Source organism: Prionailurus viverrinus, chromosome F1, assembly GCF_022837055.1.
Source record: "Prionailurus viverrinus isolate Anna chromosome F1, UM_Priviv_1.0, whole genome shotgun sequence".
In the NCBI taxonomy this organism is placed as follows: Eukaryota; Metazoa; Chordata; class Mammalia; order Carnivora; family Felidae; genus Prionailurus; species Prionailurus viverrinus.
In genome coordinates this window covers 61,703,736-61,810,924 of record NC_062577.1, presented here as the reverse complement: position 1 = coordinate 61,810,924, position 107,189 = coordinate 61,703,736, and the positions used below count along the sequence as shown (strand labels likewise).

Genomic DNA, 107,189 nt, shown 5'->3' with positions numbered 1-107,189 from the left:
TTAAGTGGCCAACTTTGCTCAGGTCTCGCTGTTCGTGAGTTCGAGCCCCACGTCAGGCTCTGTGCTGACAGCTCGGAGCCTGCAGCCTGCTTCCGATTCTGTGTCTCCCGCTCTCTCAGCCCCTCCTCCATTCATGCTCTGTCTCTGTCTGTCAAAAATAAACTTTAAAAAAGGGGCGCCTGGGTGGCTCAGTCGGTTGAGCGTCCGACTTCAGCTCAGGTCACGATCTCACAGTTTGTGGGTTCAAGCCCTGCATCGGGCTCTGTACTGACAGCTCAGAGCCTGGAGCCTGCTTGGGATTCTGTGTCTCCTGCTCTCTCTGCCCCTCCCCCCCCTTGTGCTCAGTCTCTCTCTGTCTCTCAAAAATAAATAATGTAAAAAAAATTTTTTTAATAAAAAAGTAAATAAACTTAAAAAATTGAATGAAAGAACAGAAATAGCCTAAATGTCCATTTAGGAAGAATCTGGCTAAATGCCCAATGGCGTATCCAGGCAACAGCAAGCCCTGCCACTTTTGTAAAGAAAGTAAAGACCAGAGGGGCGCCTGGGTGGTGCAGTCGGTTAAGCGTCTGACTTCAGCCAGGTCACGATCTCGCGGTCCGTGAGTTCGAGCCCCACGTCAGGCTCTGGGCTGATGGCTCAGAGCCTGGAGCCTGTTTCCGATTCTGTGTCTCCCTCTCTCTCTGCCCCTCCCCCGTTCATGCTCTGTCTCTCTCTGTCCCAAAAATAAATAAAAACGTTGAAAAAAAAAAAGAAAAAAAAAAAAAAAGAAAGTAAAGACCAGTGTGTGCTAATAAGGAATGAGCTCTAAGAACGGAAAGAACAGGGTCCAACACAGTACGTGTCACTTGCTACCAGTTGGATAAAGAAGAAATGTGTATCGGGGCACCGGGGTGGCTCAGTCGGTTAAGCAGTCGACTCTTGATTACGGCTCAGGTCATGATCTCATGGTTCGTGGGTTCGAGCCCCACATCGGGCTCTACTCTGGCACCACAGTCTGTTTGGGATCCTCTCTCTCCCTCTCTCTTGCTCTCGCTCTCTCAAAAATAAATACATGTTAAAAAAAAATAAAAACGAAGAAATGTAGATCTGTATGCTTATGTAGTTATGCAAAAGCTCTGAAAGAAAATAAAAAAACTTATCAGGGGCTGCCTCTGGGGAGTGAACTAGGTTGTTGTTTTAACTGTATGCTTTTTTGTACCTCGGATTTCTGTTTTTAATCATATGTGTGTATCATTCTTTGGATATCTTTTTTAAGGGCTTAAAATGCCCCTTCCACATAAACTTCCCATATTTACCCAAAGGAACTTCCCTCCTTATTGTCAGGTCCGGCTGTAGAACAGTCATAGTATGTCTCCTCTCCCCCAGACTGTAGCACAGCCTTATCCCCGTGAGTTGTTCTGCCCTTGACTTATATTCATGATACTATAGTGTACGTTTGTGTCACATGCACCTCGAAGCCCATTTTTTTTTTAATTTAAGTTTATTTTTGAGAGCGAGCGAGCACGAGCAGGGGAGGGGCAGAGAGAGAGAGGGAGACGCAGAATCCGAAGCAGGCTCCGGGCTCTGAGCTGTCAGCACAGAGACCAGCGCAGGTCTCGAACCCACCAACCATGAGATCGTGACCTGAGCTGAAGCCGGACGCTTAACTGACAGCCACCCAAGAACCTCAAAGCCCATTTATGTCCTTTAACGTTGGAATTCTGCTGTCATACTCTCCTGCATGTGGCCGTGGAGTCAGTAAATCTTCTGTGTCCTACACTGGGTACCCCCCGGGGGCCAAGCAGTGCTTCATACACAGCAGGAGCTTAATTACTGCTTGTTCGCTGGCTGGTCGTTGCATGGATAATTATCCTTGTAAGGCATTATTTCAGAAGCTCAATGAAGATACATAATATGATGATGTTGTACATTATTACACCCCAGAATACAGCGTCCCCAAAAGCCCTGGGCCCCTAGGGTCTCTTCTGCTGCTTAGATAAATGTGGCCAGCTCAATATCTACACGACTCAGGATGCATGAAAGGCCAAGTCAATGGCGAATGTCTTTGGTGTTCATCTGAACTGTTCCAACACCCATCATTTCCTGCTCCTTCGGCTTCCAAACTCCTGACACTACAACTCAGCTCCCAGTACATGCCCCGGAACCCCCAGACTCCTTTTGCATATGTTTTCCTCGTTTTTAGCCCTGACACCTCCTCCAAAATGTGGTCTGTCCACATCTGTCTCCAGGAGGAAGCCAGCCAACCGGCCACACAGCCCCCAGGGGACAGGGACCAGGCAGGACATGAGCAAGTGTGTACTGTGTGGCTCTCCCCCACGAGACTGAGTGGCCCCGGATCTGGGAATCCCGGGATCGTCTGCTCCAGTGTGAACAAGGCTGGGAGACCCTGATAGATTGCAAGGAGTCCAGACCCCTCTCCATAGGAATCAAACAGACATGTGTTTAGTGATGGGCGCAACTGCCCTTTGGCTATGACAGACAGAGAGGAAAAGTACAGAATACGGAGGGGACGGAGGGGACGCATTCAGAAAAGAAATTTAGATTGCCTCCGAATAACAGCATAGTCTTCTGTTAAATTCATATGTTAAATACAGAGCGGGGTAATTGAAGAACCAGGCTCCACATGCTGCCTTAGGGCGTCTGGTCTCTGAGTCGGACCGCTTCCCATTCACCCTCACCCGTCTCCTGGGCTCAGCCAGAGTCTCAGGCCTGGGCCCCACAGCCTGGTGGAAGAGTCTGGCCCGAGGACTCTGGGAGCCCAGCAGTCTAGCTCGCAGCTGCTCGGCTGGCTGAGCCCTCCCTCCAGCATGCGCCATGGAGAGCGCTCATCGGCACTCAGAACTTGAACAGAATATGGTCTCTAATTGTGAAGAAGCTAAGACAGATTTCTGAATATGTGTTTTTAATCGATAATGGGTTAATAATCACACATCATACCGCAGACAAAACTGGTCCCACGGCCCAGTTACTGGGACAGCGTGGACTCACGGTGATTTTTCCACTCTGAGATGGGTTTACTTTGTACCATCTACTCTCACTCCTGCCCTCTCCCTTGTGACCAAGCGGCCAGGGGTAAAGGTTTACTATGTGGTGGGGGAGTTTTTCCTCTGTTTTTGAGGACAGCCTAGGTCCGGTCCCTTGGAGAACCTGCCGGCAGCTTACAGCTACTTAGTTCATCCTCGTGGGGTGGAGCTGTTTCTCTCCCCGAGTCACCATGATCTTTCCTTCCCCTTTGGAAGAGGGGCCTGGGGCAGGGGAGGGTCTAGAAATGTGGTCATCTCAGATTAAAGAAGAGGAGAGATGAGGAACACATTAGAAATCCGGGGGAAGGGATCTTGATGCTAATAATACAACACTCTGCATTTGCATAGCATTTGAGAGGCTCGTGGTGCGCCCGCCCGTGGACCTGCTTTGCAGTCTTTCGAGAACTACCCAACCTCTCCGCCCAGTCTTGTCCAGTCTGTAAGTTGAGAGATATTATTTAACAGTCTTGGCTGAGAGAAATCATGTTAAAAACAAGATATAGACCCTGAACGAACTCCCGTATCCTCTCCAGACCAGGCACCATTCTGTAGACTCATGTGGTATCATCCACTGGGCTGAGTCCCAAAGCAGATACTGGGATGTGAGAGAAGGGAGACCAGCGGCAGCAACTAGGAATACACAGAAAAGTTCTCCAGCTCCCTGCGGCTCAGTCGAGCTGGGTTCTGGGCTTTGAGCTGTCTCTTTCCAACCTGCGGGAGAGAAGAAGAACTTCAGACCCTCCCACAGGAGAGCCTCACAACACCCTTGTGAGGTATGAACTGTTGCCTCCATTCTGCAGATTGGGAAAGCGAAACTCGGAGTGGCACCACAAATAACTCAGGCTCAACAACGAATATGAAGTCATGGAGGGGCTTGAATCCAGTTCCTCTGGCTCCAATCCTAGTGTGGTTTTTTTTAACCACACCACCGTTCTTCATGACCCCACCCTAGATTGCGTTGGCCCACTCAGTGTCCCCTAAACAGTGGACTGTCCCCTGGGCTGTCCAGTTGGCGTTAATGTGGGGCTACAGCTGAAGTGCCAGGAATCCCAGCAGACACCCATCCGCCTTCTCCCTCACGACCACTGGCAACATCTTTCTTGGACCACAGGCGGAAGCTCTGGTGTGCCATGAGTCTAGTGGGTGGGAGTGCCCTCCACGCCTTCGTTTCTCTGAGTAGAAATGGGAAGTACAATTATCCCTACCCCCATAGCATTCTGTGAAGATTAAATGAGATAACTGACTTGAAACCACTGTCGGGCTACAATATACCCGATACACCTCCGATATACCCTCAACTGTTGAGTCTCTATTTTCCAGTCCTTAAATGGCCTGATGGGAATCCATTCAACCACCAGGATCAATGGTCACTTTACAGTGTCCGCCCCCAGCAGCAGCTTAAGATGACCTGTGTCCTAGAATGGTTCCCCATTACTTGCTAACTTTAGAAAATCGTTTAGATTTACTTATCCTCCCTTCTCCACACTCCTGCCCTACACACCCTTGGAAAGGAGAGACGTCCAATGTGCAGCCCACAACTGGGGACTAGCCAGAGGACAGCCCTAATTTAAAACCCAAGCTCCCCAGTGGGAGTCCAACACCAACACATGATACAACCTTGAATTAGACCCTCACTTTCCTTCGACTTCAGATTCTTTGTCTCTAAAATGAAAATTTGGATTAGGGGATCCCTAAAACCTCTACGATTCTGAGACCCTATGCATGACTTTTTCACAAACGTACAACTTCCAGGCCATCCTGTGGGCACTAGACCCCTCCGGAAGGAGCTCCAGAATCTTACCTCTTCATAGATAGTATTATTGAGGGAAGGGCCGTGGTTCTTCTTCTTGGATTCAGACTGGAAATTCAGACAGTAAAGAGTACTTAACTTCAAGTTGGGAAATGTCCCACACCTAACTGATGTGAGGCTCCAGAACAGACCTCTGAACCCACTTCCCACACCCACATACCCCTCAGGCCCGCACGTATACACATTCCCAGCACATACACACGTGTCTTCAGACAGACCTGATACAAATACCACCTGTGACCATGCATCTCATCAACACGTAATAGACACCCCCCCGCAGTGTAAGCAGTTCTAGAACACACGTGAGAACTAACCGTAACACCTGCCCTGACCCTGACCACGGTGAAACGCTGGGAACGCTGGAATTCAGAAGCACTTTCAGTAATATGTAGTCTCCCAAACAACACCAAGCATGTGACCCTGGTGCCTGTGACCATCCATATGTCCTTGTATTACGGCACAGAACTTAAATACAAATATCCCTTGAGGTGGAAGCCAAGTTGATTGAATGGCTTATTGGAAGGAGAGTGAATAAAAAAGCCTGAAAACCTGTTTGAAACCTCTCCCCCCATTTGACCCTGACCTGCATGTACTCAACACTTCCGCAGTTTGGCACATTCCCAACTTCCCATACTCTCACGTTAAGTTTATATCTTCATACTGTGACTCCAACCTTGGAAATACCATTCTTCCAACCCCTCTCCCACCCCAGGTGAAAAGATGACCATGGGCACCAGGTACACATAAGACCTGTGAGCTCAGCTTGGAGCAGGGTTCGAGAGGACCATGACGGGTTGCCTCAGCCTAGAGCCCTCCATCAGCAGATGACTGGCCAGAACCCTTTTCTGGTTCCCTGAAAGTCACCATTGCGTCTCTCTAGGTCCTGGCTACTCCTCTGGATCTGGGCTATATTCTCCCACCTTGGTAACCCCTCTGCTATCTCTCTCCACCATAGCCTCAGCTGACCTGCTAAGGACTCCATGGTCCCTGTGCACAAAGCACTGCCCTTCTGTCTCTGATTGTGCTTGTCTCACAGAAACTCCTAGAGACACTCCTTTAATCCACTGTTCTCTTAGACTTTGACCTGTTCTTTTTCTCCAAATAGACTTCTAGTTAGCCCATTAACATTTAAGTAGAGCCCTTGAACCCGAGCTGCTCAGATACACACACAGCAGAAGACAACTCACAGGGAAGCACACACACCACACTCGGCAAACGCGCACCCGCCTGTGCACACGCAAAATACACAGCACCCCCTGCGGGAAAAGACTCACCTTCCGGGAAGGCTGTACCAATGCATACAAGGTGTTTGCTTCTTGTGATGTGGAAGCAGAAGGCTAATGAGAAGACAAGTAAAAGTATTTCAGAAGCATAGATCCAGGACAATCCTAGGGAGGGAGGTCACCTCTTCCACGCCTCCCCCCCCAGTTCTGCCCGGGCAGAGCTGAAAATACTATTCAAAGGAGCCCTGAACTCCAAGAGGTCAGACAGCCTGGATGCTGGTCCTGCTGTGTCAGTAAACATAGCTGCTATCCGTTCAGCACTTACTGTGTACTGTGGGGCCCCCCACCCTTATAATACACCCCTGTGATAGGAACGATCACCATTTGCCCCATTCGACAGATGAGGTTCCTAAAGGGAAAATGGCCCAAGTCAGACGGTATGTTCGCAGGAGAAGCAGAATTTAAACCCCAGACTCTCCACAGCGCTGTCCTCAGCCCCTCAAGTGCCTCCCTTTGGCAACATGCCTTCCTTCTTCTGCACCTGAGCCAGGTGTCCTCAGAGGCGGGTAACCGTCTTCCTTCTAAGAACTCCAGAAGAAGAGGCTCCTTCTCACTCACTCAACCTCTCAGTCTGGGATGAGCTCTTCCTTGCATATATTCAGACTCATTTCGTGGGAATCCAATGTGGCTAAAGCCAGAAAACTGGCAGATATCTTACATCTCTCTTGAAGGCGCTTTGACTTGGACCCACTATCAGTGAATCACATTACCTTATGGGGAGCAGGACGAGGAAACGCCCAGCTTGGGAATTCCAAAGTGGCCATGAGGGTTGAGCACCTCTCTCCCTCCTCCCCTCCCTTCTTCCTCCGCTCCCCTCTTCCTTCATTGTCCTCCCTTCCCCTGTACCCCATTCACTTTCTCTCTTCCTCCTCTCTTGATCTTTCTCTGAAGCCTGTCACCATCCCCCAAGGATTTTCTCTGCCCCGCAGCTTAGCCACCAAATTGGAGAGGTTGCTCCTCCCGGACTTAATTCTTTAAAAAATAAAAAATTAGGGGTGCCTGGCTGGCGCACTCGGTTAAGCGTCCGACTTCAGCCAGGTCACGATCTCGCGGTCCGGGAGTTCGAGCCCCGCGTCAGGCTCTGGGCTGATGGCTCGGAGCCTGGAGCCTGTTTCCGATTCTGTGTCTCCCTCTCTCTCTGCCCCTCCCCCGTTCATGCTCTGTCTCTCTCTGTCCCAAAAATAAATAAACGTTGAAAAAAAAAATTTTTTTTAATAAAAAATTAACGGCTCTGGAGTGGCTCAGTCGGTTAAGCCTCTGACCCTTGATTTAGGCCCATGTCATGATCTCACGGTTTGTGGGTTTGTGCCCCGTATCGGGCTCCGTGCTGACAGTGGGAAGCCTGCTTGGGGCTTCCTCTCTCCCTCTCTCTCTGCCTCTCCCCTGCTCGTGCTCTCTCTCCCTCTTTCCTTCTCAAAATTAAAGAAACACTGTTTACAAAAAAGAGTTGCTTTTAATTTTTTTTAATTTTTAAAAATGAAGACTTAAAAATCTTTAAGCCATTTTTATCAGAGACTTTTTATCACTGCCACCTAGAGGCAGTGTTACCCTTGAAGGAGATACCCTGGCCTAGGTTGTAATGTCGTTTTAGTTGTCGAAATTAGAGGATGTTTCTCCAGTTTAGGGGCGAATGTCTGTAATCCCAGCATGTTAGAGGTGGGGAGGGGCAGGTGGAGTGGAGGCTCAGAAGCCCTTTAGCTCAGCTTTGCCACCACCCAGGTCTGTGGCCTGGGGCAAGTGAGTTAACCTGTGTCTGTTTCCTCATCTGAGAAATGGAGGTTGTGTGAGACCTACTTCGTGAGGCTGCTTTGTGAGATTCATTAAGGAAATAGACGTGGGGGCGTCTGGGTGGCTCAGTCGGTTAAACCTCTGACTCTTGAGCTCAGGTCACGATCTCACTGTTCACGCGTTCGAGCCCCATGTAAGGCTCTGCCCTCACAGTGCAGAGTCTGCTTGGGATTCTCTCTCTCTCCCTCCCTCTGCCCATCCTGGGCTCTCTCTCTGTCTCTCTCTCAAACTAAATAAAATAAACTTTAAAGGAGAGAAAATAGACATAGTAAGGACTTAATAAATGTTATCATGAAGTCATAATAAAAGAGAACAATCCAGATCCATTCCTGAAAACACATACAATAGAGAGCAGAGATTTTCTTAAAAACTATAAGGGCCCCAAGTATTGGCAGTAGCAGGGGGGGAGAACAGAAGCTGGGTCCCCTGACGAGCTCCCTCTTCCTGCTGACTATCTGGGCCCCACCTGCTGCCAGGCGTGGAGAGAGAAAGAATGCCTGCACCGGTCTTGCCCGCTCTGTTCAGCTCTGCCAAGGTACTTCAGAACCACAGGGATCTTTCCACCAACTTGACGCAGACTCCGGGAGCACCAGGCTCTTATTTTGCCGTTCAAGAGTGCGAGCTTCCGAAAGGCGTCAGGAAGCCCCACAGACAGGTATGGAATGGGTTCGAGAAAACAGAACCGTACCTGGGACTGGATCATGGAGTAGATGGTGCTCCCTTCTCCGGGGGAATTCGGCTTCTGCTCCTGCACAGGAAATTGTAAACGGGGGGTGGGGGAAGGGCCTGGGTAGCTCTGTCTATTGAGCATCTGACTTCCGATTTTGGCTCGGGTCATCATTTCACAGTTCGCGAGATCGAGCCCAGCGTCAGGCTCCACACTGATGGCACAGAGCCTGCTGGGAATTCTCTCTCTCCCTCTCTTTCTGCCCCTCCCCCGCCTGCTCACTCCCTCCCTCCCTCTCTCTCTCTCTCAAAATAAGTAAACGTTAAAAAAAAGAAAGGAAGAAAAGAGCACCTGGGTGGCTCAGTCGGTTGAGCGTCCGACTTCGGCTCAGGTCATGATCTCACGGCTCATGGGTTCAAGACCCGCGTCGGGCTCTGTGCTGACAGCTCGGAGCCTGGAGCCTGCTTCCGATTCTGGGTCTCCCTTTCCCTCTGCCTCTCCCCCCCCATCTCTCTCTCAAAACTAAACAAACATTACAAAAAAAAAATTTTTTTAAGAGGGTCTCCTGGAAGGAGGTGGTCATTAATCACCCCAGGATGGGGAAAAACAGTAGAAAAAGCAACTCACACTGGAGTCATTAAGTGTCACGTGCAAGGAACCACCCAGGTGTGAAGGGATCCCACCGAGTGACCTGTCCAAGGGGTGTCCTGCCACTTGCTTTACTTTGGTAACTTAGAAACTTGCATTTGCCACATAACCATTGATAACGGGCTGAGCTCTGAGTAGGGCTGAGATCTGAGCCTTACGTCAGGGCCTTCACATTCAGAGGTTTTCACTGTTTCAAAGCCCCCTCTCTAGATCCAGCCTTAGCAGCTAGTCTGCCCTTGGCCTCCAGCCAGCGCCTGGGCAGCTACAGAGCTGGATGAAGTCCTGGACACAAGGCCAAAGGCACGTGCCTTTCCTGTTCTCTTCCTGCCCACAGGAGACGGGGCTGAAGGTGTTTTGTGCTGCCCACTCCTGACTACATATTTCCAGTTGGGCTCTGATGAGGAAGTGAGAGGAGGCCAACAGGGCTCGTTGGACAAGGAAGAAGCTAAGAGCAAAAAAACAGCAGCCGTCTTGGAGGGCTAAAGAGTTGTGGGCACCTGGCAAGAAACAGGAGCTTCCTCTTTTTCTTTTCTGCCCAGACCTGAGGAAAGTGTCTGCAGAGAGGTCAGAAGCGAGCCCCAGAGGAAGATCACATGAGCTTGAGATTTAGGCCTGCAGACAGAACCCTGGAGCCAGGAGGGAAAAGCCAGCAAGGGAGGAGGTCCCAGAGCGAGGCGCTCCTGAGTCAGAAGCAGAGAAACAAGCCTGAGTCCCCCAAGAGGTTTCTTATACTCTAAATAGATTTCCTCTGGGGGCGCCTGGGTGGCTCTGTTGGTTGAGTGTCCGAGTTCGGCTCAGGTCATGATCTTGCGGGTCTGTGAGTTCGAGCCCCGTGTCGGGCTCTGTGCTGACAGCTCGGAGCCTGGAACCTGCTTTGGATTCTGGGTCTCCCTCTCTCTCTCTGACCCTCCCCTGCTCACGCTCTATCTCTGTCTCTCTGTCAAAAATAAATAAAACGTTAAAAAAAATTGTTTTAAATAGATTTCCTCTGTTCTCCTTCATAGACCTAACTGAAAGGACAGGCAATGTGTCATGAGCATGGGCTTCAGTGACTGCAGTCAGATACAATTGCCTCAGGAATTTGTCCCAGCAAATGGTGGTGATGGGGGGAAAAAAGACCCTTTGTGTTTCTTACCCCATTATTCCACTGCTGAGCAAGGCAACGGGGGCGGGGGTAGCTGCCCCGATTCGTGGTTCCCCCCAAACCCAGACCTGAGGGAAGTGGCTTCTCTGTTCTACAAGGCCTCATGCAGAGGAGCCCAGCCCCTGTGACTTCCTGCCTTGGCCTCTCAGGCCGAGCTCCAGGAATGGGGATAGGAAGAGGGCCTTCCTCCCCCCCGCCCACCCTGCCCACTGGGCAGTTGGGTTAGGCACTGCCTTTCCCCCAGGTCTGTCACCACTTCCTGCCCTGTCCAGGGGCAGAGCGGTGGGGGGCACCCTGCACCGTTCTGCAGTTCCCTTCTCCGCTGCACCCCCCCGGGGACAAGGCGGAGTTGGCCCCTGCCTGCCGAGGCTGGCTGGAGGGGTTCCCAAGGAGGCCACGCCGGCTTCGCGGCTTCGTGCTAACCTAGCTCCCTTCTCCAGCACCTCAGCCGGACTCAGGCCTCTTCCCAAAATGCCGTGAACGCAGACCACGGGGCCAGCTACAACGCTCTTACGCTTTGGCTCGTCGGCCTGGCATCCTCCGCAGCCTGGGCGACAGCCAAGGGACCCAGAAAAGCAAACTTGGACTTGCAAGGCACGAGAATCTGTGGCCAGGCACAAAATACGAGACAGCTGGACTCTTCCCAGGGCTTAGCCCAGCTGGAGAGGCTGGGCAGAAAGGAGGACGCCGGGGCACCGTTTGGCCAGGCAAGAGCAGTGCTCCGCCGTCTGCTGGGGATTTGTCGGGCTCCGTCCTTCTCAGCAGGTTTTTTCTTGTTTTCTGCTTTTCCTCCACAGCCAGAGCTAGCAGGCTGGTGGGGAAGACGGACGGAAAGGCCACGGGTCACTTGGAAAAGACACTAGTGTCCCTGCTCCGGATGGCCATCCTCCCGAGAAGCATCTCCCAGGCTAGTGAAGAGAGACCCCGGGCCCTAGGGTACCGTACCTGATTCCTCTTGATTTGCACGTTGTTGACATCTTCATAAACCGTCAGAAACTCCTCTGTGCCGTCCTCTGTGAGAGAAAAGCAGCAGAGACAGAGATGCAGAGACCTCCCGAGGGCGTCCTGTCCAAGCTTCTGCGTTGCACGGTCCCACCTCCAGCCCAGGTGGCCAAGACCTCGAGAAAGGTTCTAGAAAGGAGGCAGACGGGTGCTCTCCCCAGAAGGCCAGCACGGGACCAGCAACCACCCGACATACCTACTCCGTCAGGCCCCGGGCAGCACCCCAGCAAGCCGGCCACCGGCAGGTAAATCTGCACGTTGGGCTGTATACACCTCGAGGAACCCCGGAAGGCGTGAGCTGGGAGAAAGGCCCCCCAGACACACACACACACACACACACACACACACACACGCACGCACGTGCACGCACACACGTCCCAACGCTCTAGAAGAGAAGCAGGTGCTGTGCTCCCAGGCGGATGCGTTGGGGGATGGCAGGTCGGGCAACAGCACGTCCTGGGGACCCTCCACTTACGTGACTGCTTCATCTTCCTCCTCCACACACAGAAGCCGGTGAGGGCGCCCAGGAACAGCATGATTAGAAGGACCACGATGATCACCAACAAGTGCAGAGACTTGTCCTCTGGGGACATGGACGCGTGAGGCCTGAGCACTCAGCCTTCTCTCTCCTCCCTTCCCGTCTGACACGGGACTTGCCTGAGACCCACACTCCTCTCTCAGGCCCCGCTGAGCTCATCAGCAAGGCTGGCTCTCTGTGCAGTGGGGTGACCTCCCCCGAGTGATGCTAAGAGCGTGGATACTACTGTCTCACAGGCCTGGCTCCGTGCCTTTGGGCAACTCCCTTAACTTCGCTGAGCCTCCATTTTCTCACTTACAAAAGGAGACAATGTTGGGGCACCTGGGGCTCAGTCAGTTAAGCATCTGACTCGACTTCGGCTCAGGTCATGACCTCACGGTTCGTGGGATCCAGCCCCACGTTGGGCTCCTTACTTCCGGTGCAGACACTGCTTGGGATTCCCTCTCTCTCTCTCTCTCTCTCTCTCCCCCTCTCTCCTCTCTCTCTGCCTCTCCCCCACTTGTGCTCTTGCTTCCTTCTCAAGATAAATAAATAAACTTTTTTTTTTAAAGAAAGGAGAGGGGCAGGGCGCCTGGGTGGCTCAGTCAGTTAAGCGTCTGACTTCGGCTCAGGTCATGATCTCGCGGTTCGTGGGTTCGAGCCCCACCATCGGGCTCTGTGCTGACAGCTCAGAGCCTGGAGCCTGCTTCGGATTCTGTGTCTCCCTCCCTCTCTCTCTCTGCCCCTCCCCCGCTGACATTCTCTCCCTCTCTCAAAAATAAACAAACGCTTTTTTAAAAAGGAGATAATGTCATCTACATAAGGGGGTTGACCACATGATCTGATATGTGCACGGCATATGTTACATCTGTCCATTCTTTTGTTAACTCAACAGAACGTATTGCACCCCACTACGTGCCGCGAAATTCTCCCATTTCCCCTTCCTGCCCCTCCTGCCTCCGCTGCTCTTCCTCATTCAAACTTCCACATTTAACGTCAGTGTCGCACATGCAGCCTGCTGTATCAGCCCGCCCGCAAGGGGAGAAGGGGAAGGAATTACGTGCTCTTCACAAGCGTTACCTCATCTAATCTCACCAGCAGTCCCGCCAGGTACCTGTTATCATCCCCCATTACCCGGCAGAAAAACTGAGGCTCAGAGAGGTTGGGGAAACTGCCTGAGATCACGGAGCTAGTGAATCATGAAACCACAGCTGACATGACCCAAAAGCCAGTGTCCCTGTGACTCCAAATCACTTCGGCTTGCTCGTTTCTTTTTTGCCCAGGAATGCCTAGTTTTGTGGCCCCTGCTGGGCTGTAAGCTCTTTAAGGACAGAGACAGCAGGTAGGTTTTTACCTGCAGCGCCCGTGCTGATGGAGCACTAAGTATTTATCTGATAAAAATTGGTGCAAACTTAACTCAGGGTAACTTTTAGGATGTGCATAAGCAATAAACCAAGAACTCTTCCAGGAACCCCTGTGACCATCCTGATGTTCCCAGGACACAGCCCCAGGACACTGCTGTTACCTCTTGGGGAACTACATGGCCTGGGGGAGCTATCACTTGGGAGGAGGAAACAGGTTCCCCATCAGTCTCTCCCAGGAAGAGATAATCAGCAGCCATAGCAGGGCTGTGACTCATCAAACAGACCAGCATTCCCTAAAATGAAGGAAAAACTCGAATCTTCTGGGAGATGCTTGATGGGGATGAAACTCATCCCGACTAAGATAGGCCTGGTTTATGGGAACTGTGTGCCCAGAGACCAGGACTGCCCCAAGGAGATGCTGCAAAGCAGCCAAGGGATCTCATGTCCAGGTATGTCGGGCATGAGCCTGGTTATGGGGTCCAACACTTTCAGCCCCTGTTAGAGCCCAAAGTGCTCCACTTACGCTGGGAGTCACCCGGACAGTGCAGGATGAAGGTGCGGTTTGTCCAGCTGACCGAGTTGCTGACATTGCAGGTATATATGTGCGAGCTGTTGGCATCGATCTGGTCCTCCAGCGTGCTGTGATTCCTTGCTGTCTCGATCAGCACGCTCCCTCTATACCAATCATAGCTCACGTTACCACCGCTGGGGACCGAGCAGGACAGAGTCACTTGGCACCTCCCTCCCTCCAGGACCTTCGAGTCCTGTAGTACGTGGGGCTCCCCTACGTGATCTGGAAGCAGAGATTCTGATCAGAAAGGCACTGGAAATAAAAGTCCTACAGGAGTCCGAGGGGCAGGCTGCGCTGTTCTAGGGACTCACCAAACACAGAAACCTGGAACGTGTAGTCCTTAACTTTCCCATGCTCATCAGTCGCCTCAAAGATGTAGAAGCCGCTGTCCTGCTGCTGAGCTGCCTGGATGGTGAGACTTAAGTTCTGGGTTGTAAAACCGAATCTTTTGTTGAGGTGATTCAAAGTCCAATTTTTATCGCTGCAATAATCAGACTCGCACTTCCATGTCAGTATCACAGAAAATTCTGAAGGTGAGGGCCCCGGCCTCTTCCATTGAACAGATTCTATGTTCTTTGCCAGTGTCTTGGGAGGCCATAACCGGAGACATGTTCCTGAGAGTCCAACCACACGTTTAGCAGAATCTAGGGATTCCAGAGAAGAGAGCTCAGGCTGGAGGAGGTAGGAAGGGCACCAGCCCTGAACATTGTGGGCAATCGGGTGGGACTTCCCTTGTGGCAAGAAGATGGGGACACCTATGAGGAGACCAGAGGCTAAGCGAGCCTAGACGTGTACTTCCTTTGCCTGCCTCCCCTCTCCCCAGGCTCTGTGCCCCTTGTCTAGAGGAGCCCACCGGCCAGTAATAATAGCTAAACTCTCTCGACTTCTTACTGTGGGCAGCAGATTTTAAACACTTCATGTGCTTTAACTATATTTAACTACATGTTTTAACAGTGACCTTATGAGAGTTTTATCCCCATTTTACAGGTGAAAAAAAAAAAAAAACTGAGTTAGACAGAACTTAAAAGTAACTAGCCCAAGCTACACGGTAAGAACAATGAGCTTGAGATCCACTCAATTTGCTTTTACGGGACGGGCTCTTAACCACAAGGTTACAAACACCATATCCGACGTGACTCCCTCCCTGCGGTGCTGAGGCAGCCACTACTGGCCAGCGGTGACTGCTGGAAATTCTGAAGGGCCACACCCAGTAAGCCTGGCCTTCCAAGCTGAATCCATAGCTCGCTCCGCTGAGCGAGGTTCATAACCCTCTCTTGTAGCACTTAGCACATCAAACTGCGGTCATTACTTGTTAATGTTTGCCAAGTTTCCAGTCCCTAGAAAGTCTCCATGGGGATTGATCCCTAAAGAATAGGGGCGCCTGGGTGGCGCAGTCGGTTAAGCGTCCGACTTCAGCCAGGTCACGATCTCGCGGTCCGTGAGTTCGAGCCCCACGTCGGGCTCTGGGCTGATGGCTCAGAGCCTGGAGCCTGTTTCCGATTCTGTGTCTCCCTCTCTCTCTGCCCCTCCCCCGTTCATGCTCTGTCTCTCTCTGTCCCAAAAATAAATAAACGTTGGAAAAAAAATTAAAAAAAAAAAAAAAAGAATAATTAGAGAAAGGGGCGCCTGGGTGGCTCAGTTGGTTGAGCGTCCGACTCCGGCCCAGGTCGTGATCCCGCGCTTCCTGGGTTCAAGCCCCACATCGGGCTCTGTGCTGATGGCTCGGAGCCTGGAGCCTGCTTCAGATTGTGTGTGTGTGTCTCTCTCTCTGCCCCTCTCCTACTCTGTCTGTCTCCCCAAAATAAATAAACATTAAAAAAAAATTTTTTAAGAAAAAAAGAAGAATTAGAGAAAACTAAAAGCACACTGCCTTGGTATATCCCAGCACTTGTCCTCCACAGGGATCGAGATGTATGCTAATTAACAGGGGTGTGACAGAGCTGCTTGCCGTTGCCTGACCTAGGAAAGCCTAGTGCTGTCAGTGAAGAAAAACAGAAGGTCCAGTGGCCATTTTTGGCAGGGGAGCTATGTGGCATGGCCCCGTGGATGCAGGAAATGAAAAGGTCTGCCAGAGAGGGTCAGAAAGAATTTGGAAGAGAGAATAAGAGATGGGGATTGTTATACAAACAAATCTGTTAACATAGAGGACGTTGAGGGGAAAGCAAGGGAGAAGGAGATTTTTAGATGTCTTACATGCATTATAAATGCCCTCACTCCCAACCACACCTTCACCTTGGCATTTCCTCAGGAGCCGGAGTAAATAATCGAAGAAAGTTTAATTACTATTTGGTTGATAGACTGTGTTTCTTTGATCTTGCCACTCCTAAGAATAAAACACATAGGGTTCCAGGGCACCTGGTTGGCTCGGTCAGTAGAGCATGCGACTCGTGATCTCAGGGTTGTAAGTTTGAGCCCCATGTTGGGTGTAGATACTACTTTTTTTAAAGAAAAGAATCTTAAAAAAAAACACAAAAACAAAGAAAACACATGGGATTCCTATGCATAGTCTCATGATTTGAACTGGCTCAGCCCATCGCCAAACTTGAAACAGACATTGTGCCTTTGTCTCCTATGGTCCTATGTATGAGAACAGGCCAACCTATCAAATATTGCACAGAGATCCTGAGAACAATCCCCACTGGTTACAATCCCCAGTGTGACCAGGGCCCTGAAGAGGTGGGGCCTCTTTGTGTTTAAGGCTTCCTGACTCCAGAGGGTTTGTGATCTGAGAGCAGGACATACTTTTACTTCACGGCATACACTGAAGAGTTAAGAAAATCAGGGGCACCTGGGTGGCGCAGTCGGTTAAGCATCCGACTTCAGCCAGGTCACGATCTCGCGCTCCGTGAGTTCGAGCCCCGCGTCGGGCTCTGGGCTGATGGCTCGGAGCCTGGAGCCTGCTTCCGATTCTGTGTCTCCCTCTCTCTCTGCCCCTCCCCCGTTCATTCTCTGTCTCTCTCTGTCCCAAAAATAAATAAACGTTGAAAAAAATATTTAAAAAAAAAAAAAAAAAAAAAAAAGAGTTAAGAAAATCATCTAAAGAATTCTTTTTTATTTTTTACTGTTTATTCATTTTTGAGAGAGAGACAGCATGAGGGGGTGAGAGGCAGAGAGAGAGAGGGAGACACAGAACTCGAAGCATGCTCCAGCATGCTGTGCTGACAGCTCAGAGCCCGACACGGGGCTCGAACACACAAACCGTGAGATCATGACCTGAGCCAAAGTCAGACGCTCAACCGACTGAGCCACCTAGGTGCCCCTAAAGAATTCTAGTTCTAATAATGGAAGACCACATTAATACATGCTAACCAACCCTCCCACAAAGAAAAACTAGAAAAAAAAAAAACGAGCAAAATATAAAAGCATGTTGCTAAAGGCATCAGGGAGCTAATAAAACAGTGAAATATTATGGAGCCAAGATCTGGAAGAAGGAAACTCAGAGAGGTAAGACCAGCATTTTTTACTTCTATCCCTGGAGGCTTGCAATAAACTCAAGGAACTAAAAGAACATGGGGTTCAGGGACCTCGTGTTAAGAAGTGGGTATACCTAAAATCCATCAGATTTGGTGGTAGTACCATGAAGAGCTACACTCTGAGAGTAAGAGCGAACAAGAAGTAGACAAGATCTCACAGGAACTGAAGCCTAGTTTTGAATGATCTCAACTCTGAACTGGATTAAAGTGATCCAGAATTTCCAGTATTTCTGACCTGGCTGTCTACTAGAGGCAAATGTGAGTTATTCCTGGAGGAAAATAACATCGACACGGGCATTAAGTTATTTCTAATGCATAGTGTCCAAAATGAAATAAAAAAACAAGCCAGCATAAGAAGAGGAAACGTGCCCAAAACCCAAAAGAAAATATAGGCAATAGAAACAGGCTCAAGGGGCATCTAGATAACAGAAGTATTGGTCATAAACTTTAAGGTAATTATGTTTAACGTTTCAAGGAATTAAAATTTAAAGTTTGAAAATTTCAGCAGAAAATCAGTGTGAAAGAATGCAAATCTGGCCATGCCCCTTGCAATGTGACTTTGTAGCTCCTCCCCTCGTCAAAAGATGGGGTTCGTTCCCCTGTCTCCTGCAACTGGGCTGGCCTTTGCAATACATTGCAGCAAGAATGAGGTTGTGCCGATTCTAAGCCTATGTCTGAAGAGGCATCGCCCATTTCTACTTGTTCTCTGGGAGCCTTGTCTAGCTGACGTGTTAACAAGTCTAAGATAGCCCGCTGGAAGATAAGAGATCACACAGAGCAAAGGGAAACAACCACAACTGAGGCCACCCTAGATCTGCTGCCATCTCCAGCCAACCTGACAGCTGACCATACATGCATGAGTGACGCAAGCAGAAACCAAAAGAACGGTCCAGTGAGCCCAGCCACAATCGCAAGCTAGCACATTCGCTGTTGTTCTAAACTACTAAGTTTTGGGGTCGTTCATTATGCAGCAACAGTTATCAGAGAAACTGGATTTTTTTAAGACTCAAAGGACAGTTGTAAAAATGAAACATAAAATAACTGAAAAATTGGAACTGAACTCATTGGAAAGATATAAAAGCCGTTTATGCCACTGAAAAGAGAATCAGAAAACTGGAAGATAAGGCAGAACAAAATATCCAGATTGAATTACAGGAAAACAAAAGTGGGGCACCTGGCTGGCTCAAGTCAGTAGAGCACGTGACTCTTGATCTCAGGGTCGTGAGTTCAAGCCCCATGTCGGGTGTGGAGTTTACTTAATAAAAAACATATATTTCAAAAATGAGGGTGCCTGGGTGGCTCAGTGGGTTAAGCATTCAACTCCTGATGTCAGCTCAGGTTGTGATCTTGCGGTCGTGAGATTGAGCCCCACATGGGGCTCTATGCTGGGCAGGGCCTTCTTGGGTTTCTCTCTCTCCCTCTGTCTCTGCCCCTCTGCCACTTGCATGCATGCACTTTCTCTCTTTCTCAAAATAAATAAACTTAAAAAAAAAAAAAAGAAAAGGATGGAAATATACAAGAAAAAGTGTAAGAAATGTCTGAGATACGGTGAAAAAATCTAACCAAAGCGTAACTGGAGAGCCAGGAGAGGAGAGGGAGATAAATTCAAAAGAAATAATGGATGAGAATTTTCTAAAACCGACAGCCATCAAAACAGATTTGTAAGGAGCAGACTCATAAATATAGAGAACAAACTGGTGGCTGCCAGAAGGAGGGGAGATGGGAGGATGGACAAAAATAGGTCAAGAGCATTAAGAGATAAAACTTCCACTTATAAAATAAGTCAGAGAGATGAAAGATGGATGAAAAGTACAACATAGAGAATACAGTCAATAATATTGTAGTGACCAGGGCGCCTGGGTGGCTCGGTCCGTTGAGCATCCGACTCTTGGTTTCGGCTCAGGTCATGATCTCACTGTTTGTGAGTTTGAGCCCCATATCAGGTTTCACACTGATAGTGCAGAGCCTGCCTGGGATTCTCTCTCTCTCTCCCTCTCTCTCTGCCCCTCCCCCATTCACTGTCTCTCTCTCTCTCTCTCTCTCTCTCTCTCTCTCTCAAAATAAATAAATTTAAATAATAATAATAATAACAATAATACTGTAGTGACCTTGCATTTGACCAACGGCAACTATACTTATCATGGTCAGCACTGTGTAATGTATAGAATTGTCAAATCACTACTTTGCACACCTAAAACTAATATAACATTGTATATCAACTGTAGTTCAATAATAAAAAAAAACTAAATAAAAATAAATAAATATAAATAAAATGAGGAAACTGATAATAAGCCAGAGCACAAAAAAATTCTCTAAGACAGATTTATAGAATGTACTACAAATACCAGGAGCACCTGGGTGGCTCAGCTGGTTGAGCATCTGATGCTTGATCTCAGCTCAGGCCTTGGTTTCAGAGTCATGAGTTCAAGCCCCATGTTTAACTTGTTAAAAAAAAAATGTGCTACAATCCCAAGCAATATTAAAACAAAACAAAAAAAACCCTAAGCACACTTTTAAAAATTATGCGAACCAAAAGCAAAGAGAAAAATCTTAAAATAGCCAAAGGGGCAAAAAACTAAATTGCGTTCACAAAAGAAACAATTTACCGCTGACATTTAAACATAAAAGATAAAAACCAGAAGATAATGAAATGATATTTTCAAAGTGCTGATAGAACATAACTACCTACCTAGAATTTTATACCAGTGAAAAAAAATACTTCAAAGATGAAGATGAAATAAAGGCATTTTCAGAAAAACAAAAACTGACAGAAATTGTCACAAGCGGATCCGTATTAAAGAAAATGCCAAAGGATACCCTTCAGATACAGAAAATGACCCAAGATGGAAACTCGAAGATAAGAATAAATAAATGCAGAGCAACAGAAACCATAAATACATCGTTACACATAAATGAATTCTGACTGTGTAAACACATAATAATGAGGTCTTGCGGAGTTAAAATATTGAGAGCATTAAAATACAAACAATAATAACACTTAATTTGAAAACAGGGCGAAGAAAATTAAAGTGCCTTGTCCAGAAGTGACAAAAAACTATTACTTTATATTAACTTTGATAAGCCAATAAGGCATTCTCTAATCTGTAGGCCAATACCTAAATGAAGAGTAAGATGATATGTAATTATGAAGTTAATACATAGGGTGAAGAAAGAATGAAGAAATACATGTAATCAATCCAAAAGGAGAAAATAAAGAATAAAAAAAAGGAGTATAGAATAGGTGGAACCGGGGAAGGTAAACGGCAATATGGTGGATTTAAATCCAAAACACTAAGTAATTACATTAAATATAAACAGACTTAATACTCAGATAAAAGGCAAAGATGATCAGACGGTATTAAAAAATAAACCCCACTACATGCTTCTTACAAGCACCATTTCAACATTTTTTTTTTTTTAATTTTTAAGGTTTATTTATTTTTGAGAGAGATAGAATGTGAGTGGGTTAGGGCAGAGAGAGAGGGAGACACAGAATCAGAAGCAGTCTCCAGGCTCTGAGCTGTCAGCACAGAGCCCCACGTGGGGCTCGAACCCACAAGCTGTGAGATCATGACCTGAGCCGAAGTCGGACGCTCAACTGACTGAGCCACCCAGGCGCCCCACCATTTCAACATTTCTTACAAATGAAAAATACATGGGGCACGTGGGTAGCACGGAGAGTTAGGCATCCAACTCTTGGTTTTTGCTCAGGTCATGATCTCATGGTTCATGGGTTTGAGCCCCACATCAGTCTCCATGCTGACAGTGTGGAGCCTCCTTGGGATTCTCTCTCCTTCTCTCTCTGCCCTCCCCCACTTGCTCTTTCTCAAAAAGAAACAAATAAACTTAAAAAAAAAATTTTTTTTAATGAAAAGTATGTTCCAGGGGTGCCTGGCCGGCTCAGTCAGAAAAGCATGCGACTCTTGATCTCAGGGTCATGAGTTTGAGCCCCACACTGGGTGTAAAGATTATTAAAAAATAAATAAACTTTAAGAAAATGAAAAATATGTTTCATACAAACACTAACCATAAGAAGGTTGGTATAGCTATATTAAGATTAGCCTACTCTGACACTTAAAGTCTACTTTGAACTTTAAGGGAAAATGCATTATTAAAGATCAAGAGGGATCACTCACTATGTTGTATACCTAAAACTAATATAACACTGCATGTCAACTATACTTTAATGTTTATTTATTTTTGAGACACAGTGACAGAGTGCAAACAGGAAAGGGGCAGAGAGACCAGAAGACACAGAATCCAAAGCAAGCTCCAGGCTCTGAGCTGTCAGCACAGAACCTGACCAGGGCTCGAACTCACGAACCGCGAGATCATGCCTTGAGCCGAAGTTGGACGCTTAATCAACTGAGCCACCCAGGCGCCCCATATGTCAACTATACTTTAATAATAAAACATTTTGAATTAAAAAATTTAAAAACAGGGGCACCTGGGTGGCTCAGTCGGTTGAGCGTCCGACTTCGGCTCAGGTCAAGATCTCGCAGTTTGTGAGTTCGAGCCCCGCGTCGGGCTCTGTGCTGACAGCTCAGAGCCTGGAGCCTGTTTCAGATTCTGTGTCTCCCTCTCTCTCTGCCCCTTCCCTGTTCATGATCTGTCTCTCTCTCTGTCTCTCAAAGATGAATAAACATTTAAAAAAAATTTTTTTTAATTTTAAAACAGATAATTAAGTCATTAAAAAATAAAAAAGACAAATAAGAATGCTTAATAAAAACACAAAGTCCAATACACCAGGAAGATGTACAGTAAATTTGTTTGAACAATTTAAAATTGTTTCAGCCTTAAATTTTACAGAAGTAAAAGGAAAAATGGAAAAAAGCCACAGTCATAGCAGGAGCTACCAATAATACCCCCAGTAACAGATGGAAAAAGCAGGCCAAAAATAATAATAATAATCAGTAAGGATACAGAGTTGAAAAACAAAACTAATTAACAAATTTGACCTAAATAATCTATTTAGGATACTTCACCCAGTAATGTCAAAATTTACATTATTTTCAAAAGTACATCAACATTTTGGGGAGCCTAGCTGGTTCAGTCAGTGGGGCATGCAACTCTTGATCTTGGGGTTGTAAGCACCAGCCCTACGGTGGGTGTAAAGATTACTTAAAAATAAAATCCTACAAAAAAAAAAAGAGAGAGAGAGAGAGAGTACATAAACTTTTACAAAATTTGAACCATAGGTAGAGCCATAAAATGATTTTAAAACTAGAAATCAACGTAAGGAAAGATACCTTACAAAAAATTTCTATTTGTTTGACTGAACTCAAGAGAGAGATAAGAAATCACAATGGAAATTAGGAAATATTATGAACTAATTAATAGTGAAAATACTATATATCAAAATTCATGGGGCAGCTCTTTCTGTCCACAGGTCCTGTCCCTGTGCTTTAATAAAACCGTAATTTTGCACCAAAAAAATGAATAAATAAAACCTCATGAGATGCATCTAAAGCCATGATTAAAGGGGAAATTATATATATTATACATATATTTAAAAATACATATAAATACATATATTACAAAAATAACAAGGTTGAAAATCAATTATTTAAGCATCAATCTCAAGAACCCACAAAAGGAACAACAAATTAAGTTCAAAAAAAGAGAAAGGATGCAGAGAAAGAGGAGATGGAAAATAATTACACAACAGAGGATCAACAGCCTTTTTTTATTTTATAAAAAAAATCAAAATATGGTTAATGCATAGATAGATTGATCAAAAGAAATGTGAAAAGGTACAAATAAGCAACATCAGGGTTTTTTTAAGTTATCACCACAGTTCCTACAGATATTAAAACCTTAAGAGTTGTAGGGGTGCCTGGGTGGCTCAGTCAGTTAAGCGACTGACTCTTAAGTTTGGCTCAGGTAATGATCTCAACAGTTGCATTAGTTCGAGCCCCACGTTGGGCTCCACGCTGACAGCACAGTCTGCTTGGGATTTTCTCTCTCTGCCCCTCCCCTTCTTGTGCTCTCTCTGTCTCTCTCCAAATTAATTAATTAATTAAAATATATAGTTTAAAAAAAGATCTTAAGAGTTGTAAACTGCTTTCCATCAATAATTTTTTATAATTGAGATTAAATAGAAAAATTTATTAAGTACATTGAATCTATACTGAAAAACCTTCTCACAAAGTAAACTCCAGACCTAGTTAGCATCCCTAGTTAACTCTAAGAAATATTTTAAAAGAAAGAACTCCAATCTTACACAAATGCTTTTAGAGATGGGAGATAATATTTCCAAATTTGTTTTATTAGGTTAACATATTTATCAGGTTGACACCAAAATCTTCAAGGATATCACAAGAGAAGAAAATTCAAGGCTCTTTCACTCAGGAACAAAAAATCCTAAGCAAAAACTAGCAAACTAAATAGATCAAAATATATAAAAGAACAAGAAAGCACGGCCTATTTATAAGGGGGAGGGTGGAGGGGGGAAGAAAGTAACAGAAACTACCTGTGAAGAAGCACAGACATTGGACTTAATAGGTTCTCTTAAATATGTTCAAAGGGCCAAAGGAAACAAAGAACTGACAAAGAACTGAAGGAAGCCAGAGGAATGATGTCTCAACAAATAAAATATCAATAAACAGAAATTATAAAAAGGAATCAAATAGAAACTCTGGAGCTGGAAAGTATAACAACTGAAATGAAAGATGCACTAGAGAGTTTCAACAGCACAACTAGAAGCTAGGTCAATTGACATTATTCAGAGTGAGGAACAGAAAGAAAAAAGAAGAAAAATCTGTGAGATGCCCTGTGGGATGCCAGCAAATATACCAACATGTGCATAGCAGGAGTCCCAAAAAGAGAGGAAAGAGACAAAGGGGCAGAAAGAATCTGAAGAAGCAATGGCTCAGAACTTCCCAAATTCAATAAAAGCCATGAATATACACATCCAAGAAACCCAGGGAACTCCAAGTTAAGCGCAAGAGATCCAAATTGAGATATACCCTAAAATGTCGAAAGCCAAAGACAGAATCTTGAAAGCGACGAGAGAAACAACTTGTCACACACAAGAGATCCCCAGTGAGATTAACAACCAATTTTTCTGCGGAAACCATGAGGCTAGAAGGTGGTAAGATGACATGTATAAAGTGCTAAAAGAACAAAGCTACCAACCAAGAATTCTATATCCAACAAAATTATCTTGCATAAAAAATGAAGGACCAATGAAGAAGTTCCCAAACAAAAGCTGGGAACTGTTGCCAACAGATCTGTCCTGCAAGGCATGCTTGAAGGGACAAAGATGTGAGGCAGTAACTCAAAGCCACGTGAAGAAATATAGAACAGCGCTAAAGGGAATTACGTAGATAACGATAACAGCCAGTATTATTGCATTCTGGGTTTGTAACTCTTCTTTTCCTATCTGATGTGAAAAAAAATACTCAAAACAACAATTATAAATCTATGTTAATAGGCACACAACGTATAAGGATGCAACTTGTGACAACATGAAGTGGGGAAGAGAGAGCTGTACAGGAGGGTTTGTATTCTCTTAAAGCTGAGTTGGTATTAATTCAAACTAGCCCCACCCCCTATCCCCCAGAGGGCAGACAAGACTGGAAGCAGAGTTAATAACTGATCACGTCTGTGTGAGAAAGCCTCCATAAAATCCCAATAGCACAGGGGCGCCTGGGTGGCTCAGACGGTTAAGCATCCGACTCTCGACTTCGGCTCAGGCTATGATCTCACGGTTCGTGAGTTTGAGCCCCACATAGGGCTCCGCCGCACTGACAGTGCAAAGCTTGCTTGGGATTCTCTCTGTCTCTGCCCCTCCCCTATTCTCACACACCTGTGCTCTCTCACTCTCTCTTTCTCTCTCAAAATAAATAAATACACTTTTTTAAAAATCCTTGTTTAAAAAAAAAAAATCCCAATAGCACAGGTCTGGGAAATTTCCAGGTAGGTGAACACGTCCACACCGGGAGGATGACACACCCCCCAACTCCATGGAGACCGAAGGTCCCGCACTCAGGACCCCCCACGCCAGACTTTGCCTTATGTGTCTCTTCATCTGGCTGCTCATCGGTATCCTTTGTCATCTCCCTTAATAAACTGGTAAACATAAGTGTTTCCCTGCTCCAGCATATTAATCGAACCAGAAGAGGGGGGTGGTCCTTGGAACCTTTGGTCTCTAACCAGTTGTTCAGAAGCACAGGTGACAACCTGGGTTTGTGACTGACGCGTAGTCTTGTGGGACTGAGCCCTTAGCCTGTGGGATCTGATGCTATCTCTGGGTAGACAGCATCAGAATTGAGTTGAATTATAAGACGGACACCAAGCTGGAGTCACAGAGAATGGGTTGGGAAAACTCCCACACAGGTGGTGACTAGGAGTGTCAGAAGCAAAGCGTTCTGTGTGAGTAGGAACGAAGACACACGGGAAAGGAAGACAAGAGGGGAAAACTGGGTGGTGTTCCAACACAGTTTTTTTGAAATGTGAGGGGAATGAACGGGGAGCGGAAAGCCAGCAGAAACGGAGCAGCTGAAGATCAGAGATGTCATCAGGGGTCAAGCGGGTCTTGGATGAAGTGGTGATGCCCAGAGCACGCGGGAAAACACCGGCCACGGAAAGGCAGGGGTGGATGGGGTTGCTCATGGGGGTAAACGAGGTGCTTGACATTGGGGAACCCCTCACCGGCGTCTCTGACACTGGGGAATGGCGGCGGGTTGCTGGACTCCCTCCCTGGCATCCGCTTTCTTGCAGAAGGAGGGGGTAGGCTCATGAATGAAGCCTGTGTCAGTGGCACAGACCCTGGGTGAGATGCGGAAGGTCTGGAATCAGCTTTCTGGGGAATAGGAGGATCTGAGGGCCAGAAACAAGGATTCCCAAGACACCTGTTGCTCCGCTGAGGTTGGAGGCTCCGAATCGGTGGTTGCTCTTTGGTGCTGAATTACCCTCTGCAGCCCTCACCAGCCTGGTGTTGCGGGGGAGGCAGGAGGTTGGAACCGGCCGGGGCTGGAAGGGGATGCAGGCGGGGTGTCGTGGGGAAGGTACAGTGGAAAAGTGAGCAAGCAAGGTACTGTATACTGGGTGCTGTGACTCAGTCCCTGTCCTGGGGGGCTTATACACCAAATGGAGACCCAAGAAATGCCAGTGTGAAAACAGAACCTTCGCACAAGGTCAGCCCTGCTGAGTGAGAGATGGAGAAGGTCTGACAGGGAGAGCTGGCTTGTTCAGAGGGGAGAAGCCACAGCAAATTCCGGTGGTCAGGGGAGGCCCCCGGGGCCACCACCACTGCTGTTGCTACTGCTTAGCAGCTCTGGGGCCCCTCTTCCGGTGGTTAAGAGCGAATGGAGTAAAACAGTAGCTCTGCAGAGGGAGGGCAGAGGACAGGTGATCAACTCCACCGCCAACTCGGGACGAAATGGGCAGCCCCCATGGAGGGCGGTCAAGGACTCCAGGGAGTCGCTCAGCCCGGAGCCGGGGTGCCGAAGCTGCAGCCTCGAAAGCCAAGCCGTGCAGCGTCTGCAGTCAGCTCCCTCTGCCTTGGACCTGCTGGTGGAGGAGGGGTGCGGCCTGAGAGCCTGGGAGGCAGGCGGGGGAGAGGCTCAGAGCAGTTTGCTTCCACCAGCCAACAAAAGGATGTTGAGGTTTTCTCAGCTCAGGGTTGTGCCACCAGGCTCGGGGTGAAGGCGACGCAGAGGGCAGCCGCTGGGGACTTAGTGAACAGAGCTCAGTGAGATCCCAAAAGTGCTGGGGCAGGGCCGGCTCCAGTCAAAGCAAAATCATAAAGTAGATAAAACACCCTCCAGGGCCCACGTCCCACATTCCCTCCTGTCTTCCTTTTGACTTAGCCCCACCCTTGGGGCGCTTCACTGGCTATATCGACTCCTCTGCTCAGACAAGGCAACCCCCTAACCTCTGTCGACCTTACTCAGCCCATGCCCTGCTCCCCAACTCCTTGTATCAGTTAACTGGATCAGCTCATTTCTGCTATCTTTCTCCAAGGTAACAGGTGCACTTGCTTTTTGTTTCCCGTTCAAACCCTGTGTTTTCCCTACATCCGTTCAGCTGTCCCTCTGCTCACAGTATCTTTCTACCTTGTCCCCAACTCCTAAGCAATTCTTCATCCTTTAAGGCCACCCCCAGGCTCCCCTCTCCCACCAGAAGCAATCTCCATTTTCTCAGCTCCCACTGTGCTCTAAATGAATCTTGCCCATCAGTGACACTGAGTGTTTTCTGTCTTCCCTTATCATCGCTGCCGCGCAAGCCTGTTTTCCTCCGTCTGAAAGATTCTGAAGGATACGATCAACAGGTTCCATCTGTGCTTCACCCACAGAATCTCTCGAAGTTCTTGGAACACAGTACTTAGTGAAGTTGTTTATTTAATCAATTAAATTCAAGAATGCATCTCGGCTAACTGCCAGAAAGGACTCTACTGTAGGGATTTCCACAGAGAGGTGGTTCCCTGGGCTGTGACCTTTGCCTTCCAGGCTCCCCACCCTCGAGCCTTCACTTCCCATTTCTAGGGCCTCAAAACAAAAGCCAGCAGCCCTGAAGCATCATGGGACTCTCATATACTGCTTGGTTCAACCATTTTGGCCAATGGTTTGCCAGCATCTGCTGTAAGACTGCACACATACCCCCACGAGTCTAGACATATACTCAACAGATGCATGTAAACAAAAAGCATGTACAATAGGCTCCCAGCAGCATTATTATAATAGGGGAAGGACCCCAAAAACAAACTAAAGATTCATCAGTAGCATAATGGACGAATAAGCTCATACATATAGTCATACATTGAAATGCCGCAGAGTCATATCATACCAGCTACAAGTAATAACACAGATAAATCTCATCAGATGTTGAGCCAAAAAAGCCACACACAGGGCACATAGCACATGATTCTGTTTATATAAAGATCAAACCAACCTATAATGTCAGAAGTCAGAATAATAGTTGTATTTGGTGTTTTGTTTTGTTTTGCTAGTTTATTTGTTTTGTGAGAGACAGAGCACGAGCAAGGGAGGGGCAGCCAGAGAGGGAGACACAGAATCCGAAGCAGGTTCCAGGCTCCGAGCTGTCAGCACAGAGCCCGACGCGGAGCTCGAACCCACGGGCCACGAGAGCATGACCTGAGCCGAAGTCGGACGCTTCACCGACTGAGCCACCCAGGAGCCACTAATGGTTGTATTTGTGAAAGAGAGAAGAGCTAACAAGTGGAGAGAATGTGTGGTAGATACGCAAGTGTGTTCATTTCACAGTAACACACTGAGATGCACGTTTCTCATTTTGCACGCTGTGCTGTACATGTGTCACACTTTAATAAAAATGCCTGTTTACGAAGACAATGGCCCAGCTACTCCTAGAGTGATGTCTATGGAACCAGTTCCCTCCGGGATGGTGCTGCAGCCCCGAGCTCTCTGAGTCCCAGTCCACCCCCTCTGCCTGATGACTTCACCGTTCACTTTGCTTCACGGGAGGTGCAGTGAGGGAGAGATAAATAAAAGGAACGGCAGCCGTCTTAGAACTTGCCTGGATCCCAGCCAGAGGGGTCGGAATCAGAGGCTCCTTCCTAAGAAGTGAAAATTCAACACAATCTGTAAGAGCAGCCAGCAAGCAAGCCTTAGAGTCTAGAATCCATGAAATGCTGCCCCGCCCTTTTGCTTTGTCCACGGCCCCTGGGCATTCACAGTCTAGCATGTCCTTTGGGGTTCGCTCAGTTCACGGCTGTGATTATAGACCGAGTCCTCTGACAGATGTCAGCTCCGTGAACAAGGCATCCATGTAACGATTCACCATTGAATCCTCAACACCTAAGCCCAGGGCCTGGCCCAGAGGCGCTCGGGCACATCAGGGAAGGAGCAGGAATCAAGAGTGTGGAAACAATTAGAATGTTTTACAATACAACATAATAATAGCACTGAATGTCTTGAATGCGTGTTCTTGTGTGTTAAAAATGTTGCCTTCTCTGGGGCACCTGGGTGGTTTTGTCAGCTGAGCATCTGACTCTTGATCTCGGGTCAGGTCACTATCTCACGGTTCATAGGGTCGAGCCCTGCGTCAGGCTCTGCTCTGACAGTGTGGAAGCTGCTTAGGACTCTCTCTCCGCACCACCACCACCGCCCCCACCTCTCTCTATCTCTCTCTCTCAAAAATAAATAAATAAACTTAAAAAAATGTTGCATTCTCCCAAAGATCGTGGTTATGATGGTGAAAAAACGCTCAGAAAAGGGTCCCTCGTTAAAACTTATCATCTCATGCAGAATTCTCTAATTCACTTTTGACTCAATGAATTAGCCAGCAAATTAGTCTCTCCTCTTGAGTCTGATCACCAAACTAAGTGAAACATAGTCCCTGCCTCCAAAGAACTGAGTAACACGAGGGATCATTTTGGGGGGCTCGGTATAAGAACACCTTTCTACGCACGTTATATACCGTACCTTCCCTAATGCTCACACATCGCAATAGAGCAGCCACCACTGTTGACTTCACCTTGTGGATGAAACACTGAGAAACAAGAGGTTAGTTAACTTCCTCAACGCCATGGCGTAGTCTGTAGCCTAAAATCTAGAACAGCTTTTCCCAGTGAAACTCTCCGGGAGACAAATAAACTCTCACTTTATTCTACAGATTCTTTAAAGTAGTCACCCATCTATTCAACCAATAAGGATACATTGAGACTCTAATTATGCCAGATCCTGTTCTAGAGGCTGAAGATACAGCCATGAACAAAACAGAGGAAAGCCCTGGCCTCGAGGATCTTATGTTCCAGTGAGGTAAAGAGGTGCCTGGGAGACGGAAAACAAAGAAGCGAACAGTAGAGCCCACACAAGGGAGATGAGAACTGTGGAGAAAAATAAGCGGAGAGGGAGGTAAGGCGTTGCAGGGTGGCAGGTTGGCACTCTTAGTGGGAGGCCATCACTGAGACAGTGGTATTTGAGCAGAGTCCTGAGGGGCTGCGGGAGCAGGCCAGGCGGCCAGCAGGGGAGCGGCATCCCAGGAGAGAAAACAGAGTGCAAATCCATGGCACGCGTTTCGTGCACGTATCATAGCAGGTCGGGGAGGCTGAATGCAGTGCTATGGGAGAGAGGAAGGGGTCGGGGGTCAGGGAGGCCAGATCTCATAGGCCACTGTGACATGTGTGGCTTTGACTCAGCCTAGAGAAGCCATTGGAAAAAGCTTTGCAAAGCTCGAGAACGATAGAAACTTCTTGCATATATATTATGCATATCAAATTCTTCAGTAAGCCAAGTTTTGTTGTTTTTTAAAGGGTTTCACTGCCATCATATGTCCTGATGGGATGCTCTGAAATAGAGCATCACTGGTGTGGTATTCCTGCCCAAAATGCATAGCCTGGATCACACAAAGCAGCCTCAGACAAACTCAGATTCAGGAGCCTTTCACCAAAACAATGTCTGGTACTCCAAGAATGTCAAAGTCGTGAAAGAAGAAAAAAGGCTAGGGAACAGTTGTAGATTAAAAGACATAACAGGGGCAGCTGGGTGGCTCAGTCAGTTAAGTGTCCAACTGTTGATTTCGGCTCAGGTCATAATCCTGGGGTGGTGGGATCGAGCCCCTTATCAGGGCTCATGCTCAGCTTGGAGCCTGCTTAGGATTCTCTCTCTCCCTCTCCCTCTCCCTCTGCCCCCGCCCAAAAAAGACAGAACAAAAGAAGGAACACCTGGCTGGTTCAGTCGGTAGAGCATTTGACTCTTGATCTCGGTGTTGTAAGTTGTGGGTGCGGAAGCCTACTTAAAAAAAATTTTTTAATAAAAAAACAAAAGACATAACAAAAAAATACGTAACTGAATGTAATATACGATCTTGATGGGATTCCGCACCCGGGAAGAAGGAATGCCATGAAGCCCGTTTTGGAGACAACTGGTAATATGTAAATATGGTGTCTTTGATGGTATCTGTGTTAAATTTACTAAGTTTGATAACTGTGCTGACATAATATAAGAACACCCTTGTTCTTAGAAGATACACGCTACAAAATTTAGGAGTAACAGGGCACAATGTCTACAACTCAGTCTCAAATGGCTCAGCAAAAATTATTATTATTATATTATATTATATATATTATATAACATATTATATATTATATATAATATAATATATATCATATAATATATATAATATAATAATATAATATATATTATATTTATATATATATATTATATAATATATATCATAGGATATATATAATATAATATACATAATATAATAATATATATAAATATATATTATATATTTATATATAATATTAAATTATTATTATTATACATTTATACGCACATATATATATATGGAGAGAAAGAAATAAAGCAGATGTGATGAAAGGTTAACAACTGGTGAGTCTCGGTGAAAGAAACACCAGAATCCTTTGTACTATGCTTGCAACTTCTCTGGAACTCTGAGCTTACTATTTTAAACTTTTTAAGGGTTTAAAAATGACAGCAAATAAACAGGACAGCAGCTTCAATCAGCTTACACCAGGCCAGCCCCACAGACGCGGGGGCACAGCACGAAGACAAAGAAGTTCCTTGAGACCAAAGCCCAGGGGCCCCAGAGCCCGGCTCCTGCTCTCCCTGCAGTGGGTGGGCTCAGCCGTGCCCAGAGACCGTGCCACGGCCCCGGGTGTGGGCACGGGGCCGCCCCTTTCTCCGGTCACACAGGCTCCCCGTCTCAACCGCCTCCACTTCTGCCACTCCCATCCCCAAAGCCAGGCACCAGATCCCGTCAGTCCTGTCTCGGCGTTCCCAGCCGCTTCCAAGGCTCCTAAGACGGGGTTCCAACCCCCCTCTCCTGCCGAGGGTCCTGGGTCACTGGGTCCCACAAGGGCGCACACGGGAACCCAGGCTCCAAAGCTCCCTTCTGCAACCTGTTCCCAGCACCCTCTGCCCTGCTCTGCCTGTATTTGTTATAGATTTGTAAATACAAAGGCATTTGTATTTATATTTACAGCCCCCACCCCCCAGTCCTCCGGAACCTAGACTGTGTCTTTAAGGACGCAGGAGTGCCTGAGATGGGTCTTGACCGGGCTTCTAACGGGCCCTGCACAAACACCGTCCAATGCCCCACGCTCTGCCCTTGGCACCCAGAGGGGGCCCTCCTCTTACTTTCTCAGCCATGATGCCCCTCGAAGAGCCACTGATCTAGAATGCAGGCTCCCATCTCAGAGCACCCTGGACTCCACGTCCGAGAAGGGGGGGGGGGGGGGCAGCCCTCAGCTCTGGAACTTTCCGTATACCATCTCCTTCTTCCCCCCCTTCCCGACCACCTGACCCAAGCCAACATTCCCCAAATAATTCTCAGATCCCTAGGAGCGCCTGCGGGGCTCAGTCGGTTAAGCGAAGGACTTCGGCTCAGGTCATGATCTCACAGTTCGTAGGTTCGAGCCCCACATCGGGCTCTGTGCTGACAGCTCAGAGCCTGGAGCCTGCTTCGGATTCTGTGTCTCCCTCTCTCTCTGCCCCTCCCCTACTCACACTCTGTCTCTCTCTCTCTCTCTCTCTCTCTCTCTCTCTCTCAAAAATAAATAAACATTAAAAACATTTTTAATAAATAAATAAATAATAATAATGCTCAGGTCCCTATAGCCTCTGGGCTGCTGGAGGCTGCTGAGGCCTAAGGGACCAGGCCATTCATGTAAAGTGGCTGTTGGCCACTCCCTTCCCCTCCGTGCTGTTTCCCTGCCTCGGGGAGCAATCTATCAGTCTCCGCTTTCCAGAACCACCCAACTTCCTTAGAGAAACCCAAGCCCAGGGGTCACTTCTCTCTGTTGGTAATCGTACCAAATTAGAGCAGATTTCCTTTGTCCTTCTTGCAGCCAGCAAAGAGGACGCTTTCTCCCCACTATACAGAAAAGTCAATGGAAGCCAGTGGAAAGGAATCTCCTTGCCCCGGGCTGCCCGGATTGCCGAAGGCATGGCCAGACAGACAGGCTTCTCAGGGGCCTCCCACACCAGGGCCAGCCCGTTCCGTCCTAACCAGCCCGCCCGGAGCTGTCAGGAGCCACCCAGACTCACACTTGCAGGTGACCACGTAAGTGGGCACGATCCAGAGGTTCAGGGTTCCACTCCCCCTGCGGGCCCCAGTCCCAAGTGCAGCCTCTCCCCCACCCACGCCAGGCTGGGCCTCCTTACCTTGGCCCTGAAGCCCCTTGAGGAACAAAAGTGTGAGGACGAGAGCCAGCCTCCACATCCCCAGAGGACAGACGGGTCAGCCGGCTCCTCTCCCGCCAGACACGCTGCTGGGCACGGGCTCAGCTGCAGCCAGCCAGCAGCAGAGTGACTGACAGGGGAGCAGAACTGCCTTGCTGTTTGTCCGGCCACAATTTCCTCAACTCAAGGCTGTTCTCAGCGGCTGAGAGCTAACAAGGCCACTGAGAAAGTCCCAGTACCTGGACCTGGTCCGACAGTTCATACAAGCTGAGCTTTCAAAGTTGGCCTCAAGTGGGCGGGTGCTGAGAGTTCACAGTGACTCACAAAACCAGCTTCCAAATCCTGTCCATCGCTCTGCCCCAGCAAGGCTTCCTTGTTCAAAGAGCAGACTCCCAGGACATGTTCGGTTCTCTCCCACCTCCTGGCAGCGTGCAGAAGGCTGCATGGGGACCCAAGAGCCATTATCCCACACTGCCCCCATTCCAACAGGCACTGTGAAGGTGGGAGGGCTGGGGGCGCGTGGGCTGAGAAGTGGAGCCCTGCCTAAGGGGGTGAAATGTGGCAGGAAAGGAGCAGGGGACCCCAGGGAGGTCGAAGAGCTGGGTAAGCTCTCCAAGTTGATACCCGGGTCTAAGCACAAGCCAACTGCAACGTCTTTACCTAGACTTGCTTTTGCTTGTTTCCTATCTGTGCTTCTATATCCCCTCCTTTCCTCTTTTTCTACTTTCCCGCAGCGTCCTCTCTGCCTCTCTTGCCTTCTGTCACCCAGACAGGACACAGACCTGCCTTTGCTGTGCCTCCCCGCCCACACTTCAATCCCACCCTCCGGGAAGGCCAGGCAGCTTTGATCCTTCTTAGGCCCCCATGGAGGGGCACAGGCGGTGGCCCCACCTTCCCCAGAAAGCATTCGCTTTGAGGCCTTCCCCCAGAGGCCCCCTGCCTTTTTCTTTCCTCTGATTTCCCCGTCGCAGCAAATACTTTCAGTTCCCTTTAGGTCAGTCCCGTTCTTTTTTCATCCTTTGATCCATTTCCAATCACCCCAGCTGAAGCTGGGCTGAAGGGAGGCAGACTAGAGCCTTGGCTACCGAGGAAGGAAGCAGAGTGTTCCGGACAGAGCGCAGAATTGGAGGCAAAGACATAGTATACTTGAGTGTCAGGTCAGCAACTTAACAGCCTGTGTGATCCTGGCCAAGTTACCTTCCAAGCCTGTGGGGTCGGTCCTTGGCTCGGGTTCCTCGCAGGCTAGTTTTCAGGATCAAATCAAAAACTGTAGCTGAGAGTACGCATGAAAAAAACTCTGGACACAGGTAAGGTTCCATGGTTTTTTTTTTCTTTTATTTTAGAGAGAGAGAAAGAGGGAGCCGGTGAGTACGAGTAGGGGAGGGGCTGGGGGAGGGAGGGAGAGAGAGAGAGAGAGACAGAGAGAATCCCAAGCAGGCTCCATGTTCAGGGCAGAGCCCCACACGAGTCTCGATTCCACAACCCTGGGATCATGCCCTGAGCTGAAATCAAGAGTCAGACGCTCAACTGACTGAGCCACCCAGGCGCCCCCCTTTTATTATTTTTTGTTGCATTTCATTTTTCTTAATGTAGCCCTGCGTGACTTATTCCAGCTGGTGCCATGGCTGTCAACTGTGCTGTTCTATGTCTCCTCCCAAGGGGCAGCCCCCACCCTTAGATGAGGCCAGAGCCCATCTAAGGGTGCTCTTGATGCCCTTGACCTCGAGAAGGGGTGCTCAAGACTGATGCAATAAGAGTAAATTTCCTGCCACAAAAGATGGGGGACAAAAGCCAACCGTTCAAAGCAACTAACCAGTAACATTTACGAACCGGCTTCACCGATCCCGACCCCAACACCAGCTCCATCCTGTCTCCATCAGTTGCGTGGATGCCCCACCAACCCCTGGAAATGAACTGGGACCAGACATACCACTTGGGTCTTGTGGTCTTGTCAGCTAGAATGCAACGGGAAGTTACTCAAATCAGAGAGCTGAAAGCTATCAGCAGAAGGGAGGAGGGGAAGGGACAAAAGCAGGGAAGGAATGTGTTTTGTTTTGCAGAACTAACAGTTCTGCCCAAAGAGATGCCCAGCTAGGTGTGCCTCGCCTGATCAGCCCCTGATGCAAGCCAGCGTGAGCTGGGTTGGAGCCGAGGACCCCTGAAGAAGCCCCCCTAAGTTGTCCTGAAATTACCCTTAGCTCATCATAATACTAAGATCTCCTCTGGGCAGAGTTTTCTGCCACTCTTCGAACATATGTGGTATGCACCAGCCTGTTAACACACTAGGCGTGTGCGATTGAACTGAAGTGCTTTTGTAAGCTCCCTGCCCAAGTCTCCTAACACACTGAATGAAGGCTTCCTGTACTAACCCCACGGGAGACAGCCCTTTGAGAGCTCTCCCCCTGTCTCCTTACTTGTAGCAAGTAATGAAAAGTTCTTTGTTTTCAAACTTCCTTGGGGTGTACTCAGTGCATGCACCCCAAGCAGCGAGCCTCTTGAGTTCGGTTACAGTCTTAACCATACTCTACCACATGATAACTGCTATTCGTCTCCACGCTGCCCTGCCTGACACTGAGTGATTCATCATGAAGTCTGTGCTCTCCCTAGCTAGTGTTTCCAGAGCCTGGCCCAGTGTCCGGTTCTTAATAGTCAGTTACAGAGTGTTGAGGGCTGAAGGAATGAATGATTTCCCTAACGAAAGCATTTCCGTCCATCCTGAGACAGTGCTGGTGAGCTAATCCATTGACATCCTGCCTTCATGGGGTTTAGAACTCGCCCTGCAGGGTCCTCGTACGGAGGGCCCTTCTGTGCAATTCGGCCACTTTAGCGTGAAGAACCAAACCCCTACAAAGTCCACCTGAACTCAAGGACTCCCATAGCCCCACTTCCCATGCATAGTCTCCAGGTCTCTGTGAGTCTGGGACATCGACAATTCAGTGACCATCCAGGAAGTGCAGGTTCATCAAGCCCTCCCTCTCACCCTTCTTTTTCTCGAACCATACTGGCATCGTGTTTCGCTGAGTCAGGGTCGTTCTTGTATCTGAGCCCAACTGCAAAAGTCACAAGTCACCGAGACCACCCACCTGTAAGATTAATTATACGTTTGGTGTCCCTACGACCCCCTTCAGTTCTGATAATTCACTAGAAGCCGCTTTAACAACCATTAACATGTGAGATACCTATGCCCTTTGACCTAGCAATACCCCCTCTTTGAATTCACACAACAGAAATACTCCAACGCACCAAAAATATTTTCACTAATGTCCAAAGCTAAGTAAGTTTCTTTCTTACAACACTGTTCAGTGAAAAAACTGAAAATAGCCAAAATGTTACTAAGTAGGGAATTTTTTTAAATGGTGTATTCATTCTATACTATAGTATATTAAGAAGGCTTTAGGGGCACCTGGGGGGCTCAGTCGGTTGAGCGTCCGACTCCGGCTCAGGTCATGATCTCACAGTTCGCGAGTTTGAGCCCCACGTCGGGCTCTGTGCTGACATCTCGGAGCCTGGAGCTTCAGATTCTGTGTCTCCCTCTCTCTCTGCTCCTCCCTTGCTCATGCTCTGTCTGTCTGTCTCTCTCTCTCTCTCAAAAAATAAACATTAAAAAAAATTTTTTTAAGGCTTTGAAAAGAGTAAGATGGGGTCACCTGGGTGGCTCAGTCAGTTGAGCATCGACTCCTGATTTTGGCTCACATCATGAGCCCAGGGTCATGGGATGGAGCCCCACATCAGGCTTTGCACTGAGCATGGCGTCTGCTTAAGATTCTCTTTCTTTCTCCCTGTGCCCCTCTCCCCTGTTTGCACTCGCTCGCTCTCTCTCTCTCAAAGAAATTAAGAAACAGAGTAAGACCAAAGTATATATATATTCACATTAAAAGAGCTCTAAGACATTCAGAAAACAATCTGCATAATGTAATTCTGTTCAGGTGGGCAGAACTGAGTGTGTGCATTTGTGTTCTCTGAGCGGGTGTAAAGGCAGAGAAATGTGCCTGGGGGACAGTATTCGTGACAGTAACCTTTAGATAAAGAAACAGAATTTTCAGGAGGGGTGAGTGAGAGGGTGACTGACTTTTTGTTCTTACCTATACTTCTGTTCGGAACTTTTTACAATGGCTATGTTACACGTGTGATGATTGGAAATAACAGTTCCCCAAGTTCCCAGGTTTTCGAGTACGTAACGTGAGACCAATGCATTAGCCAGGGATTTCCAGGGAAACAGAGCCACCTAGGAGACGTGTAGACATAGACAGAGAAACAGAGATAAAGATAGAAGTAAAGATTTATCACGCAGAATTGGCTCATGCAATTGCAGAGCCAATGTCCTGGTTGGAGGGCCATCAAGCAGAATTCTCTTTTACCCGAGGGAGGGTAAGCCTTTTGTTCTCTTCAGGCCTTCAACTGATTGGATAGGGACCACCCACATTGGGAGAGCCGTCTGCTTTACTCAGTCTACCAATTTATCTTTTTTTAATGTTTACTGCTTTATTTGAGAGAGACAGAGCATGAGCTGGAAAGGGGCAGAGAGAGAGGGAAACACAGAATCGGAAGCAGGTTCCAGGCTCCAAGCTGTCACAGCACAGAGCCCCACGCGGGGCTCGAACTCACTTACTGCGAGACCATGACCTGAGTTGAAGTCAGACGCTTAACCAAATGAGCCACCAGGTGCCCCAAAATTCCATTAAGCTTTAAAATATCCCTACGCACTGACACAGTATTTTCCAGTGTTCCCAGTCCAGAACTCACGTCACCAGTCAGTCTGCTTTTTCTGACTCTTTAGAAAAGGTGAACTATGTTAATCCAGCTCAGGACACTGGCCTTTGCTCTTGCCTGTCAGAGTTGTGGAGTCCCACGTTCCCCACCTACTCCTGAGGGGGGCTTCCCTACCAGCTGCTAGCCTTAGAACGCTGCAGGATGTAAGTAAAGCCAAGGTCTCGATCACCACAAGTATTAGTCACTGCTTGTGGGGCCGAGTGGAGGGGGACGATGAGGCAAGGAAGAGTATAAAAGTTCGAGGGCTGCAGGGTAAGAAAAATGTTTCAGCCTGGGGCACCAGGCTGGCTTGGTCGGTAGGGCAAAGGGCTCTTGATCTCAGGGTCGTGAGTTCAAGCCCCGCATTCGTTGTGGAGCCTACATGCATATATACGTGCATACATAAATACATTGGAGCCTGCTGGATGGAAACCAGAGGAAAAGAAATGTGTCAGCTAAAAGGTGGTAAGGGGAGGAAAGAAGGCAGGAGGCAAGTTCATGACCCCCGGGGAAGCATGGAGCCTGAGTTTGTACTGGACAGGAGACCATGCAGTAAGGCACTGCTAGGGCTCAGAGAAAGATCTAGTGTCTGTAAGGGCTGTAAGAGGAAAACATACGAACCACAGGTGACAAAAGTGAGTCCTCGTTATCTACCAGACACTCCACGCTGATTAATGACCCCGTTTTTCAGGTGAGAAAACCAGGTTTCAGACAGAGCTGGGACTTGAACCCGGGACTGAGTTCAAAGCCTGAGCACGGAATCATTAATTATGCAACAACTGACCCCACCAAGGGAACTGCTTGAAAATAAGAACTTTTACATATTCCTGCTGAGTGAGAAACGCAGAGGAAAGGAAGGGAAATTCGGCAGTAATGACTTCCTCTTGCTAGAAGTCATGTCTCCCAGCCTCGCTGAGAATCTCTGCCGAAACGAGAGAAAACGCCTTGGAACCTGTTGATGAAATGCAGGAGTGAATCCCCGAGCCCGTGAGAGCGGCTGAGCTGGGTGGAGCTCCCGGCTTGTTTCCTGGGGCCCCAGATCCATAAATTAAAAGAGGTGCCAGGCTGAGATGCAAAGGGAAACGACCCTGTGGGCATCCAGGAGACAGTGGGAGACACTCCCAGTCAATACGTAGGTGCTCCAGGTGTAGAGGGTGACAGGCCACCAATCAGCTCCTGAGGAAATGGGGCTCAATCTCTGCTTCTCTGCGTTGGAACGAAATGTTCCTACAGGGGCGCCCGGCTGGCTCAGTTGGTGAAGCACGTGACGATGATTTTCATCTTCAGGTTGTGAGTTCGAGCCCCATATTGGGTGTAGAGATTACTTAATAAATAAATAAAAATAGAATCCCTATAATAAAAGTGTTTTTTTTTAATTTTTTTTTAATGTTTATTTATTTTTGAGACAGAGAGAGACAGAGCATGAACAAGGGAGGGGCAGAGAGAGAGGGAGACACAGAATCTGAAACAGGCTCCAGGCTCTGAGCTGTCAGCACAGAGCCTGACGTGGGGCTCGAACTCACGGACCGCGAGATCATGACCTGAGCCGAAGTCGGACACTTAACCGAGCGAGCCACCCAGGCGCCCCAAAAGTGTTTCTATATAAAAAATGAACGAAGATGTTTTCACAAGCTGCAGGAGAAATGCATCAGTGAATTGCTTTACACAGTTGATAATTTAATATAAATTTGTCTTCTACACTAGAATTTTTTAATATAGCGGTGCCTAGGTGGCTCAGTCAGGTAAGCATCTGACTTTGGCCAAGGTCATGATCTCAGGGTTTGTAGGTTCAAGCCCCGCATCCAGCTCTGTGCTGACAGCTCAGAGCCTGGAGTTTACTTAGATTCTGTGTCTCCCTCTTTCTCTGCCCTTCCCCTGCTCACGCTCTGTCTCTCTCTCTCTCAAAAATAAGTAAACTTTAAAAAAAAAAATTTAAGAATGTTTTAGTATAGTATAAATCAGGATCTGATGAGTATAGATTATATAGTGATATTTTTATACTTGAGGTATTAATAGATCAGAGTGCTTTGCAAAAAAGAAAAAGACAACAATGACTCCAAGTGCCCTGCCACCTAGTTTGTGAACTATACCTGTGTTGGGAATTATAGTAAAGATCAGAATGGAGGCTTTGATGATGAGACAATTTGTGCAAGCCGGTGTCCTCTCTCACTTTGCAAAAAGAAGTGCGTGGATCACAGTTCAGTACTGTCATCTGGAACACAACCAAGCTGACTTTTCATTTCAATGATATAAATGTTCACAACGGACCATAAATAACATTGTTTTGACATGGCAAAACTTCATCCTGGAGGGTTTTATTCTTTTTTTTTTTTTAATGTTTATTTATTTTCGAGAGAGAGAGAGACACAGGCAGAGGAGAGAGGGAGACACAGAATCTGAAGCAGGCTTCAGGCTCCAGACTCCGAGCTGTCAGCACAGAGCCCGACGCGGGGCTCAAACTCAGGAACTGCGATAGTGACCTGAGCTGTAGTCGGACGCTTAACTGACTGAGCCACCCAGGCACCGCATGGAGGGTCTTATTCTATTTCATGTTATCATCTGTCATGTGTAATCCATATCCGTGTTGGCACTTTCCCTGATTGTGTGTAGTTACATCTCCCACACGGGTTCCACGTGCCCACACACCCACTCGCTACCCCACAAGGATGAAGAGCCTAATTTGAATTTCCTGTTCCCGCAAGGATTCCCCTTTACCTTTACCTTCCCCAACCGTGCCTCTGTCCCACGCCCCTATGTGACTTCCTCGCAAAGTCCTCAGAGTCTTTCTGGCAGACCTGTCCTTCTGGGTGTCTCTGATGCTGCTCCTTAGCACACCTGAGTGCTTCCTTCACTGGGACGGAGCCTTGAGATCACACACTTTGACCTGCCCTTGCTCCACGCTCTTCCCTGACGCGTCTTTCCCGCCTTCCGTCCCAGCTGTACAGCCCAGCATAAGTTCAGACACTTAGATACGCCACCAAATGCCGAAAATCCAACAGCTTCATTCCAACGGATGCTTTTTAAGCATCATTTCAGGTTTACACGTCCTCAGCAGAGACTTGCGCCACCTTGTGTTTTGGTTTTGGTAATTCTTCTCAGCCTATATCAAAGGCCAACTTTCGGGTCTGGGACCCTAGAAATTTGACTCCCAGCCCCTTAGTCAAGTCTTAAAAATAAGTTCATCTTTCACTTCTAGCCACTCGCTTTTCCAAATGTGGTGGTTCCTCCCACCCTGTTCCTCTTTTTGCTCTTAATTTGTCAAGCCTTTAAATGTTTGCCTTTTTTCCTGGCTGCAGTCTAGTTGCCAGTTCTGCTTACACATTTATTTTAGCATGGTCGTGCTGGTAATATGTCTTAAATATTTTTTGTACATACATATGCATATGTATGTATACACATATGCATATATACATATGTATGCGTATATAGTGACACAGCATAGCTTTAATTACTTAAAACAAGTAATTACTTAACAGTTTTAACTACTTAAAACAAGTAAGCTTGACACAGGATTTAATTACGTAAAACCTTCCACCCCCCTTGAGGGAAGAAAAAACGTTGGAATTCCACCAGCCTGAGCTTTTAGATACTACTGATGAAATCCATGATCGATACACAGTGCTTAAGGAAAGACAAATGGGATTCCTGTTTTTCTATCATGTCAACCATTACTGACTGTCCAAGACTCGGTTGAATAGAGAATGAAAGCCACTGGCTTCTACTCAGAGAAAGGAGAGCAGAGAAACCATGTTAGGGATGGAGACGGTCTTCCGAGTCGAGTGGGTTTTTCCCATTCCTTAGGGGATTTGCCATGGGATACTACAGTTATTCACTGTTTTGAAATTTCAAGATAATGTGAACAAGAGATAATCATCTTTTCACTCTCAGGGTGCCTGGGGGCTCAGTTAAGCATCCGACTCTTGATTCTGGCTCCAGTCATGATCTCACAGTTCGTGGGATCGAGTCCTGCATCAGGTTCTACACTAACAACACGGACTCTGCTTGGGATTCTCTCTCTCTTTCTCTCTCTCTCCCCCTCTCTCTCTCTCCCCCCCCCCAGCCCCACTCGCTCACTCTCTCTCCCCCTCCAACAAAATAAATAAATAAACTTAAAAAAAATAAATTAAAAGGATGCCTGGGTGGCTCAGTCAGTTAAGTATCTGATTCTTGATTTCGGCTCAGGTCATGATCTCATGGTCCATGAGTTCGAGCCCTGAGTTGGGCTCTGTGTTGACAGCTCAGAGCCTGGAGCCTGCTTCCGATTCTGTGTCTCCCTCTCGCTCTGCCCCTTCCGCACTCATGCTCTGTTTCTCTTTCTCTCAAAAATAAATAAACATCTAAGAAAAATTTTTAAATAAGTAAAAGTAAAAGATAGACATTGACAGAATATATTTGCACCGCATAGTAACTAACAAAAGATTGGTGTCAATACTAATACTTAAAGAATTTCTATTAATCAATAAGGAGATAAGAAAAGGATAATCCAATAGAAAATCTGGCAAAATATATGAACAAGCATTCCACAAAGAGACACATATGGCCAATAAACACATGAAAAGATATTCAACCTCCCTAGGAGTGGAGAAATGCAAATTCAGAGTGTATAATTGGCAAAAACAAGGAAGTCTAATGATATGCAGTGTTCAAGAGCATATGGATCAATTGAACAGTTATGTATTGTTGATGAAAGTGTAACTTGGTACGATTTTTTTAACTTAATAGTATCTTGCAAAGCTGAATATTCATAAAGTCTAATGATCCAGCAATTTGACTTCCAGTCACATACCCAAAAGAAACTTGAGCAAATAGGTACCTGGAGACATACTCAACAATGTCCCCAGCAGCATTGTTCCTCACCAGGGGGGGAAGAAAAAAACAAACAAACCTGGAAACAAAACAAATGCTCAAAAACGGAATAGCAGGAAAATTGTGCCATATTCATGCAGTGATATATATAAATAGCATCGACTACGAACATGTGAATGTGTAACCGCATAGGATAATCATAGTTACATATCATAGGGGACAGGGATGTTCCAAAGACAACATGTAACATGTTAGTATTTTCATACAGTTTGAAAACAAAGGAATTAGACAATGTATCACTTAAGCATATGTGTGATGTGTACGCACATGTGTGTGATCGCTAAAAAGTAACTTAAACAACAGAACGATAACCACAAAATCAGACAGTGGCTACTAGTGAGGCAGAAGCAAGGTGGGGGAGGGGAGGTGGAGTGATCTAGAGAAGCACACGGATAGGAGTAGGGTAATGACATCCTAGCCCTTGGGTTGTGCCGTGGTTCACAGATGTCTACTGCATCACAGAAGACAGGGAGAGAGGGAGGGACACAGAGAGGGAGGGATGCCCCAGTTCCCATGCATCTCTGCTATTTGTTACAACCACCAAGAAAGGACCACTAATATTATTTCATCACGAGGCTAAAATGGTGTTTTGGAAGCCCCTAACCCTTGCAGTTCAGTCCTCAAAGGTACAGAATGTCTGTACCTGAACAGAGGGTCCCACAGCTCTGGCCCTGAGACCCAGCAAAGAGTAAGGAAAGGTCACATTCCCACACATACATACCAGCCACACACACGCGCGCACACTGACCGACAACCTTACACAAGTGCCCTTGATCCCCACAAGGACTCCCATGTTCCGTGTTACACCCAGTGACTCACTCCAACACAATATGCTCCTCAAAATCTGAAACATCACTTTATCACATGATCCGGCAATTCCACCCCTAGGCATAGACCCAAAAGAATCGAAAACAAAGACTCAGATATCGTACACCGGTGTTCATTACAGCCTTATTCACAATGGCCAAAAGATGGAAACAACCCAGTGTCCATCAGCAATGATAAATGTACTATATACCTACGATGGATAAAAAGGAACAAACCTCGGACACACGCTACAACACGGGTAAGTCTCGAGAACGTTATGCTAAGTGAAATAAGTCAGACGCAAAAGGGTAAGTATTGTATGATTCCATTTATAGGAAGTACCTAGAACAGGCAAATTCACAGACGTAAAGAGAAGAACAGAGATCACCATGGGCTGGGGGATGGAAGGAATGTGGAATTATTATTGCTTAATGAGTACAGAGTTTCTGTTTGGGGTGATGAAAAAGTTCTGGAAACAAGCAGTGGTGATGCCACACGACAGTGTGAAGAGATTAATGCCGCTGAACTGTACACACAAAGATGATGAAAATGGCAAGTTTTGTATCATGTATAGTTTACCACAATCCTAAATAATAACTCCCAGAAGACAAAAAACCTGATTGCCCCAACTGGGCTCTATTTAAATTCTTCATCACTCAGGGCTCCCGGGTGGCTCGGTAGGTTGAGTGTCGGCCTCTTGACTTCAGCTCGGGTCACGATCCCAGGGTCGTGGGATGGAGCCCCGTGTCAGCCGTGCATCGGGCTCCAAGCTGAGGGTGGAGCCTGCTTGGGATTCTCTCTCCCTCCCTCTCCGCCCACCCCCTCCCTTCCCTTAAAAAAAAATCCTTCATCATTCCACCTCCTGCATGAAGGCACCCCCCTTTGATTTCCTTGCAGCCTCTGGGCAGAGACGGAGACGAAGGAGGGCAGGTCCATTCTCGGGTGCGGCAGTGACCACAGCTAGAGAATATGCAGAGCTGCAATCTCACTACCTTTCTGACACAAGACCAGCCTGTCCTCGCTACCAGCCCCGAACCATCCCACGTCTGTAGCACAGCCTGGGTGGCAAGGCCCTGAGAGGACCAGCGCCGTATCCACTCAGGGCCTCTGACCCCACAGCACAGACTTCCTACCTGCCTCTTTCCATACATCTCCACGCTTGTGCTGGGCCCTGCCCAGGGCACGGGGCATTCAAGGTAAGAAGACATGCCCTCAAAGGACTCATGTCTCAAGGGAGTTGCTGACAAGTCAACAGAAAAGTAAACTGAGAAGAATAAATGAAAGGCCAGCCCAGGAGAACAGCAGAAAGATGTGGAGACAGGACAGGAGGGTGGAGAGGCCCGCAGGGGGGTCAGGTGGCTGTCAGGGAAAAGGTCCTCAGGGTTCCATCAGAGCGAGCTTCCCAAGCCTAATGACACCTTAGCTTATTCTGAAGGAATAAATATGACTTACCAGTAGAGAGAAAAAGGGATTCAAGGCAGGGAGACAGCAAGGCATGGAGAAAAAATGTATAGCATAGCCCAACCTGTTGAAGAAGTGGAAACAGATTCAAGCGGCTGAACCAGAGGGGGTGAAGTAGGGGGTGGTGGGACCGTGGCCACGAGGCTAACAGAGGGGCAGAATGAAGAACTTTGTGTGCTCGTCTAAATGTTAAAGAGTTCGCAGACAATTTCAAAGTCTAGAAGAATGAAAATATTCACAGACTTCAAGGTCAGAGGGGGTCAGTGCTTACGAGTTGAGTGTCCTCGGGATTGTATTTAACGTACGTGAGCCTCAGTGTCCCCGTACCTAAAATGAAACTGGTGCACATGATTTTGTGGAGGTCAAGTGAGATGATCTTTAGAAACATGCTTTGGTTCTTCAAAAAAAAAAAAAAGAAAAGAAAAAAGATCAATAACAATGAAGAGAAATGCGAATCTTTAAAAGGCCTTTGTTGGGGCGCCTGGGTGGCGCAGTCGGTTAAGCGTCCGACTTCAGCCAGGTCACGATCTCGTGGTCCGGGAGTTCGAGCCCCGCGTCAGGCTCTGGGCTGATGGCTCAGAGCCTGGAGCCTGTTTCTGATTCTGTGTCTCCCTCTCTCTCTGCCCCTCCCCCGTTCATGCTCTGTCTCTCTCTGTCCCAAAAATAAAATAAAAAACGTTGAAAAAAAAATTAAAAAAAAAAATAAAAGGCCTTTGTTACTGACCTTGTGGAGGAAGTCCTCACTCAATGTGAAGAGAACAGGCACAAAACAGACCTTGCAGCCACATCTGGAAATCCCAAGGCCACTGAAGTGGGGAGTGGCTGGGAGCACCTACTAGACTCCCTCAGGGTCACACGGAGGCAGAGCATGGGCCCAGGACACTCAGCCAGCCTACACCCTAATAGCTACAGGTCAGATAACACCAGGGGTAAGAAATGATCAGTCAGCCCACGTCTCAAGTCTGCAGGGGGATGTGGCCTTGGTGCATATCAAAGACCTTCCCTCTGACCCAGGAGAGACCAGGCCCCTGGGAGCAGGTTCCTCGACTGGGAAATTCATGGACCCGTGTATTTCCCCAAAAGAAAATCGTTGAGAAGACCAGTATGAGTTGATATTGCTTTGGGGTTTTTTGTACCTTTTTTAAGATTTTTTTTTTTAATTTTTTTTTTCAACGTTTATTTATTTTTGGGACAGAGAGAGACAGAGCATGAACGAGGGAGGGGCAGAGAGAGAGGGAGACACAGAATCGGAAACAGGCTCCAGGCTCTGAGCCATCAGTCCAGAGCCTGACGCGGGGCTCGAACTCACGGACCGCGAGATCGTGACCTGGCTGAAGTCGGACGCTTAACCGACTGCGCCACCCAGACGCCCCGATTTTTTTTTTTTTAAGTAACCTCTACACCCAACATGGGGCTCGAACTCACAACCCCCGAGGTCAAGAGTCACACGCTCCACCCACTGAGCCAGCCAGGGCCCCTTGTGGGTCTTTCTTACAAGGAAAAACCTTTTTTTTAATTTTTTTTTTTCAACGTTTTTTATTTATTTTTGGGACAGAGAGAGAGCATGAACGGGGGAGGGGCAGAGAGAGAGGGAGACACAGAATCGGAAACAGGCTCCAGGCTCCGAGCCATCAGTCCAGAGCCTGACGCGGGGCTCGAACTCATGGACTGCGAGATCGTGACCTGGCTGAAGTCGGACGCTTAACCGACTGCGCCACCCAGGCGCCCCGGAAAAACCTTTTTTTAATTAAATATCTACCAACATTATCATTTTATTTAAAAAGGGAATTTCTTTTAATTTTTTTTTTAATTTTTTTTTCAACGTTTATTTATTTTTGGGACAGAGAGAGACAGAGCATGAACGGGGGAGGGGCAGAGAGAGAGGGGGACACAGAATAGGAAACAGGCTCCAGGCTCTGAGCCATCAGCCCAGAGCCCGACGCGGGGCTCGAACTCACGGACCGCGAGATCGTGACCTGGCTGAAGTCGGACGCTTAACCGACTGCGCCACCCAGGCGCCCCTCTTTTAATTTTTTTTAAAGTTTATTTATTTTTGACAGAGACAGAGTGAGAGTGTTATGCCCAGAATTCGCGATCCCCAAAGACCACCAGGGAGCCGAGTCCGATGCAAAAGCAAAGAGCCTTTATTCGAGCTAGCTCGAGCTCAATCTCCTACCTGCACCGAGCAGCGGTGAGATACCGGGGAGAGAGAGCGAGTTTCAAAAGCACAAAGGTTTTATAGGGGTCTAGGGGCAGTTGGTGAGGTAATGGCTGTGGCCTCAGCCGATTGGCTGGGGAAGGGTCGGAGTCCTGTTAGGCAGGTGAGTGGGAGGTTACTCAAGAGCAGGAGGCATGGTCAAGGTGAAGGACACAGAACAAGATGGAGTCGGCCGGCGTAGGCCCGCCCTTTCAAGAGCATGACCTGAAGAGGGGCAGAGAGAGGGGGAGACACAGAATCCGAAGCAGGTTCCAGGCTCTGAGCTGTCAGCACAGAGCCTGACACGAGGCTCGAACTCACGAACCGTGAGATCATGACCTGGGCCGGAGTCGGACACTCAACCGACTGAGCCTCCCAGGCGTCCCTAAAAAGGAAATTTTAACAACAAAATAGGAACATGATCATTTCAGAATAAATATAAGCCTTTAGTTGAATTAAACTGAGCTCCATACAAAGACCCGAATTTGTTCTTCTTAATTTTCTCATTTTGCCACAAACTAGTGAAAATTTACTATAGGTGACCGCCAGTCTGGAGACAACATTTGAGAATAAGTCAGCACGACCTGCCCCCTGATGCCTCTGACCTCCTCCACCGCCTTTCAGCTGCAAGAGAACTGATCAGGCCCTCCACGGTGACACCATGTACCTAATGCATATTATCATAGCACTGACAATATTGCAATGCTTAGGAAAAGGTTGTCTCTTTTTTGCTAAGATAATCTTTTCTATCTTTGTAGGCTCAGAGTACTGATTCACACCAAATGCTCAGATATGTTGATAAAAAAGGAGAACTCCAGGGCGCCCGGGTGGCTCAGTTGGTTAAGTGTCTGACTCTTGATTTCGGCTCCGGTCCTGATCTCATGGTTTGTGAGTTCAAGCCCTGGATCGGGATTCTCTCTCTCCTACTGTTTGGGATTCTCTCTCTCTGCCCCTCTCATGCTCTCTCTCTCAAAATAAATAATAAAAAAAAAAAAAAAAAGAAAATAGAACAGCGCCCAAGAAAATAAGCTCCAAAGAAAATTTACATTTCTTTTGTATTTTTATTGATTTAAGACACATGTGTTCACGTTTTGACATTTTTAACATCATTCTGCATTTCCTCTTTTGTGGTATATAAACTGTGCAATGACCTATAGTTGATGGCACCTAAGAGTCTGGGAGGACAGCAGACCTAATCTTAGGGACGTCACCCCTCTGACCACTGCCACCCAGCCGCCATCCACGACTGTGTCCCATCGATCTCACCTCCTACCCCCTCTTCAATCTGTTCCCCCCACCACCTCCCCCAGATCCCACTGTGCCGATGTTTATTTGGCTCAGGTCTAGATCGGCGAGGGTGTTTTCAGCTGTGACCAACAGAGATCCCATCTCGAAGTGGCTTAAACAAAAAGTGAAGAAACTGCCTCATGAGATGGCACGAGACACGGCAGCTCAGGCTTGATCTACTCATCAGCGCGTCCGTGCCTTCGAGGACCCCTTCGTTCCCCCTGTGCTGGCTTCGCCAGCTGCGTGAGACATCGGCCGAGTTCCGAGCATCGCCTGCGTATCAGCTTGCCAGGGCCTGCCCTAACAAAATACTCAGACTGGGGACTTCAACAGCAGAAATGTATTTTCGCACAGTCCTGCAGGCGGCAAGTCCAAAATCAGGGTGTCGGCACGTGTGCTCTCTCCTGAGGCCTCTCTCCTTGGCTTGCGGATGGACAGCAGCCTGCTCGCTGGGGCCTCACACGGTCTTTCCTCCGTGCACACGTCCCAAGTGCCTCTGTGTATCCAAACTTCGTCTTCTTATGAGGACACCAGTGAGGGGCCCCTGGGTGGCTCAGCCGATTACAACGTCTGACTCTTGGTTTCAGCTCAGGCCATGATCTCACAGTTTCGTGAGTTCGAACCCCACATCGGGCTCTGCGCGGACAGCATGGAGCCTGCTTGGGATTCTCTCTCTCCCTCTCTCTCTGCCCCACCCCTGCTCACACTGTCTCTGTCTCTCTCAAAAACAAGGACATACATAAACCCTTAAAAATAAATAAATGAATGAATGAATGAATGGAGACCAGTGAGATTCAACTAGGGCCCACTCAAATGGTCTTATTTCAACCTAGTCACATCTTTGCTGACCCTGTCCTCAAATACAGTCACATTCTGAGGCACAAGGGTTGAGGGTCCAACATAAAATTTGGGGAAACACAATTCAACTCATAATCTATACACCAAAAGAACGTCCAGAGGGAAGAGAGCTCCTCTCTTCCTGCGGCTCCTTTTTAGGAGGGGGGACGCTTTTTCCAGAGGCCCCCAGCACACTTTTCCTCAGGTCTAATTAGCCAGAGATGGGTCAGATGCCTGCTCCTTGGGCACCTGGCTGGCTCAGTCGGTACAGCATGCGACTCTTGACCTCGGGGTCATGAGTTCAAAACCCATGTTGGGCATAAAGCTTACTTAAAAAAAAAAAAAAAAAAAAAGCCCACTCCTGAACCAGACTCCGGCCAGGATGGTGGAACTTCCATGATAGCCTCAAACCAATCGTCTGGACCTGGGATTGATGTTGGTGACACCTATAACAAGGCCCTCCCGTGGCCCCCTTCTCTGAAATGGCCTCCTGACCACTTCCAATCCTCTTCGGTGTCCAGAACTGGCCCACCTCCATCCCTTGTCCATATGGCTGCCAACAGAGATCCTTCTAAGACCCTAACCACCTCCACAATCCCATGAAAACATTCTCAGCATCTGCAAGAGCGTCTCGCACCAAAGCCCAAACTCCACACCATACGAGGTGTGTCTCAGTCACCCATTGGCGCATAACAAAGCGCCCCGAGACTTAGCGGCTTAAGACAATCGTCGCCTCTTGCTCGTGAGTCTGCAGTGCGAACAGAGCTCAGTGGGACGGCATGTTTCGGGGACATACGAATGCCCCCCCTTTTCTTCAGTCACTTCTCCATCTTTCTCGCCTTCCTCCATGACCCTTCTGCTCAGCACCTCAACTTTGCCACGCCCTCTTTCTTTTCCCTTCCTCTTTTGCTCCCGCTTTCTTTACCTCCTGACCTTTCCCTCTGTCACACCCCTTCCTCTCTCTGCCCACAGCTGTCCCTGCTCGTCATGTTGCAACCACTCTCCAGCCACTCTCTTCCAGGCTGGAGAATGCTCCACAGGACACGGGCACACACTTCTCAGGTCTCTGCCTCCGCATCTCTTAGAGAACTTTTGCCACAGACTTTCCTTTGCAGACAGTACCAGAAACGGTTCTGGAAACAGGCTGTCGGGGTGGGATTTTGCAGCTGGATTGCTCACACATCCAAAAGGAACAGTGACTCCATTGCTGTCGGTCAGCGGGATTGCCAGAATACATTCCGCTGCCCCTCTCTGCCTTTCTCCTCCCCACTTTGGGCCTTTTATACATTTTAGGTCAACTCCTCTGTTCACTGAACTTCCGTGTGCACTGGAAGACAGGAATCGGGGAGAGAAGGTAGGAGAGTAACAGGAGAACCAGCAAGGAATGTCAAGGCACGGGCAGTGGAGAGGAGCTGGGGGTGAGGGAGGGGTTAGGAGGGACCCATGGCAGCCACCCAGTCTTTCCGCCATGCAACAGCCTAAATGCAGCAGCATGGAGGAGTTGGAGGCTGGGTTGTGCGTGGTGACAAGCTGGAAATTGTTGGGAGGTGGGGTAGGGTTGGTAAGAACATAAAAGAAGGGATAGATCAGGGAGCCCAGGTGGCTCAGTCCGTTGAGTGTCTGACTCTTGATTTCAGCCCATGTTGTGATCTCAGGGTCATGGGATCGAGCCCCACATCAGGCCCTGTGCTGAGCATGAAGCCTGCTTCAGATCGTCTTTCTCTCTCTCTCCCTCTGCCCTTCTCCCGTTTGTGCTCTCTCTCTCTCTTTCTCTAAAATACAATTTAAAAAAAAAAACAACAACAAAGGAGTAAATAATTGCTTTTGATAGAGTGTTGCGTCCAACTTCCGCTCAGGTCATGATCTCCCAATTCGTGAGTTGGAGCCCCATGTCTGGCTCTGTGCTGACAGCTCAGAGCTTGGAACCCTCTTTGGATTCTGTGTCTCCCTCTCTCTCTGCCCGCTCCCCTGCTCACACTCCGTGTCTCTCTCTCTCTCTCTCTCAAAAACAAACATTTTAAAAATGTTTTTAATAAATTTTTTTAAAAAGTTTAAACCAACAATAACACTGGGAAATTCTTCAATTGCTGACTTGTTAATAGAAGGGACTGATGGGGCGCCTGGGTGGCGCAGTCGGTTAAGCGTCCGACTTCAGCCAGGTCACGATCTCGCGGTCTGTGTGTTCGAGCCCCGCGTCAGGCTCTGGGCTGATGGCTCAGAGCCTGGAGCCTGTTTCCGATTCTGTGTCTCCCTCTCTCTCTCTGCCCCTCCCCCGTTCATGCTCTGTCTCTCTCTGTCCCAAAAAATAAATAAACGTTGAAAAAAAAAATTAAAAAAAAAAAATAGAAGGGATTGAACTTGGCTGCTGGAAGTGGAAGACAAAATGTCCCCTCTCAAACAGGGTTTAGGCAAGTCTTCCAGATTACGATAAGAGCTTTCCCCCTTTTGTCAGGACTGTCCAACCCACTGTCACAGGCTCAATGCCTGGATTCTTCTGCTCAGCTAACAAGAAGTGAAAACTCATTTGCTGCTGGTGAGGGATGGAATTGTGAGGGTAGGGACCAGAGGGCTGGAAGATGTTCCCTGGACACAGCAGTGACCACCCAGCTCCCTCTGGAGACCCCGAGGCCAGCAGGAGTAGCTGAGAGGGCACACAGTCCTTTCCATCCCACCCCCCACCCCCTTCGCAGGCACACGGCACACAGTGAGGTCCCAGGCCACGCCTCAGCTACCTAACACCCCGACCGCTGCAGGCCGGACCCCAGGAGAAGCCAGCAATCCACATCACACAAGAGGGCTGCAAAGCGCAGCTTCTCGTCATCTGAGCCTCTGCATCGAGCCCAGCTCTGCTCCCGCCCCCCCCCCCCCCCCCCCCGCCCACCGCACGACACTGCGCCCCAGAAGTGAGCGGGAGGAACTGCGGCCCGCTCTGCTCCCTCTGGTGGCCACAGAGGGGAACGGCAGGAAGCCGAATCTGGTCCTTGTCTAAAGAAAAAACGACACGCGTAAGGTCACCGGCTCGACTGTCTTCTCTCTTCTCCCTCCCACCCCCGTCCTGCTGATGGTTGGAAATTTTTTATAGCGATGCAAAAACCAAAGCCATGTTTCCACAACCACTTAAGTGTTTACGGCAGTCAAAGTTATATTGGATTATTATTTGTATGGTTCCCCCAGTATACTCCCTAAATTCAGTCATGATGATCTCGGCAGAAGACTGCAGTTGTAACCCTCGCCACCAGAGGGCGTGCCCCGTGGGCTCCACCAAGGAGCACCTCCCCCAGGGATGCCAGGGCACAGGTTATCCTTTTCCGTTGAGGGCCAGGATGCAAAGGTTTGGAAGCACTGACCCGGCCAGATAAAAAAAAAAAACAAAAAAAAAAAAAACAAAAAAAAAAAAACAAAAAAAAAACAAAAACAAAAAAAAACAAAAACAAAAAAAACCACAACGATTTTTGAATTAAATCAAATAAAACTGCATGAATGAATTAATGAAAGACATCAAAGTACTTGCTTTGCCTCTTAGTAACTGCAAATCACCAGCCTCTCCAAGCCTTGCATTTTCAGCTGCAAAGCGAGGACAGGACTTATCCTACAGGATTATGACGATTTACAAGGATGGGAATGCAAGCTGGTGCGGCCACTCCGGAAAACGGTATGGAGGTTCCTCAAAAAACTAAAAACAGAACTACCCTACGACCCAGCAACTGCACTACTAGGCATTCATCTAAGGGATACAGGTGTGCTGTTTCAAAGGGACACATGCACCCCCATGTTTATGGCAGCACTATCCACAATAGCCAAAGGATGGAAAGAGCCCAAATGTCCATCGATGGGTGAATGGATAAAGAAGATGTGGTATGTATGTGTGTGTATACACACACACACACACACACAATGGAGTATTACTCGACAATCAAAAAGAATGAAATCTTGCCATTTGCAATGATGTGGATGGAACTAGAGGGTATTATGCTCAGTCAGAGAAAGACAAAAATCCTATGACTTCACTCATATGAGGACTTTACGAGACACAACAGACGAACATAAGGGAAGGGAAACAAAAATAATATAAAAACAGGGAGGGGGACAAAACAGAAGAGACTCATAAATATGGAGAACAAACTGAGGGTTACGGGAGGGGTGGTGGAAGGGGGGATGGGCTAAATGGGGGAGGGGCACTAAGGAATCTCCTCCTGAAATCATCGTTGCACTACATGCTAACTAATTTGGATGTAAATTTTAAAAAATAAAAAATTAAATTAAAAAAATATATATATATATTCTTCCTCTCTTTCCCTCTGCCCCTCTCCCCAGCTAACTTGCTTTCTCTCTCTCTAAAGAAACAAAAATAAAAACAAACAAACAAAAAAACAAGGTAAATGGATAAATAAATTGTGGTATATCCATTCAGTAGACATGTACTCTGTAGTAAAAGGAACATAATTCATAGTAAATGTAACATGGATAAATCTCAAAAATACGGCGCTGGATAAAAGAAGCCAAATACAAAATAGTATTGCCGTACTGTATGCTTTCCATTTATAAATACAAATCTAAACTTCAGTGATAGAAAACAGATCAGTGATTGTTTGGGGCCAGGAGTATGGGATTCGAATAAGCTGGCAAGGGGCCCAAGATAACTTTCAGAGTTAAAAAAATAGTCCGTATCTTAATTGGCATGGCGGCTGCATGATGCACACATTTGTCAAAACTCACTTTACTATAAATACAAACAGCACATTTTATATTACGTAATTTTACCTCAATAAAGTTAATTTAAATAACAAAAAAATTCAAGGAATGATGTAAGTTAAAGCTATAAAACTTTATACCAATTTAATTATGACCACCTTTGGCCTTAACAACTAGTTACACCACCATTTCCCTAACTGACCGCCCTCTTCAACTTCCCCTCTCTGCCATGTACCCTGCTCTCATCAACAAACTGTTTTGGGGATGCCGTTCCCCGACCCCCCCAAATCATTCTCCACATTAACAATGTTGGCAACTCCCCTTTCCTACTCGGTCAAGCCTAAAGTCACACTGCAAGGATGTCGGTCACCTGGCTGTCCCTCCCTCTGTTCTCCGTGAACCCAATGATGGAGGGGGGAGGGGCTGGAGTCCAAGTCCAATCTGTCAGGTACACCAACAACTAGGGACGTAAGGCGCCAGGGTCAAGCTGCATTAGGCAAAAGCTTTCCCCAGAGAAGTCAGAAGCAACAGCACGAAGGGGCAAGTTCAACAGGGAGCCCAAAGTCAGAGCTGCAGAGACAGCATCCGTATTGGCTTTAGGGGCAAGGTAAGGACGTAAGCCATGTATTTGAATAAGGATGGGCTCAATTACACTGTCCTAACAAACAACTTCCAAACCCCAGGGGCTTAACAGAACAGAGGTATATTACCTGCCGAGGCAAAGCGGGCAGCGGCTCTGGATGAGTGCGTGGTGACCGTCTCCCATGAGGCTATCGTGGCGGCAGAAGGGATGACACATCTGGAGGCTGGTGCAGGCCTTTCTTTGCCTCGGCCTGGAGCTGAAACCTTTTGCTCAGAACTCGCTGCCCACAACTGGCCAAATGGCCCCACCTTATTTCCAGAGGACCGGTAAATGTGGCCATGGTGGATGGAATCCGAAAATACCACCCCAAGCCCCTCCCCGGAGGCGGACATCACTCCTCCCATCAGCGGTGTGGCTTATTTTCCCCTCCCTCAATCTGGGCTGGCATCGTGACCTCCTCTTACCGATGGAATGTAGCAGAATGACACAGGTGCAGGCTGGCCCTTAAGCCCAGCACCTTCTGTGTTTGCTCTCTTGGAACCCAGCCTCTGGTGAGACGGAAGTGGAATTCTCCTGCTGGAGAAAGATGGGTCCCGTCCTGAGGCCCTGGAGGGTGAGGCCCACATAGAGAGAGACGTGGGGCGAATTCCCAGCTGAATACAGCTGCGTAAGCCACCTGTCTGACCACTGATGATACGCATTGTTCAGTCAACACGCAGAATCCAGAGAAATAATGCAAACGTCCACCTGCTCCCAACCCGCGCCCTTGGGCTCGCTAAGCAATAGAAATTGACAAGAGGACGAATGGGAGTTTCAGGCCAGGCTTTACCGGGGCTTTGGCTTGAGCACAAGGGAGGCAGCACAAAGAATCCCCAGGCTGACTGCCCGAGGAGAGGTCAGGGAGAGTTTTCTGCTCTGTTTTGTTTTTAATTTTTTTAATGTTAATTTATTTTTGAGAGAGAGACAGAGACAGAGAGACAGAGCATGAGCAGGGAAGGGGCAGAGACGGGAGGGAGACACGGAATCCGAAGCAGACTCCAGGCTCCGAGCTGTCAGCACAGAGCCTGACGCGGGGCTGGAACCTACGAACCGTGAGATCGTGATCTGAGCCCAGTGGGCTGCATAACGGACAGAGCCATTCAGGCGCCCCTCAGCGTGGGTGGGAAAAGGGTCCTTGCAAGCATGTAGTGGCCGGGATTCATTAGCACCTGGGCACTTAAAGGTCATGCCTTTAAGGTGAGCCTCCCATGTCAATTAGCAAGTGCCATTTCCACCCCCTGAGGGTGATTTTTTAGCATTAGGTGGAGGGGGGAAGTCAGTGAAAGGTCAGCACTGGGGTCCCTCTGGGCACAGACTGGTTTGATGGGTCTTCTCCAGTCTGTCTCGCCATCCTCCCCAGATGCGACTCAAGAGGCAGTGAGCATTAGCTTTTTTCCCCTTAGGGAGGCAGCCACAGAGGGGTTGAGGGGTTGAGGGGACCCGAGTCCAGAGCCTGTTCTGTCTCACATGAACTGACAATAGATAATTAAATATGGCAAATCCACAAAATGGATGACTTGGTGATTAAAAGGAATTAAATACTGATACAGGCTATAAAATGGGTGAACCATTTATATGAAATGTCCAGAAGAGAAAAATCTATAGAGACAGAAAGGAGATCAGTGGTTGGCTAGGCTTGGGGGTAGTAAGTTGGCTAGTAGGGGGTGCACAAGGGCACAGGGTGTGACCGCAGTGAGTATGGAGTTGGGGGGGGGGGGTAATGAAAATACTCAAAAAGGGACTATGGCGTTCGTTACAGGACTGTGTGAATATATAAAACACCATTCAATTGTATGCTTTAAATGAGTGGGATGTATGGTATGTGAATTATACCCCAATAAATGCTTTTTTAAAAAAAAAAAATCAAGGGGCACTTGACTGGCTTGGTGGGAAGAGCATGTGACTCTTGTTCTCCAAGTTGGAGTCCCACACTGGGTGCAGAGATTACTTAAATGATGAAACTTAAAAAATAAAAATAAATCAAGGTTGGGGTGCCTGACTGGCTCAGTCCCTAGAGCATATGACTCTTGACCTCAAGGTTATAGGTTGGAGCCCCACATTGGATGTAGAGATCACTTAAAAATAAAATCTTAGGGTGCCTGGGTGGCCAGTTAGGCGACCAACTTCGGTCAGGTCATGATCTCACGGTTCATGAGTTTGAGCCCCACGTCTGGCTCTGGACTGACAGTGTGGATCCTCCCTGGGATTCTCTCTCCCTCTCTCTGCCCATCCCCCAGTCTCTCTCTCTCTCTCTCTCTCTCTCTCTCTTCTCTCTCTTCTCTCTCTCTCAAAATAAACTTTAAAAGATAAAAAATAAATCTTAAGAAAATATAACAATAAATTTAAAAATCAAGATAATGGGGCGTCTGGCTGGCTCAGTCCATGGAGCATGTGGCTCTTGATCTTGGGGTCACGAGTTTGAGCCCCACATCAGAAGAGTTTACTTAAAATATATATATTAAGTAAACTGATATACCCTCAGAACTCTTAACAAAAATTATCCGAAATTTGGAAATAAGGTAAAAGGATGACCCCATGTCCTTTCACTGTCACACAAAAGCACAGTCCAGGAGGCTCACCCAAAGATTATCTAAATCTCTAGTCCTGGGCTGACCACTACTGTAACCATGAGCCACAGGTGTCCTGTGAGCACAACCGAGTGCTTAACTTTATTTAATTTTCATTAATTTAAATTTAAATTTCAAAACTGGATACTTTTCAGGTGCCCAGCTGACTCAGTCAGTAGAGTGTGCAACTCAGTCTTGGGATTGTGAGTTCCAGCCACAATTTAAGAATAATAAAATCTTTAAAAATAAAAATAAAATCGGGGCGTCTAGGTGGCTCAGTCGGTGAAGCATCCGACTTCAGCTCAGATCATGATCTCACAGTTCGCGAGTTTGAGCCCCACATCGGGCTCTGGGCTGACAGCTCAGAGCGTGGGGCCTGTTTCAGATTCTGTGTCTCCCTCTCTCTGCCCCTCCCCTGCTTGCTCTCTGTCTCTATCTCAAACATAAACATTTAAAAAAATTTTTTAATAAAAATAAATAAAAACTGGATACTGTTCAGTTACTGGGGAAGTTTCAAGTATGTTGTTAACTATGTCAGCAACACATTTTTCAGCTGTAAATTTTATGAAATCTAAATGCAGATCAACAGTTTCTGGTGAAAATTAGCGTACAAATTGAGCTGAGCTGTGAGTATTAAATACACACTGGATTTTAAGCAGCTGGCAAGAGAGAGAGGAGCCAGGATCGCGGAACAGCATGGAAGTTTTTTGTGTGTCTCGCGTCCGTGAAATGCAGCCAGACCGACACGAAACCATCCTACACACCTAGACAACTGATCGGAGGATGAACACAACAATCTGCACAACCTGAACCACGGCATTCAGCAGGTACGCGGCGCAGAGAGGTGAATTTGGGGAGCGAGAAGCCGCTGAGGATAGGGAACCGCTTTTGCGGGAGGAGAGAGGACGGAGACTGGGGAGGGGGGCAGAATACGGGAAAAGCACGCCTCCCCAAAAGCAGCTGGAGAGAAAGTGGAAAATTGGAAACGGCCACAGGGACTAAACTAAGAAGGGAGAAAGGAGAGGGTTTCAATTCCATTAAGACCGTAAACAAGGGGGGTGCAAAGGCTGCAACTCTGCAGCTCTCTACCTGGCGGTGCTCTGGTGGGAAGGGCGAATCCCCAGGAGCAGAGTGGAGGCCGGGAGGTCCTCGGGCCACATGGGGAAAGGCAGTTCCACTGCTGGAAGGACATTCAGTGGTGACTGTTGAAGCCACCTGGTCCCGGCAGACCCCAGAGAACGGCCACATTCGCTGGTGCTGGAACAGGGTCGTTGGGGGTGGACCCTGGTGCCGGATGTGTTGTGATTTCCCATCATCCCTGAAACGCTGCTGCTGCACTAGCTCGCGAAGTTTTTCTGGGCCGGGCTGGCACCTCCGCGCAGTCTCGGGGCACCAGCAGCAGCAGGGTCCAGCGGGCGTCCCTGGGTGCAGCCGACATTCGGCCATTGCTCATTTGGCCATTGCTCAGGGAGACCCTCCCGCAGAGGGGCGGAGCGGGTCAAGGCCGCAGCCCTTCGGAAGTAAGGCGCCGGGGAAAACAGCCGCGTCTGAGACAAAACTCGGGAGAGAGGTACTGCCTGGGGCCTGGTCACAAAGATTGAAAAAGCGAGTCGTGGACGAGAGCTGAAGACAGAGGGCAGGTGCACTGATCCGGAAGAACAGACCGGGTAGCTGGGTGGCGCCATTTTAACCGCTCCTGCGCATGCGCATACGCACCTACCAGCGCCGAAAGACTCCACCCCAGTAGGTTAGCAGCACCATCTAGTGGAGACGGGAGCCGTTACACTGAGCCCCGCCCAACCGGGTCAACCTCGCTCTTCAAGAGCACAAGTGTCACCGCCGGCTTAGTTTATGGACTATAAAGCGCTTCATAGTCTGACTTCTACGGGAAAACGAAGTAATTTCAGTCCTATTTCAATCTGTTAGCAGGTCCATCTATGCAACTGTCTTTCTTTTTTTTTTCTCTTTTACACTACTTTTCTTCTTGAATACAGAAAGAGAAAAAAATTCATTTTTATTTTCAAGTTTTATTAAAAATATTTTTCTTTAATTTTCATTACTATATTTTTTACTTTTGTGTAAATTTTTTCAAATCCTATTTTACTTCCATCATTTTATTTTAGTCAACTTCAGTGTATTCACCTTTTCAAATTTTCAAACGATTTCCTTTTTTTCTTCTTTCTTTCTCTTTTTTCTCTTTCATTTCTTTTTCTTGAATGCAGAAACAGAAAAACTTCATTTTTACTTTCAATTTCTTTTTTTTAATTTTTTTTTTAATGTTTATTTATTTTTGAGACAGAGAGAGACAGAGCATGAACGGGGGAGGGTCAGAGAGAGGGAGACACAGAATCTGAAACAGGCTCCAGGCTCTGAGCTGTCAGCACAGAGCCTGACGTGGGGCTCGAACTCACGGACCACGAGATCATGACCTGAGCCGAAGTCGGCCGCTTAACCGACTGAGCCACCCAGGCGCCCCTTTACTTTCAATTTGTATTAAAAATATTTTTCAATTTTTTTACTATACTTTTTGCTTTTATGTAAATTTTTTCAAATTCTATTTTACTTCCATCATTTTATTTTAGTCTACTACAGTGTATTCACTTTTTCAAATTTTCAAAAACGATTTCCTTTTTTTTTCTTTTTTTAATCTTTTCATTTTTTTCATTTCTTTTCTTTTTCTTGAATACAGAAAAAGAAAAAAATCATATTTATTTTTAATTTTATTAAAAATATTTTTCTGGGGCGCCTGGGTGGCGCAGTCGGTTAAGCGTCCAACTTCAGCCAGGTCACGATCTCACGGTCCGTGAGTTCGAGCCCCGCGTCAGGCTCTGGGCTGATGGGTCAGAGCCTGGAGGCTGTTTCCGATTCTGTGTCTCCCTCTCTCTCTGCCCCTCCCCCTCTCTCTGCCCCTCCCCCGTTCATGCTCTGTCTCTCTCTGTCCCAAAAAATAAATAAACGTTGAAAAAAAAAATTTTTTTTTAAATATATATTTTTTTCTTTAATTTTTTCTACTATATTCTTTACTTTTGTGTATATTTTTTCAAATTCTATTTTACTCCCATCATCTCACTTTAGTCTACTTCAGTGTATTCATTTTTTCAAATTCTCAAACGATTTCCTTTTTTTTCTCCCCCCCCCCCTTTTTCTCTCTAATCTGTCAAACCACTTTCAACACCTAGACCAAAACACACCTAGGATCTAGCATCATTTATTCAATTTGTGTGCGTGTGTTTAATTTTTTAATTTTAATTTTTCTACCTCATTAATTCCTTTTCTCCCTTCAAAATGACAGAACGAAGGAATTCACCCCAAAAGAAAGAGCATGAAGAAACGACAGCCAGGGATTTAACCAACACAGATACAAGCAAGATGTCTGAAACAGAATTTAGAATCACGATAATAAGAATACTAGCTGGAGTCGAAAATAGATTAGAATCCCTTTCTGCAGAGATAAAAGAAGTAAAAAATAGTCAGAATGAAATTAAAAATGCTATAACTGAGCTGCAATCATGGATGGATGCAGCCGCGGCAAGCATGGATGGATGAGACAGAACAGAGAATCAGCGATATAGAGGACAAACTTACAGAGAATAATGAAGCAGAAAAAAAGAGGGAGATTAAGGCAAAAGGGCACGATTTAAGAATTAGAGGAATCAGTGACTCATTAAAAAGGAACGTCAGAATCATAGGGGTCCCAGAGGAGGAAGAGAGAGAAATAGGGGTAGAAGGGTTATGTGAGCAAAGCATAGCAGAAAACTTTCCTAACCTGGGGAAAGACACAGACATCAAAATCCAGGAAGCACAGAGGACCCCCATTAGATTCAACAAAAACCGACCATCAACAAGGCATGTCATAGTCAAATTCACAAAATACTCAGGCAAGGAGAGAATCATGAAAGCAGCAAGGGGGAAAAAAAGTCCCTAACCTACAAGGGAAGACAGATCAGGTCTGCAGCAGACCCATCCACAGAAACTTGGCAGCCCAGAAAGGAGTGGCAGGATATATTCAGTGTGCTGAATCAGAAAAAAATATGCAGCCAAGAATTCTTTAGCCAGAAAGGCTGTCATTCAAAATAGAAGGAGAGATAAAAAGTTTCCCAGACAAACAAAAACTAAAGGAGTTTGTGACCACTAAACCAAGAAATTTTAAGGGGGACTCTCTGAGGGGAGAAAAGATGAAAATAGAAATACATACATACATACATGCATACATACCAAAAGCAACAAAGATTAGAAAGGACCAGAGAACACCACCAACTCTACAAGCTTCATAATGGCAATAAATTCCTATCTTTCACTACTCACTCTAAACGTCAATGGACTCCATGCTCCAATCAAAAGACATAGGGTAACAGAATGGATAAGAAAACAAGATCCATCTATATGCTGTTTACAAGAGACCCACTTTAGACCTAAAGACAACTTCAGACTGAAAATAAGGGGATGGAGAACCATCTATCATGCTAATGGTCAACAAAAGAAAGCCAGAGTAGCCATACTTATATCAGACAATCTAGACTTTGAAATAAAGACTGTATCAAGAGATACAGAAGGGCATTATAGCATAATCAAGGGGTCTATCCACCAAGAAGACCTAGCAATTGTAAACATTTATGTGCCAAGTGTGGAAATACCCAAATATATAAATCAATCACAAACATAAAGAAACTCATTGATAATAATACCATATTAGTTGGGGACTTCAACACCCCACTTACAGTGATGGACAGAACATCTAATCAAAAAATCAACAAGGAAACAATGGCTTTGAATGACACTCTGGACCAGATGGACTTAACAGATACATTCAGAACATTTTATCCTAAAGCAGCAGAATACGCATTCTTCTCCAGGGCACATGGAACGTTCTCCAGAATAGACCATATACTGGGACACAAATCAGCCCTAAGTAAGTACAAAAAGATCGAGATCATACCGTGCATATTTTCAGACCACAACGTTATGACACTCGAAATCGACCACAAGGAAAAATTTCGAAAGTTAACAAATACTTGGAGACTGAAGAACATTCTACTAAAGAATGAATGGGCTAACGAAGCAGTTAAAGAGGAAATTAAAAAGTATATGGAAGTCAATGAAAATGATAACACCACAACCCAAAACCTCTGGGACGCAGCAAAGGCGTTCATAAGAGGAAAGTATATAGCAATCCAGGCCTTCCTAAAGAATGAAGAAAGATCTCAGGTACACAACCGAAACTTACACCTTGAAGAGCTGGGAAAAGAACAGTAAATAAAACCCCAAACCAGCAGAAAACAAGAAGTAATAAAGATTAGAGTAGAAATTACTGTTATCAAAACCAAAAAAAAAGAAAACACACACACACACACACACACACACACACACACACACAGAACAGATCAATGAAACCAGAAGCTAGTTCTTTGAAAGAATTAACAACATTGATAAACCACTAGCCAGTTTGATCAAGAAGAAAAAGGAAAGGACCCAAATAAATAAAATCAAGAATGAAAGAGGAGAGATCACAACCAACACAGCAGATATAAAAACAATAATAAGAGAATATTATGAGCAATTACATGCCAATAAAATGGGTAGTCTGGAAGAAATGAACAAATCCCTAGAAACATATACACTACCAAAACTGAAACAGGAAGAAATAGAAAATTTGAACAGACCCATAACCAGGAAGGAAATCGAATCAGTAATCAAAAATCTGCCAAAAACAAGAGTCCAGGGCCAGATGCCTTTCCAGGGGAATTCTACCAAACATTTAAGGAACATTTAACACCTATTCTCTTGAAGCTGTTCCAAAAAATAAAAATGGAAGGAAAACTTCCAAACTCGTTCTTGAAGCCAGCATTACCTTGATTCCAAAACCAGACAGAGACCCCACTAAAAAGGAGAACCATAGACCAATGTCCCTGATGGACATGGATGCAAAAATCCTCAACAAGATATTAGCCAACCGGATCCAACAATACATAAAAAAAATGATTCACCACGACCAAGTGGTATTTATACCTGGGATGCAGGGCTGGTTCAATATCCGCAAAACAATTAACGTGATTCGTCACATCAATAAAAGAAAGGACATGAACCATATGATCCTCTCAATACATGCAGAGAAAGCATTTGACCAAATACAACATCCTTTCTTGATAAAAACCCTCAAGAAAGTAGGGACAGAAGGAGTATACCTCGAGATCATAAAAGCCATATATGAATGACCCAACGCTAATATCATCCTCAATGGGGAAAAACTGACAGCTCTCCCCCTAAGGTCAGGAACAAGACAGGGATGTCCACTCTCGCCACTGTTATTCAACATAGTATTGGAAGTCTTAGCCCCTGCAATCAGACAACACAAAGAAATAAAAGGCATCCAAATCGGCCAGGAGGAGCTCAAACTTTCACTCTTCGCAGATGACATGATACTCTGTATGGAAAGCCCAAAATATTCCACCAAAAACATGCTAGAATTGATTCATGAATTCAGCAAAGTTGCAGGATATAAAATCAACACACAGAAATTGGTTGCATTCCTATACACCAACAATGAAGTGATAGAAAAAGAAATCAAGGAATCGATTCCATTTACAGTTGCACAAAAAACCATAAAATACCTAGGAATAAATTTAACCAAAGAAGTGAAAACTCTATATGCTGAAAACTATAGAAAGCTTATGAAAGAAATTGAACAAGACACAAAAAAATGGAAAAAGATTCCATGCTCCTGGATAGGAAGAGCAAATATTGTTAAAATGTCGATACTACCCAAAGCAATCTACATATTCAATGCAATCCCTATCAAAATAACACCAGCATTCTTCACAGAGCTAGAACAAATAATCCTAAAATTTGTATAGAACCAGAAAAGACCCCGAATAGCCAAAGCAATCTTAAAAAGGAAAACCAAAGCAGGAGGCATCACAATCCCAGACTTCAAGCTATACTACAAAGCTGTCATCATCAAGACAGTATGGTACTGGCACAAGAACAGACACTCAGATCAATGGAACAGAATAGAGAACCCAGGAATGGACCCACAAACGTATGGCCAACTCACCTTTGACACAGCAGGAAAGAATATCCAATGGAATAAAGACAGTCTCTTCAGCAAGTGGTGCTGGGAAAACTGGATGGCGACACGCAGAAGAATGAACCTGGACCACTTTCTTACACCATACACAAAAATAAACTCAAAGTGGATGAAAGACCTCAGTGTAAGACAGGAAGCCATCAACATTCTCGAAGAGAAAGCAGGCAAAAACCTCTTGGATCTTGGCCACAGCAACTTCTTACTCAACATGTCTCAGGAGGCAAGGGAAACAAAAGCAAAAAATGAAGTACTGGGACCTCATCAAAATAAAAAGCCTCTGCACAGCGAAGGAAACAATAAGCAAAACTAAAAGGCAACCGACAGAATGGGAGAAGATATTTGCAAATGACATATCAGATAAAGGGTTAGTATCCAAAATCTATAAAGAACTTATCGGGGCGCCTGGGTGGCGCAGTCGGTTAAGTGTCCGACTTCAGCCAGGTCACGATCTCGCGGTCCGGGAGTTTGAGCCCCGCGTCAGGCTCTGGGCTGATGGCTCGGAGCCTGGAGCCTGTTTCCGATTCTGTGTCTCCCTCTCTCTCTGCCCCTCCCTCGTTCATGCTCTGTCTCTCTCTGTCCCAAAAATAAATAAATGTTGAAAAAAAAATTAAAAAAAAAAAAGAACTTATCAAACTCAACACCCAAAGAACAAATAATCCAGTGAAGAAATGGGCAAAAGACATGAATAGACACTTCTCCAAAGAAGACATCCAGATGGCCAACTGACACATGAAAAAATGCTCAGCATCACTCATCGTCAGGGAAATACAAATCAAAACCACCATGAGATACAACCTTAAACCTGTCAAAATGGCTAACATTAACAACTCAGGCAACAACAGATGTTGGTGAGGATGTGGAGAAAGAGGATCTCTTTTGCATTGTTGGTGGGAATGCAAGCTGGTGCAGCCACTCTGGAAAACAGTATGGAGGTTCCTCAAAAAACTAAAAATAGAACTACCCTACGACCCAGCAATTGCACTACTAGGCATTTATCCAAGGGATACAGGTGTGCTGTTTCAAAGGGACACATGCACCCCCATGTTTATAGCAGCACTATCAACAATAGCCAAAGGATGGAAAGAGCCCAAATGTCCATCGATGGATGAATGGATAAAGAAGATGTCGTATATTTATACAATGGAATATTACTTGGCAATCAAAAAGACTGAAATCTTGCCATTTGCAACGACGTGGATGGAACTGGAGGATATTAATGCTAAGTGAAATTGGTCAGTCAGAGAAAGACAAAAATCATAGGACTTCACTCATATGAGGACTTTAAGAGACAAAACAAATGAACAGAAGGGGAGGGAAACAAAAATAATATAAAAACAGGGAGGGGGGACGAAACAGAAGAGACTCATAAATATGGAGAACAAACCGAGGGTTACTGGAGGGGGTGTGGGAGGGGGGATGGGCTAAACGGGTAAGGGGTACTAAGGAATCTACTCCTGAAATCATTGTTGCACTATATGCTAACTAATTTGGATGTAAATTTTAAAAAATAAAATTTTTTAAAAATTAAAAAATAAAGAGTTGACAAGACAATAAATTTTTATATCGGCTACACATTTTGGCTACACACACCCAAATGTGTTAATTTCACCTGTTCCTTTGTGTTTTATTTTATTGTTTTTAATGTGTTTTTTTTGTTGTTTTTAAAAAAATTTTTTTTCAACGTTTTTATTTATTTTGGGGACAGAGAGAGACAGAGCATGAACGGGGGAGGGGCAGAGAGAGAAGGAGACACAGACTCGGAAACAGGCTCCAGGCTCCGAGCCATCAGCCCAGAGCCTGACGCGGGGTTTGAACTCACGGACCGCAAGATCGTGACCTGGCTGAAGTCGGACGCTTAACCGACTGCGCCACCCAGGCGCCCCTTTAATGTTTATTTTTGAGAGAGAGAGAGTGAGACAGAATGTAAGCAGGGGAGGGGCAGAGAGAGGGGCAGAATCCGACGCAAGCTCCAGGCTCCAAGCAGTCATCATAGAACCCTATGTGGGTCTTGAACTCACGAACCGCAAGATCATGACCTGAGCCAAAGTCAGATGCTTAACCAATTTAGCTACCCAGGTGCCCCAGAAAATTGTTTTTATTCATCCTTATTATCTCTCAATTTTTTAAATATAATTTATTGTCAAGTTGGCTAACATACAGTGTATACAGTGTGCTCTTAGTTTTGGGGGTAGATTCCTGTGGTTCATCACTTACATACAATACCCAGGCTCATCCCAGCAAGTGCCCTCCTCAATGCCCATCACCCATTTTCCCCTCTCCACCCCCCCCATCAACCCTCAGTTTTTTCTCTGTATTTAAGAGTCTCTTATCATTTGCCTCCCTCCCTCTCTGTAACTATTTTTTCCGCTTCCCTTCCCCCATGGTCTTCTGTTAAGTTTCTCAAGTTCCACATATGAGCAAAAATATATGATACCTGTCTTTCTCTGACTGACTTACTTCCTTAGCACACTACCCTCCAGTTCCATCCACGTTGCTGCAAATGGCAGGATTTCATTATTTTTCATTGCCAAGTAGTATTCCATTGTACATATAAATCACATCTTCTTTATCCATTCATCAGTTGATGGGCATTTAGGCTCTTTCCATAATTTGGCTATTGTTGAAATCACTGCTCTAAACATTGGGGTACATGTGCCCCTGTGCATCAGCACTCCTGTATCCTTTGGATAAATTCCTAGTAGTGCTATTGTGGGGTCGTAGGGTAGTTCTATTGTTAATTTTTTGAGGAACCTCCACACTGTTTTTCAGAGTGGCTGCACCAGTTTGCATTCCCACCAACAGTGCAAGAGGGTTCCCATTTTTCCACAACCCCGCCAGCATCTGTTGTTGCCTGAGTTGTTAATGTTAGCCATTCTGACAGGTATGAGGTGTTATGTCAGTGTTGTTTTAATTTGTATTTCCCTGATGATGAGTGATGTTGAGCATCTTTTCGTGTGTCTGTTGGCCATCTGGATGTCTTCTTTGGAAAAGGGTCTGCTCATGTCTTTCGCCCATTTCTTCACTGGATTATTTGTTGTTCTGGTGTTGAGTTTGGTAAACTATAGATTTTGGATACTAACCCTCATCTCTCAATTTTTGACTATGACTTTTTCACACAGATATAATTATAAAATGGATGCTATTTTGCATTCTTAATAGGTATATACGTAAAAATCATAAACATTGTTCATGTTTTTACATGGTCCTCAGAATTATCATTTTTAATAGATGCATAATATTTCATGGGCTTTTGTGTCCTAACTTAACAACTTGCTGATCGTTGAGAATTTGGTTTCTTTCCAACTTTTTGCTCTTACAAAGCATGCGACAATGAACATCTTTCACACATATATGTATATGACCTCTTGCTTCTGTTTGATTATTTCCATAGGGTGGATTCCCAGGGGAGGGATTACTGACCTTCATGGTGTGAACATTTTTATGGCCATTGAAAGGTGCTGGTGTTATGTGTCAAAAAAAAAAAAAAAAAAAAAGGTTGTAACCATTTACACCACACCACCAGTTCATGAATGTGCCGTTTCCCAGAATGCCCCTGCCTTCTTGAAAGAGTGTCTGGGTTCTGCTATAAAGTAATCAATGCAAAAGAGATTCTCAACGTAAATGCTGCTTATAATTTCCTGTTTTCTTTCTGCTTCCACAGTAGAACAGGCGCTCTGGGGTATCTATCACAAGAACGATTCCTCATCTGGAGCTCCCCATTGGAACGGAGGGACCGACCTGGGGAAATGTAAGCTTCAGACGACTTCCACAGGAAACAGCCTTAGCTGTAGAGAAATGAATGAGCCCCAGCAGGGTCTGACTCCAAAACACAGGAGTGGAGCCCGATACCGGTGTGTGGGCAAAGTCAGACTGAGCTATGAGTCAGGGATGAATGGAAACATGGAATAATGCCGAGAGTGTCCTCCTGCCGAAGTTCGGAGCGCGTTCTGTAGGCACCGTCCTTAGATACAACTGCACTGGTTTGCTAGAGCTCCCATAACAAAATACCCTGGGGGAGGCTTTGGTTCGGAGGCCGGAAGGCCAAGATCACAGGGTGTGGGCAAGTTTGATGTCTCCCGGTGGCCTCTCCCGGTGGCTTGCAAAGGGCCCCTTCTAGCTGTTTCCTCACATGGCGGGTCATCCCTGGGTCTGCACTTATATCCTAAGTTCTTCTTCTTATAAGAACTGCAGTCACATTGGGTTGGGGTCTACCCTAAAAACTTCGTTTGCCCTAAGTATCTCTCTAAAGAGCCCATCTCCAAATATAGCCATATTTTAAGGGTCTGAGGGGTTACAACTTGTTTTGAATCGGATGGGGCGAGAGGAGGACACACGCACAGTCCAGCCCCTGACAGTTTCAGCAATATCTGTTGCAACTTGGTACACGTAAAAATTTTTAAATGGGTAAGGATGGAGCTCAGTGGTTAAGCCTCCGGCCTTGGCTCAGGTCGAGATGTCGCAGTTCCTGCGCTGACAGCTTAGAACCTGCAGCCTGCTTGGGATTCTGTGTCTCCCTCTCTCTCTGCCCCTCCCCCCTGTTCGCGCTCTGTGTGTGTCTCTCTCTCAAAAATAAACATTAAAAAAAGTTTGTTTTTTTTTAAGTTGGTAAGACTAAGGGCCCCTGGAGGGATAGTATCTACAAATTCACAATTAAGATGGGCACAAAATAATTAGGAAAAAAAAATCCCTCTTTATATTGTCCTGCAAAGAACATTAAACGGGGACAAATCCTCACTATCACAAAGTCTTTTCGTAATCCCCTTTCTCCCCCCCATTCTGTCCACATGCAGAAAACAACCTGCCCACCCAAGTTCCCCGCTGCTTCCCCGCCAGGCGCTTTGTAACGTGGGTTTAGTGAGCCCCTCACGCTCCCGGCGCGGGCTTTCCGCACCGGCCGCTTCTGTGACTCCGCGCGGCCGAGCGCAGGGGCCGGGGGCCGGGGCGCACCGCCGAGCGCAGGGGCCAGGGGGCGGGGCGCACCGCCGAGCGCAGGGGCCTGGGGTCGGGGCTCATCGCCCAGCACAGGGGGCAGGGGGGCCGGGGCGCACAACCGGGCGGCGGCTGCAGTGCGGCGCAGCAGGTGTCGTGGGCGCGGGAGGCCCTCCGGAGCAAGGAGGCTGGCTGGGGGATCGGATCTGCCCTGGGGTCCCCGAGCCCGCCTCCGCATCCCCACCCCCACCCCCGCCAAGAAGCCCAGCGTCCCGGGAGCTCCGGCCGCCTCCCCGGGGCTCCTCCCTCCGGAGACCTGGGGGAGCCGCGGGCGGAGCCCTCCTCCCACCACGCCCGGAACCCGCACCTTCTCCGCGGACTGATCCCCACGGGGACCGATGTTGGGCACCACGAGGAAAAGAAACAGGAAAAGAAGCAGCCGCTAGATGTCCCCTCTGCCTCACCACAGAAACGCAGAGCGCGGCCAGCCCCCCAAGTCTCGGTATTCATTTGTCCCCAGCTGGGGCCGGGGGACGGGCTTCACGGCCGCCCCCCGCCCGCCCCCAGTGGGAGCAAATTAGGGAGCGTGGTGTCCAGCCAGAGCCCTCAGCTAGCCCCCGACAAGTGGCCCCCGCGGGAGCTGGAGACCCCCTTGAACGCACCCGCGACCTCACTGCGGCAGCTTCATCTTTGGGGGGGGGGGGGTTGGAGTCAGGCCTGCGTCCGTCCCAGGTCCCCAAAGGGACACACCCCTGGGACAGGAGAGCGGTCTCCGACAGAGGGGGAAGACTGTGTTGTCTCCATCCTTCTAGGCGACGAGAGTCTAGTCTTTCATTTTTGAAGTATTCAAATTGGAGGCAATTGATAGACGTGCAAAATTTACGACTTTCTCCCCTCCCCCAAATCAGTGACACCACCACTTAGGATTCGTTTCAACATTCTTTTACTGCCCCTTTAATTTTTTTTCTCCCCCCTGGCGCCTGGCTGGCTCAGTGGGAGTAGCCTGGGACTCTTGATCTTGGGGTGGTGAGTTCCAGCCCCACGTAGGGTGTAGAAATTACTAAGAAAGACAAACCAGATAGATTTGTTTTTTCTATTCTCGCTTAAACCAGTTTTGCTGCCCCGCTTGATTCTCCCTTAGTGAGATAAGATCTTTAACCTGGGATCATTTTTATATCTTGTAGGGCATTCATGATTTTACCTTTTTCTGAAAATTGTCTTTCAGCAATGGTAAAGGGGCAGATTCACTGTGATGCTTAAGGTTACGCCTCGGGACCTCTTCCAAGGCCTTCTACCCAATGCGTTATTTTTCTTAAGGAGCCTCCCTCCCCCACGCAACTTGTATAAACTGAACACCCACCAAATCTACATCCACACCTGCTACTGACTGCCAGCCCCCTCAGCCCCCACTAGGCAGTTGAAAGATTTTGATTTTATTATTATTATTTTTAAGTCATCTCTACACCAAACGTGGGTCTCAAACTCACAACCCTGAGATCAAGAGTCCCATGCTCCACTGACTGAGCCAGCCAGGCACCCTGAAAGATTTTTTTTTTTTAAGTAAAATCATAGAAATATATATTGAGCGCATTAACAATTACTCATTAATTACTCCTATAAAGCAAAAATGTAATGTATGGGATCTTCTCCTTTCTATTTCTTTTTAATGTTTATTTTTGAGCGAGTAGGACAGAGTGTGAGCAGGGGAGGAGCAGAGAGAGAGGGAGACACAGAATCAGAACCAGGCTCCAGGCTCTGAGCTGTCAGCACAGAGCCCGACGCGGGGCTCAAACCCACGAACCTTGAGATCGTGACCTGAGCCGAAGTCGGATGCTTAACTGACTGAGCCACCCAGAGGCCCCCCCCCCCCCCCCAATCATCTCCTTTCTCAACCGGAAAGCAATCGATGGGTACCAGACAAAAGTCATTTGCGTTTCTATGAACATGGGTCATTTGCAACATTGGTCTTCTCGGTAAACTTCTCTCCCTGCAGAGCTGCAAAACAGTCAGACAATGAGGAATGCAAATCCCCACAGAATCAGGAAACTCCACAGAGGGGGTCCTCTGGTCTAGAAGAATCCTAGTATTCCACTGGGAAGGATGCTCAGTATCCGCGCATGTCAAAATCCTCCACAATTTTCCCTTAATTAACAGCAGGAGTTTGAGTAGCGAAAGTCACATGCTGTTTGTTATTTCCCGAGTGTATTGCTTCTCACGGAGCCTCCCTCCGTGTTCCCCTGTATCCCGATGGCTGGCAACTTGTGGAAATTCTCCCCACGGCCTCCAAAGTGGTGCTTGCTTTTGCCTGGTTGTTGACGCATGTTATGAACGGGGCCAAGAATCATGTGGATGAAGTTTTGGGGTGATAGTGAGGGGTTCAGAGCCGGCGGCCAAGAAAGAATTCTTGAAGATGTCTTTGGTGCAGAAAGGTGATTTTATTAAAGCATGGGGACAGGACCCATAGACAGGAAGAGCTGCACTGGGGTCGTGACGGGTAACTCATTATATACCCTCAGGTTGGGAGGGCGTTAGGGACAGAGTAAGTCTCTAAGGCATTTTGGAAGCAAGGTTTCCAGGACCTTGAGGGGCTAGCTGTGCTTTAGAAAAAATGCCATTTATTACTGTTTAGTAAAACCTCAGCCATGAGACCCTTCAGATGTATATCAGGGGGTCATAAGCTTGGATTATGTTTGCCAGCATGTATCTTGGGGGAGTTGAGATAAAGGAAGTTTCCAAAGGAATTTTTATGTTGAGGTCGACTTATAGGAACCTCGAGGTTGGGATGACGTTAAGCTAAGATTCTCTTTTGCCCCTAGCAAAGCGTCATCAGGGAGGCAGCTGAGCTTCTAGAAGGCGGTCACTCTGTCAGTTTCAAGGACTTGTCATTGGGGCCTGTAGGCAGCACTGCCCACACGGGCCAGGTGATGCAGACTCTCCTTGGCCAGACTCTACTGTGACATTTGCCCCCGCCCGTGGATTGCTTTCTAGTAAAATAAAGATCATCGAATTCATTCCCAAATTGTATTATTTTTGCCATTTGAGACTCCTTACTTTCTAGTTCTCGGCTTCCAGAAACTTTTCCCTTTAGTCAAACACCTAGCGGTTTTTAGGTCCGGCTCGTCACCCAGCATGTTCAACGGTCGCAAGAAACACCTTCTCCCAAAATGTGCGGTCCTGACTTGAGACCTTTGCTTTTCTTTGTCTCTTTCGAGACTGCCACAGCTCCCGCATGGTCAGCCCGCAGCTCCTTTCCCACTGTTACCAGACACTCCCATGTAATTCATCTTTTTTTCTCATTGATTTATTTTTTTATTAATGATTTATTGGCTTTTCAAACTGACATCCAAGTTAGTTAGCAAATGGTGCAACCATGACTTCAGGAGTAGATTCCTTAAGCCCCTTCCCCATTTAGCGCATCCCCCTCCCACAACCCCCCCCCCCAATCAACCCTCTGTTCGTTCTCTGTATTTAAGAGTCTCTTCTGTTTGGTCCCCCTCCCTGTTTTTGTATTATTTTTGTTTCCCTTCCCTTCTGTTCATCTGTTTGGTCTCTTAAAGTCCTCATATGAGTGAACTTATACGGTATTTGTCTTTCTCGGACTAATTTCACTTAGCATAATATCCCCTAGTTCCATTCACGTACTTGTAAATGGCAAGATTTCATTCTTTTTGATTGCCAAGTGATATTCCACTGTGCATATAGACCGCGTCTTCTTCATCCATTCATCCATCGATGGATATTTGGGCTCCTTCCCTACTCTGGCTATTGCCCATAGCGCTGCTATAAACATGGGGGCTCATGTGTCCCTTTGAAACAACCCATCTGTATCCCTTGGATAAATGCCCAGTAGTGCAATTGCTGGGTCGTAGGGCAGTTCTGTTTTTAATTTTTTGAGGAACCTCCTTACTGTTTTCCAGAGCGGCTGCACCAGTTTGCATTCTCATGATTTATTTTTTTTTATGTGAAAAACATTAACATGGGTCTGTTAAAACCATGGGCCCCAAATAGTGTCACCTAGGTTAAGGCCCCAAGTCGGTAAAACAAGACTTACTACCTAACCTAACTGTAATTTCAACCCCCTAAAATGTAACCTTTAACCAGTCGACATGGGATTTCCTGGTCAGCACTATGAATTTTACTGCTAGACCCCTCCTGTTCCTTTAAGGAGGGCGACCTCGCCTGAAACAATGGATTCCTTGTCACTTCCTTTTCCTCACTCTCTACCTTTAAAAAACTTGCCTTTTCTGGAGCTCCTCTCTACTTGCTAGATGGGACGCTTCCTGATTCCCAAATCGATTAATAAAGCCCATTAGATCTTTAAAATTTACTCGGGGGGGCACCTGGGGGGGCTCAGGCAGTTAAGCATCCCAGTCTTGGTTCCGGCTCAGGTCATGATCTCACGGTTCATAAGTTCAAGCCCCACGTTGGGCTTTGTGCTGTCTCTTCCCCTGGCTCTCTGCCCCTCCCCCACTTGTTCTCTCTGTCTCTCTCAAAATAAATAAATAAGAAACTTTAAAAATTAAAATAAATTTACTCGGTCGAATGTTATTTAACAGTTCCAAAAGTCGAAAGCAGACGAAACAGTGTACTCCCAGGAGGTGAAACTTCATCGCCTATCTCTTTCACCCGGATCCTATCACCTCTTGTAGGTAACCAATCTCATTAATTTTTATCTTCTATCTTGTGTATGTTTCTGCAAAAACAATACAGTATGCTTTCTTATTCTATCTCCTTTTCCTACCAAAATGTAGCTTTGTGCTGTTTTTTTTTTTTTTTTTTTTCATTTAAAAATATGTCCCGGAAAATACTTCAAGTCAGTTAATACAATTAGGGGAAGAAAATTTTTTCCTCATTCTTTTCTAGGTTCTTTGGCTGTTCTAAAAATTAAATTGAGATTGAGATTTTTTGTGTGTTTGTTTTTTGAGAGAGAGAGCAGGGGAGAGGGTCAGAGGGAGAAAGAATCTTAAACTGGCTCTATGCTCACAGTACAGAGCCCAGTGCAGGGCTCGAACCCACGACCCTGGGATCATGACCTGACCTGAAATCAAGAGTCAGTCGCCCAACCGACTGAGCCACCCAGGCACCCTTACGACAGGTTAACAGGAAAAAAATCAAACAGAAACTTAATGGCGTGTATACCTCCTGTATACAAGGGAACACCCAGGAAAACTGAATAACTCCCTGAAGAGGCTGAAGCTGTCACATTAAAAACAAAAAAAGTTGGGGCGCCTGGGTGGCGCAGTCGGTTAAGCGTCCGACTTCAGCCAGGTCACGATCTCGCGGTCCGTGAGTTCGAGCCCCGCGTCGGGCTCTGGGCTGATGGCTCGGAGCCTGGAGCCCGTTTCCGATTCTGTGTCTCCCTCTCTGTCTGCCCCTCCCCCGTTCATGCTCTGTCTCTCTCTGTCCCAAAAATAAATAAAAAACGTTGAAAAAAAAATTTAAAAAAAAAAACAAAAAAACAAAAAAAGTTGTTGGGGATGGGGAGTCACTTACAGGAGGTGACCCGGAAAAGCACAGTAAACAGGAGTGAGGTTGTTATCCAGGTTTACTTGGTGGTCTCCTCCACTGAGAAGTTTCTAGAGATTAGGTCACCCTCCCCCCCCCCCCCACACCCTCCTCCTGGTACATGGAGGGAGACAGTCTTCCAAATGGAGATTTCCCTTATGAATGCAAAGGTCTCTTACAAAAAGATCGCTTCTCAAGTTTTCACAGCTTCTCTCTTGTCTGAGTTCCTTAAAAAAAAAAAAAAAAAAAAAAAAAAAAAACAGTTTAGGGGTGCCTGGGTGGCTCAAGCATCTGACTCTTGATTTTGGCTCAGGTCATGGTCTCATAGTTTGTGGGATCAAGGCCCGTGTTGGGCTCCGCACTGACAGCACGGAGCCTGCTGGGGAGTCTCTCTCTCCCTTTGTCTCTGCCCCTCCCTCATTCTCTCTCTCACTCTCTCAAAATAAATAAATTAAAAAAAAAAAAAACAGTTTAAATATTTAAGTAATCAATATGCCAGAGGTGCATTTCGGGGTGGTGTATTTTTCTCCCTTCAAGATCTTCAATTTTTTTTTTTTTTTTTTACAGTTGCAACCTATTGCATTGTGTGACTACACCGGAGTTTATTGACTCAATTGCCTATATTTGAACTTTTGGGGGCAGTTTCCAATACATTGCAATGACAAAGAATGCTGCAAGTAACTTCGTGTATGCGGATGTTTGTATTGTCAGGGGTGTAGCCTCAGGGTCGATTCCTAGACGTGGGGTTGCCAGGTCAAACATTACGTGTATCTGCGGTTTTGTTGAGATATTGCCAAAATGCTCCTCATCAGAATGACGCCTCTTTTTTTTTGTGCCCGCCGCACAGTATCCGCCTTACTCGGTCCCCACAGCCTTGCCAGGTGGGGAAGCAGAATACGTGACCCCGAAAGTGTGCCTCTTTGGCATAAGGATTATCTCGAGCTGGTGATCTTGAAGAAAACGGTGGATCCGGGAGAAGCTGTGAAAACCAGATGGCAGGGACCCTTTGTAAGAGACTTTTGCATTCGGAAGGGAAATCTCCACTTGCAAGGACGGGTGTCTCCCTCCCCGAACCCGGAAGAGGAGGAGGACCTGATTTCTAGAAATTGATGGAGAAGGTAACGACTGAAATCCGCATGACCTCCTCACCCTTGTTTACTGTGCATTACCTGAAAAACCTCCCTTAACCGGCTCCCCCCCGCCCCCAACATCTTTGTCTTTAGCTAGAGATAATATTTAAGATGCTGGCTCGGACCGTTTGGGGGAGTTGCTCAGTTTTCCCGGGCATCTCATGCTTACGGGAGGTACACGTGTTATTGAACTTGTTTTTCTCCTGTTAAATTATCTCCTATGACGGTGGGGGGGGGGGGGGGGTCTCCACCAGGAACCTACAAGGGTAAAGGACGATTATTTTTCTTCCCCTGCACATTTTAACGTTTGCCGATCTGATGGATGAGATTAACCATTTTTAATCCCTCCTTCTTAACCGAGTCTCCAGCAAACCACGCCTGTCATTTACCCTCAGGTTTGGAAGCGCCTTCCGGGAGGTTCTAGCTCCACCTGGCGGTGGCGTGTAGTTGCAGGAATTCGTGCCTTTGCGCTTACTTTTCCTACAAGAGCAGCCTGGAGGGGCGACTGGGTGGCTCAAATGGTTAAGCTTCCAGCTTTGGCTCAGGTTCATGAGTTCGAGTCCCGCGTTGGGCTCCGTGCTGCCGGTCCAGAGCCTGGAGCCTGCTTTGGATTCTGTGTCGCCCCCTCTGCCCCTCCCCTGCTCATGCTCTGTCTGTCTCTCTCTGAAAAAATAAATAAACACTAATAATGCCACCCCTTCTCAGCCTGGACATCCTTAAGGATTTCAACCTGTGTCTCGTGGGGTACTGCCCTCCAAAAAAAGACACTGAGACAGGGCAGAATATGCCACCCTAAAGACCCTAAAGACACCACTTTGGCATCTTGATCATTTTGAGCTGAAGGCAAGTAAGAAATAGGTACAAGAAAGGCTCTCTGCCCTTTCCCTATTGGCCTAAAAGCAGGACATCACTTCATAAAGGTGACCCCCCCGCAACCCCCCCCCACCCCCACCAGGAAGGGGAGAGTTAATCACTGGCAACAACTCTAGACCCTTAGTCCAGAGATTGTATGTAACAATCCTTACTAAGTAGATTCTATGTAACAATCCTTACTAAGTAGCCCTTACCAGAAGATTCCATGTAACAATCCTAAGTAGCCCTTACCAGAAGATAACATGTAACAATCCTTACTAAGTAGCGCTTATTGGGGGGCCTGGCTGGCTTAGTAGGTACAGCATGCAACTCTTGATCTTGGGCTCGTAAGTTCAAGCCCCACACTGGATGTACAACTTACTTTAAAAATAAATAAATAAATAAATAAATAAATAAGGGGGCGCCTGGGTGGCTCAGTCGGTTAAGCGTCTGGCTCTTGATTTCGGCTCAGGTCACCATCTCACGGTTTGTGGGTTCGAGCCTCACATCGGGCTCTGCACTGGCTTGGGATTCTCTCCCTCTCTCTACACCTCTCTCCCTCATGCTCTCACTGTCTCTCAAATCAATAAAACCTGAAAAGATTTTTAAAAATAAATAAGTAAAGTGATCACATAGGGACAAAGAAAAAAATATTTTTAAAAAGTAGCCCTTCTCTTCCATTTATTCCCCCCCCATATTTACTTTCCCATAATTTGCCACCCTAGAAATTCAAGCCTTTTTCCTTTTTTCTTTGTCTTATCATGTCCCTAAAAATGTGTTATTCTTTTGTGAAGATGCCACAGAAGCCCAAGTTGTGTTGTTTTGTTTTGTTTTTTGTTTTGTTTTGTTTTGGGCAACCTTTTCACCCAGCATGGAGCTCAAACTCCTAGAAGCCTGAGTTCTACCCACTGTGAGTTACTCATCTCTGAGCGCTCCCGTGTGAATGCGCGACGCGTATGTTAGTACGCTTGTTCATCTGTCTTTTGTCACTCTGCTTCACAGTCCCCGACCTGAGAACCTACAAGGGTAGATGAGAAGAGAAAAGACTTTTTATTTCTTCCCCTACAGAAACGACATTGACTGCGGGTGTCCTGTGTGCAAACAAAGTCACAAGCCTGTTAGGAATGTTGCTAAAACATTGGTGAGAAAGGGTGAGGAAGGCCTGGGAGCCTTAGGAGTTGTCCCTGCTCCTTATCTGTCCCCCTGGCTGCACGGCCCGGCCAGGCTCCCTCCCAGGCAGGTAAAGAGTCTCATTCTCAGCCCTTAGCCTTTTTTGTGGAGGTTGTCTCCCTTGGGGGAGTTTCAGTGTGGTCCTTACTGGCCACCTCAGCGCCTTAAACCATGGGCTGGGCTCCAAGGTAGGACTAGGGTTGAAGCCAGGAGTCCAGCACCCTGGAAGGCACTCAGCATACCAGAGATAAGTAAATGGGCCACTTATTCTCTTCTTTGGCCCTGCACCCACCTCCGCTGACTCCACGGCCCACATACCCAGAGGAAACAAAACGTTTGTGGGGCCGGCATTTAAAAATTCAGGATGGGGGGGGGGGCGCCTGGGTGGCTCAGTTAGGCTTCGGCTCAGGTCACGATCTCACGGTTTGTGAGTTCGAGCCCCCCGAGGGGCTCTGTGCTGACAGCTCGGAGCCTGGAGCCTTGCTTCCGATTCTGTGTCTCCCCTCTCTCTGCCCCTCCCCCGCTCGTGCTCTGTCTCTGTCTCTCAAAAATAAATAAACATTAAAAACATTTAAAAATAAATAAATAAAAGTAAAAATTCGGGATGTGGGGCCCCCTGTCCCCCCCATCCGTCTTCCACTTTTCACTTGGCCTGCACACGAATAACGAGAGGTAACAACGCTCGTGACAGCCCGTGACAGCCGACCAGCCGCAGCAGCTCCTAGGTTATCAGGATTTATCGCATTCAAGTTTTGTAAACGGATCCTTATTCGTCACCATTTGTTGATGGGCACAGACTGCCAGACTCTGGGTACATACAACAAACAGAACAACACAAGCTCCCTGCCCTTAAGGAAGTTGGTGACATCAGCTAAGGAGCAGATTTGTGGCAGAAAACTATTGCATGATTTCTTTTTTTTTTTTTTTTAATTTTTTTTTTCAACGTTTATTTATTTTTGGGAGAGAGACAGAGCATGAACAGGGGAGGGGCAGAGAGAGAGGGAGACACAGAATCGGAAACAGGCTCCAGGCTCTGAGCCATCAGCCCAGAGCCTGACGCGGGACTCGAACTCACGGACCGCGAGATCGTGACCTGGCTGAAGTCAGACGCTTAACCGACTGCGCCACCCAGGCGCCCCTATTGCATGATTTCTATGTAGTTTAAAAAATTTTTTTTAACGTTTATTTATTTTTGAGACAGAGCATGAACGGGGAGGGTCAGAGAGGGGGAGACACAGAATCCGAAGCAGGCTCCAGGCTCTGAGCTGTCAGCACAGAGCCGGACGCGGGGCTCGAACTCAGGAACCGCGAGATCATGACCTGAGCCGAAGTCGGCCACTTAACCGACTGAGCCACCCAGGCGCCCCGCCCCGATTTCTACGTAGTTTAATGACCTACTGCGAATCAACTAGAAACAGAAACTGGGTATAAGTGTTGTTCTAGAATGACTCAGTGGGTGTGGGTCTCTCCTCCGGTTCCGTTTTCCCCCCTGCATCACTGCTCCCTGGCACGCTGTTGGTTTTCCACCCACCCCTTTCTCTCCTGCAGTCTCCGAGGCTTCGGCCTTTATTCTTGTCCAGCTGCTACCACCCACTGTCTTCTGAGTTCCTTTCTCCCCGGGGATGTCGCAGACCTGACCAAAGGCATCTTAAAGTCTGCATCCGGGGTTAACACCTCTCAGGATGAGCCCTGAGTGATGTTGAATCACTATATTACACACCTGAAACCAATGTAACACTGTGTGTTAACTATACTGGAATTAAGATAATTTAACTAGAAGACAAATGGGTTCGACTGCTTTCTTTTCACTCCAATGATGAGTCAAAACAGCCATTGCTAGCCCGATGTTTTTGTGCAGCCTGGGATCTAAGAATGCTTTTTGCACTTCTAAATGATTGGGGGGCTGGGAGGGGGGCCAGGGAATAAAAAGTTCCTTATTTCAGGACATGTGGAAATTATGAAATTCACAAAGAGACCATGGACAGCTCTTGCGTGAGGTGACAGAAAGTGCTTCCCCAATCTTGCCTCATTTGCTTCTAAAAACTTCATTGGGTGAGGCTTTTAGGTGACAGAGACTGACGGGAGAAAACCTTGCCAACATCAAAGGCTGGAATCAGGCGAGGTCTGCGACCTCAAAGCTGGCGGTCTTTCCAGTACACGACACCCTCTTGAGAGGTCTGAAGGGCACATTCTGAATTATAACCAGTCTTTGTTGTTGTTGTTGTTGTTTTAATTTTTTAAATGTTTATTTATTTTTAAGAGACACAGAGCACGAGCAGGGGAGGGGCAGAGAGAGAGGGAGACACAGAATCTGAAGCAGGCTCCAGGAACTGAGCGGTCAGGCACTCAACCGACTGAGCCACCCAGACGCCCCATAACCAGTCCCCTTTGGACAGTCAACCGTTGGTCCCGATCCTCCGTGAGGCCATCCATATCTTCAAATATCTACAGGCTGCCATTTTGTCTTGCCAGATCTTTGATTTTCAGCTTGACTCTTGGTCTCTTTACCGTCCACAACACTTTTATGAACACGTTCCAGTTGGCCTATAATCGCTTTAAAGTGTAGCACCTAAAGCAACCTGATACGGGGTCCAGTGCCATGAGCGGACTGCCTGCCTCTCTAGGTCTAGACGCTCTATATCTTTCCATCTTCATTCATGACTTGTTGAACCTTTTGGACCCAGAGGCAGAATCGTCCACTTACTACTATTGAATTTTGGTCTAGAAGACGGAGTGTATCATTTGTGCTGAGATTTTTTCTTTTAATTCCAGGGTAGTTAACAGTGTTATAGAAGTTTAGGTGCACAATGCGGTGGTTCAACAACCCCATCTATTAGTGCGCTTCTCTTGGTCCCCCTCACCTATATCTCCCACCCGCCTCCCCTCTGGTAACCCTCTGTTTGTTCTATTGAGATGCTTGAATTCTCATTCTGCAGCCTAAGTTGCTGTTCTCTTTGGCCATCCACAAATACGATATGTATGCCTTCTGATTTTCACCTGGGTCATGGCAAAAATGCAGTGGGCTTTACCCTTCCTTCCAGAAGGTGGCACTCATAGGCCCTCCATTTTACCAAGAGCTTCGTATTTGTTTCACTGCGTCCCCTGGATCCTGTTGGGGTGGCAGGCTCAAGTGAAATCACGGTTCAGAGGAAACCCCAGGTAAACATCATTGCTTTCAGTGTCCTCTCTGACACCCACAGGGCCACTTCTAAGGAGACCTTGTTTCCTCCTCCTCCTCTTCCTGAATTCTTTTCCATTCAGGGTCACTGTGAGTGGGACAGTCTACCCGACCTTCTCTCCCCAGCTCTCTCGAGCCCAGTCCTCCCACTTGTCCAGTACTGGTTGTGAATTTGGACAAGTAACTTGGCATGTCTGGGCCTCTTTTCCCCATCTGTGGCCTAGGGATATTAATAGCCAGTAAGTAAGTTAATGGATGATGATAATCATTCAACAAGGTACCCCTCAAAAAAGAAAAACTTCCATTTCATGTTAGATTTTTGTTGGGGGGTGGGGGGGCACCTGGCTGGCTCGGTCAGTTAAAGCATCTGATTTCGGCTCAGGTCATGACCTCATGGTTTGACGGTTCAAGCTCTGTGCTGACAGCATGGACCTCGCTTGGGATTCTCTTTCCTTCTTTCTCTGCCCCTCCCCTGCTTGCATGCATTCTCTCTCTCCTCTCAAAGTGAATAAACTTTAAGGAAAAAATTAGGTTTTTTTTCCTTAAAGTTGTTACTTCTTCACTTAACACCCCCCCCCCCCTTAAGGTGTCCCCATGCCCCATAAAGCATATTCTCCCTTCATCCAGAAAGGGACCAAACCCATTTCCCCTCCCCTTGATCTGTAGATTCTGTTAAGACAGAACAAACACATCCTTGACAAGCATTTTATCCGCAATTACAGTGGGTTCGTGTCTCAAACCACCAATCTCCATAGAATTCCTCCCTCCAAGTGTCACTTGAAAGAAACGTCCACTTGAGTCATTCCCATTCAAGCACGAGCCAACGGTAATTTTGGGAGAAAAGTTAACTATCAGTCTCCGCGGAGGGAGATCTCAAACCTCTTAAGACTATCGGGAAGGTTTTGAATCTCCAAATCACTCTGGAAGTCCCAGCTCGTTTACCACACAGAACTTCAGGCTGTAAACAAACTCAATGTGAAAAATAAACATTTATTACAAAATTAGCCTTGACATTTCGAAATGAAAGCAGGCAGGGTGTTTTCCAACTCAAGGGGACTGTGGTAAGCTGGAGAGGTGACTTCCAAGGCTGGTCACGCATGACTTCTGTTCATCACAAGTGACCGAGACGGTGAGGAACCACTCACCTCAGACCTGACGGGACAATGAGTCACCTCTGCTTCCCTGTGGCCTTGTCTCCGCGTCCCTCCCACCCCGTCTCCCAACCAGGAGGCTGAAACACGCTTTAAAAATCTCTTTCTTACTGAACCATTTCATCATCTCTGCTTTTACTGTTTAATTAAATTTTATCTCCATCTGAAAAAGCTCTTTTTTTATTGGCCCATGACCCTTAACCGATGGTTTGGCTAGGCTTGTTTTTCCTCTTGGATTCTCGACAGAAAACTCAATTCCGTCAGGGGTTTCCAGATCAGGGAATAAAACCTGGCAAAGTGGGGCTTAGTGTCCGCCACAGAAGGAAGTTAAGCAAAATCAACCCTTGAAGACCCCCGTGTTCGCCCTCTCGCTCGTTAATAGACCGGGCGACTACGGTAGAGGGGGAAACAGAAATTTAAGGGCAAAAGGGGCTGTCCAGACGCACAAAGGAAAGGAACGTCAGGCAGGCCTACCTTCCCAGCAGCCACACGCGGATGGCCTTGCCACCTGGTCTCAAATTACCTTTCCTCTAAACAGCACCCCAGCCCCCAACTCCGCTCCAGTGAAGCAATGGTTGCTTTACTGCTCTGGGGCAGTCTGTTCTCCTTAGAGAAGCCTTTGGATGCATCTGGTTGGCAGAGGGGGGAGGGGAGGGTGGGCACTTTCTCCCCTCAGTGGACCAGACCAGGGAGAACCCCAGGGCACAGCATCGGCTTCCTCCGGGTGTGCTCCCGCAGCAGAGGGCACTCCTCCGGCCGCCAGAGGGCTCCGGAATGAGGGTCCCAAGCTCAGAAGCTCTGCCTTGAGACGGGAGCCAGGAAGGGGTGGGACAGGGGGCCAGGACCAACCCAGGTTGTTGGGGAAGCAGGGTTTCAGGCGCCTTCCTGTTTGTACAAAGGAGCCCAGGAACTTCATTTCCCCAACTTCCCGCGACGAGAGGCTTTGACAAACCAGCAACATCCGGCTACATCCAAACACACACCAACAGTCTCACCAAAGAGCGAAGACGCCCTGGACACACACCGCATTTCAGCAGAGAGCTAAGACCGAGCGCGCGAATGTGCACGCGCGCGCGCACGCACACACGCACACACGCACACACCCCACAGCAAAGAGCTACGACCAGTGCGCACATCCGCACGGCCCTGCAGACGCATCTTAAAAGGGTCCATCCAGTTGTTCCAGCCAAGGGAAGGGTGATGATGGTCGGAGCTCCCAGCGCCAGCTTCCTTTTCTTCAGATCAGGGGTTTTAAAACCCTTCCGCTCAGTGTCCCCTGAGAGCCCCCCCCGCCCCCCCCCCCCCCCCCATGGTCTCCATAACAAAGCTCCGGTTTCTTTCGACAGACACAGATGGTGTCTTGCTGCGTTCAGGCCGGTGCAAGAGGGTCTCGGGGGCACTTCCCGTGGGAAGACAGAAGAAAGTGGAGTGGGCTGCAGGGGCGGGAGAGACTTGGGTGTTGTCACCCCACAACCTCTTCGGTGGCTCGGTCTCCAGTCCCCACTCTGGAACAGTGGGTCCCTCCTCACCACGGGAGGAAAGGGCCCAGGGACCAAACTCCAGATCCCTGCTGGGGGGGAGGGGCCGCCGCCACACAGGGGGTATCGAGTGCCCCGCCACTGTTGCCACGTTCTGGGAAGGGAAGTCAAGGGGCGTGACGCTCAGGGCTGTTCCCTGATCCCTCGTAGGGATGGGGGACATGGGGGATGAAAGCTTTTAAACAAGTCCTGGGCCACTGGGCAATGGCGGGAAAGGAAGGGCGGGATGCAGGGGGAAAGCATACACAACCACATCCTAACTAAGATAAACGTGGGGACCCCTGTGGGGGCTAGAGGACGCGTAAGGGACCCTGTGAAACTACAGACGCCAGGGGCTGGAGTCTGGTAGCACCGGAAGAAGGCAAGCACGGAGGACAGGAGATGAGTCGGACCAGGGTCACACCAGGAATGACGAGGTCTGCCTGAATTCCCCCTGGAGAAATAAAACGCCCAAATCAACCCTGTACACTCTTGTTTAGCTGATAAGCTCCTGAACCTGTAAACACAGGGGAGGAGCCCCTCACTCCCGCAGGGAGACCCTCCCGGTCCCCGGGGAGCACACTCACTTCACTGCGGGCAGCGGGCTGGCTGTAAATCACCTTCTTACTCGAGGTCCTGCGGACAAGCCAGAAGACGGAGACGCTCGGCACCCCCCCCCCCCCCCCGCCAACCCGTGCTGTCTTTAACCTCTGCTGGCCAACGTTAGAGGCTCCACCGAGAACTTCACGGAAGCACAGAGCTCTCAGTAGGGAGGGGTGGGTGGAGGGAGACCCGACAAGTACAAGGTCACAGGGAACGGGGAAAGGTAGACACACAGATGGCCACCCGACCAGGGTGGCCTCTGCTTCCAGCCCCTCCCCCCGGGGCCCGTCTCCGCTTCAAACCACACGCATCCTTGTTCTCAACCTCCTCTGGAGACCTCCCAGGACGGCAGGTGGCTCACTCACCCTTTCTTTGTTCCTGAAAAAGAAGAAAGGGGACCGTGAGCGTCAGCGGGATAGGGGCCGGCCGGGCGCAGAAGGCTGGGGGGAATGGCACTCAACAGGTCACTGGTGCTCACCCGGGAGAGAACCCCTGCACACGTGGGCTCACTATCAGGTCAGTACTCAGATGGCACCCAAGGACCGTGCCCTGGAATGGGGACGATACAAAGGAGAGCCGTTGAGGGCAAGTACTTACTGTCAAAGTAGCCTCGTCTATAGGCGAACCAGATGCCCAAAATCAAGAATCCAAGGAGAATGAGTGTGACAAGGACAGCTGCCACAATGCCCCCCACATTCAACTCCGCTGTGAGACACAAACGAGAGGTCAGTCCTCTGAGGGCTCACTCACGTGACTGACACCACCACCAAAGCCAGGGTGGAAAGCAGACCCCGGGCCCCACCCCAGGCCCGCGCTCAAGCCCCTGCTAGAGCCTTGCTCACCGGCTTCCATGCGCACAGCCTCTGACCTCATGGGCATCCCGTACCCGTTCTGCACCTCACAGGTGTACTCGCCCGTATCCCAGGCTGACACGGGATCGAAGACCTGAAGGGAGGAAATCGGTTGGCCTCCTGCCGACAGAAGCCAAGCACCTACTTCTGGTGTTTTGTCAGTAAGCTCTACGCCCGACGCGGGGATCGAACTCACGACCCCCGACACCAAGAGCCGCAGGCTCTACAGGAGCACCACCCCCCCCCCCCCCGCCCGATCCTCGTTTTTAAATTGCAGTATCGTGGACATACGCTGTTGCACTGGGGTTTCGGGTGCACGGCAGACGATTCAACAACGGTGCGCCTTATGACACCCTCATCCTGAGAAGCGTCCAAGCCCCATCTTTAGTCTTCCGACCCTAACGCCAAGCTCATCTTGCTGCTTGTCTTCCCCACCTTCCAGGGCTCTTTGGCCCTGCCCCCCCCCCCCCATACCCTTCCGCACCACCCCATCCCTACCAGCTCCCCTGTCTTTTCATTCAGGCTGTAGGAAGAGTTGCTGAAGGCGCGGTTGCCCTTGGGCTCCAAAGGCATCCGGACCCCGTCCTTGAACCAGTAGTACTCAGAAGGGGGGGAGCCATCCTTCTCTGAGCAGGTCAGCACTGCCCGACTCCCGATGGTGGCAGAGGAGGGGATGTGGACCGTGGGCTTGGATGGAGGCACTGCGAAGGGACAGAAGGGGCCCAGCACAAGTTCAGACAGCGCCGCCTAGAGGCCAAGCGGAAGACAACCCCATAGGTCAGCTCCAGCCTCCATCCCTTACCAGGCCCTGCGCTTCCCACTGTGGGAGGGGGGAGGGGAAGGGGGAGGGGCGGGGCTCGTCGCCTCTGCAGCACAGAGACTGAAGCTCCCCCACTCCCCCACTCCCCCCCCCCCCCCCCCCCCCCCGCAGCGCCCTGGCCATCAGTGAGCTCCAAAGCTCGGCAAAGCCCCTTGAGGACCTGGGAAGCAATGAACGCCAAACACACACACAAAACGCGTGGGGCACGTACCAAGCACAGTGAGCTGGACGCTGACCTCCCCGTACGTGTTGCCGCCATCGTCAGAGACCATGCAAGTGTACGTCCCCGTGTCTTTCCGGGTCACCGAATGGAAAGTGATGCCACTGTGCGAGAAGGTGACTCGGTCTGCATAGGAGGCTACCAGGAGAGAGGAAGGGGCGGCGGGCTGAGTGCGCTGCGGGGCCACGAGAAGCTGGGTGGTGGCAGGGCAGGCCGCGTTAGAGTCCGCGGGACCTGGGCCCCAGGGTGCTCCTCTCCCCCGGGGGTCCGGCCCCGTCGACCCCTCCACAACCTAGGCCACCGGGGAGGAGGTGGGGCAACTCACCCGTGATCTTGTTTTTATAACAAACGAGGCTGGTGATGTCACCATGGGCGAACTTCCACTCCACGCGGGGGTTGGAGAAGCCCGAGTAGGAGCAGGACAACTTGGCGGCTGTGGGCAGCGCGAAAGTGAGCGGGACGAAAGAGCGGCGGCCAACGGAGAAGGAGAAGGGCCCCAAACTGCGGCGGCGGCTCTGCGCTGCCCGCCCTCCAGGCCCCAGGCGCACCTGCTTCCCCCCCCTCCGCCCCACCCCCCCTGCACAGCCGCCCACGACTCACGTTTGTCCTCGGGAACTCTGACATCGGGCTCAGAAGTATACACTGCGCCCCTGCCCAACGCCAGGGAGCCTGAGGAGGAGAGGGGTGGGCCATCAGGAGGGGACACCAGGGCGGCTCAGCTGAAGCAGCTCCTGAGGCCCTTCCCGTGGCTTCTCCAAGGTGAAGAGACTCAGGAGATCCAGGCTCCTCCTGGGTCTCACGCCTCCTCGCCAATATCCTAAATACCTTCAAATGCTTTTTGCCACAATCGCAGGCCAATACTTCCATTATCAATGGAAAAAAAATATTTCTCTCAGATGTAATGTCTTTCATTTTTTTTATTTTTCCCTCTGCAACTCCCAATAATCTAATTAGATTCCTAGTAGTCCAGGAACAGCTTCCCAAATGACTTTTCATGGTTCAGAGAAAGCTTCTCAACAAATAATTAATTGTAGTCACTTGTCAGACACTCCTGGCAGGAAGCCAGCAAAGCTGGAGGCAAGGGAGGTGGGTCAGGCAGGCAAGGAGGCAGGGAGGCAGGGAGGGAGGCAGGGAGGCAGGGAGGGAGGGAGGGAGGGGGGGCAGGGGGGCAGGGAGGGAGGCAGGGAGGCAGGGAGGCAGGGAGGGAGGCAGGGAGGCAGGGGGGGCAGGGAGGGAGGCAGGGAGGCAGGGAGGGAGGCAGGGAGGCAGGGGGGGCAGGGAGGGAGGCAGGGAGGCAGGGACGCAAGGAGGCAGGGGAGGAGCGGTAATGAGGATAATAACAATACTCAACATTTGTAGGGCATGTTGTGCTTTTTAAAGTGTTTTCACCTACATTATGCTGTGTGATCCTCAAAGCCAGCATGACAGATCAGCAGGACAGGTGTTATTATCCCAGTTTTACATGAGGAACCAAGCCCATGAGACGTAAAGAATCGTGCCTAAGATCACGCAGCTGGGTGTGAGCTGGGGTCGGGACCAGAAGTGGGCTAGATCCTCTCCTAGATCTACAGACGAGATCTCCTCGTGCCCAGTGGAGAAGGAAAAGAAGGGGTGGCATGTGCTGGGGGCACAGAGACGAGGCTGATTGCACGACAGGGTCGCCGGAGGGTCCAGCGTTCCAAACTAAGCACCAGGGCCTGGGCTCAGACAGCCGGGCTCTGCTATAAACCTGCCCTTGGACAGTCACTCCCGTCCATGTTTTCCAAGTTCAAATTCACCACCTGGGCTTCCCTTATATCTCTAAGAGTCCCGTCTTCCTTAGATAAATGCAAGCACATTTTTCCTTTACGTAATCACTCGCATAACTGAATACGGTCTCATGACCTCTGAAGCGCCCTCTTCTCACCCAGAACACGAAAGGTTTGGACTAGATGTTCGCTCAAGTCCTTTAGGGTTTGGGGGGGGGGGGGGTTTGGGGACGTTAATGTCTAACGAGGACTTTTATACATACATTTATATCTATCTGACACAACATTGTGACTCCGTCCAGGTACGTATTCTCTCTCCCACTTTACAGATGAGAAAATTAAGTGTCTAAAAAAAGTTCTGCATCTAGCCCCAAGTTTTCATAGCTATGAAACGGCAGAGCTGAGAGGAAAACGCAGGTTCCCCCTACACCCCCATTTCCCTCTTATTATGTCAGACTTTTATAAACCATGAGGTTTCTCAGAGAGGCCGTGGCTTAATGGGGGGCAGACTGTAATAAAATGCCATTCTTTTATCTGTGAGTTATTTATACCGATATTACCTTATATGTGTGCATTTGGCGTTACATTTTAATGTCAAATGTATAATCAAATATAATAACACGTAAGAAACTTAAACCAGATAGCCCTTCCTAAGTCGAAAACTGAGCCCATGGGAGTCTCTTACTCAGCTGTGAGGGGGGAACGCGGAGAATGAAATGCTTTGATTTTCGCCCGGATCAGCTTTCTCTGCTTCAACGATGGGCACTTGTTTTTTAAGATCCTCACACTTTACCATTTGCTACCCGTGATGTGCAGTGCGATGCTCGAACGAGATCTCTCTTCAGGAATGAAGGACTGACTTGTTGTCATCCAGCCTCTGGGACTTCTGCCAAATCAAAGCCCTCAGCCTATCAGCCCTTTCGGGGACAACAGCCGGGACATTGCGGGGCCCGGGGGCATGCGGTCCACCCGGGCAGGGACAGGGGCAGCTGGCATCCAATGCCTCATCACTGAATGAGAGGAGGGAAGCCCCAGGGAACCCCAGGTCTACTGCCCCAATGCCCCCCCCCCCCCGGCTCAGAACAACGCTGAAAGGCTATTCCCGCCCCGTAAAGCTCCCTGGGGAATAGGTTGAAGCTACTCTGCAGCCCAAATTCTCCCTCTGCCCAACCCCGCTTCATTTCCCTTCCCTGCCCTTCCCGAGCTGTGGACCCCAAGAGCCCTCCGTAATAAATGTCCTGGCACGATAAAGGACATCTCAGAGTCAGCTTCCTTAGAACCCAACCTATGACATGACCCAACTCAGGAAGAGCTTCTAATTACACTAAACACTAGCGTTTGAAATAAAGGGCTGCCAAAAAAGAAATGACAACACAGGAATTTGGCGATTGTTTCCGCATCACTTCTGACGTCAGCTAAAGTTCTTTTGAGACCTCTCAGACCTCCAGATCTAAAACATTCAGGAACCACACACACACACACACACACACACACACACACACACACACACACGTCCTCCCCAGCTCCTCAGTGTCCTGACCTCCATTGGCTAGGCTTTAAACCAGGCTTCTCTGGTTTAAAACACGGGCTCTGCCCCTCGCCTGGGTGGCTCAGTGGGTTAAGCATCCGACTTCGGCTAAGGTCACGATCTCACAGTTCACGAGTTCGAGCCCCGTGTTGGGATCTCTGCTGTAAGCACAGAGCCCACTTTGGATCCTCTGTCTGCCCCCCTCTCTTCCCCTCTCGCATTCACTCTCTTGCTCTCTCTCTGTGAAAAATAAATGTATAATAATAATAATAAAATAAAATAATAAAATAATTAAAAAATATAAATAAAAATAAATAATAAATTAAATAAATAAATAAATAAATAATAAAATAATAATAAAACAAAACATAGGGCCTGCCCCTCAATGCCATCCCACCTCCCTCGGAGGCAGGACTGCAGCTGACTGTCTGTGGCCTGCCAACACTCTCACTCTATTGTGCCTGTGAATCGCCGCATGTGTCCTACTCAGCCTCACCAGTGCTCCGTCCTCACCGTGGGACACCTCCGCCACCGCGGTCCATGCCTCCCCCCACCCCCTCCCACCTCGCCCCTGAATAAGCCTCTGGAACCAAGCTGCCCGATTCAAATCCCAGCTCCGGTACCTACTAGGCTGTGTGACTGGGCAAGCTACCTTAGTCGCTTTGAACCTCAGTTCACCCATCTGTAAAGTGGGGATAATAACAGTTTCTACATCAAAGGGCTGTGGTTGAGTTAAACAAGCTAATACAAATAAAGTGCTTTACAACAGGAAGCAGCAAACAACTATTATATCTTATTATTATTATTATTATTATTATTATTATCATCATCATTATCATCATCTGCCCATAGGTTCTTCTCCACACACTTAATTGTTGACTTTAAAACTTTCTTCAATAAGACATATAAATAAATATAAACACTGCCTGAAAAATGCTTATGTTCCAGCCCACCAAACCACCTCTCCTCTATCATTGCAATTGTCTTGGAAAAGCTAACTCTTCTCTAGAACCTTCCCAGGTAGACCAGCAGAGCGGAGGGCTTCCCCTCACTGCACCCCATCTCCATCAGGACACCCAGGCTCTTGCCCATGGCCTTCATCTATGTTGTATTTCCCTTGCCTCCTCATCCCCCCACCCCCCAGACCTATAGTTGGCTCAATGACACACACAGTAAACCAAAATAGAAGGAAAGTTCACCCTTTCACCACGATGCTTAATTTACTACAAGTTCGCAGTAACAAAAGCCACAAAGTCAAAGGCATCAACAGATTTTCGACCCTTTCGTGTACAGAACACCTGCACTCAATCTCGCACACCTCTCTAGAGGGACTCCTCCCTTCCTCCGCAAACTTTTATTTATTTGTTTGTTTTAGAGAGAGGGCACAAGCGAGTGAGGGGCAGAAAGAGAGAGACAGAGACACAGACAGACAGACAAGGGGGGCTCACCTGAGGTTCATGTTTTTTACCCAGAGCCAGGCCTGTGCTCACCCGTTGAGGGGCTCAAACTCATGGAACTTGAGATCACGACCTGAGCCAAAGTCAGACGCTTAACATGAGCCACCCGGGTGCCCTTCCTCTGCAAACTTCTTCAAAGAAGGCGTCTACACACAGTTTCCAGCCCAACACAATCACCGCCCCACCTACCGCAATATGTCTTTGGCTCTCACCTTGGAATGAAAATTGCTTTTACTAAGATCAACAGTCATTCGCTCCTCAACTCTATGATGCCCTGATTATACGATAGAACAGCGATTTAATAACAGCTCCTTGGGGGGTGGGGACATCACCTTAAAGTATAGTTAAGCTGTACGTCGCATCCCAATTTCCAAAACATTGAAGTAGTCTTAGAATTAAGGACAGCCACAATTGGCTTTTTCAGTTCCCTTCAGGGGCCCCTGTAAGAGGCCTGGCCCCGCCGACCACTCCCTTCCTCAGAAGTCACGACACCCCTTGGTTTCTGCGTGCCGCCCTTCTGGTCATCCCCACCACTGACGAGTTTTCTCATTCTCTCCCTTGAACCATGCTTCCTCTGTGGATCCCTCAATATGAGTGCTCCCCAGCATTCTATCCTGGGCCTTTTCTCCTCTCCACGTTCTCTCCAGGAAATCTCGAACACCACCCCAAAACTCATCTGCACCCACACGCGGCCACCTCCAGTCCCCGCCTCCCACCTGAGCTGCAGGCTCCGGGTGGAGAAGCCTCCTGCCCTCGTCACCGGAGTCCCCACACCCCTCCCCATCTGCCGCCCGCTCCCTCCTCCTCCTCCTCCTCCTCCCCCAGGTCGGTGGCGTCACGGTGTATTCCCATGTATTCCATCCGTCATCATCAGTCAAACTGGAAGCCTTCCAGCAGCCACCACGTCTCCCCTCCTCAAAGAGCAAGCATTGGCATCGTCCCCTCCCAAATCTCCCTCAAACTTTGACCGTCACTTCTTAGCACCATCATCGTCAGATGAACCACAACTCGTCTCTCAAGCACACTTGGGTGTCTCTGCGTCATTTAATCTTAACCCACTCAGATCCACCCTCCATCTCAGGGCCGGAGGAAGGGCTAGTATTTACTGAGCACTTACTCTGTGCCAGGCAGTGCTGCAAGCATATTACATGGTCTGTCTCTTCATCCCTGCCACCTTGGGAGTGGGGCGATACTGTTTATTACCATCATCTCTATTTTCTTTTTTTTTTTTTAATTTGTAATTTAATTTTCAACGTTTATTTATTTTTTGGGATAGAGAGAGACAGAGCATGAACGGGGGAGGGACAGAGAGAGAGGGAGACACAGAATCGGAAGCAGGCTCCAGGCTCTGAGCCATCAGCCCAGAGCCTGACGCGGGGCTCGGACTCACGGACCGCGGGATCGTGACTTGGCTGGAGTCGGACGCTTAACCGACTGCGCCACCCAGGTGCCCCATCATCATCTCTATTTTCTACACGGGGAAACTGAGGCCCCGAGCAGCAAAGTGCTGGTGCTGATTCCAATCCAGGCAATTCCTGGGGCCGTGCTCTGCTCCAATCCACCACACAGCCTTCCTAAAAATGCCAATCTGACACTTGCTTCAAGCTTTCAAGGATTCCACATTGCCTCTCAGAGAAAATTCAACGTCTTGGGGGCGCCTGGGTGGCTCGGCCAGTGAGGCACCTGACTCTTGATTTCAGCTCAGGTCACGATCTCATGGTTCATAGGATCGAGCCCACGTTGGGCTCTGCACTGAGAGCACAGAGCCTGCTTGGGATTCTCTCCTCCCCCCCCCCACCCTCAAAATAAATAAACAATAAGAAAAAAAACAAAAAAACACCAAATTCTTCATCAAGGCAGAGGCCCAGCAGTACCGGACCCTCTGAAAGCCTGTCTACTCTTGGCGTGTTTTCCCCTCTAGCAGAACAGAGGACTTAAAATTCCCAGCAAAGAGCCATTTCACAACGTCTGCTTTGCTCCTGCCGTTCCAGCTTTGTAGAACACCCTTTCCCCTCTTTCTCCCTCTGGTCAGCTATTCATCCATGTTATTTTCCAGGAAATGAGCTACCAACCCCCGATCCTACCAGAGCCAGCTTCAGACCTCTTCCGGAGGCTTGAACTACCCCATGCAACACACGGGTGAAGTACTTCCCACGTTATAATGACGTCATCTGTGCACATAAGTCTCCCCTAGCAGACAGTAAACCCCCCAGGGAACAGGGACCATGTGTTATTTATTATTCGGAGTACTCCGCGCTCAGCAGAATGCCTGGTACAAGTTGACATTGAACAACACGGAGCCTTAAACGAATTAGGTCATAGCAGACCATTCACCATAACATCTACTGTTAAGGTTTATCTACAAAGATAACCCCAGTTTTCACGCTGGCAGATGGGGCACGCCCAAATGAGGAAAAAACAAATTTGATCCAAAGCTCAATCTTTTTAAAAGTTTAAGAAACTATTCTACTTTCGGGGGGAGAGGGGGGAATGACTATTCCATCAATCTTTTTGTAAAAACTTAGTTTCAGAACATAAAAATTAAGTGTTTGGTTTTTTTTTTTTTTTAGTTTATTTTTGAGAGAGAGAGAGAGAGAGAGAGAGAGAGAGAGAGGAAGAGAGAGAGTGAATCCAGAGCAGGCTCCACACTGTCAGTGTGGAGTCTGGTGTGGGCCTCAAATTCATGAACCGTGAGATTATGACCTGAGCCAAAACCAGGAATGGGACCCTTAACCTACTAAACCACCCAGGCACCCAAAGAATTGTGGGTTTTTTTAAAGATTAGAAAAAAAATTTTTTACATTTATTTTATTATTGAGAGACAGAGTGAGACAGAGCATGAGCATGGGAGGGGCAGAGAGAGAGGGAGACACAGAATCCAAAGCAGGTTCCAGGCTTTGAGCTGTCAGCATAGAGCTCGAAGCAGAGCTCAAACCCACCAACTGTGAGATCATGACCTGAGCCGAAGTCAGACGCCCAACCGACTGAGCCACCCAGGCGCCCCAAGATCTTTTTTATTTAAAAAAATTTTTTTAATATTTATTTATTTCTGAGAGACAGAGAGAGCCTGAGCAAGGGAGGGGCAGGGAGAGAGGGAGACACAGAATCCGAAGCAGGCTCCAGGCTCTGAGCTGTCAGCACAGAACCCAGTGTGGGGCTCGAACTCACGAACTGTGAGATCACAACCTGAGCCGAAGTTGGACACTTAACCGACTGAGCCACCCAGGCACCCCAAGATGTTTTTTATTTTTAAGTAATCTCTACACCCAACATGGGGGTTGAATTCACAGCCCCGAGCAAGAGTCACTCGCTCCACTGACTGAACAGCCAGGCGCCCCCCAAATTAAGTGTTTTTAAATTTGCCTCATAGTTTTGTAATACAATCAGAGTACTCTGCACATGAGCAATTTCCAACTGGCATTTTGCAACAGGCACTAATTTTTTTTTAAGTTTATTAATTTTTTTTGAGAGAGAAAGAGTACACATGAGGGAGGGGAAGAGAAAGGGAGACAGAGAATCTCGAGTAGGTTCTCCACTGTCAGTGCAGAGCCCCATGCGGCGCTTGAACTCATGAACGGTGAGATCATGACCTGAGCCGACTGAGCCACCCAGGCGCCCCGAGGGACTCGTTTCTCCGCGTGGGTTGCAGTGCTTACAGACTGCTTTCCTGCATCCAGGGAGGTGTGCAGAGACAGAAGAGGAAGTTGCAGGAGGTTTTCTGATGCAAGGTCTAAACCAGCAGCATGAAGTGGGGGAAGGATGTGAATCCATTTAAAACATCCCCACTGGGGGCGCCTGGGTGGCTCCGTCGGTTGAGCGTCCGACCTCGGCTCAGGTCATGATCTCACAGTCTGTGAGTTCGAGTCCCGCTTCGGGCTCTGTGCTGACAGCTCGGAGCCTGGAGCCTGCTTCACATTCTGTGTCTTCCTCTCTCTCTGCCCCTCCCCTGCTCACGCTCTCTGTTTCTCAAAAATAAATAAATGTAAAAACAAAAATTTTTTTTAATAAAAATAAACAACAACAACAACAAAAATCCCCACTGTCTTCATGACCACAACAGGGAACTCCAAGCAGGTTCAAGTCAGCTGGGGAAGAGGCCTTAGCCAGGTAGGGCATTGCTCTCACTGCAAAGGTATCTTCAACACTGTTTACGGTTGTTACGGACCAAATGGTGTTCCCTCAGCTCCTATGTGAAAGCCTGAATCCCTGGTACCTCAAAATGTGACCGTATCGGGGCGCCTGGGCGTCTCAGTCGGTCAAGCCACCGGCTATTGGTTTCAGCTCAGGTCATGATCTCAGTTTTGGGGTTCTGAGTTTGAGCCCTGCATCGGGCTCTGCGCTACAAAGTGAAGCCTGCTTGGAATTGTCTCTGCCCCTCCCCTGTTCATGCTCACTCACAAGCTTGCACTCAGGCTCTCTCTCTCTCTCAAAATAAAGAAACTTAAAAAAAATGTGACTGTATCTGAAGACAAGGCCTGTCACAAGACAATTACATTAAAATAAGGCCCGTATGACACGCCCTAATCCAGTGTGACTGGTGTCCTTTATACAAAGAGACACCAAGGTGCTCATACAGAGGACAACCAGGGACAGAGTGGCTGCCTGCAAGCCAAAGAGAGAGCCTCCAGAGGAAACCAACCCTAACACCGCAGTGGTCTTGAACTTCAAGCCTCTCGAACTGTAAGAAAATCAGTCACTGTTGTTTAAGCCCCCACCCTCACTCTCCCCATCCCTGTCTGTCTGTGATACGTCGTCGTGACCATGGCCCAGGCAGATGAATAGAAAGGTCTCAGCTGGACATCAGCAGTGAACATTCTGGCCGAATCCCCCGCAACTACAGCCTTGACTTAGGTAATTATGATGACATTTCCACACAGTGGAAGAATCAACGTTCTGCCCTGCAAAGAAAACCATCAACAGAATGAAAAGGCCGCCTACTGAATGGGAGAAAATATCTGCAAATCACTTATCTAATAAGGGATTCCTATCCAAGAAAATTGAGAACATACAAAGAACTCACAACTCACTAGTAAAACAAGAACAAAACACAATCCAATTAAAAACTGGGCAGAGGATCCATATAGATGTTTTTCCAAAGAAGACGCCCAGATGGCCAGCAGGTACATGAAAAGATGTTCAACATCGCTAATCATCAGGGAAATGCAAATCAAAACCACAATGAAATCTCACCACGCGTTATTATCAGAGACAAGAAGTAACGCACTGGCAAGGATAGAGGAAAGAGAACCCTTGTGCATGCTGCTGGGAACGTAAACTGCTGTAGCCACTATGGAAAAGAGTATGGGCGGTCCTTGCGAAATTAAAAATAGAAATACCGTATGATCCAGCAATTCCACTACTGGGTGTCTATCTGAAGAAAATAAAACCACTGCTTACGAAAGATATGTGCACCCCATGTTCATCGCAGTGTTATTGACAATAGCCAAGATATGAAAACAACCTAGGTGTCCATCGATGAATGGATAAAGGATATGTGGTCCACACATGTAACAGTTTATTATTCAGCCGTAAAGAAGAATGAAACCTTGCCATTTGTGTTAACATGGGTAGACCTTGAGGCCATTATGCGACATGAAATAAGTCAGACATGGGAAGACAAATACCATAGGACCTCACTTATATGTGGGATCTAAATTAAAAACAAAACTAAGCTTGTAGATACAGAGAACAGATTGGTGGTTCCCAGAGGTGGGGGATGGGGGGTGGCAAAATGGTTGATGGGGGTCGAAGGTTACAAACTTTCAGTTATAAAGTAAGTAAGTCATGGAGACGTAATGTACGGCATAGTGACTACAGTTAATAACACTATATTGCAGGGCGCCCGGGTGGCTCAGTCAGTTGAGCATCCAACTCGGGCTCAGGTCATGATCTCGCGGTTCATGGGTTCGAGCCCCACATCGGGCTCTGTGCTGACAGCTCAGAGCCTGGAGTCTGCTTCCAATTCTGTGTCTCCCTCTCTCTCTGCCCCGCCCTGTTGTGCTCGGTCTCTCTCTCTCTCGAAAGTAAATAAACGTCAAAATTTTGTTTTTAAATAACACTGTATTAGATCTCTGAAAGTTGCTAAGAGAGTAGATCTTAAAAAGTTTCCATCACCAGAAAAAACAATTCTGTAACTATGTATGGGGATGAATGTTAACTAGATTTACCGTGGTAATTATTTTATCATCTATAGAAATATGGAATCATTATGATGTGCATCTGAAACTAATATAATGCTATGTCAACAAGAAAAATAAATAAATAATTACAAGGAAAGAATCAACAGAACTCCTGAAAACCTTTTTATAAGACTTGTCCTATACTTTCAATTACAGTTGACCTTCGAATGACACAAGTTTGACCTTCACGGGTCTAGTTATACACAAAATTTTTCTAATACAGTACAGTATTGTAAATGTATCATCTCTTACGATCTTAACATTTTTTTCTCTAGCTTAATTTATTGTAAGAGCACACTATATAATACATATAACAAAATACGTGTTCATCAGCTATTTATGTTATCAGTAAGGTTTTCAGTCAGTAGTAGGTTACTAGTTTTTCGGGAGTCAAAGAGTTACGCACAGATTTTCTTTCTTTCTTTTTTTAAAATGTGTATCTATTTTTAGGAGAGAGAGAGAAGACAGAGAGTGAGCAGGAGAGGGGCAGGAGATAGAGAGAGACACAGAATCCAAAGCAGGCTCCAGGCTCTGAGCTGTCAGCACAGAGCTCGATACACGGGGCTCAAACTCATGAACCTCGAGATCACGACCAGAGCCGAAGTCAGCTGCTCAACTGACTGAGCCATCCAGACTCCCCTGCACAGATTTTCAACTCCGTGGGGTTGAGACCCCAAAACCCATGCGTCGTTCAAGGGTCGACTGTAATCATATCTAAATTCTAGACACATATTACTGAACATGACCAAATGAATAAAATAGGAGCAAGAATAAAATAATATTAGCAGTTAGCGTTTCTCGAATACTTACCACATGGCAGGACTCTTCTGAGCCCTTTACAGGATTAATTCATTTGATCCTTGCCATGATGCCATGAAATAAACACTACTGTTGCTCTCATCTTCCAGATGAGTTCATTGGGGCATGTAAATTAAGTAATTTGCTCAAGTGCAAAGCTAATAGGTGGCAGAGTAGGATTCTAACCCTGGCAATCTGGCTCCAGTATGATACATTATCAAAAACTATGTAAGAAATACATATTGCCATCTCAAAGGTCAAAGTAGATCAGAAGTATGTCCAAAACGTACAAGCAATAGGTAGAATATGACCCTATATTTATAAATAATAAAAACAATCCGAGTATATGCATAACAAAATCTCTAAGAATAGATTCCAAGCACTAGACAGTGCTTATCACCTGCGACGGCAGGCAGCTTTTCTCTCTATGTTCTATATCTGTGTAATCGGCAAGCACGGGGTTAAGTGTTTTAATTTAGAGAAAAACGCGGGGGAAAGGGGATGAAAAACAGGGAAAAGAAAATCAGATCGCAAGAAGGAGAGAAGAAGAAACAAAGCCAAAAAGGAGAGGCAAAAACGTTGATTAAACAAAACCTTAATTTTTTCTAACGTGTATTTATTTTTGAGAGAGAGGGAGACAGAGCGTGAGCCGAGAAGGGGCAGAGAGGGGGGGAGACACAGAATCCGAAGCCGGCTCCGGGCTCGGAGCTGTCCGCACAGAGCCCGACGCGGCGCTCAAACCGACAAACCGTGAGATCATGACCCGGGCCGAAGTCTGGCGCTTAACCGGCTGAGCCACCCAGGCGCCCCTGATTAAACAAAACTTTCTAGGTGAAATGAGGTGATAGATGAGAAAGAAATATGAGAGTACTATACCATCGGGATCCTGTACAGTGTCTGATAAATTTCAAGGAGAGAAAAAGGGCAGGAGGTAAGGAGAGCAAAGGTGACTTGGAGACACTGTAGTTGACAATGGGGAAGTAGATAGGCGGTAGGAGTGGCTCAAGGGGGTGGGAGCGGGGAAGAGAAGTGAACCGGATAAAGAGAAGGGGAGAGGGGCACCTGGGTGGCGCAGTGGGTTAAGCGTCCAACTTCAGCCAGGTCATGATCTCGCGGTCTGGGAGTTCGAGCCCCGCGTCAGGCTCTGGGCTGATGGCTCAGAGCCTGGAGCCTGTTTCTGATTCTGTGTCTCCCTCTCTCTCTGCTCCTCCCCCGTTCATGCTCTGTCTCTCTCTGTCCCAAAAATAAATAAACGTTGAAAAAAAAAAATTAAAAGAAAAAAAAAAGAGAGAAGGGGAGATAGACAGTGATGCAGCCATTAATACTCAAATCAATCCCTACATGTTTTCATGTGCTTCAGAAGAGAGTTGGTGGCATAGAAATCTGTAAGACTGAGGATACAATTCTTGAAAATCACTATGTATCTGAATAATAAAACAACCGTGGCAAATTATTATTTTCCAGAAGCAGACGCACGGATCTATCTCATCCCACCTGGTTTTCTTACATTGTGACTCAAGGAGATTCTAGGTTTCCTCCTCTTGAATCTGGGCACTGTCTTGTGACTGCTTCGACCAATGGAGTGTAACGGGAGACATGACACAGTGAGCCCTCCCATGAAGGTGGGTGCCATATGCATCGTCTCCTTAGATTCTAATTGCAAAAACCCCATGAGACACAAGCTCTATTGTCACCATCCCATGTTCCAGATGAGAACACTGAGCTTAGAACAGCTGCTCCAAATCACACAGCTAGAAGCAGCAAAGTAGAAAGGGAATCTTGTTTTGTTTTGTTTTGTTTTGTTTTGTTTTGTTTAAGTAATCTCTACGCCCAACATGGGGCTCAAAGTCACAACCTGGAGATCAAGAGTTGGAGGCTCTACCAACTGAGCCAGCCAGGTGCTCCATGGTGGGAAGGGCATCTTAACCCAAGTCTGCCTAATTCCGAGGCTCTAAAACCATGATACTACCGGGGCTCAGTCAGTTAGTTGGCTCAGGTCATGATCTCATGGTTCATGGGTTTGAGCCCTGCATTGGACTCCGCTCTTATAGCACAGAGCAAGCTTCAGATCCTGTCTCCCTCTCTCTCTCTGCCCCTTCCCCGCTCACTCTCTCTCTCTCTCAAAAATAAATAAACATTAAAAAATAATAATAATAAAGGGGCACCTGGGTGGTTCAGTCAGTTAAGCATCCAACTTCAGCTCAAGTCATGATCTCACAGGTCATAAGTTTGAGCCTCCCATTGGGCATTGTGCTGGCAGCTCGGAGCCTGGAGCCTGCTTCGGATTGTGTCTCCTCTCTCTGCCCCGCCCTTGCTCGTGCTCTGTCTCTCTCAAAACTAAATCATCATTAGAACCCAAAACAATAATAATAATCATAATAATAAACTATGATGCTACGGAGCATCTCCGTCAGACAAGCAAGAAAAGCCTACTCATCCTTCAAGATCCTTTTCAAATGCCCCTTGACCCACTATGACTTTTCCCAGTCAAAATTAATCTTCCCCAACTTCTAGGAATGTAGCCTAAGAAAACACTCAAGAGTTAAGCTTAAAGATGGAACAATTTCATGTTATTTAGCACAGCAAAGAAAAAGAAAACCTCAAAGTCCAACAATAGGTCAACAGTTCATTATGATACAGCCATACAGAATACAATAGAATGGATTTTGTTTAAAGCACATTTTGCTTAAATATATACAGATACCACATTATTCATAAAGGAAAGGCTACAATTAAACACCACCACTAAGTATTTATCTCTTGATAATAGGCCTACGTGTGATTTTCTTTTCTCTATCTTCCTGTTTTCCCATTTTTCTACACTGAGCACATATTGTGTCTCTCCCTTCTTTTTTAAGAAGTATACATGTATATTTTTTTAATGTTTATTTATTTTTGAGAGAGAAAGAAAGGCAGAGAGAGAGGGAGACACAGAATCCGAAGCAGGCTCCGGGCTCTGAGCTGTCAGCACCGAGTCTGATGCGGGGCTCGAACTCGTGAACCACGAGATCATGACCTGACGACCCGAGCCGAAGTCAGACGCTCGGCCGACGGAGCCACCCAGGCGCCCCTCCTTCTTTCTACTACTTTTTAAGAAAACTTTGAGGGCGCCTGGGTGGCGCAGTCGGTTGAGCGTCCGACTTCGGCCAGGTCACGATCTCGCGGTCCGTGAGTTCGAGCCCCGCGTCGGGCTCTGGGCTGATGGCCCAGAGCCTGGAGCCTGCTTCCGATTCTGTGTCTCCCTCTCTCTCTGCCCCTCCCCGTTCATGCTCTGTCTCTCTCTGTCCCAAAAATAAATAAACGTTGAAAAAAAAATTAAAAAAAAAAAAAAAAGAAAACTTTGAGGGCGCCTGGGTGGTTCGGTCGGTTAAGCATCTGACTCTTGATTTCGGCTCAGGTCATGATCTCAGGGTCGGAGAGATCAGGCCCTGCCTCGGGCTCTGTGCTGCTGGTGGCAGAGCCTGCTCGGGATTTTCTCTCCCTCTTTGCCTCTCCCCACCCTCTCAAAATAAATAAATAAACTTAAAAAGAAAGAAAGAAAGAAAACTTTGTTTCCTCTACACATCCTGTCCATTAGAATGTTCCTTAAGTTGCTTTTCTGCCATGAGTTTGTTTGAATTCTTTTTTTTTTTTTTTTTTTTTTTTTTAATAAAAGGAAGAAAAAGGAGGGAAGCCAGCCAGCCAGCCAGTCTCTCTGGTCTTCTCTAAGAATTCCTCCGATCTTCGCCTCCAGGCATATGAGGTCCATGGGGGGGGAGGGGGGGGCAGGAGCTGGAGAATGAGGGGGAGCCCTCACCTCCAAAAAGGTTACTCCTGGGTTTCCTGATGTGAGCTGATTGTTTCCAATACCCCCAGCTCTCCTAAGAACTTTTTTTCTTTTAATTTTTTTAATGTTTACTTGTGTTTTTTTTTAATTTTTTTTTTCAACATTTATTTATTTTTGGGACAGAGAGAGACAGAGCATGAACGGGGGAGGGGCAGAGAGAGAGGGAGACACAGAATCGGAAACAAGCTCCAGGCTCTGAGCCATCAGCCCAGAGTCTGACGCGGGGCTCGAACTCACGGACCGCGAGATCGTGACCTGGCTGAAGTCGGACGCTTAACCGACTGCGCCACCCAGGCGCCCCAATGTTTACTTGTTTTTGAGAGAGAGAGAGAGAGAGAGAGAGACAGAGGGTGCACAAGTGAGGGAGGGGCAGAGACGGGGAGACACAAAACCCAAAGCAGGCTCCGGGCTCTGAGCCATCAGCCCAGAGCCTGACGTGGGGCTCGAACTCACGGACCGCGGGATCATGAACTGAGCTGAAGTCAGACGCTGAACCGACAGAGCCCCCCAGGCGCCCCAACGCCTCAGAACTTCTAGATAGCAGGTGTGGTCTCTGCTTTGTCCCTACTCTCCAGCACAGGGCTGGAACACGGTAGACACCAATGTTTACCGGATTAACAAATGAACTTGACAAAGCAATACACCATCAGGACCTGGCCCTAGGGCTTCCACCCGGGGTTTGCCCTTTCCTCCCCACCGGCCACCCTGTAGAGACGGAACTCGCTCCTGGGGGTTAGGGTAGGACGGATAAGGAATGCAGGGGCAAGAGGAAGGCTCTGTGAGCCCGACAGGCTGGGCTAAGTCTAAACAGCCCTTCTTGGCTGCGCTTAGAGCGACGTCAGTGGCTGGCCCGGTGGGCCCTCAGGAGGGCAGAAGGTGGGGCGGGCAGTGTGGGACAGGAGAGCTCTCACTGGAAGGCTCCCTCCTGACCTCGCTTGGCAGCATTCCCAGTTCTACCTGCTGGGCTCCTCCCCTCCCCCACCCATCTCCCCATGACAAGGCTGTGCCCGTCCACCCAGGGCTGCTCGCTCCAGGGGCCTGGCATCACACTTCCCGGTCGGTCGGCCAGCTGCTTCCTCCTGTCCTATCCCCACATTGCAAAACAAATACCACAGCCGGACTTTAGACAGAAACCCTGCTTATCAGGGAGTCCCAGACAGATGAACTCTGAGTTTTCAACGCCTGGCAAAGCCCAGCGTGCATCCACTCACGCGGCTTCCCCCCCCAGCCCCCTCACAACGCCGCACCCTCGTCCACAATGACATCTGATGGGCCGTCATCCACATCTTTCCTGGACCGCGGCAAAGGAAGCTCGTCTGAGTCGGGAGGTCCCCAAGGTCTCCTCTCCTCGATGCTAACAGAGGCGAAAAACCAGGCCCACCATTTCCATTTGCGGCCACACAAAACGTGTGTAGCTTTTAAACCTATCTCTGAGCAAGGGTGCCAGTGTCCGCAGAACAGGTGGCCCTCGACCCGGTGGACTTGGGGGGGTGGGGAGGGTGGGTCCTAATGACCAAGGCCACGGCACCCAAAAGGAAAAGATCTCCAGGGTATCCCAAAGCGAATCAAACGAGGGGCCTGATGTAGTAGAAAATCTGTAGTGTGCCTCATTTGGTGTAAGAAAGGGCAGAAACAAATACATATTTATATGTAATTGTGCCTGTGTAACAAAACACTGGAAAGAGACATAAGAATCTGGGGGGGGGGGGGGGGGCGGGCATGGACTGAACCTGCTACATCCTTCTGATTCTCAAACAATGTATTAACCTGTTCCTTTTCCTTGCAGGAGCTCCACCCCAAACCAAAACCAGGCCGGAGACCCCCGGCAAACCAGTGAAAGAAACCAGACAGAAACATGGTGAAGTGAAAGTGTCCTGGGGCCCGGAGGTGAAGACTGAGGCACAGACACTGGAATCCCATCCCCGCTCATTTCCTAGTTCCTAGTTCCTGCTGCCATCAGCCACTAGGCTTCAGGTTTCCAGGGAACAATTCTTTCCTGGGAGTAGCAACTGGCAGGCAGAGGGAGGGGAAAGGAGAAGTGACTCATCGACGTGGGGTTTGAGGTAAAGCTAGCAAAGCTCAACAGTAAAGCTGGAAGGGCTTGGGAGGGAACTGTCCCTGGAGAACACCAGACACACGGGCCAGCAGCCCCTCCCTCCGGGAACGGCTCAGTGGGGACACCACCCTCAAGGAGGGGTGAGGAGGAAGGACCAGGGTTCCAGCCCAGGTTCCCCTTTCTTCCCCATGGTGACACCAAAAGCCATCCTCGTCACACAGGACCCTGCTAAGCAGAAATGCCTCTCCCTACTTGGGAGATGGCTGGAAACTTCTAAATGCAGGTTCCCCAGGGAGAGGGAGACGGTGTTCTCCATCACTGGTTGGCTTTTCCCCAGGCCCAGTTCCCTCAGTGTTTGGGCTCCAATCCCTGGCCAACAGCCCGGGCCTTCCTCTCCGCTGAGCTCCCCAGGCTGGGGCTGGACCTTTGCTTGACTTGGGGAATATCCTGCCCTTTATCTTCTTCCTCTCTGATGGGCAGCAGCCCTGATGGAAGAGAGAGCATGTGGGCACCCACATATGATGCAGACATCCCAGGGTCACAGGACAGACCAGACACCCGAAAAACAGCCTTTAATGGAGTGCCTGGGTGGCTCAGCGGGTTAAGCGTCCGACTTTGGCTCAGGTCACGATCTCGCGGTCCGTGGGTTCGAGCCCCACGTCAGGCTCTGTGCTGACAGGTCAGAGCCTGGAGCCTGCTTGGGATTCTGTGTCTCCCTCTCTCTCTGCTCCTCCCCTGCTCATGCTCTATCTCTCTCTGTCCCTCAAAAATAAATAAATGTAAAAAAAAAAATTTTTTTAATGTGACATGGTCGGTTCCCCCATCCCCTGGACATGTTACTTCCCAGGACCCACAGTCCTGTCACGCTGACGCAACATCACATCAGGTTCCCTGCGAACCATCTGAATCCCTGAAGAGACTGGAGGACGTCCCCAAGCTCAGGACGGTGCTACCACAATTCTTTCAGTGCCAGTATGCGATTACTGGGGGATGTCAGGACGCACAACAGTAGGAAGAGGAAGAGGAAGAAGAACGTGGCTCCAGCAAGCTTGTGAACCCGACACACTCTGTCACAAATAGAGTCAGCGCTGAGAAACTTCTGGGTCTGGGGAAGGGAGCACTGGCGCACCGAGTACCAGTTGGAGCCCCACACAGAACCGGCCATGGGTGTCACAAGCAGTCCTACGGCCCAGGCAGAAATGAAAAAGCTGGAGAGTAGGAAAAGACTGGAAACTGAGGCAAAAAGGAAAATGGGGGCCCAGAATGAAGAAGACAAGTTGAGAGAAGACTCTAGTGGGAACCGAAAAGGTAAGAGGGTGGACCCGGGAGCGTTGTCCCAGGCTGATGTTTGAGGTCACGGTTCCCGTGCCACAGGGTGCTTGAGACGCGGACCCGGGAGTGAGAAAAGGAAAGGGACTCGGGAGATTTTGGTGCCATTCCCGGGTCCTTGCATCCGTCTGGAAAAGCCATTTCCCCTCTCTGGACCTGTTTCCTTGTCTGTACAATAGGGCGAGGGTTAGACTTGCCTCTGGTCCAGTGTACCCCCAAGGGCTTTTTATGCTTTTGTGATGAGGGACAAAGAAATTGTCCATCCATCCGTCCAAGGGCAGGGAACCTATTTCCACGCTTCGCAACCGGGCAAAGTGAACCGCCGTATAACCACCGATGCTGACTTTTGGTTTTGATTGTTCGTTCCCTTCACACTCCCTAAAGCTTCCTTCTTCAAGGGACCAACGAAGATCCCCCCACAGATCGCATACCCGCACCACGACCCACAGAGGCACAGACCCTCAAGACCCTGGCGGATCACGTCCAGCTGCTGACACGGGTCGCCTGAACTGAGGCCCAAAGCATCCACGCAGCCCGGCCCCTAGGCCCAAACCTATCTCTGGACGGAGGCAAGCCCCAGCAAGTGAGTCTCATTGTTCCGCAGGAAAGGGAGTTTACAAAGGAAACAAAAACTCTCAGAGGCGGCCAGGGGGAGGGCAGAGCCCTGGCTCTGAGAAGCCTCCAGCCAACCGACAGGCAGGTCCTTCCCCTGGGAATAGTCCCTCGGTCAACAACAGCCACCAAGGGCTCTCAAGGTAGCTACTCCAGAAAGGAACTTGAAGTGCTGTGTTCTGAGAAAGTTCGGATTTCGAATTGATTTCTTCTTCGGACTTTGCACCCAGACACTTCTCCCGGTGGTTTCCCACCCCACCTCACCTCCAGCAGGTCTGCCCTGCCGACCCTTCAGGAGCAGACCACCCAGGGGCCAAAGGAGTCAGGGGTGCGGGGCTCGGGGCTTCTCCCGGCTTGGGCGCCGGTGTCGGGTGCGCGTTGCGGGGCAGCATGGCCCGCCCCGGCGCGGGCGGAGGGGTGCGCCTGGGCGGAGGGGTGCGCCTGGGCAGAGGCGCGCAGGGCCCTCGCCGGCAAGAGAGGCTGTGAAAAGCGGGGCCACCCCCTCCGGGTGGGTGCCGGGGCAGGGGGTGGGGGAGGGGAGCCGGCCACCCGCCGGGGGGGGGGGGGAGGGGGAGGGGAAACAGGGAATGGCCGGGGTGGAAAGGCAACTCGCTGGGTGAGGCTGGCGGGTTTCTCAACGCCTCTCCTGCCGCGGGCGAGGGGCGTGGGCAGCGCCTCCCTCCAACCTCTGACCCGACCCACCGATTCCTCCCGAAACTCCGGGAACTTACTCAGGACGACCGACGTGAAGACGAGCAGCTGTCTCCTCCCGGCTCTCGCCTCGGTCCCCATGGCGATCAGGACCCCGACGCGCCGCGGCCGCTGCAGCCCCGGAGAAGAGTCAGAGATTCCCCCGCAGCCGCCCGCGGACTAAACTCCAGCCGCCAGGTCGAGCCCCGCCCGGCCCCGCCCTCCACGGCGATTGGCCGGCGCCCCGCCCCTGCGCGCTCCCATTGGCGGAGGGAGTCGCCGCTCCCGCTGAGCGATGCACCGTCGCCAGGTGCAACCTCGGCCCCCGGCTCCCCGCCCCCCCGGCGCTTGGCGCCTTTCCAAGCCCGAGCCGCCTCCGATTGGCCCGCGGGCCCGTCGCGTCCGTGGACCAGGGCGCACCTTCTGCAGGTGAGGACGCCCTGAT

The 107,189-nt window shown here is 48.1% G+C and overlaps 2 protein-coding genes across 9 annotated transcripts; both read right to left on the bottom strand.

The window, feature by feature from the left end:
- Positions 1–2,888: 2,888 nt before the first annotated feature.
- On the bottom strand, positions 2,889–56,847 carry CD244 (CD244 molecule). 6 transcript variants are annotated; one of them, XM_047839765.1, is made up of 10 exons: positions 55,370–56,847; positions 55,033–55,213; positions 14,132–14,464; positions 13,773–14,042; positions 11,844–11,951; positions 11,312–11,379; positions 8,596–8,655; positions 6,111–6,173; positions 4,828–4,884; positions 2,889–3,737 (listed from the first exon to the last, which is right to left on the bottom strand). In XM_047839765.1, the coding sequence occupies exons 1-10, from the start codon at positions 55,604–55,606 to the stop codon at positions 3,657–3,659; spliced, it is 1,458 nt and encodes a 485-aa protein (XP_047695721.1). In that variant the 5' UTR covers positions 55,607–56,847; the 3' UTR covers positions 2,889–3,656. The 6 variants fall into 6 exon arrangements, 2 of the variants coding, with proteins under 2 accessions (XP_047695721.1, XP_047695722.1); XM_047839766.1 differs by lacking the exon at positions 11,844–11,951; XR_007148024.1 differs by lacking the exons at positions 2,889–3,737; positions 4,828–4,884 and having other exon boundaries at positions 11,312–11,497.
- Positions 56,848–82,329: 25,482 nt separating this feature from the next.
- F11R (F11 receptor) lies at positions 82,330–106,941 on the bottom strand. 3 transcript variants are annotated; one of them, XR_007148214.1, is made up of 10 exons: positions 106,786–106,941; positions 87,122–87,190; positions 86,847–86,954; positions 86,513–86,659; positions 85,980–86,182; positions 85,473–85,575; positions 85,109–85,179; positions 84,996–85,008; positions 84,615–84,663; positions 82,330–84,481 (listed from the first exon to the last, which is right to left on the bottom strand). XR_007148214.1 is itself a non-coding variant. In XM_047840755.1 (10 exons), exons 1-10 carry the CDS (start codon positions 106,844–106,846, stop codon positions 84,446–84,448), a joined length of 897 nt encoding a protein of 298 aa, XP_047696711.1. In that variant the 5' UTR covers positions 106,847–106,940; the 3' UTR covers positions 82,330–84,445. The 3 variants fall into 3 exon arrangements, 2 of the variants coding, with proteins under 2 accessions (XP_047696711.1, XP_047696712.1); XM_047840755.1 differs by lacking the exon at positions 85,109–85,179 and adding an exon at positions 85,228–85,335 and having other exon boundaries at positions 106,786–106,940; XM_047840756.1 differs by lacking the exons at positions 82,330–84,481; positions 84,615–84,663; positions 84,996–85,008 and having other exon boundaries at positions 85,108–85,179.
- Positions 106,942–107,189: the final 248 nt, after the last annotated feature.

Coding starts and splice junctions, on each gene's coding strand:
- CD244 (XM_047839765.1), bottom strand. CDS start 55,606: ATGCGTATCATCAGTGGTCAGACAGGTGGCTTACGCAGCTGTATTCAG. Junction 11,380..11,843: donor GAGGAAGATGAAGCAGTCAC/GTAAGTGGAGGG, acceptor TTTCTCTCACAG/AGGACGGCACAGAGGAGTTT. Junction 3,738..4,827: donor ATAATACTATCTATGAAGAG/GTAAGATTCTGG, acceptor TCTCTCCCGCAG/GTTGGAAAGAGACAGCTCAA.
- F11R (XM_047840755.1), bottom strand. CDS start 106,846: ATGGGGACCGAGGCGAGAGCCGGGAGGAGACAGCTGCTCGTCTTCACG. Junction 86,183..86,512: donor CGTCCAGCTCACTGTGCTTG/GTACGTGCCCCA, acceptor GTCCCTTCGCAG/TGCCTCCATCCAAGCCCACG. Junction 84,482..84,614: donor AGCCCGCTGCCCGCAGTGAA/GTGAGTGTGCTC, acceptor TTATTTCTCCAG/GGGGAATTCAGGCAGACCTC.